General features: G+C 50.8%; 3 protein-coding genes across 6 annotated transcripts; 1 reads left to right on the top strand and 2 right to left on the bottom strand.

Moving 5' to 3' along the window:
• The first annotated feature begins 5511 nt into the window (after positions 1-5511).
• B3GAT1 (beta-1,3-glucuronyltransferase 1) lies at positions 5512-32531 on the top strand. Of its 4 annotated transcripts, none has more exons than XM_054587510.1 (8): positions 5512-5681; positions 23425-23514; positions 23682-23828; positions 26990-27498; positions 28163-28218; positions 28302-28459; positions 29176-29275; positions 30374-32531. In XM_054587510.1, the coding sequence occupies exons 2-7, from the start codon at positions 23511-23513 to the stop codon at positions 29241-29243; spliced, it is 942 nt and encodes a 313-aa protein (XP_054443485.1). In that variant the 5' UTR covers positions 5512-5681; positions 23425-23510; the 3' UTR covers positions 29244-29275; positions 30374-32531. The 4 variants fall into 4 exon arrangements, with proteins under 4 accessions (XP_054443485.1, XP_054443482.1, XP_054443477.1 ...); XM_054587507.1 differs by having other exon boundaries at positions 26990-27527; XM_054587502.1 differs by having other exon boundaries at positions 28163-28459.
• A 7386-nt stretch (positions 32532-39917) lies between these two features.
• On the bottom strand, positions 39918-81138 carry GLB1L2 (galactosidase beta 1 like 2). The gene is made up of 20 exons (XM_054587490.1): positions 81053-81138; positions 71050-71097; positions 70399-70596; positions 68752-68820; positions 68006-68101; positions 65934-66042; positions 58389-58481; positions 56061-56142; positions 50779-50849; positions 47663-47747; positions 46267-46404; positions 45691-45771; positions 45181-45287; positions 44455-44595; positions 44084-44155; positions 43727-43805; positions 41584-41671; positions 41182-41293; positions 40601-40717; positions 39918-40004 (listed from the first exon to the last, which is right to left on the bottom strand). Exons 1-20 carry the CDS (start codon positions 81136-81138, stop codon positions 39918-39920), a joined length of 1959 nt encoding a protein of 652 aa, XP_054443465.1.
• Positions 81139-91742: 10604 nt separating this feature from the next.
• On the bottom strand, positions 91743-130171 carry GLB1L3 (galactosidase beta 1 like 3). The gene is made up of 20 exons (XM_054587480.1): positions 130149-130171; positions 129551-129670; positions 129084-129299; positions 124276-124344; positions 123523-123618; positions 122183-122291; positions 118126-118218; positions 116146-116227; positions 115139-115203; positions 106243-106327; positions 104005-104142; positions 103330-103410; positions 102560-102666; positions 101601-101768; positions 101212-101283; positions 100641-100719; positions 100099-100186; positions 99683-99794; positions 92112-92228; positions 91743-91975 (listed from the first exon to the last, which is right to left on the bottom strand). Exons 1-20 carry the CDS (start codon positions 130169-130171, stop codon positions 91910-91912), a joined length of 1986 nt encoding a protein of 661 aa, XP_054443455.1. The 3' UTR covers positions 91743-91909.
• Between the last annotated feature and the right edge of the window lie 11777 nt (positions 130172-141948).

Below are 141948 nucleotides of genomic sequence, written 5' to 3'. Positions count from 1 at the left end.
TGAATGGATGGATGGACGGAGGGAGGGAGGGATGGGTGAAATCAAATCACCCTTTAGGGAAGGCTCCTAGCTGCTTCTTTATGCCTTCCAAACACCTCCTGTCCCCCCACCCCCCGCAAAAGGGAGAGTGGCTCCGGGGCAGGGAGTAACTTCTGCAGACACTCGGCTAACCCAAGGCCCAGGGTGTGTGCTCAGCACCCTGGCTGTGCAGCGCAGGCCAGGCAGGAAATTAAGCGACTCCATCCATCATATTTTATCGAACGGCTCCTCTCTGGAAGACACTAGCGTGGGAGGTCGGCCATGCACGCGCGTCCTCACACTCTGAATGAGAATGTCCCTCTCACTTCACACCACTCTGTCCTTGCTTCCCACCCTCCAGCCACACGAGACTCGTTTCTGTTTCTCAAACATGCCGAGCCTTTGGCTACTTCCCCACTTCACCTACCGGGGCGCCCCCAGCCTGGCCCCTGGCCCCGCAACTCCACACGTGGCTGGCCCTCCTCACCCTGCGGGGCCAGCTCGCTGCAGCCTCCTGACACAGGCTCTCCCTGAACCCCTCCTGCGAAGAGCCGCTCCCAGGGTTCTCCCAGGCTCTTCACCCTGGTGCTTTCTTTCCATTCCTCATTCAACATCTGTGTTTACGCTGTTTGTTTGCTTGCCTCTTCCACCCACCAGCACCGAAGCCCCTGAGGTGCACTCATGGACAGCGTGAGTCCTGGCACTAGGCTGTCTGCATCAAACGCCCACTTTGTCACTTACTAAACCCGCGACCTTGATTAAGCCACCTAAATACTATGCTCCAGATTCCTGACCTATAAAATGGAGCCTTATCATAAACGGTGGCTAATAAATAATACCTATGTCATGAAATTAGTTTGCACATGAAATTCTAAGCACATGACTTAGAATATGCAGGGCCTAACCAGAGTCAGGCTTTGTGATTGCTGTGATTTCCTGCCGTATGTGTGATTACCATCACTCCTGCTCGATCTCTGGTGTCCAGCACAGTGCCCGGCATATGCGAGCAGGCATGCAATATTAGCTGAACATATAAAAGCATGCACGCATGAAGATTAGCCTCCAGAGAGCCCCAGAGGAAATGCACTGGCAATGAGAGTCAGGGCAACCCACCCCCTGAGCTGCCTGGGGTCAGGAGAGGCCGCAGGGAGAGCACAGTGGGGCCAGAGCAGGGTTTAGGCTGAGGGACCCCCTGGGATTTGCTCTGCGACTGACCAGGCCCAGGTTGCCAGGGGCTCTGGAACGTGGCTGGAGAGCAGCTGGGGAGGCCAAGGAGCAACCTGGGTCGTTTTCACTCCCCCAAGGGGATGGGCCTCAGAGGAGCGCTCCTGCAAGTCACAAGGCTCTGCTCTCTCAGCCTCTCCTGTTTCTCTCAGCCACAGGAAAAACAAAGTAGAACAAAAATGATGTCACTTACACGGTGTAAAGCAATGCAGTTGAGCTCTTCCCGTGGATGCAGAGATCGGAGACGGCAGGGTCAGCCTTCTTGCTGCAGCTCAGGCGGAATTCTGGCCCTGCCGAGCGAGGAGGGACAATGGAGGCAGACCGAGGGGCGGCTGAGGGTGTTTTGGAGAAACAAGAATGTTTGAGATCCAAAGCTCTGACCGGAGGCCTCCTCAGGAAGGGGACATGAGCTGAATGCTCCCCCTGCCCCCCGAAACAACACAGTGCAGTCGTCCAGCGAGAACCATGGTGGGAGAATTTCCTGGGTGCCTGCCAGACACTGCAAGGCTGGGCCCTGGGGCACTCGCCCACCCGCCCTCCTCCTCCTGCTCCTGCAGCTCTGGGGTGAGCGCGGCCCCCTTGCAGTGTGTGGGGAGGGGTCTCCTTGGACCTGTGCACCCACTCACTTCCGCAGAAACACTGCTGTGCATTCCAAGGATGGCTCCCTTAGAAATGCGGGCTCCAGCCATTGGCTACAACTGGCCCTGGGTCCCAAGCAGGCAGGGAGCAGCCCGGGGCAGGGGGGGCCCCCAGTCACCTCTCTGGGTGGTGAGCTAAGGAATAGGGTTGGCCAGGAAAGGAAGCATCATTGCAAGTCAGAAGCAGACCAAAGCTCCTGCGGAAGAGAGGCAGAGGCAGAGGGAACCCACAAGGGGGACAATTAACTAATAAGAGAAAACTAAGTGTTATTCATATTAAATTAGGGCACCGATGATTTGGGGAAGGAAAAACAACCCTGCAGACCCTCCCAGATGTTTTGTGGGTTTTGCACCACAGATGATGCTTTTATGGGACCCTACTGGGCATGGGATTGTAGGAACTGGTCCAGGACTGGGTGGGGGCAGGGCTCCTGTGCTGCTTAACTACACAATAAACACATAACAGCTTGTCCCAGAGGACAGTCCTCTTTGCATACTAAACATTTTGGTGCTAGGCTTCGGGGGCCTCTAAGAGGGGCTCACATATAGCGGGGGAGGAGAGAGGAGGGGACACGCACTCGGGCAAACCCAGGGCTGTTCCAGATGTTGGAGCAGGGGCGAAGCCAGGGGGTGCCCTGATCCGGAATGTGGAAGGAAAGAATTTCCACAGAGCTGCCGAGGTCGGCAGGAAAGACCTCTGATGAAGAAAAGGGGTACGAAGGCGGTAGTTACAGCCAACCACCTGGTAGGTACCGGTGTGTGTGCACACACGCCCTCTGTGCCTGTGCAGATGGACACGAGCAGATGCACATACACACATGCGTAGGTGCACACAAAGCGTAGAAGGGTACGATCGCGTGTGTTTGCCTGTGCACCTGCCTGTGGGTGCATGTTTTGTGACTACATAGCTGTTTGTGTGTTTGCGTGTGTTCACACTCTTGGGGTGTTGCCAAAACTTCCCACTAAAACTAATGGCAGCCTGCTCTCTCCTCACGGAGCCTATCATGCTAATTTTAATCCCACATTATTGTTTTCAGTTGGCTCTAAAAATTAATATTACAAAGTTTTGTAAACAGAACCTGGGGCTAAGTTGCAAGCCGGGTGCCTAGAAAGGGATTTATTATCACCATTGTTCTTACAAGAATGGTAAGGGTAAAACTTGTCACCCTTCTTGTTCCATCTGGTTGGCTCCCCGTGGGTAAAGGGAGAGCCCTGAGCCCACCTACAGAGAGGGTCCAGCTGGACACAGTCCGTCGGGACCAGGCAGGGCTAGACCGTGCGGTCCAACGCCTGGTTTTATGACTCCTGGAGAGCCCAGCTGTGATGGAAGTAGTGCCTTCAGAATTCACCTGAACCCCAGGCCCCCGCAATGTCTTCCTCCCTGAGCTCACCGCCGGGGGTCGTGCCCTGTCCTGGGGGAACTAACAGAGAAATGGCCGAGATGTCGCACACACGTGGCCTGCACTTTGCTAATGGGTCAGTTTCCTTGTTTGTAAAATGAGGGGCTGCAACTAGGAACTCTTCAAGGTCATTTCCGCCCTAGTATTTGGTGGTTTTTGATTAGGACTGCGTGCACCTGGAGAGCAGTGCGTGCTTCATGCAAACAGACGGTCAGGTCTTCCCTCTGTGATCTGTTCCCTACCCTTTCCTGCTCCTGCACCTGCCCTTCCCCTCCCTCCAAATGGTGCGGAGCCCTAGTGGGAGGCAGGGTTTGGAGGCAGAGAAAACATGCTCTCAGGAAAAGGTTCTCTCAGCAGAGTCCACAGGAGCCAGGGTTTTCCCAGTAGGGGGAAGAAAAGAGCGGAGTGGGGCTTGCTGTAATTCAGGCTGCGTTAAGAGGAGGAAATGGTCCTGCACTGCAGCAGGAGGCACTCAGGTCAGACTTGGAAGAACTTCCTTATTGGCCACGAGGGCTATTAAACACTGGGATCGGAAGAGGGAGGGAGAGGGAGGGACAGCTGTCCCTAGAGGCAGTAATTATGAATTACTTATATTGTCAAATATCTGAGATGGTGTGCATCATGGGGCTCTTTCCTTTCCTCAAGGTCTTTACCAAAATGGCTGATTCTCAAGCCCCTACCCTTACGCTCCCCCCCGCTTCTTTCACCCCCCCGCACACTCAGCTACTCACTGGAAGGAGCAGGGCCTGGCTTGGCACCAACCGGGGCAGATGGCAGGGGACCGGGTCCTGTGATTCTCAGCATCAGCCCACAGTACATGGAAACACATTGCCTGGTGGTGCAACTTTGATTCCTCATCGCGGGGTGAGGGGAGGAAGCATGAGACCCTGTGCAATAGTTCCAGCCGCTGGAAGACACTTAGGTGCGCCCCCAGGCCAGCCAGGGCCAGAGCTCCAGCCACAGGAGCTGGCCTTCTCTGTGGCTGCAGAGAGGACCCAGGCTGGCCCCACGTGCAGGTGTCTGGCAGGAGGGCCGGCCAGAGGGTGCAAACCCTGAAGACATACATGAGGATCGCTTCTAAGTCTCTGGCAACTGGACGAAAGAGCACTTCATGGCCACATCTGCACCCCACACATAAATACATGCACACACGTGCGGGCACACACTAACTCCCTGGTCACGCAGCCCCAGCCCACCCAGCCCACGCAGGCAGGAGACATGCGGGGCCCTTCTGCTCCACCTCTGCTCTTCCACTGTCCCCTGCCGGCTCCCTCTCCGCCCCTCGCTTTGCCTCCCTGTCTTCTCTGGGGAATGTCCAGGGTACTGTGGGAGTGGGCTGAGGCTGGCGCGGCAGGTGATGTGCCCTTGGCAAGACGGCGGTGCCTACAGGTGGGGCCATCGAGGCAGGCCGGCGCCGAAGGGCCCCCATCCCCACCCCACCCAGGGACCCCTGCCTCCTGGCAGGTACCTTGTGCGCGCCCCCAGCCATCTCCCACTACGGGGTGCCTGAAGCCACGGAGGGAGCCGCACCCTCCCGTTCCTCATCTCTGCTTCTCGGTCCCGGAGAACCGCCCCCCAGCTACCCAGCCCGGAAACAATCACCCTTTGAGAACGGCTGCCAAGCTGGGCGCCAGGAACAGCCAGGATGGAGGCGGGGTGGGATGAGGGTGCCGGCAGCGGGCCGGGCCAGCTTTAACTCTCGAGAGTCGAGGCCCCGGCTGCGTTCGACCCCCGGCTGCGTTCGACCCCCGCCGCAGCCCCTGCTTCCTCGCCTAAAGCTGGAGCCGCCTCCGCTGGAAAGGGTGTTGGGGGTGAGAAGGGAGGTGCTACCAATCCCAGGGGGCGGGTCCTCGCGGGCCTCCCTCCTCGCGCCCCCCGCCCTAGCTGGCGAGGTTGGTACCGACCATTAGCAGCGGGTCCCGCCGGCAGCCTGCGCTCGCTCGGGGGCGGGGAGTGGGGGGTGGGGGCGGGGCAGGAGGCGCTGTCAGAGCCTCGACCGCACCGGCGCAGCCGCGGCCGCGGAGGGGACTCGGAGCCGGCCCGGTCGGCTCGGCTCCGGCCGCGCGTCCCGGCCTTCTGTGCCCCCTCCCCGCGCCGCCCCTCCCGGTCCCCGCCCCCCGCGGTCCATCCCCGCGCCTCCCGCGCGCTCCCAGGCTCCCTCCGCCGCCTCGCTGAGCCTAAGAGGAGCCGGGCCGGGCAGCGGGGCCGGGCCGGGACGGCGGGCGCGCGGGCGCTCGGACCCCGCGGCTATGAAGTGGCCCTCGGGGTCTCGGAGCCCGAGATCCCCCGGGGAGGAAGGCGTGCGCGGCCCAGGGCAGCACCCTGGGGGCGCCGGGGCCGGGGTTTAGGAGCCGCCGCCCGAATGAACCGTGCCGGGGACGATCCGGACTCGCCGCCTCAGGTCAGTGACCCCCCGCGGCTCCCGCGGGCACCGCAGCAGCGCACAGAGCCCCTTTATGCGTCCCCATCAGTACCCACGCCATGTCCTCCCGGGAACGCGCGCGCGCGCCTGTGTGTGTGGCTGTGTGGTTGTGCGCGCAGCGGAGACAGCTGGAAAGGGGGCCGGAAAGGCCGGGGCTGGAAGCCGCTGCTGGCCGCGCGGGGGCTTCCAAGCGAAACCTGGGTGATGCTTGCCCTCCTCAGTCTAGCAACAAGGGAAGGGCTGGTCCTCAGGAGCTTCTAACAACTGGTCCAGGCTCTTAGCTCTTCTGTCCCTTTGCACTCAGCAGGTGGTTCCTGGTGGCCCAGATGAGTCAGGGCCCGCATCCCCGCTGCACCCCTGCTCCCTAGCAGTGATCCCCAAGGACTCTGAGGCTCCGGGCACTGTCACGTGAACTCCTAGGGGACCCCCGCTCTGCAGCCGTGCAGCTCTGCTGGGAGCCCTAGGGGCTGCGGGGCAGCAAGGTGGCGAAGGGTCCTCGGGACCTTCAGTACAGCAAGGAGGCATGAGCAAGTTCACCGCCCACTCCTCTGCACTGGGCTCGGGCCTGAGGTCCTGATTCCTGCAAAGCCAGGGCGGGCAACTTCCAAAAAGGAAGCTGAGGGAGACGGACGAGGAGAAGGAAGACACAGGAGCTAATAGTGCCAGCGAAAGCAGATGACAGCCTGGTGCCAAGCGGCTAAGGTCAAGAACCCCCCCCCCCAGGCCCAACACACACACAGACAAACACCCAAGTAAGGCTTTGACCAGCCCCCCATCCCCTTCCTCACTGCCCTGGCCTGGGCTCGGCCACGCACGGTTCTGATGGGTTCCCGTGGAAGCCAGGGCCGGGCGCCTCTGAGGGGTTCCGATGCGCAGGAGTCTGAAGGTGGCCTCCGCTGCCAGGTGCCAGCCCCGTGCTGGTGGGGGCAGCTCTACCTGCGTGAGTCCCAGTCTGGGTGGGGTACCCGCTGGGACCCTGTGCCTGGGTTGTGTGGCACCCACTGTGTAAAAGGTCTGGTTGGATGAGGATGTCCCTGTGCATGTAGTGCTGTGAAGTCACTGTATGTGTGTGGCACACAGCTCCTGAGTCACTGGGGTGGAGGGGCCTGTGGCCTCACGGGACTGTTGCTCTAGGGTTTTCTGAGATTTGTCTCCTGTGCCTCCTGCCCGCCCCCCGTCTTCTGCCACTAGCCACCAGAGACAGACATCTCCTCCCAGAACCTGCTTAGTGGTGACCATTGGCTTTACCGGACTTACATCAAGTCCCCCCTTTCTTCACATGGAATGAAGACCCTGCCCCATCAGTCCTGCAAAGAGGCCCTCCACTCTGCCCTCTGTGCCTGGCACTCCCGGAGGTCCTGGAGCCACGTGCCACTTCCCGTTTGGTGGGAGCAGGAGGCCTTGCTAGGACTAATGGAACACAGAGGGTTGGTGGGATTGTGCCCCACTCAGCCCAGGAGCCACGTGGCTTGCTGGGCCCATTCCTCTCCCTGACCCATAGAGGCCTGGGGACCACTCCCTGTTCAGGCATGTTGGCAACTCATGTGTACTGGGTTGAATATGTTCATATAAGTTTTCTGGGTGAGCAGGCACTAACCAGTCTGGGGCAGGTGAACCACTGACATGGACCGTTTCCAGTGACAAGACTGGCACCTCTGTCAGAGACCGGGGCTCCGGAGAAGGATGCCCGTGGCTGGCCCTGCCCCCTGCCCCTTGCCCCGGGCCCCTGCTCAGAGCTGGGTATCCCGCGGCAATGTCTGAGGGCTGAGAGGACTGTGTCGGCTGACCGCTGCTGGTCGTGGAGCACAGGGCATGGGGCAGGCTGGGAGCTTTGCAAGTGCGACAAACGCAGAGCATGAGCTCCCAGAGAGGCAGGCTCCAGGACTGAGGAGGCTGCTGGTTTAGTTTGGCCGGAAAGAGGGATGAGCTGGCACAGAGATGCCCAAGAGCTCCCCTCGGCTGAGAACCGGGGGAGAAGAGAGGCAGGACTGAGGAAGAGAAAGAATCCGGGAGAGTCCGAGGCAGGCAGAGGAGCCCGCGTGAGGCAACAGACAAAAGACACCGAGGCACGCTCACAGAACAACAGAACGGAGGGAGGCCCAAAGGCGGGAGAAGCCCGGCTGCTCCGGAGAGCCCTCCGCCCCAGGGCCCCACATCAGCGGTCATCCACCAGGGCAGGGAGGCCTCTGGGGGGAGCAGTCAGACAGTCTCCTGAGAAAAGCTCTTTCTACGGCTGTGACGAATTCCAGAGTAGTTCGGAGGCAGGCGTGAAGGCAGAAGGGGGACAGGCTGTGAGACCCACGTTCATCCCTCACAGCTAAGGGCTCCCAAGCCCTGGCCCCCGGCCCCCGGCCCCCGGCCCATCTCCCCTCCTGGTGCTGGGATACAGTGGGATGAGAAAGGGTATGGAATCTGGGGAGGCGTAGCATCTGGGGAAAAGGATAAAGGAATACCCTTCTTTGTGCACCCCCAGGCCTCTAGGCAAGAAGAGCTTTGGGGGCCCTGCTGCAGAGCGTCAGGGTACAGGGGAGAGGGCGGTGCAGAGCCCAGGCTCACGGCCAGACCAGGGTCCTGTCTCAGCTCCTTCAAAGACAGGCTGAGCGGGCTCCGTGAATAACGGGGCGCTCCAAGTCCTGGTCGCCCAAGTCCCGGAAACTGAGGAACCCTCCTCTCGCCGGGCTGCTTTTATATGAAGTGCTAGATGAATGTTAATTTAATGTCTCATTTTTTATACCTCCCCCATATTCCTCCGAGATCTGGGCGGCTCTAGAATTAGAGCAGCGATTCCCTGGCCAGCCCTGGAGGCCGTCGCCTTGGCGCCGATGCAGGGTCTCCCCTCTCCCAGGGACCCCACCTCCAGCCTCGTCCTTCTCGAGGCCCACCTGGTACAGGCCTCTGTCGCAAGGACACTCTCAGTGTCCCCTTGCTGAACAACAGCAACAACAATGTTTTCCTGTCTAACTCACGGTGACTGTAATTTTTCCAATGTAATTATTAGCCAGTGCTTGTCTAAAAAACTTCATGCAACTTGCACGGGCTCCAGATCTGCACCCTCTTCTTATCCACGCTGGAAGATGTCTGGGTGCACACAGACACTGTCTGAGCACCTACTGTGTTCCAGGCTGTGGGGCAGTGCCGGGAACACAAAGCATCAAATAATCCAACATCAAGGTTTTCTATTTAGCTTTGGAAGGGTTGCGTGGGTTGCTTTTTTCTTTTTCTTTTTTTTTTCTTTTCCTTTTTTTTTTTTTTTTTTTTTGCAGCTACAGCAAATTTACTTTTCTAATGAGGTTTCGCTCCAGCCAATATTAAAATGAGTCTGCACTGCCTGCACACACCAGCTGACAGCAGGGCCAGGAGCCTCCCAGCCAAGTGCCTGGCAGGGATTAGGGCTTTGCCACCGACAAGCCCAAAAGTGGAGAGTCTCAGTCTGGATTACCAAGGGTGGATTGGATTCGGGACACACCTTGCCCACATGGCTGTGGGTCCTCAGCTCAGTGTTAGAGCCACGCGCGGGGCTTCTCTCCCCTTGTACGTGGGTAGTGTGAGTTGTTTTTGCTGTTCTGCGAAGGACAGAGGTGTAGAGGGAGCCGAGAGAGCAGACGCAAGAAGGCAGGGCCTTGGGTATTGGGGGTGGACCAGGCCTGAGATCGAGGCTGGGTTCTGCTGATCCTCCCCGACTGGTCACCCCTTCACCTCTTCCTTCACGGCCGCCGCCTTGCTTTCTTCCTATGAGGCACTTGGGCAGGCTGGCCTCTGAGGCATGAGTCTCTTTCATCTCAAGACTCCAGGCTATTCATTTGGCCACCGTTCAGAGCCCTCCGAGCCCAGCACTGGACGCGGGACGGGCTGCCCCGCCTGCAGGGTGGGCAGTTCCTCAGTCTTGCCAGCCACATGTTGAGAGCTCAGCAGTCGCATAGGGCGAGCGGCTGCCACCTTGGGCAGCATGGGCACGGAACATTCCCCGCATCACAGAACGTTCCACCGAAAGTGCCCCTCTAGACTTTAGCTGGTGTAGTGAGGTGGCCAGGGGCACGGATTCTGGAGCTTAACCGGCTGGACTCAAAGCAGAGCCCCAGCTCTGCCACCTACTACCTTGTGGCCTTGGGACATTACTTAACCTCGCGGCGCCTCATGTTTCTCATCTCTAAAATGGGGGTAATAACAGGATGTTTACGAGGAAGGAATGAGTCATCCCAGTTAATCAGAGTAATCACCCAGAGCATGCAATAAATAGCAAATGCTTTGCTTAGCAATTTTTATTGTTCATGTATTTAACAATTCCCTTAATGAACCTTTATTGAACAGCCTGCTTTACGCCAGATGCTGGGGCTGTCGGTAAGCAGTGTGTGATCTTGCTGCTCTCGCTGATCCTCCCTCGGTTTCCTCACCTACAGTGGGAATGTGGCCGATAATCACCCCTGCGCCGCGCACCCCGTGTCTCGGGAAGGAGACGGGATGAGGACCGCATCCTCCTTTGTAAGGGAGCATTGCCAGAGAAACAGGGGTTAACATTTTTGGAAGCAAATTCAACTGCATTTCTACTTTATTGGAACCACTCTCACCAAAAAGTATTTCCCAAGCCCCCGTGCTTTCAAAATAAAAGAAGCAAATGAGGTCCCAGCTACTACCAGCATCTTGTTGAAGGGGCGGTGGGGTGGGGACTGGAGGGGCCTTTCCCGGAGGTCCCCCGACCCCTGGTCCTGAGGGAAGGGGGCTGGGCAGCCACTGCTCTGGCAGGACATAAGTCCAGCCAGCGGGTCTGGGTTCTAGTCACACCGTGTCAGCAACACACCATAGGACGGAGCCCTAAAGGGCCTCCCTTTCCTCATCAAAACATGAGGAGCACAGAGCACGTGAACACTCCCCCCACAGTTATACCACTCATTGGTAAGCTCCCTGCAAGTGCCAGGAGCAGGAGGCGGGAGGAGGAGGGAGCCTGCGGCCAAGCCGCTGGGGAGCAGCAGGGAGGAGATGGCTCTGCGGAGCGAGAACTTGCCGTCGTCACAGCCAGTGGACAGACAGGGGAGGCTGTCTAGCCTGCCAGGCTTGTACCACAGTTAGGACTCTGTGACTCTAGGTTGCCTCCTTCTTTTTGTAGACAAGGAATCCGGGGCTCAGAGAGGTTCCGCTCCTCTCTCAGGTCACACAGCCCTTTAGTGCCTTGTTCTGGAGGGCGACCTGAGTCTCTGGCAGGACGGCGAGATACAGAGGCCAGCAGGGCAGCCGCCCTGAGGCTCGGGGCTAAGAGGCTGACACTGAGACCCCTGGGCGCCCGCCCCCGGGCTGGGCCAGGCCTCCTCTCCCCTCCTGTGGCGGCCGGCCCCGGGAGCCAACCTAAACCATCTCTGACAGGGCTCCAGGGAAGACCAGATCCCTCAGGCCGCAGGCGACGCATTAAGTGTACATCCAAAACCTTAATGAAATCAGTGCATCATCAGCCTGCCGTGGCGTGTCCGTGCATGCTCTGACCGGAGCGGTGAGGTCAGCCCGCAGGTCGTCGGGCTGGGCGAGCGACTGGGGGCCCCTGCAATGGGTTCTGCGGCTGTCTGGCCTGAAGTCCTCTGGGTCCCCATTAGTTGATTGGGGGTCCCTTCAAGGGTGTCCTCTGGACCGTCTGCAGCCCAACATCCCCCCCTCCATGACCAGCATCCTGATGCCCTGGGAGGTAAGTGCCAGCTCCCAGAGGGGAGAGCTCTATGTCACCTGGGAGAAGAAGTTAATGGAATCAGGCCACCCTAGCCAGCAGGTCACACGAGCGACTTTCAGGAGACACCGCCTTCGTGGGGCAATCCTGGGCGTAGATTTAATGCCCACAACTCTGTCCCCGGGGTGTTGCTGACTTCTCCCCTGTCACTTCATGCATAGCACAGAGCAGAAGGGACAGCCCCTCATTCCACGGGGAAGTCCTGGCCAGCACTCCCACGGCGCCCAGCGGCGCAGGCCCAGGACCCGCGCTGCCGGGCAGCAGATGGCTCGTGCCACCAGCCTGCTTCAGTTGATGTACAGCCTCTGGGCGTGGTATTTTCTTTTTCCTTCAGTTTCTGAATTTAAGCTGAAGTATTACTCGCCTAACTCATCACTTATCGATATTAACTTCCTCTCCGATCCGTAAATCTCTCTTTGTGGGAACAAGTATCCCAGCTGTTTGCAATCTCCTCCCCTCCCCAGGCGCCGTGACTGGGAGGCACAGCGGGCCGCTGTGTGTGTGTGTGTGTGTGTGTGTGTGTGTGTGTGTGTGTGTCTGCGTGCGCGTGTGCGCACACGCTCAGCCCTGTCCTGCTCCTTCCCGGCAGGTGCTGCCCCAGGCAGGCACTGTTGCTGTTTCTCCGTGGTGACCCTCCCACATGACGGCCAGAGGAAGGGGCACCCAGCAGGCCCACCTGACTCCACCCACAGGTGCCCTGCCCGGCCCCCTGCAGAGAAGGCCTTCTGATCCCCCAGCTCAGTGTCCCGGCCTCAAGGGGTGTGTCATTGTTGAGGAATCTAACCGGACCTTCTGGGTGACAGGTTTTTTATTTTTTAGTTTTTTTACTGTGGTTAAAATGAAAACACATAACATAAATTTTACCATCTCAATCATTTTTGAGGGTTCAGCGGTATTAAGCCCTTTCATATTGTTGGGCAGCCGTCCACGTCCAGAACTTGTCGTCTTGCCAATCGGAAAGTATCTGTTAAACAACAGCGTCCCACTTCTCCGCCCCCGGCGCCAGGTAACCGCCACTGTACTCTGTCTCTCTGAGTTGACCGTTTTAGGTACCGCCTACAAAGGTCCTCCCGTGACCTGGCGTATCTCGCTCAGCACGACGTCCACAAGGCTCAGCCCCGCCGCAGCATGTGTCGGGAGTTTCTTCCTTTCTCGGGCTGAATAGCATTTGATCGTATGCATATACTGCATTTTGTTTATCCAGTTGACAGGCTCTTTGATGCCAGGCCAAGAGCAAAAAGTGCTCAATAACTCTGGGTCTCCCCACTCGCCCTTCGCGCTCAAGGGGTATCAAGGCAGGGGCCCGGCAGACCCCCGGGTGCTCTGAGTTCACGTGCGTACCGGGCATCGCGAGCACAGAGAGGAGAGTGGTGCCAGGTGCGGCCTCTGGTTGCTTCCTTCACCGCCCAGGGCTGACGGAGCATCCTGAGTGCCTAGCGCCTGCGTGGCATCCGCAGGATGAGTGAGTGCACCTGCCCAGTCCTTAAAGGCCCAGCCGCAGGAGCTGGGCCGGTGGGGGCAGTGAGGGGAAGAGCACTGCAGGCGGAGGCGACGCCCGCTCTCTGCTCCTGGCCCCTCCCTACCCTGCCACCTTCCTGAGACCCTGGGACAGAACCCTGTCCCTTACTCCCTGAACGCCCCCCGGGGCCTGGGGCTCCGGGTGACCCGACAAGCCCTGTGGATGTGGCGAGCCTGCCTTAGCATGTGCCTTTGCGGCGCTCGGCTCCCTCTCAGCCAGCCACAGCCGCCCTGCTGCCGGCGGTGTAATGCACGGCCTGTAAAACCCAGCGTCAGCGTGCCTCCCCACCGTCCGGGGGCCGAGGCCGGGGCCGCGACTCGCCGCGTGCGCGCCGCTGGCCCTCGTAGGCCGGGCTCCCCCACGCAGCCCACCTCCAGCACCTTTCGTCAACGGCTTCGCACCCAGGCAGCAGGGCTAGCTGACTCCACAGGAGGACCCTGAAGGACAGCGCAGGAGTAACAGAGTTGGTGGCGGAGCTGGGGACAAAAGGGCAGGAAATGACAGGGCCCAGGGGCCTGCGGCCCTCTCCCCTGCTGACGGCCACGTCGCAGCCCAGGGCCACGGGGGAGAGTCTAGTGCTCCCACCGTTCTGGAGGCAGGAGAAGAGATGAAAAAGTGAGGCCTGGCCTTCAGAACCCGCCAGTCCTTCCCTGAGGGTCGGTCTCTGGGCAGGGACACAGGGGTCATGGGGGGCAGGAGGAGGGGCGTGGCAGGTGTCCGAACGCCAGGGCAGGCCCAGCTGTCTGCCTGTAGCGAGGCCTTTCGGTCCCCAGCTCGGTGCCCAGGTCTGCAGAGAAGGGACGGGGCAGTGCGCACCCAGCAGGCTGTGCCGAAGCCACGGTGGGAAACCTTAGTGCAGGTGCCAACCAGGGGTGGACAGCGGGGCAGGGGAGCTGGGCCGGAGTTCCCGGTTCAGGGCATGGCCTCCCCACACACGGTCAATCTCCCTTCTCTAAGTGCTTCGGCCACTGCGCACACAGCCCGGAGCCCAGTCTTGGCATGGCCTCACCCTTGGAGAGAAGACTCTGCTGGACAAACTGCCCCAAAGACCCGTGAGCACTGACCCATTAGGGGCTGAAGCGCCCATTTCTCTCCCTTTGTCTTCCAGGCACTTGGAGTCAGCTCCAATGTAAAACCAGGCGGTGGTGGTTATAATTACTCTTCTATTTTATATTAGTGAAGCTTTGAGTGCAAATTGTGTGCCAGGCCTCATGCTAGAGTTTTCCATGGGTTCCCTCATATGATCCCCAAAATAGCTGGTAAGAATTACAGATAAGAAAATTGAGCTATGGGTGTAGCTTGTGCTCTGTGTCGGGCCCCGGACCTTGGGCCCTTTGGTGGGACCCAAATACAAGTCAGGTCTGGAGCCCCCAGAGGACCCCCTGGCCCGGAGCTGGGACAGAAAGGAAAACGAGCAAGTGCACAGCAGTTGGCGGGGTTGGGCGTTGCCGCGTGGGGCCCTGTGAACAGCCAGGCCCGGGCAGGAGCGCAGCCGGAGAAGCTTTCCAAGAGCTGCACAAAGCCCAGGAGTCTCACCTGGTCAGCACCCTCGCCCAGAGCCACATAGTCACCAAGGGAAACTGAGGCAGAGAGCGGCCCGGACGACAGGAGGGTGGGAAGGATAGTGCCGTGGGGGCAAACTGTCACTGGCTGCTCACACCCTCCCTTCCCCCAGAGCACGGCTATTATTCCAGCCCACCCCCACTGCAGACCCTTTGCCGGGGCCAGACCCCCCAGGTTTCCCGGTCTCCTTGCCCTCCGGCCTGCCGGGGTCCAGGGGGCACCCGTCAGCACGCCCTGTGCCAGGCGCCACACTTCAGGTCCACGTGACGGCCGGCCCTCGACCCCCGGCTCCGGCAGCCGTCTCTCTGGGCCTCCTCTGCGGGTCAGGCGGACAAGACGAGGGCTGTGCCCCTCCCGGCCCCCAGATCCGAGGATGCTAGGGTGCCCTGTCTGCCTGGCCCTCCCTGTGCCTCCCCACCCCTGCCCGCACTGGGAGCCCGCAGAGAAGGAGGCTGCCCGGGGCTCCTGATGCCGCCTGCCCACTAGCAGCTGCTGGTGAGCTCGTCTGGCCCCTGCTGTTCATCTCCTACCGAACCCGCTGAGGCCGCGCTCCTGCTCCCTCCACCCCGGCCCAGGCGGGCGTCTGTGGTGGCCTGTGCCACTTGGGGCGGAGCGCCACCTGCAGACCCTGAGCGGCCCCGCAGCCCTCCCTGCCCCCTGGCTCTGGGGTGAATAGGAATACCACCTACAGGTGCTGTGCTGCCCTGCAGAGGTTAGAGACTGCTGTGCACGGAAGGTAGAGAGGAAGCAGGAGAGGGTAGAGCGTGGGGGCGGGGCCTGGCAAAGAGCCTGCAATGCCAAGCTAAGAATGTTGCTGTGAGGGAGACACAGGGGGTTCTGAGCACGAGCAAGTCAGTAGGGTGGGTCAGGCAGAGGGGTGGACTCTGAGGAAAGGCTGCAGCGGGAGGCCATGGAGCCAAGGTCTGGCCTGGGCCAGTACGGGAGGTGGCCTTCCCAGGGCCTGGCGGCAGTGCGGGCCAAAGGCCCTGAGGCCCGGCCGATGACAGGAGGAGGCGCTGGGACAGCCCAGGATTTCCTGTTGCCTCCGAGACAGGTGGCAGGAAGAGAGAAGCCTTGGGTGGGGCGGTGTGCCCAGGAAGGAAGACGATGGTGGGACTTAGTCGCATTGAATGTAAGGTCATGATGGAATATGCCAGACAATAAAGGAGGCATAACAGCTCCACACTGGATATGGAGAAACTGAGGCCAAGAGAAATCCAAAAACCTCTCCCTGAATAAGGCCGGCGTTAGCCCTGGGGATGGGAGGCGTCCCTCCTGAGCACCCCGGCCGCCCCCCCTCACCGCCCCTGCTCTGTGGGTGAAATGGGACCCCAGCGCCTGTGCCCATCCTGCCTCCCAGCAGCCAGAGGTGCAGCAGCGGGTGGGGGTGGGGGGCTTGGAGAGAAGCGGGGCGAGCGGACGCTCTCCCAGTCCTTTCCAGGCTGGTAATTACAGCCGCTTCGGTTTATTGGCACCGATAACGTGCCAGATAGTTTGTACTGATTTTTTTTAATTATCCTGAAAACCTAGCGAGGAAAGCACTGTCTTTACTCCCGGTTTACAGAGGGGCAAACCAAGGCCTGGCGAGGTCCCCTTACCTGGGCCAGCTGCAGAGGAGGAGGGGCTCTCTGACTTTGGGGACCCTCCCCGGCCACCCCTGAGGCAGAGGGGAGCAAGGGAGCTGGGAGGGGCCTGACGGGAGGCTGTGACGTCAGAGGCTCTGGCGGGGGGTGGGGGCAGCTAACAGGAGCTGAGAGTCGACAGGTGACCCGGACTTTCGGTTGTGCTGGGCGGACTCTAAGGTGTCCCCCCACGGCCCCTGACTGCTGCTGTCCGTGCCTTTGTGTGAAGGCGTCCCCTCCGGTGGGGATGGCACCGGGGGCAGACGTGACGGGCCGCTGCTCCCCCACCCACATTGGGGTGTGCAGGACCCCGTCTTGTTGGCTGATGTGCTCTGGATTCCCTCCTCGCTGGCGTGAGGAAGCAGTGGCCACACTGGAGAAACCCACGAGCCAAGGAGCTGCAGGCGGCCTCTGGGAGCTGAGGGCGGCCAGCGGCCCGCAGGACGGGCCGCCCTCATCAGCCCTGTGACCACCAGGCTGGGGACTCTGCCCATAGCCTGAGCAGGCGGAGAGCAGGCTCTGGCCCGGGCAGCCCGCTGGGGGCGAGGGCCGCCCGGCCAGCACCCAGCCTCCTGAGACGCGCTGAGCAGAGGCCCCTGCTGAGCGTGCTGGGCTCCAGACCCTCAACACTGAAGATCAGAGATGCATAGCTTTTCAAGCGAAGCATGTAATGACCTGTTAGACAGCAGTAGAAGATGCATGCGCTTGTTTTGGGAGTGGTGACTTTCTTTTCAAAAAGCTGGTAAGGACCCTAGAATGGGCCTGGGGCAAGGATGGAAACAGAGTGAGGCAGGAGGGTCCAGCCCAACTGCCACCTGGGTGCAGGGGTCTCTGCAGGGACGGCTCCCCAGCCCCACAAACTCCAACGCCAGCCGTGACTGTCACTGAGTGGCCATGTGCTGCCCTCTGTCAGTCTGACTGGGCCTGTCTGCTGCCCTGTGGGTGTTAGCACGTTCCTGCTGAGCACCTTCCCCCACCCGGTCCTGCGCAGCCAGGCCTCACCCCAGGACCCACCGCATGGGGGCTTTCCCTGGGCTGGGGTGCTCCGTGAGGTCTGTGTCCCAGGCTGTCTCCCTGCCGCTGCGCCCTGCTCCGCCCGCACTCCTGAGGAGCTGGGCCATCTGCGCGCCCCAGCCGAGAGCAGCAAATGGTGCCCCCCAAGACGAAGCCCCCCGTGTTTGCTCTGAGGACCTGCTGCATGAAGGCTGTGAGGCACGGAGGCTGTAAGCTGCTTGATTCGGGGAGCTTCAGGAGAGCCCGCGTGGCCAGCCCCCTGCTCTCCGCCCTCCCTGCAGTGGGCCCGGATGCACTTGTACTTGCACAGCAGCGCAAGGAACCAGACCCCGATCTTCTTACTGAACCAGAATCTAAATCAAATCCAAAGGCTGTATCTGGGGAAAGGAAAGTCAGAGTAAAAGAGAAACAAAGGAACTATCTAAAACAAACAAACAATGAATTGACACTGTTGGGCGGGAAGAAAACTAAAGTATATACACATGCTTTGCACCAAGGCTGAACTGAATGAAGACTTCCCGTTCCCAAGCCCTGGGCCTGGTTTTCCAGTTAGAAGGGAACCAGGTGGTGCGAGATCTGCGATCCACACCGCCACCGCCCTTCCCAGCACAAGTATCCAGGCGTGAGAGCCCGCAGGGCCGGGGCCAAGAGGCAGGACACAGGCCTCCCCAGGGTGGGCCTGCCTCTCCTCGGCACTGCACCCTGGATGCAGGGTGGGAGTCCCCCTGCAACCCTCTGCCTGGACTCCCGGTGGCAGAGCAGTCTGGGCCCAGCAAGTCAAGAAGCTCGGGCCCTGAGCGTGGCCTGGGAGACCCGAGGCAAGCGCTGGGTCTGTAGCCAGGGAGGCAGCGTGAGGCGGGGCTGCACCAGTTCAGAGTCCAAAGGCCTGAGCTTGAGCGGTCCTGGTGACGATCAACCCCAGGACTTGAGCTGATCACGCAGCCCTTCTAAGCCTCAGCTTCCTCATATGTGAAAAGGAGGTCCCCCTGCCTGCCTCCGAGGGCGGCTGTGAAATCAAAGGACCAGACTTGGTGAAAGCCACGAATCCCACTGGCCCCCCGCCCAGGGACCTTGCCGAGCAGGCTTGCAACCCCAGCTCAGCAGCCCGCAAGGGCCTCACTTCACCTCTTGGAGCGCAGTGAGCTATTGGAGCCCTGTCCCCTACTCTCGCCTCCGCGCCAGGGGCGGGGCAGGGAGGAGGAGGAGAGGAGCCTGCAGATGGCCAGCGGAGCAGGAGCTGGTGGCCCGCAGCCAGGGCCGGGCGGGGGTGGAGCGAGCAGGCGCTGGCCAGGGTGGCAGGAAGACAGGACTGCGTTAATGAGGTGTGGGTTGGCCAGACCGGGAGCTGATTAGCTCTGGCACTGGGCTTTTCCTGAGCAGAGGCAGGAGAATCAATGCTAATCCCTTCATCCATTCAGGGTTCCTGCCGATCCCTGGGACAAACCCTTGCCTCCCTTCGATGGGGGCTGGAGCTGCAGCCTTGACTAGCACCACCGCGCATCTTCCTCTAAAATCTCCCCCACGCCGCCTCCCATCCCCGCGTCCCTGCGCCCGTGCCCAGAAGGTAGTGCCTTCCCCAGGCCACACCCGTCCTCTCTGCTCCTGGGCCCCCGCAGGTCTCATCCGCCCTGGGGGACTCCAGTGCTCAGAGGACAGAGGAGGCTGATTTCCTTCCCACATGCAGCGGAGGCTCTTAACCAGCCGCTCGCGGCTCCCTCCCTCTGCTCAGCTCGCTGACCGCTCTCCTGCCCTCTGCCAGCTCCAGCAGGTGTCTGCACAAGTGTGGAGCTGTGCACCCCCGCCCCGTGGCCCCTTCCTGCCCACGCTGGGCGGCGGGTCCCATGCTGGCGCAGAGTCCGAGGGTCCCTAGCATCTGTTCCCAGCCTGTTTTCAAAGGTCATGCTCGTGGGACTCACCACGGAACAGTATACAAGCCATGAGACCTGGGCTGGGGAGAAAGAAATGTGTTGTTTCCATGAAAACTAAGCCGAATGCTCTCAAAAGACTCCAGAAGTGAATGGGGGCAGGGGAGTCCTTCAAATTAGGTGAGAGTACTGGTGGGAAAAGTTATACAAATTCTAAAGGATACTGCACTCAGGTTGCACATCAAGTGCCCCTCAGGTCTCGGCTCACTTTAAAGAAATCACCGTGGAGGACGCGCACAAAGGCTCGGGTGACTCCGGAAACGCCAGGCAGAGCTCGCCCGCTGACTGTCAGCCCAAGAGCCAGCCAGGGCGAGTGGTCCACAGGGGGTGGGGGAATGGCTTCATATCGTGCCATATAGGGGACGTCACACATGGAACTCTCGCCTCTTTAAATGTTGCTTAAGTCGAAACATGTATCGCAGGGGTGTGTCATTGTGAAGGATTCTTCACTTTAAGACTCCTTTGGCTAATGAACTAACTTTGAGTAACATGGCTTTATCATCTGCCAGAGAAAAGAGTCTTGGGTGGTCTCTGAGCTTGTTCATAGGGGACCGTCAGCGCACTCATACGCGCATGCGCACTCAGTCTCTGCCGCCTCAGTCCTTGTACACCTGACGGAGCTGGGAAGGCCCCTCCCTGCGGCTCCCGCGGGGCTGGGAGGCCGCCTCGGCCCCGCCCTCGCTGCTGCGCTGCCCTGGGGACCCAGCGCACTGCCTGCCCACTCCAGGCCCTGAACTGTTCCCCTGTTGACTGGAATTAAATACACCTCCTCCTGGGGACCTGGGGCGTTGGTGACGAGTCCGCTTGAACACCTGCAGCCTCGGTGGAAAGCATCCCGTGCGTTTGGACTTGCCCGGCTTCGAAGCGCACCCCAGCCAGCCCGGCCTCCCTGGGGCTGACGCCTGGCTGGCTCCGTCCCAGCCTCGGACACCTCAGAGCCTTCCTGCCCGGCCCAGACACTCCCCAGCTCTCGTGCTCAGCTCGTGACACCGTAAAACCCCTAGATTCCTATAAATAGGTCTTTCCAGATGGCCAACTTCCCTGGATAATTGACCCTCAAATTATGACCGAGTTCCATGGACAGCTCTTATTTCGCCCTCTTGCCTTGACTTTGTCCTTCAATGCCCACCTGATCCCCACTTTTACCACGTAGGACCTTTCTTCATCCTCACGGATCCCTACCTGTTGCAGAACTAAAAATGCAGTCGAATTCTTCCAGTCCAGCCTCCATATTTTAAAGAAGAAGGTACAGGCCAAAGAGGACAGACGCTGGGTCCCCGTTCCCCAGGGGAGCCCCCAGAGCACTGTCCAGGCCACCTCTTCCCTTCTCCCTACCATGGCCGCCCAGCGCTCTGCTCTTGTCTGTAAACTACCACAGCACCTTTTCCACACTCCGTCCACCCCCTCTACAGCCTTCCTGTGTGTCCCGTGGAGCACCCGAGAGCACCCGGGGTGGGCGGAAGCACTTCCTCATGTCCACACTTGGTCAGCGACAATGGCGGCCGAGGCTGGTCACAGGTACGAGTGACCGCAGTGGACCCTGGATCCCCACCGTCACTCATGCTGCCTGCGTAGTGGCCTTCAGCCACACCTGGTCACCCCCACCCGACTTTCTCCAACACCTCAGGCACCCTGCCCTTGCCCCCGCCCACCTCCTGGCTTCCAGGTGGACTCCAGCCCCTCTTCCCTCTGGGTGTTGACTCTCCTGCCTGCTCCCACCAAAGGCCCAGGGCAGCTCCGGGGTCTGTGGTAGATGCAGCCCACAGGGCTGACCCCGGGGCCACAGACACACTGCCACCCTTCCTCCAGGCGCAGGCAGCAGGAAAAGGCCATGCAGAGCTGGGCGTCCCTGCTGCCTCACCTCGGACTTGGGCCTCGGATCTGAGGCTGGGGCAGTGTTGCCACCCCACCCCCAGCCCCAGGCCCCTTTCCCCAGGACCCCCGCTGCCCCAGGCCCCTCTCTCCAGGGGCCCCAGCCCCAGCCCTCCAGGCCCAGGCGCTATTTCCCACAAACCACCCCCTGGGCCAGCTGGCTTTCTTTAAGACGGGGGGCTCTCTCTGTTCTACTTAATAACTGCCTGGTAATTAGCTGCACGATTTTGCTACTATGCTTATAATAGCCTCCATTAAAGTTATGGGATTTTCAAGCCGTAATGACTTCCACAGTAATTAATGCACAACTGGGTTTATTGCTAAGTTTATTTTTAGAGTTTTCCTCCCTTATCCCCCCTCCCTTTCCTTTCGTAGATCTCTTGACCAGAGAGAAAAATGGAATGGAGCTGTCCCTCCACGGCCCCCTCACAGCCTTGCCCCTGTCCTTCTCCCGTGCCCCCCTGCTCCCGACTCTAGGAAGGTGCTGGGACTGCGTTGAGGCGGCCTCGTGGAGGAGGGTGGCTCCATGCCAGGGCCTCTCTGTGCCCCGTGCCCACCGTGCGCCTGTCCCAGTTCAGGCTTTCTGGGGCCTGGACCCTCCCTCCGCATGCGCCTGACGGCAGCCCAGGGCCAAAGGGCCTGGGGTTATGTCTGGCCCCTCCACGTCCTATCTGTGACCTTGGGTGAGCCACTGGTCCTTGCTGACCTCCGGGAATGCCACGTGAAAAACCCAGGGTCGTTGTGGTACTGAGCGTGGACTGTGGAGGGTCGCCTTTGGGCGGCACAGGAGCTCCCTAGCAGCCATCGTCACTAATCCAGCCCGGCAGGCCGGCCAGCAGGAGGCCGAGCAGTGCCAGAGCGGAGGGCGTGGCATGGAGGGGCTGCCTGGGGAAAAAGAGGGAAGACAGCTCAGTGAGTGTGCGACAGGCAGCAAGTGGGGTGTGCACATCGAATTGCCTCAAAGCTCCACTGGGAGCCACTGAGAACCGAGAGGAAAACCAGCCAGGCCGAAGATCAGCCAGCCAAACTGAGGCTTCGATCAGCCCCATCAGTGGTCTCGGAGGAGGGGAATGGTGGCTGGGGCTAAGGGTGTGGCATAAGACCACCCCACTCATTGCGCCCAGCACAGGAGACCCAGGCGGGCCTGGAGTGGACACTGGGCTCTGTCACCTACTGGGGCCGTGGAAGAGGTGTTTGTAGAAAGCACAGCACACACACACCAGCATTATTCTCCCCGTTCTGGGCGCCCAGTGCTGGTCTTTGCCTGGAACCTTCAACCCCACCAGGCCTTCCATTCCCTTGAGGAAATGGGGGGCAGCCCGTCTGCCTCTGCCTACCAGGGCACTGGAGGCAGAGCAGGGCTTCGGGGGGTGACAGTGAGGGGTTGGGGGCATGCTGGGGACCTGGGACACGGTGCTCTTTCCTGGAAGGCAGTATCTGGCTCTTCCACAAAATGTCAGAACTATTTGGAGCAAGGGCCAACCAGGAGGGGAACACACTGTTTTCAAATGTGGGGACCAAAGCAGCCCTCCATAGCTCTCAGCTCTGCCAGAGATGGAGAGCGCAGGCAGCTGGCCCCTGAGGGCCATCATGCTGGCCTCCGCATCATGTGTGGTGTGCAGCTCGGGAGGAGGAGGAAGGAGAATATGACGTGACATTTTCCAGGGTGGTCCTGGCCCCTGTGCGTGCTGTCCCTGTCACACAAGAGAACAAGCCCCCGAGGAGGAAGCTGCCGATCTGAGGCCACCTGGGCAGGCTCCCAATCCTCACAAGGGGGCACCTCTCCGGGGGCCTGCTGCCGCCGTTCCGAGTACTGTCCCCCAGGATTGGCTGTCCCCACTGGCACCTCCTCTTCTCCTGGCTGATACCCGCGCCAAGCCCAGGCTCTGCCCTATGCAGAGCGGCTGCGCGGCAGGAATTTCCTGTTGACATCGACAAAGGGAGGGCCCTTGCAGTGCTGCCTCTCAGGGCCTGTCCCCCAACATCTCTTTTCTGTCCTCAGAGGACTCACCCCAATGCTGACCCCCTTACCCAGGTTATGAAAAGAACACCGGGGCCAGACTTGCAGACAGGCCAGGCCTGAGCCCCCAGTCCGTGCACAGCAGGAGCCAACCTGAGGGTTTTCTGGGTGCTGACTTATGTTACGTCTCAGAATCGTCTTGTAAAGTAGCTGCTGATAGTGCCCCACTTCACAGATGAGGAAACTGAGGCACAGACAGTCGTTATAACTTGGCAGAGGAGCTACGGCTTGCTGGTGGCAGAGTGGGTATTTAAACCAAGGCAGGTGTGTCTGGAGTCCGTGCCCTTGGCCTCTGCGCCCTGCTGAGCACACAGGGTGTGGCGGTGCCCCGTCCCCATTTCTGCAGGGAACAGGGGTCCCCCACCCAGACAGGCAGGCGGGGGAGGTCCCCCGGGAGATGGCGGCCCGGGCTGCGCTGGCCCTGCTGGACGCCGGCCCCCGCCCAGGTCTCTGGCCATCCTCTTCCGCTCTCTCTTGCAGGTGTGCACTTCGCAGGGTTCCTGACCGTGCACCGGAACAGCCACCCCGACTCTGGCTGGGCTGGACTCTGCAAACCTGCTTCCGCAATGGGTGGGTTGTGAGCGCTGGTAAGACCTGCTAGCCAACATTCGGCTGCTCTGCTGTCCCGTGTCTGGCCTGTCCGGCCCATTCCTGTTCTTTTCTCCCCTGTGCTCCCCACTGTGCTGCCACCACCCCCCCGCCCCGGCCGTCCCTCTCCCGACCTTGCCGCTGCTCAGGTAACGAGGAGCTGTGGGCCCAGCCAGCCTTGGAGATGCCGAAAAGACGGGACGTCCTTGCAATAGTCCTCATCGTGCTGCCCTGGACACTGCTGGTCACCGTGTGGCACCAGAGCACCATCGCGCCTCTGCTCACGGCACACAAGGGTGAGCCCCCGGCCCGGCCCGGGCCAAGTGTCAGTGACGAGCGAGATGGATAGGGCTGACAGAGTTATTTTCACCCACCAGGCAGCTGGGCGGAGGCCGAAGGATGAGCCGGGCCAATGACCTGGCCCAGCCAGGAGGCTTGGCCCCTCTGGGAGTCTGATGAACACTCCCCGCCCTCCCCTGCTGCGCACACACAGAGACCCGTGTGCAGAACTCTGCGTCCAGTTCCAGGGCATGCAGAGGCTGGGAGCGCTCCCAGCAGTGGGAAGGGATGGGTGAAAAGCACCCCTGGCCTGCGTTGTGTTTTAAAATCTCTCAAGGAGAGGACATGAGGTGCCCCTTTTCCTGGTTAGGGAGCCCGGACCTAGTCCAACCTAGTGAAAACGGGCCTCGCCGGAGGAAACGGCCCGCGAAGCCCTTGACAGAGAATGGGGCCGAGTCCCAGCTTCCCCGCCCACAGGCTGCCTTTCCCTCCGACCCCGGGATCCCTGTGGCCCAGGACCTTCCACTTGCCCACACTTGATCTGCTCCCTCAGGCCTAATTCTTCAGTCACGCTCCTCTCCCCGCTGCACTCCGCGCGCCCGCAGACCCGGCGCCCAGGGCAGCAATTCTGCCCCGGAAGGGGCACAGGGTGGCACCGGGAGCACGACACACATGAAGGCGCCCAGGCCCACCTGGGCGAGGGAGGCGACCAGGGCCCAGGGAAGGGCCTGGGAACTCACACGTGGCCGTAACCCCAAGTGACCAGGATGCAGGCAGTGGCCGAGTCACGGTCTGAGGGTGGGCTGCCCCACGTGGCCACACGCCTGGCCCTGCTCGGCCCCGGCGGTTCCCGCAGCTTCCGTGAGGGAAGGCCACGCTGAACATCACTAACTTCCGCTGCCAATGCTGGGTCCCTGGAGCTGTCCCCCTGACAGTCGCCCTCCCCTCCCAACGCCATATCTGGTGCCTGTCACTTCAGAACTGTTGCTCTTCTACAACTACGTCACCCCAGAGGGGTCAAAACTACCACTTGTAGAAGGACATGGCATCACGTGGCTTCCATTCTTGGCAGAGCTCTAGGGCCAGGGATGTGAGGCTGTTCGGCAAAGCGCCGCTCTTGCTGCCCGCGGACGAGGAACCGGCGCGCTGTCTCCCAAAAGCGCGCCAGGAGGGACCAAAGCAAAGCTGCAGTGAAGTAAAAGTTAGGGATCCGGGGGGGTCCTTTAGGACCCAAAGGTCGCAGAAGCCAAGAGGCCAGCGGGAGGGGCCACGTTGGGGCTGTGGCCGCGTCTGATGCACAGAGGGCTTCCCCAGGGTACAGGTCCCCGATTGGGAGCACTTGTGCGGCAGAAGGTTGCAGAGAGTGGCTCTGAATCTCCCTCCCAAGTCTCAGCTCCCAAAACTTGACTGATAGCAGGATAGATAAGTCCCTCGACAGCGTGGTCAGAACCCCACTCATTCATCCCTCTTTCCTTAAACTTGTTCTCTTTTCACAGTTTAACCCAAAACTCCTCCAAAATGTAGCCTCTGACCGACTGCCCCCCTGCTAGTCTCCCACCCTGCCCCACACACCTGGCATCGCAGCCACAGCCGCAGAGCGGGCTTCGGGCTCCTGCTGTGCACCTTGTTCCTCCTCCTGCCTGTGCGCACTCCCTGAGAGCCACACACAGGTCTTCCTCTGGGTTCATCTGAGGTCATCTCCTCCCAGGGCCCAGGGTCAGACCTCACACACACGCCCCCACACACCCCATGTGCTGCTGACGCCAGTGAGAAGGAGGGGAAGCCACAGAATGGCCTCCCTGGGGCCGCCCATCAGCCCTTTCATGTGATTGCTCATTGCGTCCTTTCCACACTTGCATGAAGCCATGAGGAAGTGGGGCCGGCTCCTGTCCTCTTTCCCCACATCAGGGAAGGACCGGAACTGCCTCGCGGTGTCCTGAAACCTTCCCTCGTGTGGAACCCTTCATCCAGGCTATAGCTCAGCGAAGGAGGTGCTGTGGGTTGCCCAAACGGAGAAACCAGAAGCGAAGTGGCAGAGAACTGGGCAGCGTCTGCGCCCAGGCACGAGAGTCCTTAGGTCTGTCCCCGACCATCGTCACCTCCTGCCGAGATAGTACAAGAGCGGTGAGGGCCGCACAGCTGTTCAAACGGGAAGACGTAATGTGGGGAGAAGGGGCTGTTAAGAACAGGACCGCCAATGGCTGCGATTTCTCCTCCTGAGGGACTACCAGCGTCACCAAAGGGGAAATGGCCAGCATGGGAGGAGAGCGCGGTCAGTGCAGTGGGGAGCCGTCGTGCCTGGGAGTTTCTGCCAGAGGCCAGGCTTCTGCCCGTTCTTACACAATGCCCTGCAAAGACGGAGGTGAACATCGGCTGGATGCGGGGACAGCTGGTGCCCGCAGGACAGTCAGCCTCCCGTCAGTCAATGAGTGTTTCCAGGACGTGAAGGTTAGGAGGCCGACGGCCGACCAGCAGAAGCACGAGAGCAGGGCGCCGCCCATCCTTCGTGTGTGCGCCAAACTGTGGAAACATCGGAAATCGGGAAGGGCACGTTCAGAATTCAAAACTGTCTTGAAAACTTTGGGCAAAACCCTGGAAAACAATGTAGTAGTTAAGTATTAAATTTTGATGAAGGTGCAAAGGACAGATTGCATACGTCCAGGAGGGAAGAGGCCCTACTTGAGGAGGGGGTTTGTGAGAAATCAGGGAGAGGAACCTCACACTCAGCGTCCACAGTGCGCGTGCACCACGAAAGCACTCGCCCTGCTCTTGGGCACTGGGGTGTGTACCCCACAAGGTGGCAGTGCCATCAGCACTGGCCAGGTGAGGGGGCCACGAGGGGGGTGAGGTTCAGAGACTTCGTCATATAAAACGCAACACACTTAGACACGGAAGGTGAAACCTTGGAATCTGCCCGGCCGCAGGCAGCCAGGGGGCTGTGAGACGGCGGCGGCGCAGAGGTCGCCTCTGCTCCCTGGGGAGTCAGAACTAGGGAAATGCCCGAGAATTTCAGGACGCTGCCACTCCCGTCAGCTCCGATGGGCCCCGCGCAGGGATCTGACAGCCTACCTGAGGGGAGCGGAGGGCAGGTTTGGGGGGCAGGGTGGGCGGCTTCCTGCCCAGCACCTGCGGCAGGGCCAGCTCGCGTCCCCACATCGCCCTTCTCCCAACCCCGCAGATGAAGGTGGTGACCCCAGGCGCGCCGCCCCGCCGGGCGCGGACCCCAGGGAGTACTGCATGTCCGACCGGGACATCGTGGAGGTGGTGCGCACCGAGTACGTGTACACGCGGCCCCCGCCCTGGTCCGACACGCTGCCCACCATCCACGTGGTGACGCCCACCTACAGCCGCCCGGTGCAGAAGGCGGAGCTGACGCGCCTGGCCAACACGCTGCTGCACGTGCCCAACCTGCACTGGCTGGTGGTGGAGGACGCGCCCCGCCGCACGCCGCTGACGGCGCGCCTGCTGCGCGACACCGGCCTCAACTACACGCACCTGCACGTGGAGACGCCCCGCAACTACAAGCTGCGCGGCGACGCCCGCGACCCACGCATCCCGCGCGGCACCATGCAGCGCAACCTGGCGCTGCGCTGGCTGCGTGAGACCTTCCCGCGCAACTCCAGCCAGCCCGGCGTGGTGTACTTCGCGGACGACGACAACACCTACAGTTTGGAGCTCTTTGAGGAGGTGTGGACCAGGCAGAAGGCGGGGAAGAGGTGCGAGGAGCGGGGCCTCTGGTGTGGGAGGTGAAGACGCTCCTGCCGAGGCCGGGCCTGCTGTGAAGGGGCCCTTTGGGTAGGGTAGGGACCGTGGGAGCCGAGCAGGAGGGCGCCAGGCTGCAGGGAGCCCAGACTGCAGGGAGCCAGCCGGAGCAGGGGTGGGGGTGGGGGGGTGGGGGTTGGAGGCCGGCCGAGGGCTTCAGCAGCCCCTGCGACGAAGGGAACCGAACCGGGCCAGGGCAGGAGGCCGTGCTGGAGCGGCCAGACCGCCGCGGCACTACCGCGGAGTAGAGGTGCTGTCTGAATAAGCTGTGGACCAGTTTCAGGGTCCTTTGGCTTGGTGGTCCTGGTCTTTGGGAGAGCAGAGAGGGAAGGGTCAAGTCCCAAATTAGGAAGACACAGGTGTTGCAGCAAGGAAGACGGGGCGGCAGCGGGGCGCGTGGAGAGGAGGGAAGACCAGCCGGCTTGAGAGGTCCCTCCGCAGGGGCATGTCGGGAGACAGGCCTGGCCTGAATCCCCAACGTGGCCTCGTACGGCCATGAGCCTGCCGCTATTGACATGGCCTCCCATGGGATGGGGCATCACTCCCCATCAGCAATCCCAGGTGTCCTGACTCTGGGTCCCCCTTGTAGATGCGCAGCACCAGGAGGGTGTCCGTGTGGCCTGTCGCCTTCGTCGGCGGCCTTCGGTACGAGGCCCCACGGGTCAACGGGGCAGGGAAGGTGGTCGGCTGGAAGACAGTGTTTGACCCCCACCGACCGTTTGCAATAGACATGGCTGGATTTGCGGTCAACCTGCGGCTCATTCTACAGCGAAGCCAGGCCTACTTCAAGCTGCGTGGTGTGAAAGGAGGCTACCAGGAGAGCAGCCTCCTCCGAGAACTGGTCACCCTCAACGACCTGGAGCCCAAGGCCGCCAACTGCACCAAGGTAAGGCCCTCAGTGGAATGGACAGCTGCAGCACAGTCGTTGCTGAGCCCGCCCAAACCTTCCCAGCAGGTCAGGGAGCAGGACATGAGGGCCTCAGCACAGCCCTGCAGAGAAGAATGGGCCTCGAGCCACGCCTTCCTACAACGCCCGCCAGGAAGGGGGCTCGCCACCTGCCCGCCAGCCACACTGGAGTCCGGCAGGGAAGTGAGGAGGGTGGCGATGAGTGAGGCAGAGCCGAGGACGGTGTGCCCTCCCTCGAAGGAGCTGGGCTCCGTGACCTCCCGCCAAATACATGAGCATGTATGCGCGCACATGGACACATACCTGCGCACAGTGTAACTAGTTTGACCCTCCCCAGCTAGGGCCCGGGCCCTCATTCGGCTGAGCAGAAGGCTCCTGAACAACTTTCTCCTGCTCTAGAGAGACCCATTAAGAAAGGCAGAGGAGGATGAGAAGCAAGAAAACATCCTCAGATTCATTTGTCTATTTTTCTGTAGTTTTAGTCTTTCTGTTTCCAGCAGCTATTTTGAATGCATGCATGTGCGAACGGTAAGGGTGAGGGGGTAGGTAAAAATTAAAAACAATGGAGAAAATCCAGATGGACCAAGGACAGAATGGAGGGGCAGGAGACACACGTGCAGCGTGTGAGTGGGAGCAGGAGGTGGCGTGGTGAGTTCAGGGGCCCGCCCCACGTTGTTTCATGTCTGGGCACACAGATCCTGGTCTGGCACACGCGGACAGAGAAGCCGGTGCTGGTGAACGAGGGGAAAAAGGGCTTCACTGACCCCACTGTGGAGATCTGAGCCCAGGATACAGGTACGGCCGGGCCGGGGGCAGAGATGCACAGGGCAATGGAAGCCAAGTTCGGACACAGAATAAAGCTGCCAAGACTTTTCCTCTTGGTCGTTAATTGTAGAAGGACAGACAGGGAAATACTAGTAAGAGTGGAAGAGGCATAGCTGAAGTCCCCTTCCCACTGTGCTGTCGGGAAATTAACAGCGGCCACAACATCCCCCACCACTGGGTCCTTCTGCCACCAGTCCTGGAAGGCCCCTCCTTCCGGACTCGCCTGACAACCACCGTGATTCTGGCCACGGCACTTGTCCCATTGCAAGGCACTGCTGTGTGCTTTCCTAGGCTGTCTTGCCCTGTGGATTCCTCTTCGGTCATGGTGCTGTGACAAGGACCCTCACTCACTGCCCCCACCTCATTTGGCATGTCCGCGTGTCTCTCAATAGTAACAATGTAGTGCAGTGGTCAAAGCTGGACCCCAGAGCCTGGTTCAGGTCCTGGCCTACCACTTTCCCCCACTTTTCCCCCTTTCTTTTCCTGGGCTTCAGTTTCTTCATCTGTAAAATGGGTTGTTGGGGGTGCCAAGAACAGTCTCTGGCACATAAGTCCTAGGTAAGTATTGCTGTTGTTTCATTTTTTAAAACCCTCTATGCAAGTGGGCCACGGGAACTGCCTACATTTTAGAGGTGAAGAAATGATGTTCAGAAAAGCTAGCGAATGAAACGAACTGTGCCAGGAAATTGGCAGAGCAGGAGTTTCCTCTGGGCATGTCTGTGTCGTCACCGCAGAGGTGGGAGCTAAGACAGTGGGACACACCTGGACTCTAGCCTTGGAGTTTGGTGGCAGCTTCTGGGTCATATTTGCAAGTGCCCTGCCCACCAGGGACCCCCGCGGTGTCCGTCTGCCTGTGTCGTCCCCTGAACTTAACGCATTGGCTGGGCCGGTGCTGCGGAGACCCTCAGCGCCCGAGCCCAGCCCCGCCTCCCGCTCCAGGTGCTGCAGGAGCCCGCCCCGCCTCAGGCTGGGCTCTGTGCAGCCCTGTCGGGGGCTAAGGGTGGAGTAGTTTGGCCAGACTGGCCCCTCGGACACCCGCCTCACCCACTGCTCCTCTCCCCTTCACAGGAGCCTCTTCTCAGACCCTGCTCCTGGCCTTCCATCCTCTCCCCGTGGCTGATGGCCCCTCCGAGGCAAACTCCAAAGGAATGGCCAGCACCCTCTTTTCTATGCCGGGGCTTCAGAGAGAGCCCAGCCTAATGCCAGGACAAAGGACGGGGAACCTAAAGCACAGAAATCCCAGACATGTTGTTCTCTTCCATCCAGCGTGCCCAGGCCCAGCTGCGAGCCCCGCCCCCGAGCCAGCTCGCCGGTGCCCCGCACACCTCCCCAGAGCTTCCTGCATCGACAGGCCCGCAGGAGCAGACGCGCGGGGCTCACCCCAGCCCCAGAGGGGTGCTGGCCTGGGAGGGAGGTTAAAAGACTCGGTAGACAGGTGGAGGGTGACCCCCGCCCGGCTCCCGGCTTCCGGGGTCCAGCCCAGCCTCATAGGCTGGCCGGCCAGAGAATCCTGATGACCAGAGGCAGGCCCTGCCCGGGTGTCAGGACCCTGTCCCCTCCTCGGAGAGTTGCTCCCAGGTACACGTGCCTCTGTGGCTTTCCTCTCATTCCTGTTCTGTCTTTGATCCCAAGGGGCGCCCAGCCCTGCATGAGGGGAGCCTGGGCCCTGCCAGCAGGCTCCCCCTGTACCTCAGGCTGTGGTGGGAGAAGAGCCCTTTCCTCTGGCCCCGCCCCTCAGGCCTGCTCCTGGCAGCACAGAGAAGCAGGTGGGCCCTCCAGCCAGCACAGGAGACGGACTGACCTGGACTAAGACCACGTGGGCCCCTATGCCCACACTGCCACCCCCACTGCCCACTGGGCCGCAGGGCCTTCGCCTGGGCCAGGACGGGGAGGGCAGGAGCCCTCTTCCTGAAGCCCTTGAGAGCCACAGGCCTCAGGGGCTCCCTGAGCAGGGGCAGGAGAGGGGGAAAGAGGCGGGAGGCGGGGCAGGCCCAAGGCTCTGTCCCGCCCCTGGTGTGGGGACCGAGATTTTGCATTAGCCAAGGGATTGATGGAAAAAAGGCAGAGATCATTTGGACACTGAGCGGAAAGGAGACCTGAGCACATTTTACTTTGGAGATCACTGTATTCTAAACACAAAAGGGAAAAGAAAATCTCCCTTCCTCCTAAGTGAGGAGCCTGCAGAGCAAGCCGCCTCAGGTCCAGCTGCGCCCCTTCCTCCCCAAAGAACAGTGCTTGCGCCCGGCAGCCCCGCCCACCGGGAGGAAAGGGGGTCAGCCTCCCCAGCTGCAGGAGGGGTCCCTGGCTTTCGGACTGGGGACAGGGCCCCCTGGTGGCTGTCACACTCACGCTCCTGAAAGTTGGAAGCACAATTTTCCTCCCACGTGGAGGAAAAGGGAAGGCTTGAGCCTACTGAAGGTGTTTATTTTTAACTGCTAACAGCACCCACTTCATTTAAACTCACAGGACCAGTCTGAGGACCACTGAGAACCCACTCCTGGGTGGGTGGGGGATAGGACATAGTCCGGCAACTTGAACATTCAAAAAATAGCATTGGCTGCCTGTTTTGAAATGGACTGAACTGACCACAGCAGTCATGAGCCCTGCTGCTGGGATCACACCCCCGGCAGCCCTGAGCCGCCTCGCAGGACGTTCCCCAGCCTCTTCCATTTGCTGTGTTGCTTTGGAAATCCAGCCCTCAGAACCAAGCCGCGTGGCCTGGGGGAGAAGGGAGGAGGCAGGCCCAGGGCACCCATGCAGTGAGTGAAGGAGGTCAGGCCCAGGCTCCGCTGCATCCTCACTGAACCCGGCCCCGAAGGCCCAGGTGAGCTTGGCTGCTCTTAGGCAAACTTCTCAGCTGGGGAGGGGCAGGGGTGGGGGCGGGGGACCCAGGGCTCATTTTCAGGAAATTGATAATGAACAACAAAATGAGATATTTTCTCTCTTTTATTATTTTTTGGGGGGCAGATGCTAGTTGTTTTCACCCAATATCCTCTTCTAGCTGCATGTGTATTTATTTATAATCATAACCTGGTAGACAGCAGTCCTCACCTTTGCTGGGAATGAGTTCGTTAGAAATGAGAATTGGGTCCGTGACGACGACTTGTTTTCCAAACTCAGCCTGCTCCCTGCTCGCCACATGGAGGAGTGAAGCTGGGGGCTGGGCGTCTCAGCTAGAGACGGGGGTGGGTGGAGCCTCGCAGCTGCACCATCTGGTCTGTTTTAATTTAACTGTATTTAATTTGTTTTCACAATTAAAAGTCAAATATGGTTTTTAACAGTCCTAACGCTCCTCCTCCCTGCTTTATTTTATTTCCCTTTATTGCTTTAACCCTGCACCAAACGTCTCTCTGTGAGAGGGCTCCTGGGAACGGCATCACTCCGGCAGCCCACACAGAGAAGAGCCAAAGCACTGGTCTTCGCGGAGCTCGCCTTCTCTGCAGAGGATGTGGATGGATGACAAATCTGTAGCATTTTAGCTGTGATCTGGCCTGGGGACAAGGATGAGGCGGGGGGGCGGGGGGGCGCAGAGTGAAGCTGTGGAGAGGACCTGTCCACTGCACAGGGTGCTCAGGAAGGCCTCCCCGATCAGGTGCCATCTGAGCAGAGCAGCAGCATGCAGACATGCCATCATCCAGGTCGGAGCATTCTAGAATGCAGGGTTCTCTGCCCGGTGGGAGGGTGCTTAGTATGTTTAAAAAGGAGCAAAAATGGCAGTGTGACTGCAGTTGACCGGGAGAGGCGGGAGGGGTCAGGGAGATGGGGGAGACGTGGAAGGAAGGGGAGGCAGCGGATGTGTTGGTTGGTCCTGGGAACCTGGGTTAAATGTTGGCTTCTGCGAGTGAAAAGGGAAGCCGCTGGAGCGTTTGGAGCAGAGGACGGACACGATCTAACTGGCCTTGTAGAAGACTCCCTCCACTTTCGGCACCGACAGTAAACCGAGAGGGTGAGGGCAGGCTGGGGGGTGTCTCTACAGCAAGCCAGGCACGAGATGGCGGCAAGCTGGGCGAAAGCACCAGATCTGGGGCAGAGAGAGTGCTGGGCTCCAGGCATGTTTAAGAGGGATGGCCAATCCAGCCAGAGGCTGGAGGGACAGCTGCCAAGGTCTCTGTGCTGCGTCCCTCTCCCCCGCCGCCTACAGATGCCACCTTTCCTGAGTCAAGTCCCCCTCTCCGAACAGCATCAGCACAGGACAATGCACTGGCCCCACCCCCTCGACCCCGTGGGACCCCACCCTGTCGAACTCCTGCCCTGTGGAAGAGTCTGTTGGCTGTGGCCAGCCCGGGCTCCTGGGGCACCCTTTCTCAGAAGGCTCTCAGGGAGACCCAGACAGGCTCAGGGCGACAGAGATGAGAGGGAAAGACTTGTGTGGCTCAGGACAGCGGCCTTTTTCCCCTTGCTCACCCAACAGGTGCAGAGCCCTCCCTTTATACGGCCCAGTCTTCATCCGTGTTAGCCTGATGAACTCTGCTGGCATCACCCTGGCATTCCCCTGAGGCCCCATCCCGCCACACAGGCCCCAGGTCCCAGGCAGGCGGCAGGCGGCTTTGGTGAACCCCGAGATATTGCTGAGTGGCCTCAGGCCCAGCACTGGCACTGAGGCTGAATCTGTATCAGTCTGGTGAACACCTCTCACCCCTATGTGGTGATTCAGTGAGAATCTGCCTCACACAACTCACTGCCAAAGGCTCTTCTAGTGACTGAGCCTAACAGGCAGCTGGCAGGTGACCTGTCCCAGGCTCCGTGCTGGTGGAAACTGGACTTGGTGTACAGCATGGCTCCTCCCATGCACACCCAGGCCCAGTAGAGGAGGCCACAAAATGTGGATTGCTTTGTAGCTATAAGGTTGGCCAGGGCTGGTCAAAGGCAGCACCTGACATAGCCCTGCACTGGAGTTCCTCCCAAGAGGCCCCAGAACCAACACACCTGGTGACAGGCTTAGGACCACATCAGAGCATGACCCAGTTAGCTCTACAAGCAGAACACCCAAGGGAGATCCCAGCAAGTACCAGACCCAGCACAGCAGCTCATATGCTGTGGTCAAGGTCAGTCCTCACAGTCAGTCCCACCCACAGATGCACCAGCAGAAATCAAAACAAAATGACAACAGGAGGGCTCACATAACCCACAGAAGGGACATTTCTGGAGCACCTAGCTTAGGTGACTGGAGAGACTGTGCCACTGAGCCCCAAAAGACACCCACTACATAAGGCCACCATACCAAGACTGGGAGACACAACAGATCTCCCGAATACACAGAAACAGATACAGGGAGGCAACCAAAACTGGGAAACAAACAAAAAAAAAACCCTCAAAAAACAGGTGAAATCTCCAGAAAAAGAACTAAATGGAATGGAGGCAATTTACCAAATACAGAGTTAAAAACATGGTTATAAGGATGTTCAAGGAAGTGAGGGGGGGAAAGGGATGAATTCAGTGAGAATTTAAAGAAAGTGATAGTAAATATAAAAGAGGACATAGAAACCATAAAAAAACCACCAGTCAGAAATGAAGAATAGAATGCCTGAAGTGAATACACTAGGAGGAATCAAGTTAGATGACGCAGAGGATCAAATCAGTAATTTGGAAAACAAAGTAGTGGAAAACATGCAACCAGAGAAGTGAAAAGAAAAAAAGAATGTTTTAAAATGAGAGTAATTTAAGGGACCTGTGGGACAACATCAAACATCACAGCCTCTACATCATAGGGTTACCAGGAAGGAAAAAGAGAAAGCAAGGGATTGAGATCCTATTTGAAGAAATAATAACTGAAAATTTCCCTAGCCTGGTGAAAGAAAAGGACACACAAGTTCAGAAAACACAGAGAGTCCCCAAAGAGATGAACCCAAGGAGGCCCACTTCAGGATACATAATATTGAAAATGCCAAAGGATAAAGACAAACAGAGAGGCTTAAAAGCAGCAAGAGGAAGCAGTTATTTACCAACAAGGGAGCTCCCATAAGACTGTCAATTGACTTCTGAACAGAAACAGTTCGGGCCAGAAGGAACTGGCATGGGTTATTCACAGTAATGCAAAGCAAGGGCCTGCAGCTATGACCACTCTACCCAGCAAAGCAATCATTGAAAACGGAAGGAAAAATAAAGACCTTCTCAAACAAGGAAAGCTAAAGGAGCTCACTACCCCCAAACCAGTATTACGAGAAATGTTAAAGGGTCTTATATGAGAAGAAGAAAAAAAGGAATATAATTCTATATGAATATAATGGCAATAAGTGCATGCCTATCAATAATCACTTTAAATACAAATGTCATAAATACTCCAAAGAAAATACTTAGGTTAGCTGAAAGAATAAGAAAGCAAGACCCATAGATATGGGCTGTCTACAAGAGACCCATCTCAGAATAAAAGACACATATTGAAAGAGATGGAAAAATATATGTCATGCAAATGGAAATTTTAAAAAAGCTGGAGTAGCAATACTAATATCAGACAAAATAGACTTTAAAGCAAATGCCATAATAAGGACAAAGAAGGGCACTGCATAATGATAAAATGGTCAATCCAACAAGATATAACCCTTGTGACATAGGAGTACCCAACATAGAAGCACCTAAATATTTCAAGCAAATATTCCTGACATAAAGGGAGAGACTGACAGTAACAACAGTCACAGTGGGGGATGTTAACAAACACCCCATTGACATCCATGGGTAGATCTGCCAGACAGGAAATCGACCAGGAAACAGCAGCCTCACATGACACACTAGACCAGAGAGATTCCATTGATGTTTTCGGAGCACCTCACTCCAGCAGCAGGATACATTTTCTGCAAGTGCACGGAAGAGCATTTTCCCAGAGAGGCTGCTGCATGCCATGCCGCTCAACAGGTCTCAGTGAACTGAAGAGCACTGAAGTCATAGCAAGCACCTTCTCTGACAACCTTGGTGTGAAACTGGAAATCAGTTACAAGAAAAAAACTGAAAAACACGCATGCAAACACATGAAAGCTAAATAGCATGTTGCTAAACAACAAGATCAAGGGAAAAATAAAAAGATACCTTGAGGCTAATAAAAATGGAAACACACCACCACAAAATCTACGGGACACAGTGAAAGCAGTCTCAAGAGGGAAATTCATAGCATTATAGGTCTATCTGAAGAAACAAGAAAATCTCAAATAAGCAATCTAACCTCACACCTAAACAAACTAGAAAAAGAACAACAAACAGAGACCACAGTGAATAGAAGAAAGTAATAAAGATGAAAGTGGAAATAAACAAATAGAATCTAAGAAAGACAATACAAAAGATCAATGAAACCATGACTCGTTCTTTGAAAAGATAAACAAGATTGACAAACCTTTAACTGAACTCATCAAGAAAAAAAGCAAGAGGACCCAAATAAATAAAAGTAGAAATGAAAGAGGATATCAGGGGAAATACTCTGTAAAGTATATGATTGTCTAATCACTATGCTGTACACCTGAAACCAGTACAAAATAATATTAAATGTAAACTGTAATTAAAGAATAAAAAATGAAAGAGAATAACTGACACCACAGAAATACAAAGGATTATTAGAAAATATAATGAACTATATGCCAACAAATTGGACAATTTGGAAGAAATGGATAAATTCCTAGAAACATACAGTATTCCACAACTGAATCAAGAAGACACAGATCTGAACAGACCAATTACAACTAATAAAATTGAAGCAGGAATCAACAAACCTCCCAACAAGCAAAAGTCTTGAACCAGATGGCTTCACAGGTGAATTTCATCAAACATTCAAAGAAGTAACACCTCTTCTTCTCAAACTATTCCAAAAAATTCAAGAGGAAGACTCCCAACCTCATTTTATGAGACCAGCATTATGCTAATTCCAAAACCAGATAAAGACACTACCAAGAAAGAAAATGATAGACCAACATCCCTGATGAACACAGATGTTAAAATCCTCAACATAGTATTAGCAAACTGAATTCAGGAATACCTTAAAATGATCATATACCATGATCAAGTGGGACTTATACCTGGGATGCAAGGATGGTACAGTATCCACAAATCAATGAACATGATACAGCACATAAACACAACGGGGGGTGAGAGGGACAGCTGAGAGAAGCTGCTGCTGAATGGATGTGGGATGTGTAAGAGAGGAGTTAGAAATTATCTGACACAGAATAGAATGGCCATTTCCCGAGGGAGGGCACAGTGAGGGAGGGACGACGTGGAAGTAACGAGAGTTCAGGGTCCTGTGGCCATTAGACACGTGCAGGAGAGGCGAGTGGATGGTGGCCAGTGCACCTGGACCCCAGGTGGAGATGAACACTGGCGTGTATGAGTGTCAGGCTGCCTGCAAGCCCCAGGTGGATGAAGCCACCACAGCGATTCTGGGCAGAGGGCAGCGGCCAGAGAGTGGGCCTGGAGCCCGCCGGCATTTAAAGGCTGCGGTCATGGGAGGGGGCGGCCTCAGGAGCCTGAGCTCCGGGACATGGTCTGGAGGGCGCGTCTGGGAACCGAGTGCCCGCAGGGTTAGACGCGAGCCTGGCTGCTCGCGGCCTTGCCTCTGGCTAACAGCCGCAGGGACAGGGTCCGAGCAGTTGGAAGAGCAGTTGGAAGAGCCAGACCAACCATGAGAAAGCTCTGAAGGACAATCTCAGACAAGGGGCTTTGACAGAGATGCTGCAGGGGCTGTCTGGCAGGCAGCAGACAAGAGCAGCAAGTTGCTGCAGGAAGCCTCACCCTAAGGGCCAGTGCGTCCCTGCCCAGATTCACCTGAGGGAGTAACTCAAGGGGATTCTTCACTTTACAAAAGGATTCGCCCGTTTCCTGTTACATCTTCCAACAGAGGCCAGATTACATAGAGCTTTGCGGAGGCACAGTCTGGTGCAAAGTGACGGCAGGCTACCCTGCTCCCAGCGCGTCGGCCACGCCCACGCAGTCCTGGTCTTCTCCCCGCAGCGGACCGCGCTTCCCCTTCCACAGCAGCCCCCTCCTAGCTGGGGAATTTGGCCAAGCCTGGGACTTTGACCCCCTTCCTGCTCAGCCGTGGTGCATGCTTTTCACTTCAATAAGCCCCATCTCTGCTCCCAGTGAGACCCTTGAGCTGACCCTGGGACTGCGTGTCCTCCGCCCGGCTCTGCTCTTGGGCCCAGCAGCCCCCAGTGCGGACGCTTTCCTTAACCACGCACAGGATGCGAGCCTCTGAGGCCGCTGGGACCCATGGCAGCCTATGACAGGCAGGCTATTCTCCGCCTGTCTTCACGGCCTCTGCTGTATGTAGGCCCTGTCCTGGGGCGAGGGGGGGCGGGGAGGTGTCTCTATCTGATGTGACTATTATTGAAGGTTATTAGTTTGTGGCAGTCAAGTCCAGATGTCGTTTGTGAAGAAAACTCACCCACTGTAGCTGACTCCCAGGTAGGGCCTTCGGCCGTCCGGGCCTCGCCCCTCTGCCCACCCACACCAGAATGGGTTCATAGTGCCTTGTCTCCAAGGGCACTTCCAATCCACAGGGACATTTCAGAGGGGATAGCGGTCCGGAGGGACATGGTCCGGAGGGCGCATCTGGGAACCGAGTGCCCGCAGGGTTAGACGCGAGCCTGGCTGCTCGCGGCCTTGCCTCTGGCTAACAGCCGCAGGGACGGGGTCCGAGAAATCCCAGCAAAGGGTCCGATTCGGCAAAGCTGCTTCACTGCGAGTCAGGACAGCCAGCCCCCGGACCCGAGCCCCACAACAGCGCCTCAATTTCGGACAGACAACTGCGAAGGCAGGCTGCCCCTCCGCCCTGCTGCTCGGCCCCGGGGGCTGGGGGCGGGGCCCAGCCGGAGGCGAGGGCGATGCCCGGCCTACAGGCCCGCTGGCGGCCCAGCGTCCAGAGGCGGCCCAGAGGCGGCCCGTGCAGGCCACTGGAGTGGTGGCCCTTCGCCTCCGAGGCCCGTGGACAGGGGTGTGGCTACTGCTGGCATCTGCGTTTCCTCCTCTTCTCACGAGTAAAACTGGAAACATTCTCTCATTTGGAAAATGAGGGGCTGAGTGCGTCTGCTTCTCTGAGCTCGGCTTGTCATCGTGTCAGAAGCAATTAGGGTGGGAAGGAAAAGAAAACACGTATCTCTCAAATGGCGTTTCTTCCAGAATCCCAGAGAAGTTGCGGGGGGCGGGGCGGTTATGAAGAAACAAGGACTCGGGGGAACACCCCCTTCACTATCCTCTACAAACGGTGACAAAGCCACTACTGTGGAAACATAAAGAGGCCCGAAGGGCCAAGGCCGGGCCCGGTGAGACTCTTCACAGGAGCCCACCTGTGTGCAGCGCCACGTGGCCCAGGCGAAGGTGCATGAGGGTCTGACAGGACAGTCTCTGTCTAACCACAGACAGACATCCCTCTGTCATCTCCCGGAAGAGCCGGGAGTAGGGAAGGTGCCATCCACGGGGACCCCTCGCAGGTAAGAAGGGGCCCCTCCCCCGCCCCCCTTCCGTCCGGTCGGGTTTAGGGCCCTGCACTGGAGCAGCGGGCAGCAACGGAGCCTGGGGCGGCCGGAGGAGGAAGCTCTGCCGGGGGAGCGTGAGGGACAGCGCCCCAGGCCTCCGGGCCGCAGTGAGGAAGGGCCGCTCTGCCCGCTCCACTGCGAGGCCCTGGGCACATCGCTCAGTTAAGGTACTGATTCCTGCCCAGGTGGGGCGTGTCAGTGAACTGGATCACAGGGCCTGCCATCTTCTCCTCGAATACAATGACCTGGAGAGAGAAGGGCTGGGGTCACGCGGCGTTGAGGTTCGTCGGGAGCCGTGAGGGAAGGGGCTGGGAACCAGGCTGGAGGGAACGGGGACCCACAGCTCATCAGCACCAAGGAGGAGCACAGGAGGGACTGGTCAAAACCTCTGCCCCTCGTCACACCCCTGGAGTGCCGCGATGCCACCAACCGCTGCCACAGCACCTGCCCTCGGGGAGAACAGGGACACTGGGTGCTCTGGGTTTAATGCCCCCCTCAGGCCATAACCACGGAGTGATGCGCCACGCGCCAGAGCCGGGCTGAGCAGCTCTCTCAGCACTGCTCACTTACAGCATTTACAGGGTGAGCAAGAGGCAGAGAAGGCAAACGTAAAGGATGGAGAGATGGGAAAGGGGAGGGGAGTGGTGGAATGAGGAAGGAAGAGCAGGAGAGAAAGGGAGGGAGACTCGATGAGGTGGGGAAAAGAAACAAAAACACCTGCCCCTGTGCTGCCCAAACCAGGCTTCACAGACGGTGACCAGGGCCCCCTCCCTCCCCCACCAGGGAGGGAGGGAATGAGAAGGGGGTCCTGGGAAAGAGGGTCGGGCTACCTGTGCCTCACCTGGTTGATGCCTTGGTCCAACCAGGCACCTGGGAGGTAGAGCGTCTCCTGGGGTCCGATGTTCCAGTAGCGTCCGAGGTTTTGGCCATTGATGAATGCGACCCCCTTCTCCCAGCCCTGCTGGCAGAGCGGGGAGTGCCAGTGAGCCACAGCGGCAGCCAATGTGAAGTCCCACGGGCGGCAGCGACAGTCACACACACGCTGTGCATTCTCCGCGCTTCCAACAGAGCGGCGGAGCGGGCAGGTCGACAGCCCAGAGCTGGCCAGGTCGGGAGCCCCGTCCCCTTTCCCCGCAGCTCTGACTTCCCAGCCGGGCACCGAGCTCAGACTGGACGCCGGAGCCTGGACCCTCAGCAGCATCCCCAGTGACGCTCCTGCTTTGAGCCCACTCGCTTGGCTCCGGGGGGCCCCCGGGGCCCTTTGAGGGAGGGCACCACACAGACAGGGGCCCTCCAGGCCCTTGTGATAGAGAGGGCTCCAGCAAGGCTTTGGAGAGCCTTGTGGGGAGCAAGCCCCTCCTCAGGGCCCGGGCAGGGCGCTCTGAGGACTGACGGGAGCCTGGGCAGGGAGGGCCTACACACCTCCAGCTTCATAAAGGTGTCCAAAGGGGGAAGGTCGACAGGCAAGGCACCCAAGAAGAAAGCAGGGAACACAGGTGCGTCGGGGAGAGGGCTCCACGCATTGGAGCTGAGCCTATGGACAGAGCAGAGACAAGGAGGGAGGAGGGCACTTCCTCTAGTCGGGGCCCCGTCCTGTGCCGACCTACGCAGGCCTGGCAGCCGGGGCACAGAACCAGCAGCAGGTGGTGCCGTGGAAGCCCACAGGCTCCAGCACGGCCCGGCCCCTCCCCGGGCACGGCACTGTGGGCCCCGGTCTGCACAGGCGCGTGCGAGGAGGGGCGAGGCCGGAGCGCTCTCGGGGCCTCCCTGCCTCTCTCTGCAACTGATCTAGGGGTTCAGGCACCGCCCTCAGCAGGCACCCACCTCTGGAAGAAGTTCTTTTTCATGTCCAGGCTGTAGATTCTAAAGTTTCTCAGGGGAGAATTATTCAGATAGATATCCCCAATTACACCTGTGGGGAGGAGGCAAGGAAACCTGAGCAAGGCCACAGGCCAGGGGTCAGCACACACAGAGCATCCCCGAGTTCAAGTGAGGGTCCCTCCTGAAGTTTATACTCCCTGAGGGGTGCATCAGGTGGCATAAAGCCATCCCCACAAATCGCAAAGGGCATGAGAGTGAGTAATACCGATGTGCCAGGCCCCAGGATTCGCAGGGAAGAGCACGCCGAGGGCAAGGACCGCGCCGGCCTCTCTCAGGGGAAGCTGCCTTTGGGGGCCTGAGAACTCCAGTACTGGGAGATGAACTCCAGTACAGCTTCAAGGTCACTTTTGGTGGGGTCCCACACAAAATGGACCTACACCCTCAGTCAGAAATCTCCTACACAAACTAGGAGGATTAAAGGTATATTTTTTAAGTATCTCCATTGTGAACAGACAGCAGCGTGACATGGCTGCCCAGGCCCGGGGAACTGCACGCACTTGAATGGTGGAGAATTAGGGCCTTGGGGAGGGGCCAGCTCCACTGGCCCTGGGGCAACCCCGGGGTCCACTCGCCCATGGAGGTGCCCAGCGGCCAGCGCGGGGATTGAGAGGCTGGGGAACGGGAACAGCTCCCTGGGGCCTGCAGGTCCAGGGGTGGAGGGCGGGGGGACGCACACATTGCTGGAGCAGAGGTGTGTGACGTCACACGGACCTGCTGCAGAGGACGGGGACTCCACAGAGGGAGCCCAGGGCCTGGGCCGGCCAAGACTGGGACAGTCGGACTGGCAGTCCCCGCCCGCGCAGCCAGTGAAGACCAGCCTGCGGAGGGACGCTGTGGGGAGCCGCTGAGGCCCAGCGACGATGGCGGGGGGCTGACTGGGGAAGGAGGACGGTCAGCCGGGCGTGAGGGAAGCTACTCCAGGGCCCTCCCGGGAAGGACTGATCCCCAGGACCCTCGAGGCCCCGACGGCCGCACCACGCGGCTGCCCGGGCAGGTGGGCGCATCCGGGCTTCCTCGTCTCAGCAGACACGTGCGAGGGGCTAGGAAGTCGCCAGTGTCCCCGGCCACAGGAGGGCTCAGTTGGTCTGAGTTCCTATTTCATAACTTTCCTGTGTTTTGCTGTGTATAATGCACACTTTTTTGCCCAAATTTTTGAGGGAAAAATAAGGATGCACATTATACAAAGGTAATACTAATTCAGTATCTATATAAATGTTTTTAATTCTTTTATTCATGCTTATATGTTAAAAGTGTAACTCTAAAAAGCAATAATGAGATCCGTATGCAAAATAATACCCTGGAATACGATAAGCAGTTTTGTTTCTAAATATAAATAAATAAGACGTTGAATGAAAAAATTAAAAGGAAAGATTTTTCCTGAAACTTTGGGCCAAAAACATGGGTATGCATTATACATGGCAAAATACAGTATGTGAAAAACCAACATTTTAACAGATAAGAAGGAAGAAGCAAATTTAAGCAGAGAAGCTTCAGAAAGCCAGGAAAAATAAAATGAATTGGTCAAATATTCCCAGGGGGTGTGCCCCCCAGAGGTTTGTTTACTCTGTGCCCTGCGTTCCCCTCCCCACCAGAAATGAGACCATCAGTGGCTTTCCAAGGGGGTCCAGAAAAGAAATTCAGGGTGAGGGCCCAAACCGGTAGGAGTCATATGCCCTATTCTGGATTTCTGGGTATCGCCCTGCTTGGCATCCACGCCCCCTGCCCCCACCTACCAAGCAGACAGTGCCCAGCTGGGGCAGACGGAAGCCCGGGGCGATCAGGAGAGGCCGGCTCCACGCTCACTGGGCACCCACCACAGGCCCTTGGGCGGCACACACAGGAGCACTTGACAGGGAAGAGGTCAGACCCGGGGGGGCCTTGTGACCACCTTCCAGCTCCCTCCAGGGGGCCTCCCTGACGCCCGCCTCCCTCCCTGCACTGGTTCTCTACGGCCCACCTCTCTCCAGGGGGTCTCCCTGACCCGCCTCCCTGCAGTCAGCCTTGTGGCCTGAGGAGCTGGGAGGGAGAAAGGACAGCTCGGGACAGGCTGAGGGTCAGCAGCTCCTCTCCCAGCTCTGTGACCCACCTTTGCGCTGGTCATCGAGAGCATCCCCGTAGTTGACTCGCCCGCAGTTCTCCACCAGGATCCTCAGCATGGAGTAGCCCTGCCGGGGGCACAGCGGCCGATGACGACCGCCCGCGCAGCCGGCCCCCAGCCCCCCACTCCACCTTGGAGCTTCTGTGGGACTCCGGTCCTTCCCCAGGCTCCAAGGGTGGCTCTGAAAGCGTCCCTGCTGGTCAGAGAGCAAAGCTCTGCCCCACTGTCCATGCCCGACTCTGGGTGAGGAGCCTCCTGTGTTCTAGGTCTTCCTCTTTGACTCCCGCCAAACCCGCTCAGGAAGTGGCTGGTGCCAGCCACCGCGCAGCACCCCACGAAACAAACCTGGATCAAGGGGATAACAATCTGCTTCCTTTTATAGTCCAAAAATCCAACAGACACTGTGTTCACAAATACCTGCCAGACAGACAGAAAGTGCCCTTGGGTCGACAGGAGGGAGGAGTAAGCAGAAAGTCTGCTAAGCAAAGGAAGCGGGCAGAGAGAGAGAGAGTGAGTGTGTGTGTGTGTGTGTGTGCGCGCGCATGCACGCGCCGTGCACTGAGGAGGGGACAGGCAGGCAGAGGGGACACACGTGCCCAGGGTGGTAGCTGACAAGGACCACACGGGGCAGTGAGGGCCTATCGCTCCCCATGTGAGTGTTAAGAGGAGGGCTTGACCCCTGCAGGGCCATGGGAATTCAGGGGAGACACCCTTACCTGTCCCCGGTCACGCACATGACCACTGAGGACGCCAGATGTGTCAATGGTTGTCTCGTACAGAGTGTACCCAAAGGACTGGCCACTTCCGTTGTTTACCGGCAAGTTCTCCATGTTGACGGGCTTCTCAGACTTGGTTGGCTGTGTGGAAAGAAGACCGGAGGCCCAGGGCTGGGCCGAGGCAGGAGAAGGCGGCGACCTCATCTCGATGCTGCTGCGGGAGCACAGGGTGGCAGGCAGACCCCCCTGCCCGGGACTAGTGCCCTGCAGGGCAGTGCGGGGGCCCTGGCAGGACGGGGGCCTCTTACGCCTCTATTTTGATTTCTCATGGTTCCCCAGAGTTGCACAGAAGAGGAGTGTGAAAGAGGAAGATGCAGAAATAACAGATGAAGCCCAGCCACCCAGTGGCCGTCATTTGGGGTCACCACGTCCTCTGCATCTGCCACAGATGTGCCCGCTTCTCGGAGGAGGTGGGCCGACCCCCCAGCTCCGCACCCTCCACTGCACCCACCACAGCTGCAGAAGCGGACTCCCTACTGCGTCACCCAGTCCTTCTGCCGGTGCCTTTTGTCCTTTCCCACTCCCCGCTCTAGCAGAGTAGGTGGCTTTGCTCTGAGTCCTAAAGCCGGAGGGCAGGCCTCAAAGGTACCCCGAGCTGGTCCTCCCTGCTTGCACGACCGCTGTTGGGAGGCTTCCTGAACGGGCTCCCCTGCGGACGGCACTCACCTCCTCCAGGAACTGCAGGGCATCCCACAGCGACAGGTAAAGGGCTGGCCGCAGGGGCTCATATGCAGCCTTGGGGAGAAGCTCAGGCGGGGCAGGAAGAGGGCCACCTGCAGCACAGACAACAATGGGGCCATCCCAAAAGGGCCCAGCAGCCACCGCCTCCTCCAGCGCCCCCAGCCCTGGCCCCCACGCACGGCCCAAGGTGCCCCTAATCCTGGGGCCAGCAGGCAGACAGGCCGCCCTCCGGCGCACCCCCCGCCACTGGGCAGGCAACACCGGTGGAGCAGCGGGCCTTTCTCGAGTCCTCAGAGGTCTTAACGCCTACAAAAAGGCAGACCTGGCAGGACACAAACCACAATGAAAACGGCCTCCAGCCTGGCCTGTCCTCAGGCCTTCCAGCACCCAGACCTCCTGGGGGCCAGGGGGACACTGAAGAGGTGACTCCACAGGGCGTCTCAGAGCAAAAGCGAGGGCCCAGCGTTGGTGCCAGGTCTGCTGTTCGCCAGGTACCTGAGATGGAGCCGAACAATTCTCGGAGCTTGGTGTACTTGGCTGTGTAATCCCCAGCTTCAGTCAGCACCGCGTCATAGTCTGCAAGACACCAGGGCACTGTCACGGGTCACCATGTCCCAGTGTCGGTGGCAGCAGAAAGGCAGAAGCTGGGGTCGGGCCACATGGTCCCCCTCCCAGCAACGTGGGAGGCAAAATGCCTTTGGTATGGGACATCAGTGAAAAGACTAGAAATGCTAAATATCATAGAATGCCACCCAAACTGCCTGTGACCACAGCACAACCTACACTCCAGGCGTCCTCCCAGCCGTCGGGGGAAGGGCCGGGGCAGGAAGAAGAGGCTGCTCTCAGCTAAGGGCCCTCCCGGCCCCCCGAGCAGCTCTCGCCTCCCCCAGACGACGTCCAGAGGCTCGCAGGCCCGTCAGCCACATCGGTCCCCCAGAGCCAACCCCTTCCCGGGCACTTCGGGGCCAAGGTCACCCAAGGGGCCAGAGCTGTCCCTGAGGACCCTCCATAAACATCCAGACACACAGACGCTGGGTGTTCCCGGGAGGGTCGGAACTGGTGAATACTTGCCATAGCTGGTGACGTCAGACTTGTATTCATGAAAGTGCATGGCGCCGTTGATGAAGCCAAAGTTGGTGCCTCCGTGGAACATGTACAGGTTGATGGAAGAGCCAGCATCGAGGACGGCACACACTGTTTTTAGAACATCTGCAGGAGGGGGCATGTGAGGGGTGCGCAGAGTGAGTCAGGGTTTGAGAGGGGCCCTGAGTCCCCGGTCCCTCCTCAAGCCCAGCTCCGTGGCCGCCCTTCAGCTTCCACTAAACCCCAAGTCGCAAGAGGAGGAGGCGGAACCTCCAGAAGCCCCGCTGCAGAATGTGGGCCTTCCAGCTGGTTTCAAAACCGCAGCCCAGCCTCCACGGCCCACGGCTTGGACAGCCTGCCGCCCCGGGCAGCCTTCTGCCTCCACCCGGCCTGTTTCTCAACGTGGCTCCCACTTAGGAAGACACAGAAAGGTAGGATTCGTGTGAGAGGCCGTGCTGATGGCCTGCCCAGTCCTGTCCGCGTTGGAGAACGAGCCGGTAGCATGAGAGGATGGTGTCGCAGGAGAAAAGTAAGTGATGTGCAGGTATAAACAGTATTGGTCAAAGAAATGCAAAATAACAATGACCTATCTGACTGGCAAATATTAGATTGTAATACTTAGTGTAGACAAATGTGTGGGAAAGAGCTGTTCTTTAATAATGGAGAGTTAAGAATTACTACAATCTTTCTGGAAAGCAGTTTACTAAATATATATTGAAATTGCATTCCTCTATCAGTTGTATTGCTAGGAACTTCTCATGGGGAAAAATATGCCAGGTGTTCAAACCTGGATGTTCAAGAATGCTCCCTGAAATGGTATTAACAAAAAACCACTGGGGGCCAACCTAAGGGTCCCTCCATAGAGATCGGGTAAATACGCTGATTTAGAAGCTGGACACCATGGGCTTCTGTGCCTTCTTTAAAACAGTGACGGAATTTATATCTAACAGTATAGGAATGCTGTCCCTCTGCGTCCTTCGCTGGCACAGGCGGCCCGCCCTGTACAAAGGACAGACGTGACGGCACGTGCCCGCCTCCGCCTGCGAGCGCGCTGGGGCCGCAGGCAGAGGTGCAGGAGAGCGGCCTGGCAGCGCGTACTCCAGCGTTTTCTCTGGGTTCTCAGAGTTTATTTCTTCTTCCAACAGTTTCTGTACTTCCTGGATGTTTGCAATAGGCATGTGTTACTTACCTAATTACAAAAACATTATAAATCAATGTTAAAGGTCCTATCGTTCACTTCAAATGTCAGGACAAATGACCCTAGAGTATCAAGAGCAGACTATTACATGCAAAACAACCCCAGAGTCCGCTAGCAGGTTACATGGAACTCCACCCTGCTTCTCAGGGCAGCATGCACGTGGGACACAGGCCGCAGAGCGCTCACCAGAAGAATCCAGGATGTTGTGCGGGCCTCCCCAGGAGTCGAACCACCCCGTCCAGTACTCCATCACCATCTTGGGCTGATCCCTCTGGGCACCACAAAATGAGAAGGCAGAGGGTCAGAGGAGGCAGACAGAGGGAGCCCCTCCTGGAGGGGGAAGCCACCCCTGTCCAGCTCTTCCCCTGGCCTCGGAGGCCGCAGAAAGCAGAGCACAGGTGAGGAGGGAGGCACCCGCGCCGGCCGAGCCACTGTGGGCAGCCTCCACTGGCAGGTGGGGAGCCTGCAGCGGGCCGTGCTGCGCACAGCGCTGGTGAGAAAGCACGGCGTCTGCTCAAAGGCAGGTCTTCACCAGAGTCCAGCATCTGCCTTGGGAGGCTTTTCCTACATTGATTCGTTTTCTGGATCGGGCCAAGCTCTGCCTATGCTCTCCCAGGCAGGAAGGATGGTCGACAGGGTAACCACTTCCGAGCAGCTTCCTGTGGATGCAGAACCCTCTGCGGCTGCTTCCTTTTAGCTGGCAGAGAGGGCGGCTCGGCAGGCCCCTCTTCAAGGTCCAGCTTAGTTTCAGTAGCAGTTTACACAGTGGGCGCTGAAGAGCAGGGCTCTGCGGTGCGGCTCCCCGCAGGGCAGGCTCTGCGGCCGCGGCGGGCCCCGTGGGCTGGCTGGGATGCCAGCTTCGGCACAGGCTTGCCCAGGCCGCAGACTTCCTTCCCAGGGCCCCGCTCTGCTCTGCCGTGTCTGCAGGAGCCCCAGAGCAGCTCCTGGGGGAGCGGGGGTCAGGGGTGAGCAGAGGGCAAGGACGGATTTGCTGGTATTTCGGGATCCACAGGAGAGCCTTCCTCATTCATCACACACCTTCTCTGTTAGTGACAGCAAAACACTGAGAGGCAACTGAGTGTGAAGCAACAAAACCTGAGCTAAGGCCGTGCAGCGGACACACGGGCCATTGAGTAGATGGTACCCACCAGGCCAGGGGAAAGGTCAAAGTAGGGCAATGATTTTTTTTTTCCCCTCAGCAAGACTGGTGGCTTGGTTTTCTTTACAATCGTCTGCCTCCACAAAAAGGGGACATACAGTAGGGCCTTCAGGTCACTGGAAAGGAGACGTGTCCTCTAAGTCCCGCATGTCAGTGGTCTCCGGGGCCAGGAGGGGACTCTTTGACTTGAGGGTGCTGGGGCCGGGGCGGGGCGTTCCCCAGTGGCCCGGCCGCTGTGGTGCGCCCTGCGGGTCTGGCTGGAGCCGTGCGCTCACTCTGGCTGTGTGTGCGCCCTAACCGGCCGCTTACTGCGCATCCGTGTCCGCTCTGCAAGCTTGTCTCCTCGACTGTGGGACAGCGACAACGGCAGCCGGCGGCCACGGCGCTGGGAAAACGGAATGCGAGAGCGCGGGGCACACAGTGTCCGACAGTTAGGAAGTGCTCGGGAACGTTCTCCTCCATCATCTCCATCACTGAACGTGGGCGTGAGGGGCCAGCGAGGTGCTGCTCGGCGCCCCCCAGGGAAGCAGAGCGGGGCCTGTACTGTTGGATCACTCATTCAGCCAAAACAAGGGAGCAGCCACATTCCCTTCCTAGAGGGAAACGCCCATCTCTGCACCTCGGCCAGAAAGGCCGTGAGCAGAGCCGCTCTGTCAACAGGGTGGCCCGGCCCGGGGCTACCGGTGGGGCCGCCGCTCCAAGGACAGCCAAGAAGGAGCCGACCTGAAGCCCTGCTGCCTGGGTGCTTTCCCCGCGGGGCCTCGTGGACCCTCAAGCAACCTCTAGGTGCTTCCTGGAAGCGGGGTATACCACATGTGTGGCGGGCAGCCTGCGGCTCCCTGGGCCATCCTGGGACAGAAGTCGGGGAGGCACAATCCTGCTTAGCTCCTGGGCGACTGTTTATTTGATACATCTCTTCCCAGGCAGGCTGCAGCTCCGGGAAGCCAGAGGCCCTGCCATCCTAGTCCCTGCACTGGAATGGGCCGCGCCCTGCCCCAGGACAGAGCGGGCACCCCGTGAGCGGAGGAGGAGGGCGGGTGGGGTGTGGGGCTGGAGGTGGGCCCACGGCATCCGCCGCCTCCCCCGGTCTGCCTCACAGAGTCTGCCTGCCCCACCTCTTCCAGGGCAACTTCCCCGCCCCTTCTGCTGGTCCCCATAGACGCCAGGAGTAGCTGCGTCATACACACGGGTGGCCCTCGTCCTACATGACTTCACACCACCGTGGGACTCCACATGGCTGTGTCGTAGGTCCCTACCTCTGCTCTAAAAACACACAGCTGGGATGCAAAGCAGCCCCAGCACCTCCACGTGGCTTCTATTCACAAGGGACGTGGACAGCCCAGGAGGCGTGCACTCGTCCAACCGTGGTGGCAGCTTGGGGCAGTCACACCCTCAGTAACATGTGGTGACAGATGGGGCCCCAGCTGCTATGGCCACATCACAGCTAAGCCCTCAGGAGAGAAACACACACTCGAGAAAAGAGAAATCAGTCAGAACAGAATTTAACTGCACATTCCCATCCGTCTGATGGATGTTGAGATGCATCCAGAAACTCCTCTCTCCTCCGGACCTGGAATGGACCAGGCCTCCTGCCTGTGGGCGCCCATAATCTCTCCGGGCCCAGAGGAAACTTATGGTTGAGGTCAGACTTGTACAGTACAGGGCAGGGAAGTGCCCCCCCGCCCCTCCACGCCACCCAGGCCCAGGCCCAGCCTGAGCAGTCCAGACCTAGTTCAATGAACAAAATCCTCGTCAAGAGGCCTCTGTGAGCACGCCAAGCCTTGAGCTCCAGGAGTGGCCCCCTTTCTCAAGAGGAGGAAACCCGCATCTAGGCATCGGCCCACAGGGTGACACCTCGGAGCAGTGTCCACACTGGCCCCGCACCCCCGCAACCCAACCCCCTCCACACCCCCCCGCCAGGGGCATGGCTACATGGTGCACAGGGCGGGCTCTGCAGTGCGGAAGGAGGGCCGGGAGCCGAAGGCTGGGAGCCCAGAGTCCCTCTGCCCCTGTGGGGTCACTGAGGACCAGCGCAGACACTCCAAAGGACGGCAGGCTCCCCGGCAGAGGCTCGGCCTAACTCTCCCTTAGGTTCCCCACCCGCAGGCCGAGCGGGCAGCCGGCTTCCCTGGGCCAGACTTACCTGGACACGTAGGAGGAAGGCGCTCAGGAACTGCAGCTCGTGCTGCGACTGTAAGTTGATGGTGGCGAGCACTGTGGGCGGGAAGGAGAAAAGAAAACTAAGTATTGTCTTAAAGCCAGAAGACTTTCTGAATTCCCCCAGACCTTTCTTAATTCACCAGCAAAATAAATTAACTAATCTTGACATTGTTTCCCACCTCTAATTAGAGCTGAGTTCCTCTGATGTCAGATTTATCTTGTTCATCTTGACAGCTCCACCGCCCAGCACAGCCGTGCGGAGCCGTCACCCACTGAGCATGTGCTCTTGATTGATGCAGTTTTTACAACCGAGTGTGCGTTTCTGTTAACGACTCTTTTGTAGAAGCCTAGAGCCTAAACCTTTGCACCTCAAGCATCTAGTGCAGAGTAATGACTTAAATAAAGATTCCCCTTTTATTGCTTAGAGGAGGATTAATTTTTTATTCTACCCAATAATGTGTTGTTGTTTTTTTTTTAATTTAAATCAATATTTTAAATGGCTCCCCACCCAGGAAAGGTATGCCAAAGAAAGGTGTGCTTCATGTGGCCTGTGGATCCGGGCCCACCCCAGCGGCCAAACACGGCCCTGGGGCTCCCTGACCACTCTCTCCGCCAGCTGTGGGCCTCACTCGCACCGGCCGTGGCCTAAGGCCCAGCGGTCCTGCAAGGCCTGGCCAGCGGGGCACCTGCAGGCCTTCCTGTCCGACTGAGCCCCTGGTTCCCAGGGATTAAGGACAAACAATGGTGAGGCCCCTGAGGTTGGGTAATTGCCAGAACGTCTCACAGCTGGTGAGCATCAGGGCAGAACACCTACAGGCCCAGGTGACACTGACCCACTGTCCCGCGATGTCACTGTCCCCCAGATACCCGCTGGGTAAGACCCTATATCAGGCCCCTCCGCAGCTAAAGTGGGAGCTCCTTGAAGACAGATGCCGGTCTGAAGCTGACCGGGCAGAAATCCCGCAACAGCGGGACTAGCACAGCGAACCGAACAGCGCATCGATTCCTGTCGCTCCTGACCCTGCACTCAAATAAAAAGAAAGGGAAGAAAAGGCAGGAGGCCGTGAGGAGCAAGAGCTGGAGAGGAGACACAGCAGAGATGGTTCCAAGGAAGTCTCAGGAGACTGGAAAGGGGAGAGGGTTGGTCAATGGCCTAGGAAAACAGGGGTCACGACAGGCACTTCACCTCGTGGCCAAGGCCCGGCGCGGGGCCAGACACCCCGTCCCTGCCCAAGCACTCCTCCAGCCTCTGTCCCCGCCAGTGGCGGTCCCCACAGGCAGCCGGCTCTAGGCTGGGAGGGCCCAGGCACAGCCTAGCGTAGGGGAGAGGCAGGACCGGCGAACGCGGACAGTCTGCAGGGGGCGCCCTCCATTCCTCCCACTTGCCCCCGGAGTATCTGTGGCAACGCACCACAGGAGTCTTCTCTGGACACATTTACTGGAGCTACAGGCAACTCCTCCAAACAGGGACACTTGGGTTTGCCTCTTTGAGACAGTCCCCGGGCCAGGTCACCCCACAGAGCAGCACACCTGTCCCCAGCCTCTCTAGGTACTCACTTCCCAAGTGGCAGGTTAGTTAGCCCCTCTTCCTTAAACTGCTCAGTCAAGAGCCAGGCAAATGAGTAAGTGCCCTCGCATGGAAGGCTGGAGAACAGGTAGATATTTTTAAAAAAAGAAGAAGAAAAGAAAAAAGGTAAAATATCTTCAGAGAGAAAGAAGAAAGGCATACCCATTTAAAAAATATGCCATGGGAAAAGAAATATACTCAAGAAAAATGGGATCCAGGAAGTAACAGGACTGGAAGATTAAAAGCTGAGGAAGTCACCCAGAAAATAGAATAAAAGGGCAAAGAGATAAAAAAAGCAAAAAGATACGCAACTTAGAGTCGCTATGAGAGTCCAATCACAGATAACAGGAATGACCAAAGATCAGAAAAAAGAGCGGAAGGCACATATGAGAAATGTAACAACTGAATGTCCCACATTGGTGACCATCCCCATTTCAATCCCAGTGGCCACAGCAGTGCCACAAAAAGCAAAACGTCTCATGTGCAAGGACAGCACTGTGAGATCCAGAATATCAAGGATCACGGGGAACATTCTAAAATTCCCCAGAAATAGGAAAGGGCAAAACAGAGCCTATAAGGGGATTGGGACCCAGAATGTCCTTGTTGTTCGGCAGCAACAGTGGATGCGAGATGATAACACAGTCATGCCATTAAAGCCTGGGACACGGGTCCAGCAGGAGACACAGGCCAGCCTCGGTGACCACGCAGGGGGCGCATGCAGGTCGGGGACAGCGAGGTCACCAGCCGTGTCATCAGGCTTGACACAGAGTCTGACACGTACAGGCATTTGCGAAACACCCGTGTTAGAAGAGTGGAAGGTGTTTGGTAAAGCGTTTAAGAAAAAGGGGAAAGGGTAGAAAGAAAAGAGAATTGAAAAGAAAAATAAATGGGATAATTACATTGAAAGTGACAACTGAGCACACTAAGCAAGTCAGTTCACACACGGCGCAGGCCATCGGGCACGCTGCCAGCCTGCGGGGGACCTTTCCTGCCAGCCGGGCCCGGCCTGTCGAAGTCAAAAGAAGCCGGGAGGGGGCTCCACGGGGCAGGCGAGGCGGCCAAGAGAGCCAGAGCCGCGGAGCACGGGGTCAGTGGGTGGGCTTTTCTATCCAAAAAGGCGGAGTTGTACAGGTATATCATCTGGAAGCATCAAGGAAAATGCCAGAGGAAAGGTGAAAGAGTTCAAAATGGTCATTTCTGGGGAGCGGGAGCAGGGAGGCGGCACAGTATTTCTTGATAAGCCTTTCTAAGATTTGACTTGTATACCTTGTGAATGTGTAACTTATAATTCCACTTTTAATTAATTGAAAAATACGTCACTCCAGGCAGCAACAGCAGGCAGCAGGCAGTGCTCCTGAGCGGTGCGGTGGGGGGGTGACGGCCCCCAGCTCCCCCAGGCTTCCCTCTGCAGAGCGCCCACTGAACACCCTGCTACCTGCCCAGGCCGCAGCTCAACCCACCACCCACAGCCCAGCTCCGAACAGTGGGAGCTGGAGGCCTTGACAGCAGCTACGGGGAGACAGCACCACCGCATGGGAACAACAGGAATGGCAGCTGGGCCTCCTCAGGAGAGAGGGCCTGGGTGCTTGAAGAACGCGCCCCTCCTGGAACCAGGGCCTCCTCCCGCCCATTCCCCCAACAGTTAGCCCGAGTGCCCACTGCACACCGGGCGCTGGCCCTAGGGCTACAGAGATGCGAGTCTCTTCTTCAAGTGTTCAAGACTGTGCAGGGCCATGCAGAGCCACAGCGAAGCACATGTGGGCTGCAACCCAGACCAGTGCAGCAGCCGGAGCCCACCAGGGGCCGGGGGGTGGGGGGGCCTGGCGTGGACAGGACATCCTCGTGCACTAGGTTCCCAGGCACAGACGCAGCCGGCCCCGTGCAGCTCCCTGCTGTGCCGAAACAGGTCAATCAAATGGAGAAACTTCCCAGTGTTTGAAGGCACAACGCAGCCGAGCAGAGCCCCAGGGTGGGCTGCAATCCCGAATGGTGCGCGCAGGCTGCTGGCTCCGAGGTGACCTCCAAGACAGTGGGAGGACATAGAGCACCTGAGCCCTGCACACGTGGCGGAGGCTGGGGCGTCAGGCCTGTGCGAGGGGCAGCCGGGAGGGAGGCCAGCAGGGAGCAGCAGGGTGAGCAGGAGACAGCTGGCCGGCGGGAAGCAGAGGCCATGTGGGAGGCCCTTCCAGGCCTCTCTCGGAGTTTGTGCTTCACTCTGCGCGCGTCAGGGAGCACCTGGAGTTCAGGTGGGGTGAGGTGACCTGAATGACATTTTCAAAGGCTGCTGTGCTGAGGGAAAGTTGTCAGGGAGTCAACAGGGAGGAAAAAGGGAGATGAGAAATAATGGTCATAGTTGAGGTGGTAGAACTTGTTTGAATCCCAGATGAATTTTGAAGATAAAGATAAAAAGGGTTTGCTGGAGACTGTGTGTCCGGCATATGGAAGGAGAGGGGCCAGGAGTGACCATGAGGATTAGGGGCTGTGCGATTGGGGGAAATGGAGCTGCAATTTCCTGAGAACAGGAGGGGCGGGGTCTGGGGGGAAACAGGCAAGTGCGGGTCCCTGACGGTCCCCCTGAGACTGGCAGCCTCCTCTGGGATGGCGGGAAGCCCAGGAGGCAGAGGTGAGGAGGGAGTTTAGGAAAGGCCTTGTTACAACATGGAGGCGGTGTTTACAGTGACCTTGATGGCACCCCCGGATGTCACCAGATAGAGGGTTCATTCCAAGGACGAAGCCACCAGAATGTGAACATTAGAGGCCAGGGAGGGAGAGGGTCCAGGATCAAATACCAAGACGGAGCTGCCCCGGAGGTCAGAGAAAAATGGGGAAATGGTGTCCTGGACACCAAATGAGAAGACAGATTTGAGGGAGAGAGAAGGACGGTTGTTCACAAATAAAGTCAGCCGGGTCAGAGGCGACAAAGATTAACCACGTGGAGGCCGCCGGGACTGGAAGGAGCCACGTCCGTGAGGTGGGGAGGCGGAACGCGCTCCGCAGGGTGTAAGAGCGAGGCGGGCGGTGATGAGGGGCCAGTAAGCATGCGCATGGGAAGGCCGCTGAAAGGGGAGCCTGGGGGCAGGGGAACTAGTCAAGAGGTTTTTCTGTAGAAGACAGAAACCACAACATGTTTGTCCGGCAGTGGAAATAATCCAAGAGAGGAAAGCTGCTGATCCAGCGGCCAAAGGGGGCGCTGCTGAGCAAGCCCTTGAGCCGGGAGAGGAGGAGGACTCAATGCACAAGCGGGGAGCAGCCCGCGCATCTGCAGTAACAGGAGGGGCGCACGGCTGGTGGGACGCGCTACGCGGTTGTCCACAGCACCCCCTGCCCGCCAACTCGCTGTCCCTGTGGGGCTGCTCAGACCCTCGGAAGGGCCAGTCATCTCTATAATTCGAGCAGGACTAGGGGAGGCCATGCTCCCAGCATGCCCAGCGCTTCATCTGCGCGGCCCCTTTGGAGACGCTCGGAGGCCTCAGACGCCCAGCCCACACTCCCTGGGTCTTGCGTCTGCAGAGCACGGCCCGCGTAAGTGCGGGTGGAGAAGGAAGAGCAACTACAGGGCCGGCCACCGCAAGTCCGCCTCCGGCATGGAGTCCTTGCGGGCCCAGAGCTTCTGGCCGGCACCCTGCGGGAGCGGGCCTCAGAGCAAGTCCCCTGTGGTGGGGCCGTCAGGGAGCGCTGTCCCGCCCCCACGCAAGTACCTCCGTTGACGACCCCCTTGCTCAGGCCGTCCTTGTTGTCTGAGGTCAAGAGCAGCTCCACAATCCCTCGGTCCTCCAAGGCCTGTGAGGGGAATGAGAGTCGTCAAAGTCCATCATTCCCCAGAGCTCCCGCCGGGGCACAGCTGTGAAGGACGCTGCAGTGGGAGAAATGGGAAGAGATCCTAACAGAGCCTTTATTTCTCTGCTGAAAAAAGAAACCCACCCCGTCTGTGTGCACCATGTTCGACAAAGCCCTCGTTGCAGGAGGTCCAGCTGGGCAGGGGCAGGGCTGTCCGGCTCTGGCGAGGTGCCCCGTCTGGCCACTGTGCTGTTCCTAGACAGGACCGCTCAGAGTCCAGCTCAGGAAGGCCAGTTGCCATACTGCCACCCAGCAAGAGACCACAGGGATCCACGAGGGGGCCGGGGCCTCAGGGACAGCCCACTCCCCCCGCGCCCCGCTGCACCCTCACCGGAAGCAAGCGGCCTGTCCCTTCCCCACACCCCGCAGGGTGGGCCCTGGTCACTGCCACAGCACAGTCACGTGCCCGTGGTGCACTGCACGCGCCCAGTAGGACGGTCGTGCTCCTTGGAGGTTGTAAATCTACTGAAGAAGTGGAAGGAACACACTCTGTGCTGAAGGACAATAACCATATTTTACTCAAAACAACCGCTAACACTGTGAAGCCTTTACCGTCCTCCAGGCCTTCTAAGCACTGTACTTCCACAGACGGGCCCATATGGTCTTCACCATCAGCCTCTGGATGGTACAGTGCAGAGTCTCAAAGAAGTTAGATAAGGTGTTACAGGTGCAGAGCTGATGAACAAGGATAGACCTGAACCCAGAGTCTGTCTGCCGGCAAACGCTCTGGCCTGGGCAGTGGACGGTCGGGGATGAGGAAGCCCAGCCAGGGGGATCCGCCTGTCACTTCCCTGCAGATACCATACATGGCTGCTGACTTCAACCCAATTCTCCCGGAAACAGGGAGGTAGAAAGATAACCCAACAGATGCATAAAGCTCGTGTCTGACCCCAGATCCTGGTAAGGAAGGGGAAGAGGGGCCCTATGCTCAGGACAACAGAAGCCGCAGGAGTTTAATCCATTAGGCGAGGTGGGATTTTTATCAAAACCCTGAAAAGCCACTGCCTCACAACTCTGGCCATTCGGTCACTCACTGGTATCTCACAAACTTTGCTTAGGTTACCACCATGTACATACAGTATTGCGGGGGCTGGGAGGCTGAAAACATGGAGGATGGCTGCCTTCTATGGCTGTGCCTTTCACCCATGACATTCCGTAGGCACCCATGACCTTCCATGGGCACTGAGCGACTGCGCCCTGAGCACCCCTATGCCAAGAGCATTCTGCACGTGCAGAAGGGTGGGGAGAGGGAGCAAGAACCTACAGGCTGATGTGCGTGAGCCTCAGTCTACCTGTTTGCAGGGACTGAAGTAGTTTCCAGGTGGAAAATGAATCCACCTAGGATGGCAGAAGAGCCGCTGTCCAGGAAACCAAGCGCTGAAGCCAGAGCAGACTTGATTCGATGGATTCGGAGGCCCCTTATCATTTCCTCAGTTCACACTGTGGCCAGGCCTCCTGAGGACTCCAAAGCCAATGCCAGTGATTCTACCGAAGGCTTCTTTACTGGCCACTGTCTGCCTACAACAGTGCCGAGTCATGTGACCTCACACACAGCACAGTTCAGACAGGCCAATAGCCTCATTAGCCCAATCCATAGGAGAGAGAATGGAGGTTTAAAAACATTAAGGCATTTTTCAAGGTCTCAGCCACTAAGGGGCAGTCACCAGAAGTGAATGTCAGCCAGCTCCTTCAAGCGTTCCTCCAGCCCCTCCCTGCCCCGAGCAGCCATATATTAAATCAACGGTCGGTCGCCACCCCACCCACACATTGAAATCAGATGTCTGAGTGCCACACGGAGGGTCTTAAATTGGTGTGGTATGTGGCCTGGGCCCTGGGATTTTCTAAAATCCTCAGACGAAGCCAATGTGCGGGCGAAGCCTCAGATGCCGGAGTAAGAGCCGTCCCTCCAGGAGGACTTTCCTAACCCTCACCACTCAGGGAAGCTGATTCCTTTCCTCCCAGGCTCTGCAACACCACGGATGCACCGCTGTCCCGTCACACGCCGTGAAGGGGAAATAAGGGACTCCCCTCCGGAAATGAGCATATGGAGAAAGTTTACTCATTAATAAAAGGCGCCACTGAGAGATGCGGCGTTAATGGGAGAAAAGCACTCGTCCTGCTGTGAAACCGCAGCCCACAGTGCGTTCCAGAGGGAGGACTGGGAAGAGACACAGCAAGCCGATACTTACTTTCTTGATGTAAGGCATGTAGTCAGGGTCTTTGTTATAGGAGCCATATTCATTCTCCACCTGCACAGCGATGATGGGGCCTCCGTGCTTGTACTGGGGAAACGCGAGAAGCAATCAGAAGCTGAGTCTGTACTGGGAACTGTATGGCCCACTTTAACCAGACTTATCACCAGTTAGCAGCAAAGCATCCCATTTGCAAGCAGAAGTCCCAAAAGGTTTGGTATGGAACTGAGAGTGAGGTCAGCGAGACCCTGAGTGGACAGCTCCAGGACCGTATTCGCCTGTGGAAGCACCACAGAGACAACTCTGTACTGGCTGAAGCCACTCTGCACGAGCCCTGGAAGCCAACCAAATCTTTAAGCAAACAAAGAAATGCCCAAGAAAAGACATTCAAAATGGTATGTAATTGCATGTTTTGCTTGCCCTTGTCTTACCCCTCCCCGGTGTAGCATGGCACAGTCAGAAAAAAAAAACCCAACTCCCATTCCCCTCCCTCAGGATCAAAGAAACAAAATGGAACTTGTTTGCAATGCTCTGGGCTGTCCGTGGGCTATCCATGGGCTGTCCAGTGGACTTGGAGCTGAAGCAGGGAATGTTGGCAAAGCCTGGGCCTCAGGTGTGTGTCTTTCTTTAGAAACTGTTTCTAGAGATTTACAGTGGAACCTCGGTTCTCATTGTGAATTCCTTCCAGCAAGTGGCAAGCAAGCGCCGAGTGCTGAAACATTTTTTCTCGTCAAAATGCAACAGGGTACAGGGTTTTACGAGTTCTGAAGCTGACGAATACTGAGGTACCACTGCATTTTGTTCCTTTGAATGAGCCATGTTTCCCTGTTTCTTGTATGTCTTATGTGTGTTTTTTGCTGTTGAAAATCAGGTATTTGAAAAAACAGTCACAGCTCCCAGTCTTTTTGCAGATTTGAGGGGAACACCTTCACTATTTAACAGGCTCCTAAGCCTTGAGATCAGCCTGGATAAGGGCTTGACATCTTCCCAAGTACATTCTGGGCATCTGTCCTGTGTGGACAGGATGTGTGTGGTGTGTGTGAGCGTGTTTATTTCACCAGCTGCTTTTCGTGTCTCCATGTCCCAGAGTCTCACCCCAGCTTCTTCGTGGGGCCTTAAACGTTCCACCACATCCATCTCACACCCCTGCCCCCAGGCATCCCTGAGCCTGCTTGTTTCCCCTGGTTGTTTTCACGTGTGTGACCCACCGCTGTCCTCAAAGAACACACACACTGGACTTGCCAGACCAAAGTTTTTAAACAACGGTCATAAATATGCTCAAAGAGCTAGAGAACATCATGGACAAAGAAATCAGGAAAAAACTATATGAACAAAATGAGAATATTAATAATGAGACAGAAACAATAAAAAAAACTAAACAGAAATTCTAAAGCTAAAAAATACAATATCTAAACGTAAAAATTCACCATAGGAGTTCAATGTCAGATTCAAACCAGCAGAACCAACAATGGGCAAACTCAAAGGCTAGTCATTTTAAATTACTGAGTCTGAGAAGAAAAAGAAAAAAGAATGAAGAAAAGTGAACAGAGCTTCAGAGCCTGACTGCAATGTCAGTAGACGGACAGCTATGCTCATTGCCATCTCCCCAGAAGGAGAAAGAAAAGGGCACAGAAACTTGAGGTAATAATAGCTGAAAATCTCCCAAACCTGAGGATATATATATACAAATTCAAAAACCTTCAATGAATTTTAAGTAGCATTAACCCAGAAACCCCCACCAAGACACGTGACAATCAAACTGTCAAAGAAGAAGACAGAGAGAGATTCTTGAAGGAAACTAGAGAAAAGCAACTTGACATGTACAAAGGATCCCCAGTAAAACTACCAATGGCTGTCCCATCAGAAACCTTGCAGGACAAAGGCGGTGGAATGATGTATCCAAAGTTCTCAAGGGGAAAAAACTGAGACTTCTGTATGCAACGGAACTGTGCCTCAAAAATGAGGGAGGTATTAAGACATTCTCAGACAAATAAAAGCTGAGGTATTTTATTCCCTCTAGACTTGCCTTACAAGAAATGCTACATGAAGTCTCTCAAACTGAAATAAAAGGGTGCTAGATGGTAACCTTAAGCCATATGAAAATATAAAGTTCTACAGTAAAAGTAAATATGTGAAAAACGTAAAAGTCATTATTATTATAATTTTAGTTTATAACTCCAATTCTTATTTCTTTATAGGATTTTAAAGATAAATGCATAAGAAATAATTACAAATATATAATAATGGGTATACAATATAAAAAGATGTAATTTGTGATATCAATAACATAAAGGGGGCAGAGCTGTAAAGGAGTAGAGCCTTTGTTTGTGATTAAGTTAAATTGGTATAAACATAAGACAGAACATCATAAATTTTAGACAGTATATGTAAACCAATGGGAACCACAAGGAAAATATCTATAGAATATACACAAAAGGAAATAAAAGGGGAATCAAAACTTATTACAAAAAATTAACTAAGTACAAAAAAAGTCATGAATGGAGAACATCAGGGAGAAAAAGCTGTAAGACATACAGAAAACAAATAACAAAATGGCAAAAGTAAGTGCTCACCCATCAGAAATTACTTTAAATGTAAATGGATTAAGTTCCTCAACCAAAAGACACAGATCTGCAGAACGAATAAGAAACAGCATTGAACTATACGCTGTCCACAGACACTCACTTTAGATCTAGAGAGTCGCATAAGTTGACAGTGAAAGGACGGAAAAAGGTATTCTGTGCAGAGAGTAACCAAAAGGGAACAGGGGGCCTTCAAGTCAGAAACTGTTAAAAGAGACAATAAAGGGTATTTTATATACATACATACATATGTAGTTATATAATTATAAAAATAATAAAAGGGTCAATTTAGAAGATATAACAATTATAAAGCTACATGCACCAAACACCAGAGCTCCAAAATATAGGAAGCAAATATTAATAGAATTGAAGGGGGAAAAGACAGCTATATAATAATAGTGGGAGACTTCAACACCCCATTTTCAATAATAGGTCACTGACAAAAGATTCATAGGGAAATACAGGACTTGAACAACATATAGATTGACAGGACCTAAATATATATACATATATATAAAACACTCCACCCAACAAAAGCATAACATGTGTTTTTTTCAAGTGACATGGGATATTCTCCAAGATGGATCATATGTTAGGCCACAAAATAAATTTTAATAAATTTTAAAAGGTTGAAATCATAAAAAGTATTTTTTAATTACTATAGAATGAAACTAGATCCCAAAAGGAGAAAGAACACTAAAAGAGTCACAAATAAGTGGAAACTAAACAACACACTTTCAGACACCAGTGGCTCAATGGAGAAATCATAAAATAATTTTAAAATATCCTGAGACAAATGAAAATGAAAACACAACATAACAAACATGGGGTGTGGAGAAAGCAGTGCTAAGAGGGAAAGTTATAACTGTAAACACTTTAAAAAGGAAGGGTCTCAAGTCAACAACCTAACTGTTCACCTTAAGGAAGCTGGAAAAGAGAAACAAACTAAACTCAAAAGTACCAAAGTAATAAAATAATAAAAATTAAAGTAGAGATTAAAATAGAGAATAGAAAAAGAAAAATCTACAAAACCAAGATCTGGTTCTTTGAAAAGATCAACAAAATTGAAGAATCTTTAGATTAACTAAGATTCAAATAACTAAAAATCAGAAACAAAATAGATGTTACTGCCAATTTTATAAGGATAAAAAGAATTATAAGAGAAGAATATGAACAATGGTATGCCAACATATTGGATAACCTTGATGAAACAAATTCTAGAAACACACAACATGCCAAAACCAACTCATAATGAAATAAAAAAGAACCTTAATAGACTTACAGTGATTAAAGAGGTGTACACCAATCCTTATCAAACTCTTCCACAAAATTTGAAAAATAGGGAACACTTCTAAAGTCATTCTATAAGGGCAGTATTAACTAAAACCAGAAGTCTCTGCAAGAAAAGAAGAAAACTACAGACCAATATCCCTGATGAATATTGATGCAAAAGTCTTTAACAAAATACTAGCAAGCCAAATTCAATAGCATATTAAAAATATTATACACCATGAGCAAGTGGGATTTATCCTTGAACACAAAGATGGTTCAACAAAAATCAATGTAACAAAATGAAGGGGAAAAAAACCATATGATCATCTCAATTGATGCAAATAAAGCATTTGACAAAATTCAATGTACTTTCATAATAAAAAACACACAACACATTAGAAATATATAAAACTATCTCAATATAATAAAGGCTATATATGAAAATTCCACAGCCAAATTCACACTCAATGGTAAAAGATTGAAAACTTTAGAGTAAGACAAGGGTTCCTGCTTTCAGCGTTACTATTCAACATAGTACTCATAGTACTGAAAGTTTTAGGCAGAGCAGTTAGACAATCAATCAATCAATCAATAAAATCTCACGTGCATGGTGAAATGATTTTTGACAAGGGTGACAAGATCATCTTTTCAACAAATGGTGGTGGAGAAAATGGGATATCCACATATAAAAAAATAAACTTGGACCCTAACCTTAAACTATATACAAAAATTAACTCATAATAGATCATAAACCTAAACATAAGAGCTAATACTATAAAACTCTTAAAGAGACAGGAGAGGCTCTGTGACATTGGATTTGGCAATGATTTCCTCGACATGGTAGCAAAAAAAGATATGCTAAACTTAATAAAAGTGTAAAATTTTTATACATTAAAGGATACAATCACCAAGAGTAAAAAGGCAGCCCTGGGAATAGGAGAAGATATTTGCACACCGTCAATCTGATACAAGATTGATACCCAGCATATATAAAGAACTATTACAGCTCAACAACCAAAAACTCAATTAAAGACTGTGCAAAGAATTTGAAATATTTTTCAAAGAATACAAACAAAAGGCCAGTAAGCACATGAAAAAACACTCTGCATCACTAATCATTAGGGAATTCAAATCAAAACCACAATGAGATACTACCTTATACCCATTAGAATGGCTTTTTATCAAATAAACAGAAAACAGTAACACTAACCATATAATCCAGAAATGCCACTTCTGGATGTGTATCCAAAAAAAGTGAAAACAGGGCCTGGAACAGATATTTGTCCACTAACACTCATAGCAGCATTATTCGAGTGCGGCAAAAGAACCTAAAAGCCCATTCAAGAATGGCTAGACAAACAAAATGTGGTGTATACCTACCATGGAAAATTATTCAGCCTTTTTTAAAAAAGGAAATTCTGACACATGCTACAACATAGATATAAATCTTGTAGACATTGTGCTAATTAAAAGAAGCCAGTCCCAAAAGGACAAATACTGTGTAATTCTACTTATATGAGGTCCCTAGCGTAGTCAAGTTCATAGAAACAGGGGAAAATGGCGGTTGGCAGGGTCTGTGGAGAGGAACAGAGTCAGTGTTTCATAGGGACAGAGTGTCACCTCGGGAAGGTGACAAAGCCCTGGGAACCAGGGGTTGGTGATGACTGCACAATAATGTGAATGGACGTATTAATGCCACTGAACCACACACTTAAAAATGACTAAAATGGTTAACCTCACGTTATATTTTATCAGGGTAAAAAAATAAAATAATTACGTTATTCTCAGAAAACAACTCCTATTTAAGAACGCTCCCGAGTCCAATTCCTGGCACGGCCTCCCCCTGCGCCCGCCCCACCTCCACCCAAGGGGCCGACTCCCCCGAGGACCTCCATCCCCCTCCGGAGCTCCAGGCCAAGAATTTCCTAGCTTCGTTTGTGATGAGGACTGCCAGATTTAGTAAATAAAAATGTAAGACATCCAGTGATACTATGGGGGACCCAAAAAACCTGGTATTTATTTATAAAAAATTGTGTATTTATTCTTACATGTTTACATTTCAGTCACCTTCAAAGTACTCTCCATTTGATGCGATGCACCTATCGAGACATTTTTTCCACCGCTCAGAACAGTTCTGAACTCACTGATTTTGATGGCTTTTAGTGCTTCTGCGGTTTTTTTGTTTGTTTCACTTCTTCCATAATGTTTCCCTTTGAGGACTTTAAAAAAAAGAGAATTCTGATTTTCTTGAGGTTCCCCCTTGTACTTGAATTTACAATTAGTAATTTTTATATAGACAATGAATATTTTTAATGTATTTCCCATGCAATATTTGGTATATATGATACTAAAAAAACCTATTACTTATCTAAAATTCAAATTTAACTGCATTCCTGTGTTTTGCCTACACTACAAATGATCAAACAGTTCCTTTGATCTATGTCTGCTATTTATTCAACACCATTGATTCAACAGCTACTTTTATTGATGTACTTTTTTTATTGATGTATTAATTTGTTGATGTATTAATCAGCAACATTCTTCTCCTTTTTACATAGCAATTGGGTTAATTATTCCCATACCCGTTTTCTTATTGCTTCCAATTTTTAAATGTAATGTTAATATACCTTCTCTCCCCAAATCATTTTAACACATGTGTTTTGAATAATGAATGTGTGTACCATGCAGCACCTTTTGGTAGTAGAAGGATGTACCTTGAAAAGTCATCAATTGTAATTTTATAGTTGCAAAAATCCTTGTCTTACAGGCACAGGCCTATTCACATACAAGGGGAGGATCCCCCCAAAACGGAATTATCTTCTGGAGGGCAGGCCCCTTGTAGCACAGGCTTCCCCTGCTGGGTGAGTGTTCTAGGAGCCCATCTGCATCAGGGCTCCAGCGGGTATTGTTGTGAGAGGCTGCGTTTGGCTTCAGTCAATTTTTTTGAAGACTCTTTCAATGCATTTGCCCATTTCATGACGCATGATTCACGAGCGCACCTGCCCACACCACGCTGTGTGTTCAGCAGATTTTGACCGAAACAGCATGACCCCGGTGCCCCTCCCTCCCTGTTCACCAGATCACTCCCTGAGCAACATTTTTTTCTCCCTGGATAAAAAACGTCCTCAAAGGGAAATGTTTCGCTGATGTGGAAGAGCTGAAAGAAAAAACAGCAGAACCACTAAAAGGCAGCAAAATCAGAGTTCAAAAACTGTTGAGCAGTGGAAAAATGTCTAAATAGGTGTATTGCATCAAACAGAGAGTACTTTGAAGTTGGCTGAAGTTTAAACATTTAAGGACACACACTTTTCTATAAATAAGTCCCGGGGTTTGGGGGGCGCCCCCCCTCGTATGCTCCTCTGGATGTAGAACTGAGCCATGGGCTTCCGGGACCCAGACGGGATTCTCCGCTATATCGAGTGCTGGGGCCTGGCCCCGTATGGAGCCACGGGGGCCCTCGCCCCGGCCAGCTCTGTCGGCACTCAGCCCCGAGACAGCACTGAGACAGACGGACCTTCCAAAGGACAGCCCCTGCGAGCCCCTCCCATTATAGGTCACCGGCGGCAGGGGAGGATGTGTCCCTGAGCTGGAAGGAGCTGTGGCCCCTTGGTCTGAGAGCTGACGCAGGACCACCGACTCTCTGTGGGAAGGCAGGTGAAGGTCGCAGCAGGGTCTGGCTTGCTTTTACCTGGAGGGGCACCACCCTGGACATCAGGTGGTCAAAATAAAGGTCCACTGCTTCGGTGAAGCCCTTGTAAGTTGTTCTCAGCTTCATGCCAGAGTCTTGGAGTAACCAGCTTGAATTAAAAAAAAAGAGGTGGTAATTAGTTCCACTGTTTGTGGGTTTGCTCTTGGCAGGGCGATGGTGGGGTGGAAAGGGAGCAGCCTCAGAGCACCCAGGGATGAGGCTGGAGACCACCCCCACCCACGCCCACCACTCAGCCGGAAGGGCGGTCATTCCAACGGACCACCACGCCAGGGAGCACCTGCAGCCCAGCCCCCGCCCTGCGCTCAGCTCTGCTTCCCTGACCGAGGACACCAGCCCTGGGGGCGATCTGTGTCCAGCTTCGTGGCGACAGGCCTGGCTGCCGGGCAGAGGGAGAAGAGCTTCCCACTGGACGCAAGGCCCCGTTTTCAGGCTCTGCCTCCACAGTCTCATGACAGGCGTTAGGCCGGGACTGGAGAACACAGAGGCAGCCTCCCGAGTCGACCAGAAAAACAAGCCTGAAACCAAGGCTGCTCCTCCTGCTCCAGTCCAGCTGCGGTTCACGCTGACCTGGCTCATTTGCATCATTTGCATCAGCTGTTCAGAGCTCAGCTCAGGGAGTGAGCAGGTGAGCTGAGCGAGACGGTTAATTCTTCCCACAGCCGGTCTGCGGTGACCCCATGTCCCAGAGGATCACGGAGCATTAGTTCCAGAGCGGGACTCCAGGTATTGTCCCATCTCATTTGAAATTCTGAGAAAAGACTTAGTATTTTCTTACAAAGGGCTCTTACAAAAGGTCCCGGTTTAGAAGTACTGCACAGGGTCAGAACACTATCAGTCTGTGTTAGGTCAGAACGGATAGGGACAGAGCTGTCTCCTCGGGGGGACACCTCCGCCTTCCTCCTCGCCTCGAGCAGGTCCACTTCTCCCTCCACTGCAGGCTGCCTGCTGCCCGGCGCACCCCTCGGCCTGCCGGGGGCTGCCTGCTGCCCGTCCTCCCTGCACCAGGGCCTGAATGGACAGGGCTGCACAAGGAGGTCTGAGAGCTGAATGCCTCGCTGCCTCTGAGCTAAGTAAGACTTAACCCCCGGCCACCTGTCCCGCTCTGGCTGAGCCGGAGGTTTCTTGCTGACACAGGGTTTCCTAATCCCCAGTGTGGGGAGGCCCCTCCGGCTGTGTCCACAGCCTTGCTGCGGGCGCCTCGCCAAGCTGAATGGCGCAGCGACAGAGAAGTGGTCTTGGGCAGTGAGGAGATGGAGGCAGAGCCTGCCGGGCCCCCGGGGCAGAGCTGGTAGTGCTGGAAACAGAGGAAAACAAGGCGGAGGTGGTGGCTGCGCGGTGGGAGCAGGGTCCCGCAGGAGACACTGCAGCCAACAGGATCGGCCGCCCCCGGGGGGCGCACGGCGTGGAGGAAGAGCAGATCTAACTGCCTGGAACGCGCAAGGGTGGGAAGGGTTACCCCTACTGACAGGAATGTCTTTTTTTTTTAAAACTGAGGCGACACTGGTGAGGAAGGGGATGAACGTGGCACCAGGAGACCCTGCTCCACTCACGCAGTGCCCCATGGACATCAGTGGAGACCACACACCCTCGGATCAGTCACTAGGGCCTGAGATGTGAGGATAAGAGATGACAACAAAAGCAATAATCTGTTTCTCTTACACTTGATCAAAATACTTGGACTTTAAAAAATAAATGCGATGGCATCCCTAAGAAACAGAGAGGCAGGTCTGAGGTGTCCTATTCGGGAGGCAGGACAGCCCGGCCCAGAGCCAGTGCGTGGCCTGGCTGAGCGCCAGACTCGCAGCGGAGCCCTGAGCCTGGGGAAGCGCACGGCCTGGGACGGCCAGTCCTCCGCCACGTGAACACCACAGGGAACTGGACAAGGACAATAGTGGTGACATCATTTAACATGACCACCTTTGGGTGCTACTTATTCTGAAAAGGGACTTCAGTACAAAATGGAAAACTATACTTTAAAAGCAAATTAAACCTATGTGTGTGGTCCATATTTTACATGAACTGTGGCCAGAGGCCCTCATAGCCCCGCTCACCTGGGCAAGCCGCCGAGGTCGACCTCGCTGCAGATGTAGGGGCCTGGACGCAGAATCACCCACAGCCCAGTCTCCGCAGCCATCCGGACAAAGGCCCTGCGAAGGTCAAGGTCAGCAGCTCTCAGGACATCCCAGCGGAGGGCGGGGACCAGCCCGGCACCCAGGCAGGTGGCAGAGATGCCCGGGTCCCCTGCTCGCCTGCCTCGCTCTCCCCACCAGAGCCCGCGTGAGTGAAGGGAAGGCCGAGCCCCTGCCCCCAGCAGGGCAGGCCTCCCACACCGGTGGTCCCAGGCCCCAGGCCCCGGCAGCTGGGCCCTCCACGCCTCCCAGCCCAGGACCCTCTGCGCAGCCCACTGGGTCCCAAGGAGGACGGGCGCCAGACGGGGACGAGGGTCCTAACAACGAACCCGAGCCCAGGGGCCTTGCTGCCCTCCAGAGCCAAGCCCTGTCCGGGCACAGGGGGCTGGACCCCACGGCAGAGCAGGCCGACCCGGGTCAGGCGCCCCAGGGCCGCAGTAGGGGGCTCAGAGGACGCAGGCCTGGACACCGGGGGTGACGGGCGCGCTGGCGGGCGTCGGGTCCGGGCGTGGAGCCGGCCAGTGTCCAGAGAACAGGGCTTTGCCCCCAGGCCCCGTCTGGTTCTACGGGCAGAGCTGAGACGCCACTGGGGTCCCTGACAAACCCCAGCCAGCCCCGCCCTGCCTCCCAGGCCCAGGGCCGGTCACAGAAGCGGCAACAGCACGTACTCGAGGTCCAGGTTCCCGGAGAAGTCAAACGCGCCGCGGTGCGGCTCGTGGAGGTTCCATGGGACGTAGCTGGAACGGGAAAGGTAATTTCATGCATAACCTTTTCATTTATGCCACTTCATCTCCCGGATTACCTTCTTCACCCCTAAAAGCCCTCATGGTGGTTAAAGGTGTGTTTCCTAGGTATCGTGTCTCAGTGACTGGAATCAAGTCAGGACTGGAACCAAGAACTACGTGGAGAGACGAGCAGCCTCAGAGCACCAGGGCCAGGCCCTGGGGCACGAAGCGCACCCCTCCTCAGGGGGAAGGAGAGAAGGCCGACAGGACGCGCAGAGGTGGGGGAAGCACAGGACAGGACCACAGGGCGGCTTGGGCTGTGCTCCCCTCCTCCCACCCTCCTTCCCTCTCTCTCTTCACTGGAGAAGGAGAAGCACCACCACAGGAAAGACAGTTAAAAGTAAAGAAGAGAACACAATTATCAGTCCCATTTTTCACTGAAGCATCCAACTCCAAACCCTCTGACAGAATGGAGCTCCTGACTCTGAAGAGATGAGGAAATGAAGGAAGTTCCCTAAAGGCCGACTCAGGAGGTACCGAGTGACCTGTGACGACTGGAATGACAGCCGCTTCCCTCCCGGGCTCCCGGCCCCTGTGACGCGGGGCGGGGCGGGGGCCTCTCCAAGCAGAGGCTGTGTACAGGCAAAGGGGAAGGGGGGCTCGTGCGCGTCGACTGAGACCCCGCAGAGCCATGCGTAAGCAAACACAGATTGTCCTGCCTTCATAAGGCAGAACGGTTGTCCTGCGCTGTTCCCACAAGTCTCAGGGGTCCTGTAGGGTGGGACTGGCCCCCAGGAGCAGAACTTACATATGCAAATAAAGATCCTTCTAAGGACTCTAGGTAATTACACACATTTGTTTCAACAGTGTCGTCACAGCTCAGAATATTCCTGTAACTCTTTTTAGAAACGTCTTCAAAGTCTGTTTATGAACCACCCAAGAAAATCCATGTTCTCGATTTGTAGTTACATTTTTGCCTGCAAACAGAATTCAGCCTGATAACCCGCTTTATTTCCTAGACATGGATCCAAATCCCTGCTGGCATTTTGAAAAATACACGAAAAGATCAAAATTTGATCGCCATGAGCCCATTTTTTAAACTGAATTAATTCACTGTGTGAGATGCTAGAATGAAAACTTCAGCATTCTGAAGATAATTCTGAGAGGAAACGCTGAAAACTGCTGACAGACAGTTCCCCAGGTAGCTATTTTGAAGAAGACCACGCTCGTTTACTGTATAAATTGGGGGTGGAGTGCTTTGTTTAAAAAAAAAGCCTAATAACTCAGTCGAGTCCTACATCTATACTGCCCTCCTCTACGCTCCTCCGGCGAACACAGGTGCTCTTGCTGGTCCCAGACGTATTTCTGTTGCCTGGCTCTCGCTCCCCTAGTGGGGGCGCTGCAGGGATCAGGAAGAAGGGCGACTCCCTTCCCGTCAGAGGCTGCTCGGATTTAGGCCCTGCCAGGCCTCCCCCGCCCCGGCGCACGGGAAGCCCCCCAGCTGGGCTCCCACGGAGAAGCCCAGACACAGGCTGGGGCCCCATGGGGGGGGGCAGGCTTGGCAGGGGCTGGGGGGCGGGCGGCACTCACGTGGTGAGGGTGTTCAAGCCACAGGCCTTCATCTTCAGCAAGCGGTCCCTCCAGTAAGCCTTGGGCACCCGAAAATAGTGCACGGAGCCCCCCAAGATCCAGAAGGTGGAGTCCTCCAGCATAAAGTTCTGGCCCTGGGTGTGCAGCCCGGACTGCCGGCGTCTCCATGAGGGAGAGAGCAGACGGTGCCAGTCCAGCCTGCAAAATGGAAAGGCAGCCAGGAGGCCTGGAGGCTCGCCTGCGGGGCGAGCAGGGGCACCGCAGAGACGGGCTTCCTCTCCCCCTCGCGGGCCCTCAGCATCTCTTCCTAAGGAGGGCCCGTTTCCAGGGCCTTCAGAAAAAGCTCCCACCCTCCGCCTTAGCCCACCCTTGGGAGGAGTCTTGCGTCAGCCCCGCTGGCTCCTCTGGCTGCCTGCCAGGGAAGAGCCAGCGGAGGCCGTGCTCAGGGGCGAGGCCGACGCAAGGGGGACGTGGAGACAGCGCTCGCAGGAGAGGGCACGAGGCGGGCGCACAGTGCGCAGGACGGCAGTGCTGGCAGGCCAAGGAGCTGCCCTCAGGGGCTGGGGACTCGGGGGGACTCGGGGGGACTCGGGGGCCGGTCTCCTAGGCCCTCTGACTGAACCTCAAACCAGCAACTGCTTCCGATAGTACCTCTGAGCCACCTCACGGTCACAGCTGCCCTGCTCGAGGCGCAAATACCTGTAAGGAGGTATCTGGGTTAGAAACAGCATCTAGTCATTAACCGCATTTCCAGGTCTTACTTATCATCTAAAGATCAAGTGTCTTTTTGGCCAAGAAATCATCCTGCATGACAGAAAGCCCCACCTGGCGAGGCTGTCGAAAAGTGTTAGTCCCTGAAAAAGCACCTTTTGGCATCTCTCGCATTGGCCGAGAGGAGCCCGTGACTCGGCGCTCTCCCCCGAAGGCCGCAGAGGAAGCCGGCAAGAGAAGCCAGGGGAGCCAGAGCTTCCAGCCACAGAGCCTAGGAAGCCGGGAGACAGAGAACGGCGGGAGCGAGTCTGGTGCAAAAGCAAATTTTCATTGGTGCCTTTTCTATACCCACTTCTCACTACAGTTCCTGACACTAGAGGGCACCTGCCCCCAGGGCTCCTCTGCTTAAAAAACAAACACAAAAAAACAGAACGCCTCCCTAACCTGCTTCTGGTCTTTCCATTCCTTTGTTTACACCCACTAAAATGGTACCCCTGGGGCATGTGCCTGGCTTGAGGCCAGCTTAATCCATTCGATCAGTATCGAGGCACACTGATGGGGGACTGTCCTCTCTCAGAAGGAACAGACGCGTGTGAACCCAGAGTGGGTGAGAGCAGCCATCTCGATTCTGGATTCAGCAACTTCCTGTGCCTTTCAGAGCGGCAGCTCCTTCCCAAAGCTTCCATATGGACCCACAGCAGGCGTCTCGGGGGAACGGGGCACAGGCGAGTCACACACCCTTTGCTGACTCTCCCAGTGTGCTCACGGCGTGTCCCACGGTACCTGCTCTCTCTCCATCTCGGCCACCAGCACTGGCCCCCTGCTTACCTATCAGCCAGCTTCTCCGCTACCTACCATGCCAAGTGCTTCAGGGCTGAGTGTGAACGTGCACACCCTGCACTGTAGAGCAGCGAGAGCCCTGCTATTCATGGTACCTCCGCTGACACCAGCGGTTAGTGAACACCTATGGCAGCTTGCTCCTGCCCCTCGGGAAGCTCACTCCCCTCCCACCCAAGTTCCTCCAAACCACCGGTTACGGGGTTACGGTCCCTATAAGGAGCTCTGATACAGCGTCTTCTCCACCGCCCTGCACACTCTGGTAATTGCACTTCGGTGCCGCTAATGCTGCTGCAAGGGGCACACAGATAGGACCAGGGCCAGGAGAGGCGGCGGCCAGGAGGGCAGCATGGGCCACAGACATCGCTGACCACGTGGCCACTCGTGGGCAGAGAGGATACATGGTCTGCAAAGCTGCACCTGTTTCCTACCTGGCTCTGCACCGGAAGCCTTGCCACAGAGCGTGAGGCCCTGGATAATAAAAGGAGGCCCCAGGCCCCGGTGGCCACCGTCCAGGCCTCTTTCTAGCCACAGGTCTTCCCGCCTGGCTCTTTCCTTTGGCTAAAGCTCCTGATTAGTCTGGTTCTTCCCCACACCTCATGCACAGGGGAGTTCATCTCCCTTGGTTTTGACTATAACTGCTCCAAAGGACGCACTCTGCCTTCCTGCTTCCTCTGCCCCCAGGCCTCCCACGTTCCCCAGGCATGCCCGACGGCCACCCCCGGCTCTCCCCAGCGAGAAAGACCTGGACGGCAGGTTCCTTCCTTAAAGGTAGGGACATACTGGCATCTGGCATAGAAAATGCTCTCATATTCATACTCTCTCTATTTTAAAGACAGTTCAAATACAATTTAGCAATCATTCGACCAGGTAGCAATTCTTATTCACCGGCCAGAACTTCCGAAGAACCACCTCCAATGCTTCACCAGGCTCGCAGGACTGATTCTAACTTTTGTTTCCGACTGTGCTGCGAGGCTGTGCTGTAGGAAAGGTGACTCTCTGTGACTCCCTCATTCCCACATCGTCCCTGCTGGTCACACACACTCCCAATGTGTCCCCGGCGAGTAACTAGTCATCAGGACACTTCTGTCCAGGTTTACGTCTCCAGGCCATCTGGAGCTTGCTACAAATGCAGACATGCAGGTCTTACCTGGGGCCGACTGAATGAGAGTCTGCATTTCTACCAGACCCCAAGGTTAAAATTTGAGGAACTCTAATCTGTACCTTCTCCTCTGACACATGGAAAAGGTGTCTTCCTAGATAGAGCTTCTCTTACCCAGTGTTTTTATATGCTATCATTTGCTAGACTTCTGTAAAAAATATTTTCTCTCAGTGTGCTTATTAAGCAGCATGAAATTAACACTGCGAACAACAAAATACCAAATTCTGGAGACTTCAACTGTTTCCTTTCTGAAAATTACTGGTTACTAGATGAGTTTTTAATATATTAATAAAATGGATGAATTCACTGAGAAAATGAGGTTGATAAATGTGGGGTTTTTGCAAGGAATTCACTGTGAGAAATGAGATGATACACGTTAGAGCGTCACAGACAACAAAGTACCACGCAAATGGGCATTAACGCTGAGAATGATCATTAGCACTAATAATAACCTCCATCCTTTCCTGAGTAATTAACTCCATGCTCCTAGAATAAATATGAACTGTGCGGTTAAATCAGGTCAGGGAGATGCTCCTTATCAGTTAGGCTCTTTACCAAGGAGCTTAACCAAATCTGAGGAAGAGAAGAGGCTTGTTTGTTTGTTTGTTTTAAGATTTTATTTATTTTCAGAAAGAGGGGAGAAAGGGAGAGAAACATCAGTTTCTCGGCGGGTTGCCTTTCACATGCCCCCAGCTGGGGAACTGGCCCATAACCCAGGCAGGTGCCCTGACAGGGAATCACACCGGTGATCTTTCGGTTTGCAGGCCGGCACTCGATCCACTGAGCTACACCAGCCAGGGTGGAAGACATTTTTTTTACTGTTGCTTTTCTAGGGAGCAGTTCATTCACGATGGAACTCTTCTTGATGAGCCCAGCAATATCAAGCTTCTTCCTACCTGGAGCTTATATTTACACTTCCTTCTGGAATCTCTGTTGCCTTTTAATCCTTGCTTCATTGGAGGGTAACTTTTCAGTCCGAGAGTAAACAGCAGCAGGCCCCGGTCCCCGAAGGGGCCGCCCTCAGCTTTGCGTGGCTCAGAGGCACACGCCGTTCACAGCCCACAGTGGGGATCCTGGAGAAAGGCACACATGCCAGGGCTTCTGGTGGGGCCTCACCCAATATAACGAGACCTCCACACTCTTGCTGCCACCATCCCTTTTGGCAAGTGCAAGCCGGAGTCACTAAAGGTTGTAATGGAAACATTGAGCCAAGGACTTGCAGACTGAGATCCCTACGGTGAGAAACTGTCATTAGGTGGTGACTGGTGAGGGAGAAGGGACAGAGGGATGAACCCTTATGCTTCACCGATCATAGTAGTGGGTCACGAGGACAATGGGTGCAGGGCAGGCTCCACGTGGGCTGTGTCGCTGCACACAAAGTGCTGGGTGGACGTGTCTGCATGGAAAAGGGCAGATGAGCAAGTGGCAGGCTCACGACCTCTTCCCCGTGAAATGGGCCTCTAAGCTGACTCTCAGCTTTCAGAGAGGGTCTTCCAGAGGGCACTCCTATGTCACCCCTGCAGACACTGATCAGTAACCGAGGTCGTGGTGGGACTGGGGAGCCACACCTGCAGTTGCAGACGTCTCCTTCCGTCTTCTGTCACGCCGCGCACAGTCTGCCCAGGTTCAGACAGGCCCGCATCCGCACAGCCTGACATGGCAGGGACAGCGTCGTCAACTTCTGGAATATCACACAATTTTCAGCTGGCCAAGGGGGTGGGCCAGCTGGGTAGATGAGGTGGGAATCTGCTTAAATAGTCCTTCCATCCCACAACATAAGCCCCTGCTGGTCCCAAGGGTCGGTTATTTTGGCACTGACCGTAACGTGTGTGTTCCTGCTAATCTGAGACAATGATTTTATGAATCCAACTTTCAGATGCACTGAGAGCCTACGAGGGCCACCCTAAGCAAAGGTTCCACTCAATCTGTGTCCAGGGCTTCATATCAAAGACGTGACCAAGAAAACACTCACCCAACAATTCGTTCATCCAAGTGGTCATGCCAGAGACCAGGAGATGGTACATTTGTTAAACGACCCCAAACACATCACACACAGAAGTTTGCTTACTTGGGTCTGAAATACCAATTTCTACCCATCACTCTCTCAAGGTCTGGATGTGGTTATAGGCCTCCATGAGGCCCCGTGTCCTGGGACATCCCTGACTGTCCACTCGGGGACATTTCAGTCTCACCAGTCTACAGCCCTGCACACACTTTCCCCAGCAGGGAGTTTGAGAGCCTAAGAAAGGCATTCTCCACCCTTGGCCCAGGGCAGCGCCCACTGTGCCTCGGCTGCAGAACAGGCCTCTTGGATCAATCCTTGAGCCGCAAGAACTCCAGCTCCGGGTAAATGGAACTCTGTCCCCGTGTCTGGCCCAGCTTCCTGGACATACTCCTGGTCCCAACGCTTTGGGCTTCTGCTTTGCTGGGAGAGGCTTCAAACACCTCCAGAGGACTTGGGCCTTCTGTTCCAGAACCGAGTACATTCATTTTGCAGAGATGCATTTTGCAGGTCCCTGGCACGACTACAATCCTAGCACCTCTGTCCTTCCCTCTGCAAAGACTTCTAGGTAAGTCAGGAGCTGGCCTGGCACTCAAGTTCCAGCAAGTAAGGCCAAGCGGCTGCCGACATGAGCCAGGGGCAGCTGGTAGTTCAGAGGCTGCATTTCCTAAATGCCGTCGGAAGTTTACATGCAGAGGAGCACTTACTAGGCCAAAACCTTAAGGCCCAGTTATAAAAGTATACAAACTCTTCATTAATAATCAACTACATAACAGCAATGAAAGGTGTCTTGAAGCTATGTGACAGTGTATTTCCACTTTGGGAAAATGTTCCATTGATAGCATCATAAATAGAAAAGGTGTCACATCTCAACCTAGCGGGAGGTGCAAAGTCTGACAGAGACCCAAAAGGCTCTCTCTACTGGTAACAAGACTCCAATTTTAGAGACACTTGTGGAATCGGAATGAAATGATTTCATGAAATGGGGACAACATAAACATGCTAAATATTTCTTAAATCCACCACATTGGACTTATCTACATAGATATATGAGAAAGGGGCTCATTCTTACAGGACACAAAGAATTCATACACATACAGGTTACATAGAATTTCCTTCCCGCTCAGACAATGGAGCTCACAACCTCCTTCATGCTGATCCAGCAGAAATAGAATATGCTATTTTACTCACTTATTTTAACTTACTTTAACTGTCTGTCAAGATTTAAAATGAATATCTCATATGGTCAGCAATTCTACAGACAGAAATATATCTAACTCATTGCAACTTTGTTTGCAGCAGTTAAAAGATGGCCAAGAACTAATACTCATCACTAGGGGATGTTTAAATAAATTATGTTCCAGAAGGACAAATGGGGTCACACACATAACTGTCTTCTTGTATACACACTGAATTCCCTGAGAAAAACTGTGACCATGAATCACCTCAGGTAAGGGGGACAGGGTGTCTGGAGCTGGGAACGAGGGGCTTATCATCCCCTGTGTATTATTTGAATAGGTCATCCTTTTCCTATATTACCTACTCACAAAATCAACTTTACAGGAAGAACACGTGTGTTCTTGAAAGGAACAGTCTGCTGTCTTGCTGAGTATGGAGTACAGAAGCAGTGAGTATCATCTGACATTAAAAACACCCCTACCAGCTAATGAGCAAAATAGAATCACAGGCTCGGACACACGGAACAGACTGACAGCTGCCAGAGGGGTGGGGCCAGTTGGAGGCTGGCTGAAAGGTGAAGGGGTCACCCCAAACACACACGCGCGGCCCACAGGCATGGACCACGGAGTGGGGAGTGCCTGAGGGAGTTGGGGGACGCGCTGAGTGGAGGGGGCAAAAGGGGAAAAATTGGGACAATGGTAATAACATAAACAATATAATTTATTTTTTTTTAAGAAAAAAAGCAGAACAAATACAAAAACAAAACACAAAAAACCCTTACCCGTCTATCCTAGGAGAAGTCTACACAATGGGACCCCTTTTTCAATATGGCCTTTAATATCCAGAGAAATAGATTTAAGCAAAAGATAAAACTGAGTGGAGAGGAAGCAGCAAATACCCCAACACCGAAAGAACTCCGCCGGCTAATGGCGGGGGCGGGGTGGAACTCCGGAGTCCTTTCCAGGTACAAATGTTCTACAAAGATCTCTCTCAGCTCCAACATCTTCTGAATCCTCATCAGAAGAGCACTCAAGGTGATATAATGGAACTCTGAGTCATTTCCTCCAAGATTAAGTACTTTTTTCACTTGCTTCTTCCTTGATCTCAGGTGGAGAGAACTCTTGGACCAACCTTCTGATACTTCTGCTGTCAAGGCTACGTAGCTCTTTGCCCTAAATCTCCTGGGTACGCCAGTCCCTTTAATCACAAATACACCAATAATGTCCACGTTCGACTCTGGTCCCCTTCTGTCGTCGGCCAGCATGGCACTGTGAGACCCCCAGAGCCAGAGCGGCTCCGACACTCCCCTCCCCCTGCCTGAGCCATGCTTCCCCTCCTGTCAGGGCTACCTGCTGGAAAAGACACTTGCCAGATGTGGAAAACTTCACTATTACAAGATGAAAGGGCCAGCGTGCAAAGAGGTCAAACATTCCAGGGACTATGACTCAGGCCTCAAGCCCAGCAGAGTCCTGGAACAGGCGAAGCTCATAAAAATCATTGACCTCCCAGAAGTCCAGGAAGCAAGGCACAATTCGTCCATGTACCCTAGGAAGACAGGACAAGCCATGACCTGGATCAAAGAAAGTGACCTGGTCACGTTGCTAAGTTATTCACCTCCAGCAAAGAGAAGCTTGACAGGTTCTCCTCCTGGAATGCAGATACCATCAGCGCAGGAGCAGTGAATGCAATAACTGCGTGAAGACATGAACTTGTCCTTGAGGGGCATGGAGCAGGCTGCCCACGGGGCTGCTTTCCTCTCCCCTGGCCTTGCTTTCCTCTCCCCTGACCTCTGCCAGCTAAAATCTCAGGTATGAGAGAAGCAGAATTAATTCAATTATTGCTCAGTGATGCATTTTTATTAAGAAAAAAACCAAAAGTGGGAACTGTGCCTTGATTCTATCAAGCAGGCATTCTTGTGGGGCAGGAGGAGGAAAGAGAATGAAAGGTACGCGACTCAGAGACAGTTCTCATCAATACACGCATCACGGACCTCAAAGTGATACGCTGAGTGAAAGACGCCTGACCAAACAGAGCACATACTTCAGGACTACAGTTCTATAAATCACTAAGAAATTCAAACCAACATACGGTGGTGGAAAGCAACAGATCAGTGAGCTCGGGGCCGAGGGGACAGAGGCATAGGAGAGGGGTGCAAGGCCGTACAGGGAAATCTCTGGGGCTCATGGAGACGCGCTATCTTAATTATGGTGGTGATTTCATAAGTGGACCTATATGTCAAAACTTAACAAGCCTTATGTGTTAAAAGTGCAGCTTATCACATAACAATTACACTACAATAAGTTTTTTTTTTTCAAAGACTATTGTTCAAGCTAACAAACTGAACATTGAAATCCTCCTCAAAGTCATCTTGGTTCTTCTATTTCTTGCACACGATGTAATCAAACAGCTCTGATTGACCGTGAACCAGCACAAGATAAAATTCACAGAAGAAAACATGAAAAGCTGCAGCCAAACAGTCCTCTCCCCTCTCCCCTCGCCCCCAAATGCCTGCCTTCGGAGGCTCAGGTAAAGGGCTCATCCCCACTGCTCAGCTCACAACGCTGCCCCAGCTGCCGGCTGAGAGCCAGGCCCTGAGGGACCCTATACCCCGTGACCTCTGTACCCTGGCCACAACCGCACTCCCAACAACCGCTGGGGGAGGCCCCCACCTCCTACGCAGTTAGTGACCCCTTCAGAGAGTTAAAGCAGGAAAAGGCCGTGACAATGAGCATGCTCTTCTCTGGCCTCCAGAGATAATCCGTGGTGTCCAGCCCACGCCAGACAGGAAGAATTGGGCAGAAAGTGCCCATGAGGGTGACCTGATCAAAAAGATGCCCAAAGACACATATTCTGAAGGCCCTTAAGAAATGGCCTGAACTTGGTTCCAAGCTTCTCTGGCCTCTGTCTTACCTGCTGGGAAAGAAGAGGCAGCAGGAAAAACAATGACTGTCCTAAGCACTTTAAGCTATTCCACGCTTTGAGCCACACCTATTCTTTCTCCAGTGCCATCCCCCGGCCATCCCAGGAGCTCCCACCGGACCCCTGCCGCGGTCACCCACCCAGGTGGGAGCACGGTCCATTCGCCTGCGAGAAGCTCAGGCTTCTTCACCGCCACTCCGATGCCTGACATCCCATCTTCTGTCCCACCAGACACCAACACGCGCCAGCCCCCTTCCGGGACTTTTTCCGGCGGACTGTCAGGGTGCACTTACCTGGCCCATCTCCAGCCCCTCAGTGCTGGCCCTCTCATGGCCTGTCTGGGTCCCCCGCATGGACTGCTATATCCCTGACCTCTAACAACTGGCGAATCACATGCTACTGAACACCTCTGGTCTTCCTCTCAGGGTGGGGTCTCCCTGAAACCCTGTGTGCCAGAGGCTCCCGCTGCCTCTGCCCTGAGCAGTTCTTCCGGGGTTTGCATCAGCCTTGCTCCCAGAGGGCTGATCATCTACAAGATCCAGGAGCAGTCTTCAAAGGGGAAAGGATTACACATCACGGACAAGATGGGGGACAGGAAGAAAAGAAAAAGCCTTAATAACAACTGGGGAAACAATGGTTCTTAAGTTTTCTGTGCTCCAGACTGAGAAGAGCACCAACTTCTTTTCCCAGACAGTAGGCCATCCTTACCGTCTCCGAAACAAAGAAGACATGTTAGGTCTCGAAAAAATATAAATGGAAAGAGTTTCTGGATGTGTTGCTGTGGCAGCCAAAAACATTCCGAAGCCATCAAAAATTTCCCTCTGTCTCCCAGAGGAAATTCAGAGAAACTGAGAAGAGTGATAAGGAAGAAGAAAGGATCAGGCAGAGGGGTAGTGCACCTGCCCCCAGTTCCAATGGCTCAGCCTGCAGCCTCTTCACACTAACTTTCAGAGCCAAAGCATTTGTTACTGATGGCCTGCTTTTCCAGCGACACTGGAAGTTTTGAATATGGAAAGTGCCCAGCATCTGCCTGAAAGACATGGTCAGGGCTGTGGAATCCTACAAACAGGCACAGATTAGAAAAATTCTGGGCCGGGGCCCCTGCACAGGCCGTGGATTAAGCACTCTATCGCTAGACGCAATCACTTGCCACAGACATTTTGTGAGGGGAGCTGGGGACCGGTGACTGGTGGGAAGGCGAAAAGTGAAGACCAGTCCTAGAACGGGGCCCATCAACCCAGGGCCGAAGATCTCGGAGGCCCCGTGGGGCAGCGTTCCCAAGACCGGCCTGGGCAGGCTAAACCGGCCAGAGCTGAAAGCACCGGAGCTCTGGCCCCTGCTGACTAGAGAAGCCTCCCAGGGGGGTCGGTAGGCAACGTAGGGACCTGGGAGAACAGCAGGAGGGCGTCCCCAAGGAGAACTGGAGCGGGGGCAGTGATGGGCAGTGATGGGACGTCGGGGAGGGATCTGAAGGCTACTTTTGCTGACTTTCCCAGGGGGCTGGGAGTATCCACGAGAAAAGGAGAGCTCGGCCTCACGGACGCGGAGAAGGCGTGGGGAAGCTCTCGGGCACAGACACCTGGGGACCAGGAGGGCAGCGCCTAGCGTCACCCACAGGCCTGGATCTCGAGGCAGAACCTGAGTTCCTGGAGTCGCAGCGCGACGCCGGGACGTTGGGGAGCGCAAAAAAAAGAAGCGGCTGGCAGCCTGTGCCCGGTGGGAACTCGGGATTCGCGGGTTGCGGCCACGCGAACTCCGAGGGCTGCCTCCCTCCGGTTGGAAGGGAGCCAAGAACTCGAGGTGCGGAGGGTCGGGCTGTCTGCAGCCGGGAGGGATTCCCTCACCTGCGGAGCACCAGGAAACTCACGATCACCAGCAGCAGGAGTCCGAACGCGCGGCAGGGCCTCCGCGGGACACTCCACGTGGTCATCGCGCGTTCGCGCAGCGCGCACAGTCCAGGCTCCCGCTCCAGCCAGCACTCCTCCGCGCGCCGCGGGCTCGGCGCGGGGCGCGGCCCCGCTCCCTGGTCGCTCGGGCTACCGGGCGTTGGCCCGCGGCCCCGCCCCCGCACCGCAGGCCGGGCGGAGCAGGGGCGGGGCCTTCGTGAGGACGGCGGGCGGTGGATTCGCAGCTCCGCGACGTGTTCCCGGGCTTCTCCTGCCTGCTTTCCCGTGGTCTGGGAGGCACGCAAAGTTTCAGAAGCTGGTTTCCTGCACGTAATATGCAAACACGTGTAGGTGTAGAAGTACCGAGCGCGGGGTGCCCAGTCCTTGAACACGGGTTGAATGAGCGCGGAGGTCAAGTCACCCGCACCGCGCTGCGTTAGCAGGCGTATCAAAGGCGTCTGCAAAGCCAGCGCAAGCTCTTAAAACAGTTCCGAGCGTGAAGAGAAATAGTTTTGAAATAGTGACTTATGATGTGAAAGAGAACATTGTAAAATTTCCTTCAGACGTATTTAATGGCTGAGTGTGATTCATTGAATTATCATGGGGATGGGAATGCGGGCCTAACGGTGGGGTGGGCATCTTTGATTTCCACAAATCATTTCCTCGTCCTAACTCCCAGCACGTTTAAGTTTTTATTCAGATAAAAAAAAAATTCAGACAAAACCCTCACATTTTAGAAAAAAAGACGAATGAAATTATCTTATTCTAAATAGAATTATGTCACAAAGGACATTGTGTAATATTTGGACAAAACTTAGGCTTTATCACAAACCCAACATCCCAAGAACAAAATTCAGGTATTACTGAAAGAAAATGTAAAACATTTTCTAGGGAGGCTAATGTGTTTTCAGAGCATCAGGGTTTCTAGAAAAGATCCCATTGCATGTTTTAAAATCATTTCCTACACTTGTACGCAGTTTTGAACTTGTAAAGCTGATAGTAAGAAAATAGGATTTTGCTTCTCAGAACAAAAATACAATTTAGTGTGAAAGGTCCTTTTTCTAGCAGTAAGCAAATACTTAGTCAAGTAGCAAAAGTTAAACCAAGGAGAGGTAAAAAAAAAAAAAAAAGAAAGAAAGAAAGAAATGAACAGGGGTTGAGGGTGGGGGGTCTGCCGCAGTGAAAGAGGGAGGACAGGAGGGGCCTTGCACAGCCAGTTCCGACTGCCGGGCTGGGCCGGGCCGGGCCGGCCGGAGCCGCTCCGCGGGACCTGCGCTGAGGAGCCGTAGCTCCTGCTGAACACATTCTCCAAGATCATTGGTGCCTTTTCTTTATTTTTTAAAACATATAATTGCTTGATAGTTGTTAAGACTATGATGAAAATATTTTGGTATAATTTGGATAAAGTTTAGCGCATGAGACATATGGAACAAATGTCAATGGCTGACCCTCTTTCTACCTGTGGATGCCCATCCCAGACACACACCCCACCTTCACCCTCTCTGCTGGCGAGTCAGCGGTGCAGTTGATTAAACATCAGGGCATCCTTAAGTTATTGAAACAGGAACGGCCTCTCAACATTGTTTAAGCATTTGTAAAAACGTGGTAACGTGATCTACAAAACCGTGACGTGCTTAGTCCATTCTTGTGGCCTTTGTTTTTATTTATGTGAGAAAAATGTAAATAAGTGCTTCAAAAATAATGATTACCCCTTAACTTTCTGGGAAGTGCAGAACTATAGACACACCCTACTTGCTGTTTATGGACAGTTTTACTTTGTCTGGGCTTGATGCCAAGGAGAATGCTACAAAGATTGCATTAATCTGAGATGACTTTTGCTGAGGACCCTAGACTTTCAGTTTTTATAATATTAGCAAGATACTCTTGAGCTACTCCTTTCCAGAATGTTTAATGATCTTAACCCAAAGCAGAAAACGAAATACTCAAGTCCCTGGGAACAGAAGCCACAGTTTAAAAACTGGCCTGATGGGGATATACACAAAGAGACCTGGCAAGGTGTGTGGATGGGAAGGAATCCGGATACACGGGAGTCGCCTTCCCAGGCCACCTTTCTGCTCTCAGGGTTCTGGTATAGAAAAAGAAAAGAAATGCCCTTTAAAGAAAATGAAGCCATGTTGTTGTCGTCAGCCCGCCGCAGGAAGTCAGCGCTCCAACAGGCCCAGAGAGCAGGGTGCCTTTCCTGGGAGTCCGTGCACCCCCTAAGCCCTGGGGAATAGAAATGTACACCAAGAAGCACAGGGCAGAGAAAAAGCTGCAGTCATTCAGAATCAGTTCAGTGGACACACGCAAGAAAAATAACGCTATCCAACTAACCTCGTTGGCTGTTTTACTTTTTATTTTTTTGTAGGTACCAAATAGATTTATAGATCAGTTATTCATTCACTCACATATCTCATTTTTTTAGTGCACTGTGCTAATGCCTTATATGTAGTATATCTGAATTTTAGGAAACATTTGATAAAATTTCTCTTTAAGTCATGAGGACAAGATGCAGAATGTGGCTTCTGTGATAGTATAGTCATTCGGGCCCCTGGACCATGGTATAGCAACCTCTTCCTTCCATGTCCGTATGAACAGACGCTGGGCCAGCCCTCTCTGCTCACGCTCTCCTGCCCCTTTCCTCAGGGTTACAAGAGGAGGCCAGTTATGATGTGACATTGTTAAAGAGTCTTGAGCAAAGAAATTAAGAATAACGGAGGGCAATCTCAACCCATGACAAAAATGTAGGAAGTTCTGGAAAGATTTGATCTTGGAAAAAGAAGAAGGAAAACAGATACATGTTAAGATAGGTAGTATGAACAAAAAAACAAAACAACAACAACAACAAAAAAAACCTTTCATGGCCAAAAGCTTTAAAAAACAACAACGGTTTTTTAGGCCATTGCTAGCAAGAAAAACAACAACAAAAAACAGGTGCTGGGACTACAACATGAAACACCAGCAGCAGGGCTCTGGGGACGAAAAAAGGAGTTCTATGGAAAGTAACCTTGCAGGGTGATCTGATCATAAATTCCCAACTGGCCAGGTCACACCCCAGGCACATAGCTTTGTAGTAAAAGGATTATCTTTGCCGTAAGCAAGACCTGTCCATGGTTTCGGTGCATCTAGGTTACCACCTCTTTGAAATAAGCCGTAACCACCCTCAAGAGAGCACAGAGTCTTATTAACTGTCCTGGAATCTACTCCTCGCCTTGCTTTCTTGCACCTCATGTAATCGCCCTTGCATCCCCTCCTTAATTTCAAATGTGTAAAAGAAGCTTAAAGTGTCCATCTATAGATTTAATGCAACCCCTGTCAAAACACCAATGACCTTTTTCACAGAACCAGAACAAATACAGTGGTGCCTCGGTACTGGTTAACCCATTCCAGAACTCGTGAAGAGTGCCGAAATTGATGAGCAAGTGACAAATGAAGAAATGTTTTCTCTTGCTGGGTGGGGCCATGACCCATACAAGTTTTAGCAAGTGTGATGAGTTCTGAACAAGTGCCCAGTGCCGAAACATTTTTTTCTTGTCAAAATGCGACGAGTACAGGGCTTGACAAGTACTGAAGTCAATGGGTACCAAGGTATGACTGTATACAATAATATTGAATGTCAATTATAATTCACAATTTTTTTTTTAAAGCTGCAAAACTGTTATTCTCTGGAGCATTTGAGATCTTGCTCCCTGGCATATGTCATCAGTTTGGCTCAGATAAACTCTTGTAAAAATTCTCCACAGGTGTAGACATTTCTTACATCAACAATGAACATAGTCATCTGGATATTAATGCAAGGTTCCAGCATGCACTAATGTACGCAAACAATCTTTTGTTGGTTTTGCCCTGCAGTTGTCAATTGATTAACCTCTCTTGTCTCTTCTATCTACTTTCTGGCCCCCTGTAAATGAATTTAGGACATGTCAGAGTTTTCTCCTTATCAGTAGGCAAGTTTTCTCACCCCCAAAGATGTGTCAGTGGGACGGAAAGGGGCCTATGTACACTGGGGAAGGTGTACCGAATGTCATAGTCGGCCTTGGTAGCCTAAAAATATCATTTTTTATCCTCAACCATTGGAAAGCTAAAAAGCCAGAGATCTAATTCAACAGCATTTTATCTATTAAGAAGGAATCAGCAAATGTTTAATGACAGCTATATGTTAAACACTATTCTAGGTACTTGGATACATCCCTTTGAAACTTATATTCTAGCTGCAGAAGAAAGACAACAAAAATGAACAAATGAATGCATAAGTTGTAGAGTACGTTCAAAGATAATAAATTCCATAGGAAAAGAAAGTAGGTAAAGGAAGGCAGACAGGAGTGTGGTGGGAAGGGGCATGAACTGGAGAGGTCTTACTGAATGCTAATTGAACACAGACCTGGAAGAGGCGGGACTTAGCCAGGCACACCAACCTCTGGGGAAGGGCTCCTCGTGCAGAGAGAACCTCTAGTGCAAAGGCGCTCAGGCTGCGGCATGACACTGGGTTCCAGGAACCGCAAGGAGGTCCGTCCACATGGGAAGAGAGGGGAGGGCAAGGACTACAGGAGGTGGGGTCAGAGAAATGCAGGGGCCTCATCATGTAGGACCTTTCAGAGGGGTTTTGACCTGCATGAAATGTGGAGCCATCACAGGCTATGACATGATGTCAATTTTGCTTTAAAGATCGCTCGGGGTTCTGTGCTGAGAATCCCCAGGAGCAGGCAAGAGTGGAAGAAAGTGGAGCGGCTAGGAGGCTGCTGCGGTCATCCATGTGAGACCATGAGAGACGATGTCTCAAACCAGGGCGGCTACAGTGGAGGGCGTGAGACGTGTGGATTTCTAGAAATACTTTGGTAGCAAAGACAAGGATTGTTGTGATTCCTGAATTGTTTGCAGGGTAGGAGAAATAAAGAGGACTGAAGAATGACTTCAACATGCGGGGCCCGAGAAACTGAAAGAACTGGAGCTGCCCTTATCTGAGATGAAGGCTGTGGGGAACAGGTTCATAGGGGAATATCAGAAGCTCAGAGTGGGCTGACGGGGTTTGAGATATCATTGAGACTTCCAAGTAGAGATATCGTGTAAGCTGTTAAATCTACAAGCCTGCAGTTCAGGGGAGAGGGCTGGGATGGAGATGTAAATGTAGGAGTTGACACAGAGATGGTATCTAAAGGCATAATCCTGGGTGAGATTGTCCACACCAATGATGTGTGGATGGAGGAGAACCAAGGATGAGCCCTAGAGCACCCAATCTTGGGAGAAGAGGGGGAATCAGCAAATACAGATAAGAAAGAGCAGCCAGGAGGCAGGACAAAAACTCAGGAAGGATAGCATCCTGAACGCCAACGGGGAAAAGCAACTGAGGAGGGAGTGATGAGAAGCATTATATGCTGACAGGTTAAGGAAAGACTGAGGACAGACCACTGGATTCAGTAGACGAAGGTTTTAGGTGACTAGGGCGCTTGCGACTTGGGTGGAGTCGGGGACAGGATTGGGGAAGCTGACTGGAAGGCTTTGAAAGGGTGAAGGGGAACCTAGGAGTGAGTACAGAGAGCTCATTCAAGGGCATTTGCTGGAAAGGGGAATAAATAAGTGAGATGGCAGCTGGTGGCTCTTGACTCTGAGTCAAGGGTAGTGTTCTATTTTCATTTTTCGTTGAGATGGGAGAAACTATGCTTGTATGCCAATACTGATCGTGACAAAAAGTGAAAACGAGTGAGGTAGTAGAGACTTTGGAGAGTTTCCAGAGCAATATCCTTGACTATAGTTTTGACTGTTGACTAGGTGAAGTGGGTGGGGTCCGGGGACCGAGGAAGGACAGACTTCAGGCGTGAGCGGATGGGATCCCTTGAGGCAGCACTGCGTTCTCAGTGACAGAGCGACTGCTTAGGTTTATTCCAAATACAAACCCTGTAACTCTGTCATAAAGGAGACTGGGGCTTGTCGTTTGAATTTGTTCTTAATATTTGAATATTCACTTTCAAATGTAGGTATGCATTTGAGATGTGACATGAAGCAAACATTAAAATTTTATTGATAAGTTCAAGTAAAATAAAGAAATGATTATTATGAAAACTATGAATGTAATGTACAAAAACAATTAAGTTACCTTATGTCCCAGCAATTCTGCTCCTGGGTATATACCCAAGACAAATGAAAAGATATGTCCACACAAAAACTTGAACATAAATGTCTATAGCATCAATTATTCACAACAGCCAAAAAGTGAAAATAGCTCAAATGTTCATCAATAGATGAATGGATAAACAAACATGTGTATTATTCAGCCATAAAAAGGAATGAAGTACTGATACATGCTATATAGCGCAGATGAGTCTTATAAACATTATGCTAAGAGAAAGAAGCCAGTAGCAAAGGGCCACCTGTTACATAACACCATGTATATGAAATGTTCAGAACAGTGAATCCACAGCGTTGGATAGTAGATTGTAGGTTGCCAGTGGCTGGGGGAGGGGTCACGGGCCGTGACTTTCAATGGGCATAAGGTGGGTTTTTTTGAACTACAAAAGCATCCTGGACTTAGATGGTGGTGAGGGTTATACGCCTTGTGACTATACTATACTAAAAATCATTGAGCTGTAAATTTTAAAGTGTGAATTTTATAGTATATGAACTATTATCTTAATTTCAAATGCTTCTCAAGTGTAAAGCACTTCTATTAGTCTTTTTTCTATGTATAGAACAAAACATATTTGCTTTATATATTTTGAGGCTAAATTTTTAGGAACATACAACTCTAGAGCTATTGCACCTTTCACAAGAATTGAATTTTTATCAGTCCTACTAACCCTCCATATCTAGTAACACCTTTTGTTGTTCAGTGTACTTGCCTGATATTAATATGGTGACCCCTGCTTTCTTTGGTAAGAATTGCATGGTGTAGTTTTTCTCCTTCAATCATTTTGTGTTCTTCTGTTAAAGGATACATCTCTCTTACAAATGTATCTCTTATAAAACCTATATTTAGGTGTTTTTAATTGTGTCTAACCACTTTTACTTTTTAATTAGAGGGTTTAGTCCATTTACAAAATTTACTGTGGTTGCTGATATATTTGTATTTTTTTGTACTATCTTAATATGTGTTACCTATATGTACCCATTTTTCTACATCTTTATCTTCTACTCTCTTTTACCCTTTATTAGAGGTTTTGTGTGATTTTTAAAAATTCTATTTATCTCCTTTTCAAAGTTGCAAGCATTTATGTACATTCTTTTAACAGTCAAGCTAAGTTTATCAACATGCACATTCAACAGCCTAAAATTCACACCTGAGCTTTACAGGAGGCTCAGGTCACTTTTTTTGCTGTCACATCCCTCCAGCCTTAAATGACATTTTCCTTTCATCTAACAACTTTATAGCGACTTTAACCTCAAAGTGGCTATTAGTTTATGTTTATTGAATTAATCTTTAATGTACTCGCATACTTGTCAGCATCCTTTCTTTGCTTCACGTTCTTTCTTCAATCTCAGACCTTCCCTCTGGGGTCATTTTCTTTCCACTGACAGCACATTCTTTTTTTTTTTTTTTTAATTGATAAATCATGTTTATTCTATTACAGTTGTCTCAAGTTTTACTGACAGCACATTCTTTAGAACATCTTTTCTCAACTGGGGTTTCCTGAGAGATTAAGTTGTAATGCCTTTAGGCACCCATGGTCTGTAATGAATCAACTCCTCTAATGTGCAGCTAGAACAATCCTATAACAAACTAACCCTTTGCATTCGAGGGGCCGCCACGCAGACCACCCACCTGGCTGTGGGCAGATTAAGAGACTTCAGGCCAAGGTGGAGGCATAGGTAAATATGCTTCTCCTCTGCGCACAGCTACAGCAAAAATTACAACTAACTACAAAACAAACATCACCCAGAATCATCAGCAAATCAAGCTCTATGGAAGTCTGACAACCAAGAATTTTTAAAAATCACATTCATCCAGATGGGGGCGTTTTCTACAATAGGCCATGCTACTAAGACAGGGAGTCAAAGCAGCTCTACCTAATACACAGAAACAAAACACAGGGAGGCTCCCAAATAGAGGAGGCAAAGAAATATGGCCCAATGGAAGAACAGAACAAAACTCCAGATAAAGAACTAAATGAAATGGAGATAAGCAACCTACCAGATGCAGAGTTCAAAACACTGGTGATCAGGATTCTCAAAGAAATCATTGGGTACTGCAACAGCCTAAAATAGACCCAGGCAGAAATGAAGGTTGCATTAAGTGAAATAAAGAAAAATCTACAGGTAAACAACAATGATTGGGATGAAGCCGAGATTCAAATCAATGATTTGGAACATAAGGAAGAAATAAGCATTCAACCAGAACAGCAAGAAGAAAAAAAATTTTTTTAATGAGAGTAGAATAAGGAGCCTCTGGGACATCGCTGAACATTCCAACTTCCAAATCATATGGATGCCAGAAGGAGAAGAGGAAGAGCAATAAACTGAAAACTTATTTGAAAAAAAATGAAAGAAAACTTTCCTAATTTGGTGAAGGAAATAGACATACAAGTCCAAGAAGCACAGAGAGTTTTAAACAAGTTGGGCCCAAAGAGGCCCACACCAAGACATATCATAATTCAAATGCCAAAGGTGAAAGATAAAGAGAGAGTCTTAAAGCAGCCAGAGAAAAGCAGAGGGTTACCTACAAAGGAGTTCCCGTAAGATTGTCAGCCGAATTTTCAAAAGATACTTTGCAGGTTAGAAGAAACTGGCAAGAAGTATTCAAAGTAATGAAAAGCAAGGACCTACAGTCAAGATTACTCTTTCCAGCAAAGCTATCACTTAGGATGGAAGGGCAGATAAAGAGCTTCCCAGACAGGGTAAAAAGTGATGAACTCCTCATCACCAAGCCATTATTATCTGAAACGTTAAAGGGAATTATATAAGAAAAAGATCAAAACTGTGAACATTAAAATGGCAATAAATGCATAACTATCAACTGAATCTAAAAAACAAACTAAGCATCTAAGCAGAACAGGAACAGAATCGTAGGTATGGAGATCACTTGAAGGGTTATCAGCTGGGAGGGGGAAGAGGGAGAATAGGGGAAAAGGTGCAGGGATTGAGAATTACAAACTGGTAGGTACAGAATAGAGAGGGCCGTGTTAAGAATAGTATAGGAAATGAAGTAGCCAAAAAAATGGGAGTGCCAGGTAGAGGGGGACAAAGGGGGAAAATCGGGATAACTGTAATAGCAAAATCAATAAAATATATTTAAAAATAAAAATAAATTTAAAAAACTATTCCCTGAAACCATTTTTGGTAAGATCAAATTCTTTTATGGAACCCAGCTGAGAAAGGCTGCTTCAGAATTTCCTTCCTCCAACGGGATGTTTTGATGATAAAATCTCTTGGTCTTTTATTTGTATTTTGTTTTCTTTTCCTTGAAAGGCACTTTTACTGGGTAAGGGATTCTAAGCTATGAGCATTTTTCTCTAAGCACACTAGTAAGATATATTCTGGACAGTAGGCTTGTATTTACATTCAGGAAAGATTGAAATGGGTATGGAGCTGAGGTATGATAACAAATGAAGAGGGAGACATATATTCAAATACCTCTTTAAACTTTGGTTTTTCCATTTACAAAATTGATACTTGCATGATGGTTAAGTTTGCAAATGACATATCTATTGCATCTAAACTACAATACATTTCCATGATCTTCATGATTATTACCTCTGGTTTTCTCTATTAGTGTATAGTTTGCCCATAGATTTCATGGGCTGGAATCTAGAGCCCTGGAGAATAAAGTTGTATGCAGGAATTGTGTAAAATACACGATAGAATTCTCGTCTAGTAAACCAGCCATTCAGATTAGGGGAGAGAAGATAATCTGACTTCATCCTCATCCCAAACAGGGAGTTTTCTTTTTCCCTTTGGACAACCAGATTATTTGTTACATTTCTGGAAGCTTTTAGGCACTATTTTTAACAAGGTCATAGCATTTTGTTATAGTGTATTGGCGTGAATTTCAACCCAATGCTATATTTTGATTATAAGAATGTGATTAGTTTTCAAAGCTGTCATTTGAAAAACCTGGTTCGGTTGGTTATTCATGTCTGTGCGTCTCATCTCACTGACATCTGCCCATGAGCAGTAAGAGCTTTGATGATACCCAGATGGCCGAGGAGTAGGAAGGCACAGAGTGCTCAGTGTCAGGCTTTGCTTTTGCACAGAACCAAACAACCAGATTTCCATTCCTTTTCTGATTGGATGTGATGCACCAGGTCACCTTGGAGACACTCAGGCTACAGGGAAATGCCTGGAGACATCGTTCACTCTCCTCAGTGTTTCTCCTCTCTCTCTCTCTCTCTCTCTCTCTCTCTCTCTCTCTCTCTCTCACACACACACACACACACACACACACACACACACACACACACACAGCCCAGGAGCTTGCCAGTCAGCATATACCACACCCTGGCATGGAGAGAGCAGTAATTCTTACTTTCTCTTGCACCAGAGACCCTTCACTTTCTCTCAACTAAGTATTAAAAAGCAGAAATTAAACATGGTTTTATTGTATTCTTATCTGTCTATAGGCACATTAATTAGAGAATAAGATCATGCTAAAGATTAAGCTTCAGGTAAATCAGTCACTGAAGATTTGAAGACTTTTTAAAGTCTTAAAAGTAGACATCATATGGATGTACTACAACATTTATAACAATTTCCCTATTCAATGTTATTTTCACGTATTTGCTACTGTAGACAACCGTGTGTTTGATATTCTAGCCGTAAGTCCTCCTCCTGGAAACTGCTTGTAGATGGATTCCAACAATCCATAACAAAAAATGGTATGGCCTAGGGTTAAAGCTTCGGTTTATCTGTAGTTTGGATGTATGAACCGCTCTTGCTTCTTTCAAACAGGATGATCTAGGAAGAAAAAGAAAATCTAACGTAAGAAAGCCTATTCAATAGAGGATGAGATAAACACTACAATTTGTATTCTGAGGGTGAAGGCAGATCTGAGTATTTATGACACATAGAGAAAGGGGTGGGGGTGACTCACCTCATTGTCTTCTGGCTGAAGCCAGGCACCAGGAAGGTAAAGCGTTTGCTGTGGTCCAATATGCCAATATCGCCCAAGGTTACGTCCATTGATGAACACAAACCCATAGCTCCAGTTCTGGAAAAGGATGGAGACTTGAGACATGGAAACAGATTCACACTGGGAACGTTAAATTTAAGGCACTTGTGGAGTGAGAACAAATAGAAACAATCTCAGAGAGACCAGGGTGACAACTAAGTGGGGGCTGGGGAGGGGGGATTGAGCAAAAAGGACTCATAGACATGGACAACAGTGGTGTTTTGGAGGGTATAAGGGGACTAAATGGTGATGGAAAACATACAGTTCAAACTAAGGCAGATGCTTCATGGCACTGAAAGTGAAAGTGAGTTTACAATGGGATATGTTCTAGAAGTTTTACCCTCCTGTTCCTGGTCTAGGGATGACAGAGAAAACATGAACCAACTTTTTAATGCCAGTGTTGTTATTGTTCCTGCCCTATGATAGATAAAAGTACATATTTTTTAAAAGCAGGTCTTTTGCTTCCAGAAATAAGTACTAAGTAATGCGGATGAACACTACTGCTGAGAGCAGCTATAAAAGCTACGTGGCTTTTAATTTGCTTCAATACAGTGAAGAATTACAGGACCAAGGTCTAGGAGAAGAAAACTGAGAGACAAGGAGAAATTGAAGCAGTTCTTCCACTACAGACATCTGCCTATTCAGGAAGAAGTAGCTGCAAAACTGAGCAGGACCTTTCATAGCCTCACAAGTTTAGAGGAACAAAAGTAGACACCAGGGAACCTTATTAAATAATGTACAGCCTGGGTTAGGAACCTGAGAGTCTACACCCTAGGAGAAAAGTAAACTAGAAATAGTCTAGTCATTGGAGGGAAGCCTTGATTCAAATCATTTCAGTCTGTAAATGTAGTAGGTCCCTAGTCACCTACAGAAGTGGGTGTTAATTGTCTGACATCTTAGGCCTTGAATTATTTCTATTACTTTTCATAAAGTCTGGCACTCAGTGAAAAAAATAACTAAGCAGTTGGTGAGGGAGACAATATAATAAAAACAAAGAGGAACAAGAGACAACAAAAGTAGATGCACAGATGATACAGATAATGGATTTATAAGGCACAGGCTTTGAAACAACTGTGAATAAATTGGTATATACAAAGAGATAAAAGATAAGACTTAGAACTTTGACAGAGAAGTGTAAACTATTTTTTAATAAGAGGCCATAGTTTATTATCAATAAGACAAGAAGTCACAAGTGTTGAAGAGATTGTGAAGAAAAGGAAATACTTATGCGCTGTTGGCGGGAATATAAACTGGTGCAGCCACCATGGAAAATGGTATAGAGATTCCTCAAAATTAAGACTACAGCTACCATGTGACCTAGTAATCCCTCTTCTGGGTGTCTATCTGAAAAGTTTGAAAACATTTATTCATAAAGATATATGCACCTTTATGTTTGCAGCATTATTCATGGTAGCCAAGACAGGGAAACAACCCAAGTGTCTTTCAATGGATGACTGGATAAAGAAGATGTAGTGAATATATAATAGAATAGAACACTACTCAGCCATAAAAACATGAAATACTGCCATTTTCAAAAACGTTAATGAATTTGGAGAACATCAAGCTGAGCAAAGTAAGTTAGGTAGAAAAGAATAAAAATCATATAATTCCACTCATATGTGGAATATAAAACAGAAAATATCAAATAAGCAAACAAACAAAAAAAGACAAAAAATAAACTCATTGACAAAAAAAAAATACGGTTGTTGCCAGAGGGGAAAGGGGGTAAGGGGAGGTAGAGAAGAGCGAAGGGAATCAAATATATGGTGATGGAAAAACACTAAAATTTGGGGGATGAGCATGCAATACAGGATACAGATGATGTATTATAACATTGTACATATTAAACTTATGTAATGTTATTAACCACTGACATCTCCATAAGTTTAATTAAAATTTTTACAAACAAAAATGGTTATAGTTATAGAATAAAAATATAGAACTAAAAAATGTAATAATAAAAATTAAGAATTTAGCAGATGTTTTGAATAGCAGATTAGATAAAGCTAAATAGAGACTATAGATAATTACTTAGCTGAATAATAAGAAGAAAAGAAATTTTCCAAAATTAGGCTCAGAGGGGGAAAGAAAGAGGAAAAAAACACAAGACAGAAAGGGTATAGCAAAATGGTCTAACATATAAAATTATAGTCTCTGAAATACTCTAGTTAAAAGGCAAAAATTACTGGACTAGATTTTAAATAAAGAACTTAACTTATATGTTGTGTATAATAAAATCACCTAAAATATAAAGGCATTGAAAATAAAAGACAACAATGAAAAATATAATAAGCAAATATTAAATAAAAGAAAGTTGCTATAGCCCTATTAATATCAGAAAAAAATTGACATTAACACAAGAAGCCTTTACTAACAATAAATAGGAACATCTCCTGATGATAAAATTTTATATGAATGTATGAATGTATGTATCAAATATAGAGAAACTAAAAGCAAAGATTCAAAAATAGTATATGAGCAACATTGATGGAATAATAGGAGAAATAAAATTCACAGCCATAGTGGTAAGTTTTTATACAGTGCTTCAACACTAATAAACAAAGCTAACAGGAGTCAAGACATAAAACATTTAAAAGAAGACGATTAACAAAATTGAACTAATTGACATGTGTAGAATATTAATCTAACACAGGCAGAATATATATCCTCTTTCCACAATTCATCAGAATCTTTATAAAATTGACCATAAATTGGACTAAACAAATGTTAACTTATTTTAAAGTTCTCAGGCCACAGTGCAATTGAACAAGAAATTGATAACAAAATGATACCATAAAATGTCCTCAATAATTTTTGATAAGCTTATGGATGCAATCAAATACATGCATAAATGAAAACAGCCTTTTCTTTATTTAAAAGAATAAAGATTAAAATCAGTTATCTGATTGCATATTTAAAGAAATTATAAGAACAAAGCAAGTAACTCCTGCAATAAAAGTTGAACAAAATAATAAAGTTAATGGCAGAAATTAAACAGAAAGAAATATATAATATTGTAACAGTCACAGCCAAACACTCATTTTTTTTTAACAATTAATAAAATGATAATGTTCTACTGAGACTTATTAAGGAAAAAGAAATGTTATTACAGATGTTTCAGGCATTAAAAATGAACAATTTAAATACAATATATTTGAAAATCTAGGTTAAATGGAAAAAATCTTAGAAAATGTATTTTATTTAAACTAACTTTTAAAGAACCAGAAAATCTAAAGAGTACTTTGATCTTGAAGGAATTTTATCCACACTTACAAATTTTACCACAAAGAAAATGGCTCTAGATGCTTCCCTTGATGAAATCTACCAAATGCTTAAAAAATAATACCAATCTTACACAAATTCTACTTCTCAAATAATTTATGAAGGCATTAAACCTTGGTAACAAAACCTGGCAAAGAAGACTCCTGGTCAAGATGGAAGTATAGATAAACGTGGTACTTAAGTCCTCCCACAACCACATCAAAAAATACAACTAAACTACAGAACGACCATCATTTAGAACTGCCTGAAATCTAGCTGAATGGAAGTCCTACAACTAGAGATTTAAAGAAGAAGCCACATCAAGACTGGTAGGAAGAGCAGAAACATGGAACAGGCTGGTCCCACACTCACATGTGGCAGTTTAAAATTGGGAGGGATATCTTGGCTGTGGAGGTGCCCCCTAAGAGCAAGGGGTCCCAGCCCTACACCAGACCCCCCAGACCAGGGTTCCAGTGCCAGGGAGACAAGTTCCCGTAACTTCTGGCTGTAAAAATCAGCAGGGATTGTGGCTGAAGGAGACGAAGAGATTCCGGGGTCCCAGGCAGTTTTTTTTAAAGGGCCCACACAGGAACTTACTCAGACTCACTGGCTCTGAGCTCCAGCACTGGGGCAGCAGCTTGAAAGGAACCAGGGACATAAGTATTGGAACTATATTGTCTGGCATCAGGGAAAGAGCTGGTTGGGGGCAGTTCTCTGCCAGACAAAGGTGCTGGAAGAGGCCACTGTTCCTTTTCTAAGACCTCTACTCTCCACAGAGCTGACAGGTGGGTGCTGTATCTGAGCCTTCGACTGTCTGATTTATGTTTGTCCCACCCTAGGGATTCCCTGAGAACCCCCAGCACTCAACTTGTAGGCTCAATGGAGCCATTTTCAGTGGCTTTTCCATACAACTGGCCTTGCTCACCTCATACTTCAGACATTCCTGAAATCTCTCAAACAAGCAGCATCTGGCCCCTGGGTACCCTGTACCTCTAGCGAAGTGGCCCCATGCCTGGCACTAGCAGCAGCCAGCCTTGGGTTGAAGATTGTCCTCTTCTGGGCACCTCCAAGCCCAGCACAAGTAGAGACATCTACAGATGACTCTGTAGCTTGTGCCGATGGCCCCAGGCAGGGCACTAGCAGGGGCTGACATTGAACCTCCTAGGAGGTCCCAGAGCCAGTGCCCCAGGTGGACAGCTTCAGACCACACTGGATTACCACCCTATGGCCTCCACAAGTGACACACTCAGAGGGCAGACCCAGTGAGCATCAAGCCCCACTGAAGCTGTAGGGTCGACTCCAGCACAGCAGCTCCTCTGTTGTAGTTGCAGCTGATCCTTGGAGCTAATTAGCCTAGGAGTCAATCCCTTCCAGGCACACCAACAGCAATCAAGGCTCTACTGCAATAGGACAGTGCACACAGCCCACACAGGGGCACACCTGGAGCACCCAGCTCAGGTAAGTTTGGAAGGTTGTGCCACTGGGCCCTATAGGACGTCTACTACACAAGGCCATTTTATCAAGTTCAGGAGACATAGCAGCTCTACCTAATACATAGAAACAAACATAGGAGCAGACAAAATGCAGAGACAAAGACAGAGGTACCAAATGAATGAGCAGGAGAAATCTCCAGAAAAATAACTAAATGAAATGGAAGCAAGCAAACTACCAGATATAGAGTTCAAAACCATGGTTATGAGGATTCTCAAGATACTCATGGGGAACTTCAGAAGCATAAAAAAGGACATAAAAACTATACAAAAGAACCAGTCAGAAATTAAGGATATACTAACTGAAATGAAGAATAGTTTATAGGGAATCAACAGTAGAGTAGATAATATCAAGAATCAAATCAATGATTTCGAATAGTAAAAACACCCAATCAGAACAGCAGAAAGGAAAATAATCCAAAAATATGAATACAGTATAAGGAGCCTTTGGCACAACTTCAAGCATACCAACATTTGCATCATGGGGGTGCCAGAAGGAGGAGAGAGAGCAAGAAATTGAAAACCTATTTGAAAAAATAATGACATAAAACTCCCCTTACCTGATGAAGGAAATAGACATACAAGTCCAAGAAGCACAGAATGTCCCAACTAAGATCAACCCAAGGAGGCCCACACCAAGATACATCATAATTAAAATGCAAAACGTTAAAGACAGAGAAAATCTTGAAAGCAGCAAAAGAAAAGCATTAGTTACTTACAAGGGAGTCCCCACAAGAATCTCAGCTGACTTTTCAACAAAAACTTTGCAGGACAGAAGAGAGTGGAAATAAATATTCAAAGTGATGAAAAGCAAGGACATACAACCAAGATTATTCTACTCAGCAAAGCCATCATTTAGAATGAAAGGACAGACAAAGAATGTCCCAGACAAGAAGCTCATCACTCTCAAACCAGTAGTATAAGAAATGTTAAAGAGTTTCTTTAAGAAGAAGGAAAAAAAAAGATCAAACATATGAACAATAAAATGGCAATAAATATTTATCTATCAACAATTTAATCTAAAAATCAAAATAAATGAACAAGCAATACATAAACAGACATAGATACAGAGAACATTCTAATATTTGCCAGATGGAGAGGGATTGGGAGAATGGGTGAAAAAAGGTGAAGGGATTAAGTAGCACAAATTGGTAGTTACATAATAGTCATTAGGATGTAAAGTACAGCATAGGGAATATAGTCAATAATATTGCAATAACTATGCATGGTGTCAGATGGGTATGACATTTATCAGGATGATCACTTAGTAAATTATATAATGTCAAATCATTGGAGTGTATAACTGAAACTAACATAATGTTGTATGACAACTATAATTGAAAAATAAAAAATGATTTAAGAAAAAACTTGACAAAGATATCTCATTTGTGAACATAAACAGAAAAGAAGACTTAATTATTTTTTAACAGCCAACCACTCAAAATAATAAACTTGGCTACCAACAGTAAAATGGTTAAATAAAATATTAATCTATTCATAAAATGAAATCCTATACAACTGTGAAAATGAACAACATCACTAAATGGTTGAATCCACAACGTTGAACAAAAGGAACCACATTAAAAACAAAAGACATGCTATTATTTCAATTTAGATGATGTCAAAAGAGGAAACACTAAATTAGTGTTAGGAATGGTTTCCTTTCAGGGAGAAGGAGAGGCAGTCACCGGGAGGCAGACTGTCGACAGTATTTTTTATCTCAATGGTAATTATTTGGTGTTGACTTTGTGATATTTATTCAACTCTACATTCATCTTTTGTGTATCTATGTTATCTATGTGTGTTTATACATAAAAAGATATAGGAAGTAAAAATCCCTCCCCTCTCCCCCAAAGAACAGCAATTTGCAAAATATAATTGATGAAATGATCTCATTGGTGATAAAAGTAACTGTGTATATGTTTTGGCAAAATTATATGTGAAATCACACAAATTGTTAGTAGTGCTTAGTTCTAAGAAGTTGAGAGTAATTAGAATGAGGTGAATTTGAAGGAGAGCTTCCACCATTTGTTCTCTACATCTTTTTATTATTTGAGTTTTTCCATTGTGTTTTGAAGTATTACTTTTTCATCACTAAGAATTTTAATGTGGATAGGAAGATAATCAGATGTTATATTATGAAACACAAGGAATTTACTGAAATTACAAGGAAAGTAGTTTATAAAAGACAGGTTTTACTGGAATCTGCAAAGTTTCTGAAAAAGGTAGTTTTTTTGTTTTTGTTTTTGTTTTTGCAATTACAGTACACATTCAATACTATTCTGTATTAGGTTCTGGTGTACAGCACAGTGGTTAGACAATCGTGTACTTTACAAAGTGGTTCCCCATTGTTTCAAGTTCCTGCCTGGCCCCATTCCTAGTCATTTCAATATTATTGACTGTATTCCCCATGTGGTACTTTCCATCACTGTAACTTGAGATTTGTACTTTTTAATCCCTTCACCTTTTCCACCCAGCCCTCAACCCCTGCCCTGTTCCGGCAAGCATTTGGAAAATGGTAACTTGAAAATACTGGAACACGTGGGATGGCTTAGTAGGCAGGGAGGAAGAAAGGAAAGTATTCTGGCCAGGAACACTACTGCTTTGCTTAAAGACTCATTAAGAAAGAAGAGGTGTAACGAAGAAAAACAAACAAACAAAAAGAAATTTTTTCAAAAAATTTTTAAAGGGAAAGAAAGACTAGATGTTTGAGACACCAGACCAAAGAGAGCTCGCACTCACCGGGAGTTTCAGGAAGGTGTCCTTAGGCACAGAACCGGCCTTCAGGGTTCCAAGGTAGAAGGCAGGGCCCTGGTGGCTGTTTGGGACCGGCCGCCAGGTGGCAGAGCGGAGCCTGGAGAAAGGGTCACGCCTTGAGGGAGAGGAAAGCCCTTCCCCATTCCAGTCCCAGTCCTGACCCCTGACGTCCCGTGCAGGAACCAGGATTCTGTTTCAGCGGGACAGATCAGGCTAGAAGCAGTAAAATTAGAGCCAGGAGACTTGTTCTAGGACAAGTCCTGATTCTACAGTACTTTACAATGCCGAGCAAATCACTTTAGCTCCCTGAATCTTGGGCTCTTGATCTGCAAAGTGAAGGGTTTGAAATCTCTGAGTGCCCGATCCTTCTGAGTGTCTTCTGGGAGTAAGTGGGAACACACCTCTCGAAGAAGCTCATTTTCATTTCCAGAGAATAGATTGTGAAGCCCTCCAGGGGAATGTTGTTGATGGTAACAGGTCCAGTTAACCCTGCAGGTGGGAAGGAGGAAAGAGGACATGATTGGCATTGGGTGTCCTCCGTGCCTGGGACAAAGCAACGAGGCTGCATACGCCTTGCGACAAGGGTTCAGCCACAAAGGCAAAGCCTTGTCTGACTCACTGTGACCGAAGGTTTCTTGTGTGGATTCATACCACCAAGGAGGTGGTCTACTTAACCTCAGAGCTTTTCCTGAGATTCCCGGAAGAAGCCCAGCCCTGCTCCAAGATGAGCCAGTGCCCAACATGACTGCCCCATGTCCCTGCCCTGGAGAACTGAAGGGGGCGAGACAACTAAGAGGAAAGGAATTTGTATCTTTGGTCCTAGAACCCAAGTCTCCCACTGCCTCCGTGGCTCCTTTTTTCCTCCCGGCACCACACAGCCCCAGTCTTAGGGTCAAGTAGCCACGAACAGAGGTTACAGCCCGTTTCTTAGGCCTGAGCTCACCTTTCTGCTGAGCTTGAATTCTCCATGAAAAATTTATTCGTCCTTGATTCTCCACCAGGATCCTTAGAAGCTGACACCCCTGTTTGGGATAGACCAGTGACGGGAGCTACACAAGTGTGCAGGGGTTTTACTGTAGAGCCCGCCCTTTTCTCTGAGTCCCAGATGGAAAGGCAAGCCAATGGGAGGGGAAGTGGTGCCAGAGCGCAGCGGTCCTCCACCTCTCAGGGACCCTGTGCGTCCCTGTTCCACACTCAGTCTCTCCTGCCTTCCGCTGGTCTGCCTTAGGGAAGGCAGAGAGCCTCGGCTGTGCCTTTGGTAGAGACCTGACCAGTGGCTGATGGTTGGCTCTGGGCTTTCCCACGGAAGCAGAAGCAGCACAGTGTGCTGCCGCTCCTGATGCATCTGGACCTGGGAGATGCAGCTGTGCTCCAGACACTTCCTGCTGGAACCCTAAGTGAGAAGCAACCCTCAGGGGCAGTGGCAGAGAAAAGAGGCAGTCTATGTCAGAAGCAGGCTGTGTTTGCATTCGAGTTGGAGGTTAGGGCACCTTCTAGACTCTTGAATTACATACCTTGACTTTAGGAATGTTCACGTTCTGACTACCACCATCCAGAATTCCTATTCTTTCTTTATTCAAAAATACCTGCAAGAGAAGAGCTGGTGTCAAACTTCTCTAGACAATTAGGCCCGTCTAATGAAGGGAGGAGGGAGGCTCTGGTTCAGGGAGGAGGTCACTGTAAAGGAAGGGACTGGCCTTGGCACTCACAGGTGGCTAGAAGCTGACACGAAGGCCCCAACAGACTTAGGCTGCGATAAAGCAGAGTGCAAATCACCTCGGTTTGACTTTATAGTCCCAATGCCTCACATATAATAGGTGCTTAAAAATACTATCAAACAGTAAAGTTGACCAGTGACTACTACCCTCCCCAATGGCAGCATTAGGCCGAATGTTCTGCTGACCTGCACGGACAGCCTGCTGACCCCTACCTGTGCAGTATCTCGAACATTAGCATGGAGCAGACCTCCAGAGCAGACGGATGTCTCATAGAGTACAAATCCATAGGACTGACCGCTTCCATTGTTCACGGGAAGACTCTCCATGTTGACTGGTTTACTGGACAAAACTGGCTGTGAGAGAGACACAGCAGAGACAGGAGCCGGGGAGATGCAAAGTCAGCATCCCTCTCCGAAGACTCGTCACCTCTTTGTTGTACCTCCCAATGACACCCAAGAGCTCTTTAGGTGAGAAATACTGAGCAGATGCTATGTGATGACTCTCTGGCGCTTTATGTTTCCACTGACCAGGAACTGGGGGGGCAGGGGCGCAGCAGAGGGAACAATTGCTCTCACTGTGACAATTACGAATTATGCACTAAACAAACATTTATTTAGCATCTGCAATGTGTCAGATGCTTCTTTTTATGTAAAATGGCAACAGAAGAGGTAAAATCAATATGAAATCACTATCTGATATTTTCCAAACAATTTCCACCTTTTCTTTAAAATAGGACAGGAGGTCTAATGTTGAATGGCGAGCAGGGACCTGTCCAAGTTCGGTGGTTTGGCCTAGTGGATGGTGAAGAAGAGTCAGAAGCTCAGATTCACAGGTTCCTAGCTCAGCAGCCTGTCCCCTACGGATTGTGTCCCCCACCAGCGTATTCACTGGGGGGGGGGGGTTCATCCCAGCTGGGAGGCAGGATCCTCTAATGTCCTGCCTCAGCTCCCACCCCTACTCGCTCTTCAAGTTGAAGCCCCTTCACAATCCCCCAAGAAGGAGCTTTTGGGGTCCCACCCCCAGTTCTAAATTGGGACAAAACGCAGAGAATTCATTTTCACACTTCCCATTAAAAGCCTGTGAAAGAACCTCTACTGCATGGCCTAAGGCCTCTCCCTGCATTCCAGTGCCCAGGCATACTCACCTTGTTTAAGTACTGTAGGGCATCCCACAGTGGCAAGTAAAGGGACGGCCTCACCGAAGGGTACACGGCTTTGGGAGTGAGCTCCGGTAAGGGGGGCAGAGGAAACGCTGCGAGGAAAATGGGCCTGGAACTGCTGCCTTTCTCCAAGCCTCCCCGTCCCTGTACATAAACTCTGAAGTCCCAGAGCCAACACATGAAATAGGTCCTGCCCTGGAACATCACTAAGCTGCTCCAAGACGGATGAAAAACTGCCAAGAGCTAAGTTGGAACCCTTCCGTATGCAGAGAAAGCTGACAGATAGAGACCCCAAGGGCAGTCGTGTTGGTCATGTAGACCGAAGGCTCTTGGCAGGCACGAACTCTGCCTTATGCTTTTGGCAATGCCAGTGTTTTCCTTCTTTCCAGCACATGGTAGATGGTTAATTGACTTTATTTAAATAAATAAAATTATATAGAATGATTTTTGCTATTGTATATAAGGGTATGCTGTATTACATCATACTAAGAGCTTTACGGTTACTTAATTTTCACAACCATTATAGGAGATGAGTATCATCATCTTCATGTTTCAGGGAAGAAACTGAGGCTAAAAGGGCTTAAAAACACTCATGCAAAACACATAGATTTTATGTGGGAAAATCAGGATTTGAACCTGTTGCCCTTGCTCTGAAGCACTTCATTAAGCTATTCCCAGAGAGAAAATCCTTCCCTTCCCCACCCTTCCAGTTCATGAGGAGGGCCCCCGCTCAAGTTAAAATGGCTGCTGAGTACCTAAGACAGATCCCAAGAGTTTTCGAAGCTTGAAATATTTTTTTGTGTAATCCCCGGCCTCTGTCAGCACAGCGTCATAGTCTGCAAGACACAAGGGCACTATTACTGGCCAGTCAGTCCTGCACAGCAGGCCCTGTTCTTGCACTTCTGGCACGAGATGGGCGAGAGCCACCAGAAGGAGAGAGAAGACACACCTTCCCTGCCCTTGGCCTGGTCCGCCAGCCTGGGCCAGGCTGCGGAGCACCGCTGGCAGCCTGGGGCCATTCCCCACAGCCCTTGCAGGGGTCTGAGGCTGCCAGGACCCTGGGCCCATCCTCTGTTTCACTTCCTAATGGACATGCTCTTCTTCCCTCAATCGCCCCGCTGTGCCTATCGATGCCCTTACAACAATCACCATTTGTATTCTGTCTCTTGGTGGGGTCAGGTCAAGGGGTCGACAGACACGATGAAGGAAGCTGAACTTTCGGTCATGGGCAGCCCCATCTACTGCAATGACAACCCGTTGGGGGCTTTATGAACAGCACGGAAGAAACAAAAATAGGTTGAAAAATCCTCAATGCTCAGCACAGATCATAGGTAAAGAACCCAGTGATGCCAGACTACGTTTTCAGAGTCTCCTCTGTTACGAGCCAGCATCACCTGTGCTGGCGGGTGGCCAACTCAGTGAACACTTGCCGTAGCTGGTGACAACACTCCGGTGCCTCTCAAAATATGTGGCCCCATTTATGAAACCAAAGTTGGTTCCACCATGGAACATGTATATATTGAAGGAGATCCCAAATTTGATAAATTCAGACACAGTTTTTTCAACATCTGTAGAGGAGAAAGATAAGAAAGCAGAGAAATTAAAAACCACTAATTTGAAAAGACATATGCACCCCTATGTTCACTGCAGCATTATATACCACAGCCAAGACATGGCAGCAACTCAGGTGCCCATCAATAGACCGCTGAATAAAAAACATGTAGTACATTTATACAATGGAATATGACTCAGCCATTAAAAAGAATAAAATCTAACCTTTCCAACAACATGAATGGACATAAAGGGTATTGTGCTAAGTGAAATAAGTCAGGCAGAGAAAGGCAAATACCATATGATTTCACTTTCATGTGGAATCTAAAGAATAAAATAAATGAACAAACAAAACAGAAACAGATTCATAGATACAGAGGACAGACTGATAGTTGCCAGAGGGGAAAGGGGTTGGAAGACCAGGTAGAAAAGGTGAAAGGATTATGAAGCATAAATTGATAGTTACAAAATAGTCCTGGGGATATAAGTATGGCATAGGGAATATAGTCAATAATATTGTAATAACTCTGTATGATGCCAGATGGATACTAAACTTATCAGGAGGATCACTTTGTAAATTATATAAATGTCTAACCACTATGCTGTATACCTGAAACTAATATAAAATAATACTGCATGTCAAAAATAAATATTCAATATCATTAATAAAAAATTAAGAGAAAACAGAAGTTGTTAATGTAACCTTATCATTCTCAACCACATCCCCACCATCAACTTAATTATTTTGTCTTCCAACCTGCACTAAGATTCTAACCAGAAAATAGGGAGGATTGGCCAGAACTACTCTCGGCAATCATACCTTATTTCCTAGAGCCTTTTTTAGAAATAATTTTTCTCAAAGTATGGACATAACTGGAATCCTAACTATGGCCTAAGGACCTTCATGCCACTTAATTATCGAATGTTCATTATATTTTTGAAATTGTACAAATAATTAGTAAACCCTCATTACTACCTTCCAGGGTACGATCTCAGGGGACACTGGTTTGGAATGTCTGCAGCAGCGCACAAGTGGCCGTTCTCCATTTGTCACGCAGGAACCCTGGCTTTGCCCCTGATTTACCAGGTAGGCTCATCTCTCCACCGGCTGTAACAAGGGAGAGCAGGTGGTTGACGGTAGCTGCGGGATGGAGCCCGGGCTGCGCTCTCGGCTGTGCGACCTTGGGGGCCTGCTCTCCTCCCTGAGCCTCTTCTTACTTATGTGCTAACTGAATGCCCCAATGCCTACTGACTCCATCATAGGACTGATGAGAGTATGTGTGAGAAACATGGCACAGCCCCTGACATACAAGTGATCTGAAAAATGTTATTTTGTTTGGGGGGTTGGGGGAAGGTTCTATGTTTAGGCCAATGCAGACTTTTCTCAGCCAGCTGGTACTTTCCAGTGGTTCTCTTTACTTCAGGAACAAGTGAGCTTGTTTTCATAATAGCAATAGCAAAATATCTTTAGTAGCAAAATTCTGTTATTAACATCTGCCAGGCAGTGATCTGAGTGGGTACGTGGATTGCCCTATTTAACAACCACCAGCCCATGAGGTAGGTTACATGACAGCCCCCATTTTGGATGCTGAGACTGAGAAGGGGTCAGCGGCCAGCACAGTCGAGCTGGGGTGGGAACCCGGACCCCTGGCTGCAGGATCTACTCTCGCAGCCGCCATCACCTGTCCCCCGATAGTTGCTGCCGCGACCCTGACAACTCCATAGTGATGGCCTGTGCATTTTCCAGAGACGGTTGAGAATTTTAGGCAGATGCATCCCCTTTTCGGAGAGGCTGGTTTTTCAGAAACCTTCACGCGACCCCCTTGACGCCCCTCTGCAGGCCTGTCCCTGTCTTTTCTATCACTGCGTCTTTTGTCAGATACTGATCGTTTCACTTCCTAAGTATGTGCCAGCTCCACTAAAGTACAGGCTCCCTGGGGGCAGGAACCAGGTAATTTTTTTTGTCAGTGCACCTCCAGGCCTAGCCCCGTCCCTGTGCATCATATGTGTTGAATTAATAGTTGCAGTGGAAGGAGCTGAGTAACCAGCAGAGAAGTGAGTGCGTGACCCACGGCCCAGAGCCATCGCTGTTGGTTCAGACGCTGAGGAACACTTACCGTCCGCATTTTTAACCGTGTGCGCACCTCCCCATGTGTCGAACCAGCCGACCCAGTATTCCATAACCATAATGGGCTTATTTTTCTAAAAAACAAACCAAATAAAATACTGAAAAAAGGGGGAAAATCAGAAAAACTGAATACAAGAGGGAGTTTAGAAACTCGTGCCTTTCACTTTTTTCCGAGTCAGGCCGACTCCCGCTCTCCCACTGCCTCTTGGTTTCTCCCCTCCTCCTGCACGTTCATGCTCGCCAGTCTCCTTCCAGCTTGAGGTGCCTGCCTGCTGCACCTGGGGAGCACCACCTGCAACCCAGCCTTGTCATAGGTGAAGCTGGTGTTGACAGAATCAGCTTTGGATACATAAAAACCAGACTGCAATTCCTCATGGAGAAACGGAGACTCAGAGGTCACACTGCTGGTAAGTTCAGAGACCCAACTCAAATCCAGGTCTGAGCCAAACTGTCAGCCACTCAGTACATTGTCTATTAAGTTTATCATTAGAAGGGAGCCAAGGTGGCAGAGTACACCCGCTTGTGGTAGCTGAGAACCGGCCGAAATATCTCAGCTGCAAAGGTCCCCCCGAGGAGCAAGGGCTCTCAGTGGTACACGGAGCCCGGGGTGCCCGTGCTGGGAAGAGGAGCCCAGATAGCATCTGGCTGTGGAAATCAGTGGGGACTCCACTTGCCAGCTGAGGGGGGCCTGCTGGAAACCCAGGTGCTCCCTCAAAGGACTAGTGCACAGAATCCCTTCACAGATACTCACCCTGGGCTTCAACAGAGGGACGGCAGATCAGAGGGGACCCAAGTCATAAAGGCAGAGACTGCGTTGTGTGACTTTTTGAAGAGAGCTAGATGGACAGCTGCCAATGTCCCGATGTTGAGTCCCTCTTCCACACCTCACACAGATGCCACCTTTCTTGGGCCAAGCACTCCCCTTCATAAGGCATTAGCCTAGTGAGATGCTCTACTCCTGTCCTGCTGAGTCCCTGACGCCCTGCCCTGAGAAGCTCCCATAAAGCCACGGGATCTGCCAGCAGCAGCCAGCCTGGGCCTGCACTGCAGTCTTCCTTGAAAAACTGTTGAATTCTAGGCAAGGTCAGGGGGTGCCAGAGACGCGCAGGGAGAGGCTGAATTGTGTGGCTCTAGGACAAGCGTTGTTTTCCCTGCATGTCTGAACACTGTAACCATTCCTATGTGGGGCCCGCCCACACCCCACAGCATTAGCCTGGGGATCTACACTGGGGCCACCCTGGTGAGTTCCAGAGGCTGCACCCTGCCAAGCTGACACAGGGCTGTAGAATCAGCTGACAGTGGCCAGCCTGGGCCCGCGCTGCAGTCTTTCTTAAAAACTCTTGAGGAATTCCGGGCAAGCTCGGGGTTGTCAGCGACACACAAGCAGAGGCTGAGGTGTGTGGTTTTAGGGCAAGGATGTCTTCTCATGCACCAGACAGATACAAGAGTTCCTTTGCAGAGCCTTCCAGGTGGCCAAATCTGAATCTATTTTAGCCTGATGGCTCCCTAAAACCCCACCCTTCTGCAAAGTCCACAGGCCCCAGGTGCAAGGTGGTTGGCCTTGGTGAACCCTAAGACTTTTGCTAAGTGGCCTCAGACCCAGAATTGGTGCCATTTGAATCTGCATTAACCTGGTGAACACCACTTACACCTACCTGGTGACTCACCAACAAACCACCTGAGGCTCTCATAGTGCATGAGCCTAGCAGGCTACTGGCAGGCGGCAACAAATCTTGAGCCTTTTGCTGACCTGCCCCAGGTCTGGTACTAGTTGCAGTATTAGTATGAATTCAGTATGTCAGTATGCCCCTTCCACATGCACCTGGGTCCAGCACAGGCAGCTATCAACCATGGACCTCTTTGTAGCTCCAAACAGAAAGCCCGGGGCTGGTCACAGGCAGCACCTGACATTGACCTGCAGCAGAGTCCTTCCCAAGAGGCCTCAGTACCAACACACCTGCTGGCTCTCTTCGGGCCACATCTAAGCACAGCCCAATGAGCTCCACATACAGCACAACAAATAGGAGACCTTGGGAGGAACCAGGCCCTGCTGGAACAAATTCCTCTTCTTGGGGTCAGCCCGCACACGACAGCTCATACACTGTGGTCAGGCTCAGTTTTCACAGCCAGCCAGCCTGAGGGCCAGCCCCACCAACAGATGGGCCAACAGCAATCAAGACTCCATGATGCAACCCACACAAGAGACACTCCTGAAATACCTGGATCAGGCATTCAAGGAGACTGCACCACTCAGCCCCAAGGACGCCCACTACATGAGGCCACCCTACCAAGACTGGAAGATATAGCAGATCTACCTACTACACAGAAACAAATACAGAGAGGCAGCCAAAATAGGGAAACAAAAAAAATACCCCAAATAAAAAAAAAAAAACAGGTGAAATCTCCAGAAAAAGAATTAAATGAAATGTAGGCATGCACTCCACCAGATACAGACTTCAAAATGGTGGTAATAAGAATGCTCACGAAACTTAGGGGAAGAATGGAGGAACTCAGAGAAAACTTCAACAAAGAGATAATAGGCATTCAAAAAAAACATAGAAATCATAAAAAAATACCAATCAGAAGTGAAGAATACAATATCTGAAATGAGCACACACTAGAAGAATCAACAGTAGAGTAAATAAATTAGATTAGAGGATCAAATCAGTGATTTGGAAGACAAGGTAGCAAAAATCACACAATCAGAGCAGCAAAAAGAAAAAAGAATTTTAAAAGATTAGAATGGTGTAAGGGTCTCTGGGACAACATGAACCATAACAAAACCCACAACATATCGGTACCAGCAAGAGAAGAGAGAAAGGAATTGAGAAACTCTTTGAAGAAATAGTGACAGAAAACTTCCCGAACCTGGTGAAGTAAAAAAACACACAAGCATAGAGAGTCCCAAACAAGATGAACCTAAGGGGCCCACATCAATGCACATCAGGATTAAAATGGCAAAGGTTAAAAACAAAGAGGGAATCTTAAAAGCAGCAAGAGAAAGACAGTTAACTAAAAAGAACCTCCATAAGACTGTCAGCTGGTTTCTCAACAAAGATTTCTCAAGCAAGAGAGTGTTGGCCTGAAATAATCAAAGTAATGGAAAGCAAGCATCTACAACCGAGATTACTCTACCCACCAAAGCTATCATTTTAAATTGAAGGAGGGATAAAGAGCTTCTCAAACAATAAAAAAAATGAAAAGAGTTCATCACCACCAAACCAGTATTACAAGAAAGGTTAAAGGAACTTCTTTAAAAATATAAAGGGGGAAAAAGGGACATACATATGTATAATAAAATTGCATAAATACTTACCAATAATTGCTTCAAATGAAAATGGATTAAATGCTCCAATCAAAATGAATAAGAAAACAAGGTCCATATATATGCTATATCAAAGAGACCCACTACAAATCAGAAGACACATAGAAACTGAAAGTAAAATGACAGAAAAAGACATTCCATGCAAATAAAAACTGGAGTAGCAATATTTATATCAAATAATATAGGTGTTATTTATTTTTTTACTTATTGATTTTAGAGAGAGAGGGGAAGAGAGAGAGAGACACTGACTTGCTGTTCCACTTATTTATGCATTCATTGGTGGTTCCTGTATGTGCCCTAATCAGGGATTATATCTGCAACCTTAACATATCAGGACGACTCTCTAACCAGCTGAGTTACCTGGCCAGGGCCAGACAATGTAGACTTTAATATGAAAGCTATAATAAGAGACTTAGAAGGATATTACATAATGATAAAGGGACCAATCCAACAAAAGGATGCCACCCTTGTCAACATTTATGCACCCAACATAGGAGCACCTAAATAAAGCAAATATTGATGGACATAAAGGGAGAGAGATCAACAGTTAGACAGTCATAGGAAGGGTCTTGAACACTCCATTGACATAATGGATAGGTTATCCAGACAGAAAATCAAGGAAACAGCGGCCTTAAATGACACACTAGATCAGATAGATTTAATTGGCATTTTCAGAGTGTTTCACCCAAACCAGCAGAATACACATTCTTTTCAATGTACATGGAACGCTTTTCAGGATAGGCCACATGTTAGGACACAAAACAAGTCTCAATACATAAAAGAAGACTGAAATCATAACGAGCATCTTCTCTGACCAGAATGACTTGAAATTAAAAGTCAATTACTAGAAACATACTAGAAAACACACAGCACATGGAAGCTAAGTAATATGTTATTATACAATGAATGGATTAATAAGACATCAACAAAAAAATCAAAAGACACACATGAAAATGAAAACACAACAACCAAAATTCTATGGAACAGAGCAAAGGGGGAAATTCATAGCACTATAGGCCAACCTCAAGAAAAAAGAAAAGTCTCAAATAAACAATCTAACCTTACATCTAAACAAACTAGAAAAACAACAAACAAGACACAAAGTGAGTAGAAGGAAGAAACCAATAAAGATCAGAGCAGAAATAAATGATAATAGCTTTAAAAAAATACAAAAGAACAATGGATCCAAGAGCTGATTCTTTGAAAAAATAAACAAGATAAAAAAGATAAAACAAGATAAACAAGATTGATAAACCTTTATCCAGACTCAACAAAAATATGAGAGAAAGCCCAAATACATGAAATCAGAAATGAAAAAGAAGTAACAATGGACGTAACACAGATAAAAAGTAAAATAAGAATATAGTACAATTATATGCCAACAAATTGAACAATCTGGAAAAAATAATTTCCTGGAAACATACAGTTTCCCAAAATGGAAGCAAGAAGAAAAGGAAAATATGAACAGACCAATTACAAACAACAAAATCAAAGCAGTAATTTAAAAACTCCCAACAAACAAAAGTCCTGGCCTGGATGTCATCCCAGGTGAATTTTATCAAATATTCAAAGGAGAACTAATACCTCTCTTTCTCAAACTATCCCAAAATATTCAAGAGAAGGGCAGACTCCCAAGCTCATTTTATAAGGTCAGTATTACCCTAATTCCAAAACCAAATAAAGACACTACAAAGAAAGAATATTATAGGCTGATATCTCTGATGAACATAGATGCAAAAATTCTTGATAAAATTTTAGCAAACTGGATTCAGCAATATACTGAAAAGATCATACACCATGATCAAGTAGGATTTATTCCTGGAATGCGAGATTGGTACAACATCTGCAAATCAATTAATGTGACTACTGCAAAGACAAAATGAAGGATAAAAACCATAGGATCATATCAATAAATGTAGAAAAGGGAATTTGACAAAATCCAGTACCAATTTATGATAAAAACTCTCAGCAAAGTAGGAATAGAGGGACTATACGTCCACATAATAAAAGCTTTGTATGACAAACACATAGCTAACATTATACTCAACTTGGAAAAACTAAAAGCGTTTCCCTTAAGATCAGGAACAACTCAGGGATGTCCATTTTCACCAGTCTCATTCAACACAGCACTGCAAGTCTAGCCACATTAATCAGACAAGAAGGAGAAATGAGTATCCCAATTGAAAAGGAAGACGTAAAACTGTCATTATTTGCCAATGACATGATACTGTATATACAGAACCATAAATATTTCACCAAAAAACTACTAGAACTGATCAATAACTTCAATAGTACCTGAATACAAAATAAATATTCAAAAAAATGGTTGCATTTTTATACACCAATAAAGAACTTTCAGAACAAAGCAGTAAGAAAACAATCCCATTTACTATTGCATCAAAAGAAATAAAATACCTATGAATAAATTTAACCAAGGATGTAAAAGATACATACTCAAAATTATAAGAGATTGAAGAAGGTACTAATATAGAGGAGCATATGTCATGCTCATATAGGAAAGAACTAGAATCATTAAGATGTTCATACTACTCAAAGAAATGAATAGATTCAATGTAATCCCTATCAAAATACTAACCATATTTTTCACAGAACTAGAACAAATAATCCAGAAATTTGTATGGAACCACGAAAAAACCTGAAATGCAAGAACAACCTTGAAAAAAAAGAACAAAGTAGGGGTATCTCACTAACTGATATCAAACTATAAGGCCATAATAATCAAAACAGCATGTTACTGGCACAAAAATAGACACATAGATAAGTGGAACAGAACAGAGAGCCCAGAGATAAATCTACACCCATATGGTCAATTAGCCTTTGACAAAGAAAGAGAGAATGTACAATATAGTAAAGTCAGTCTACTTAATAAATGGTGCTGTGGAAAGTGGACAGATAATGCAAAAAATGAACTAGATGACTTTCTTACTCCATATACAAGAATAAACTCAAAATGGGAAGATTTAAATGTCAGAGCTGAAACCATAAAACTGCTAGAAGAAAACATAGTAGTAAAATCTCTGACATCTCTCTTAGCAACTTTTTTCTGACATATCTCTTGGGGCAAGGGAAACAAAGGAAAAAATAAACAAACAGGACCACGTCAAACTAAAATGATTTTGCACTATAAGGGAAACAATCCACAAAACGAAAACACAGCCAACTGAATGGGAGAAGATCCTCACCAGTAATACATCCAATAAGGTGTTAATATCCAAAACACATAAAGTACTCAGATAGCTCAACACCAAAAAAAAAACCAGCACCCAATTAAAAAGTTCACAGAGGACTAGAATAGACACTTCTCTAAAGTGGACACACAAATGACCAATAATCATATGAAAAGGTGCTCAATGTACTAATCATTGCACTAATCATCAGAGAAGTGCAAATTAAAACCACAGTGAGATATCACCTCACACCTGTCGGAATGACTTTCATCAGGAAATCAACAAACAACAAGTGTTGGTGAGAATGTGGGGACAGGAAACCCTCGTGCACTGTTGGTGGGAATGCAGATTGGTGCAGCCATTATGGAAAACAGTGTGGAGGTTCCTCAAAAAATTAAAAAAGCCTTATGAACCAGTGATTCCACTGCTGAGTATGCAAGAGTATATGCAATGGAATGTTATTCAGCCATAAAAAAGGAATGAAATCTCGCCATTCTGACAGCATGCATGGACCTAGAGAGTATTATCCTAAGGAAGTAAGTCAGTCAGAGAAAGACAAATATTACATGATCTCATTAGCTTTATGTGGAATCTAAAGAACAAAATAAATGAACAAAATTGAAACAGACTCACAGATACAGAGAACAAACTGATGGGGGGCTGGGTGGAAAGGTGAAGGGATCCAGAAATACGAATGGGCAGTTACAAAACAGTCACAGGAATGTAAAGTACATCACAGGGAATACAGTTGTAATATTGCAGTAAGTATGTACGGTGCCAGATGGTACTAGAGTTATCAGGGGATCACTTCATAAATTATATAAATGCCTAACGACCATGCAGTACACTTGAAACCAATTTAAAATAATATTGAATGTCAACTGCAATTAAAAAAAAATTTCCGGAAAAGAAAACTAAAGACCAGTATTCCTCATAAATATGGAAGCAAATATTCTCCACAAACTATGAACCAAGTGCATCCAGCACTGTAATAAGTGAAAATACATCACAATCAAGTGGGATTCATTCCAGGGTTGCAAGACTGGGTCAGCACTCAAAGCAGCACTAATCGTACTAGACACAAAAGGAGCCGGACCTCTGAGAAAAGCTTCACGGCCTTTGGGTTTGGCTCTAACTTTAGACGGACCCGGCTCCCGGAAGGACCGCAGCGCTCCTTCATGCTACAGTAGAAATGAACCTCAAAGGCATCAGGCTGCATGAAGGACGCCAGACAGGTGCAAGAGACTAGCTAGTGTATGATTATGTTCATGTGAAATGTCTAGAAAAGGCCAGTTGTGGAGAGAGAAAGCAGATCGGGGGTTGCTTAGAGCCGGGGGCAGGGAGCATTCACTGCCGATGAGCATGGGGAAACCTTCTAGAGGGGGGTGGTGATTCTAAAGCTCTACGCATTAAATTATATACGCACAGTGTGTGAGTTTAATGGTGTATAAATTACGTTTCAATAAAGCTGCTTTACAAAGTGACAAGAAAAAAACAACAAAAAAAGAGACTTACTAAAGGCATTAAAACTAGAGAAAACTATGGCTCCGCCCCTGGCTGAGTCCTTTCCTTCTACAAGGTCAGAAACTCTGTAGAAATGAATGAGAAAAAAATAAGACGAATTGGCTCTTTAATTAAAACCTGTGAAGGAGGCAGCACTGTCGGGGGCTCTGGCCGAGGGAAGGAGGCCTCCCTGCGTGGGGACAGGAGCAGCACCGGCTGAAGCTGGATGAGGACTGCGTCGGGCGCAGGCCACGACGGCAGGGGCTTGAAATGTCACCCTCGGTGCAAAGGAAACCCAGGGGCGTGTGCTAAGCAGGAGACACTATAGTCACATTCGGTCTGTCAGAGCTCAACCCAGCTGCTCTGTGGAGAAAGGGCGCAAGCCCTGAAGGCACGGGCGGTCCGTCTTTGTGACCCTCCCAGAGGTCACCCGTTGAAAGGAAACTGGGACATACTCAATTCATGTGTGTTAAATGAATTCATGCGCAATGCAGTCGTTCACTCCCATAGTTGGCGCAACCGGGCTAAGAAAGGCTGAGCCCCCCAAAGCTGGACGTGAGTCCTGTCCACAACACACGTGGCCCATGTCTGAGCTCTGTCCTCAGAGAGGAAGGAGTGCGTCACCTCCCGCCGATTCCTCTCACATAACCCCTCACCCTTCTCTGGTCGTCCTCCTCGGCTGCTCCACTGAGAGGTGACAGAAAAGGCATCCCCCCTTATTCCCCATGACAAAAGACATCAACTCCCCAAGCTGCTTTGGCACACAGCTGGCAAGCCTCCTCTCCCCACTGAATGCCAGCTGCACGGGCTGAGGGGATGGTCCTGACAGGCGCTGGGGCTAAGACTCTTCACCTCTAAGGTGTCCTTACCTGCACGTTATAGAGGCTTGTGAAAGCGTCCTTCCTAAACGAGTTTATATTGATGGTGGCCAGTGCTGTAGGGAGAAGGGAGAGATGCTGCATGAGGCCCTGTGACAAGTCCCACCCGGGGAGCGAGGGAGGCCCACGCCTTGCCCATGAGAGGAAGTGTGTTGAGAAGTAAGGATAACGAGATGCCGCTTGTTGCAACATGTACAGGGCCTCCATATATGTCCTCACATGGCTGGACATTTGCAAGGACAAGGTTAGGTAAGAAGGGCAGTTAAAATTAACCATATTTTGCACTGAGAAATGGAACAAGCCAAGGTCACACAACTTGATTAAACCTAGGAAATGAATGCAGGTTTCCTGACCCCAAGCCTGGTGCAAGTTCCACTGTATCGTGACAGTGTGGGGAAGAGCCACGGAAAAGGAGGAGAGAGGCGCTGTGTCGGGAAGCCGCCGGTCTGGAGCTAAGGACCACCTGAAAGATGCTCCTCCCTGGCTCGTCTCCCTCACTGTCAGCACCTTATGACTTTGTTCTGGTACTTGACTTTCAAGGACCTACCCAGGGCCCACAGAGCACCCCGGGCAGCAGGCCCCCAGGACCGGCCCCTGCGGAGGCTGGCCTGCTGACACAGCACCTGCCTTCTGCTCGCCGTGGGATCCGCGATGTTGGCGGGGCCGGCTTTCATTCTAAGCCGTGCCAAGCACCAATGCAGATCCTCAGCCACAGAAAAATGAAGGGAGATGGAAAGGTGGGCCAGGGACAGAAGGGCTCCCTGGCAGCTCCGCTGTTGAAAGCCAGCAGGAGCAAGGAGAAGTGATGGAGCTGCCGAGTGAACTCTTCACTTTGACCTTGAGAGCCCATAGTAATATCAAATCTCCAGGGACCACTTCAATGTACATGGAAAAGAGAGGCAGCAGAGATATTCTTGGTTCTTTCCGACACTTGTTCAAGATTCAAACTGGCAGGTTAAGAGCCTCTGTTCTCCTGTAAAATAAGCCTAAGTTTGTACCTCCTTCTACATGGCCTCTCAGCACTTCTTTCTCACCATCTGAGGTCAAGAGCATCTCCACTATCCCTCTTTTCAGCAGGGCCTGTTGAGAAAAAATGGATAAAAAGAACCTACTTTTCTTTCTCACTTGGGAAGAAGGAAATTAGGAAATAAATACAACTGGGCCAAGATGGGCAGCGTATGAACTGGAGAAAGAGGTTTGAATGGGGAGTCTGACCATCCGCAGCTCTGTCCCCGTCCAGGGTGTATCCCAGTGGCAACCCACTGCAGAAGCAGCCGAGTGGGGGCTCTGACTCCGGTGGTCGTAGCCCCCCGGGAAAAGCACAAGGCTGAACTTAGGAGGAAATACCCAAGGGAGGATCTGAATCCCAGAGAAAGCGCGAAGACTTGGGAACTCTTTGTGCTTGAAGGCGAGAGGCTGAGGCCACGGGCCTAAGGAAGATCAGAGAGACACTTCCCAAGCTTGGGTCCTCCCTGGGCACTCACGTGGCAAGAGGGGCATGTCATTACACAGCCCTGCTGACTAAGGGCGTAAGAAGCAGACAGGCGACCAGACGGCAAGAGGGCCCTCTCTGTGTGTCTTATTTGTGCACTGAGCCGTATCTGGGACCAGGAGTGGGCTTGAGTGGAGCGTTTTAAAAGCCAATGAAAAATAGTGCTCCTGAATGGGACCGACGTGAGGGGTGTGAGGTGACGCCCCGAGGAACGCTAGGGAGGGGGTTTCTCGCTGACCTCCTCCAGCGCCAGAGGCCCCGGCTGTAGTGCCTCCTCTCTCTCTGCCTCCCGATCTCTTCCCTGCCCAGCTGGCCATGCCCCTCGGTGGCTTCCCTGGCCATCCCACCCAAAGGTTTCTGTGGGGACAGAGCTAACGTGGGACCCGTCCTCCTGCTTGGCCGTCTGGGGAGGGATCCTGTTTAGACTAGAACTCGTCAGCCTCCGGAATGTGGGGAGTCACGGACAGAGAGGAGCCTGACCCACAAGGACGCCGGCAGGACTGCAGTTGTCCCCTGGCCTTAGACACGCCCCCCCTCCCCGCCCCCCGCCCCACGAAGGAGCAAAAGCAACAGGAGAAAATATAAGTACTGGGTTGGCCAAAAAGCATGTAGGTTTTTGCAGTAAAGTAAAGGATACATTTTTCATTTTCATCAATAACTTTATCGATTTGGATATTTTGAGTATGTCAGCTACCTCCCATGTAGTACAAGGCTGATTGTTTTCAATTAATGTCTTGATTTGATTGCTATCTCCTTCGACTGGTCTACCTGACTGTGGAACATCATCCTGTGAAAAACCTCCAGCATGAAACTTCACAAACCAGGATTGACACGTTCCATCAGTCACAGCACCTTCTCCATACACTGCACAAGTCTTTTTCTGCATTTCAGTTGCATTTTTACCTTCCTTGAAATAATAAAGCATAATATGCCAAAAATGTTGCATATTTTCTTCCATCTACAATATTAAAATGGCTGCACAAAAATTCACCAATTTTGCTAATTTTTAAATGAATGCTGACATGATGGCTGTCACCATACAATCTAAGAAAATTGTTTCAAATGAAGTTAAAGACAACCAAGTGTTTACTGAAGCCACCGTACGGGAAAAACCCAAAGAGCTTTATGGCCAACCCAATACTACAGGTTGGAGACCTGCCGGGTGCCAACCATCGTCATAAAGTTCACAGACATTATCTCCTATTCACCATCCTCCACCTTTCGAGAGTGTGTGGGACACAGAGGGAGCAACAGGAAGGTCTAATCTTTTAACATCACATTTTATCTCAGAATAAAGTTATTTCAGGGCATCTTAATCACCCTGACCCTACTGTACGTTCACAGAGAAACTGAACCTGATCTCATATATTCACATAACCCACGGAACCTAACAGAGTCCCGCTGCAGACTCAGAAAAGCGTGCTGCGAAAGAGACGGGCTGAGGAAGAAAGCACGTGAGTGTGGAGGCCGACCGCGTGTTTCTCACCTTTTGAAGGTAAGGCATGTACTGTTCATCCCAATGAAGCGACCCGTATTCATTCTCCACCTGCACTGCAATGACGGGACCTCCCTGGCGGTACTGAGACAAGCAGAGGAAGGCGGAGAGTGAGGCTGCAGGGGAAAGCCTGGGGCCTCGGGGCCTGCTGCTACAGAGAGCACCCCTGGGGCGGACACTGTGCTCCCCGCTGCTCCCCCGCCTGAGGCACCCCCTCTCCTCTCCCCGGTCCTGCAGTCAGAGTCCCCTCCAGGCGCCGCGGCTGTGCGCGGGGTCCTGCATTCCCTAGTCTTTGTAATGACGCCCACAGTTCCCCCTCTACTTCTCACACCAACTGGCTACTTACACATGAGAGTTCACACCTACAAACTCGCCTGCTTCCACACCCAACCTATCTTCTTGCCCTCCCAGCAGAGAAAGAGGCGCCCCTCCCCCGCCCTCCAGTCGCAGGCGATGCCGCCCACTGTGCACACGGGAAGGCCACCGCCAGCTCAGGAGCTGGTTCTCTGCACAGCTTCCTCTCCCTTCTGTGCCGTCAACCTTTCTTTCCAAACTGCCCTTCTTCCACCTTCCCGAAAACTTGCTGATAAGAGAGTGCGCTCCAGATCCTTCCCTCCACCTTTCTCTCTCTCCCGCCACCCCCACCTTTTAAGATCTTTATGGCTATTTTATTTTTTTTTATTTTTCACTTACAGTTGACATTCAGTATGACATTAGTTTCAGGTGTGCTCCCTCCTCTTCAGAGCCCCGCTTCTTGACTGGGGCCCCCGGCGCCTACACTTTCTCACTGTGCCCTGCTCCTCACACCACTGTGCTGAAGCTTCCACCCCATCCCACCACGGCAGCCACCAACGTGCTGGGATTAGAACACTTGTCACTCGTCACATTCAAGTCAGCCCTCTGCTTCTGGCAGCCCCGCCACACTGAAGGCAGGGCGAGCCCTGCACCGTGGGTGGCTGATCACTCGGCTCCCCAGGTGGCGCCTCCTGCCCCCAAGGGAGTGCTGTTCACAGAGAGGGGCCCCCTTGGGACAAGGGCAAGCACGCGCTCCTGGGCTGAGCAGGGAGAAGGGGCACGTTTGGTGGGCTTCCCTGACAGCCTCACTGTTCGCCCCTTTTCCACCTCTCACTCTGTGCTCCACACCAGCTGGACTTCTTTTAGTTCTTTTTTTTTTAAAAAAAAATTATATATTTATTTTTCAGAGAGAGAGTGAGAGAGAGAAAGAGAAATATCAATGCAAGAGAGAAACATCAATAGTTGCCTCCTGCATGTGCCCCGACAGGGACCAAACCCACAGCCCAGTCATGTGCCCTGACCAGGAACTGAACCGGTGACTTGTCGGTTAACGGGCCGATGCTCAACCCCTGAGCCACACCGTCAGAGCGCTTCTTTTAGTCCTTCAGATTCCTCGTTCTGTCTCTGGTCATCTGGTCTTGACCCACGTTGCAGACTCCTGACCACCCCCCTGGTCTGGCTAATGCCTGCTCAGCCTTCGCTCGCTGCTGTGTTCTGAAAACCCTGCTCCGGCCCTTCTCCTCCTCCTCCTCCGCTGTAGCAGTTATCACTCACGTTGTAAGTGCTCCTTTGTCTCTCATGTGGGGTTATGAGTCCCATGGGGCGGGACCATGTCTGTGTTTCTCACGCCTGGAAGCTTAGCTACTACAAATGCTTGGCACATAGTAGGTGCTCAATAATTATTTGTTGAATGAACATAAGTATTCTAAAGCGATGAACTGAGAATAGTTATTTATATTATTGAAGAGTATCTCTCCCCACGCTGAAGGGTGGAATTTCCAAAAGAAAAGAAAAAAGAAATCATAGGAGAATTCACAGTTAACTTTTTGAAATAAACAGGATTAGAGGAATAAATGTCTCCAGTAAAGCAGTAAATACACTCTAAAAATTATTTAAATGTAACAGTTGAAATGACAATAACCAATCATATTGAAACACTTTAAAATACTAATATTTTATTAACTTTTAAGTTCTATACTTTCTATTTGCACTTACAATTCCCTGTTTCTTAAAACTTTCCTAGAATTTTCCACCTCACGATTTCCATGGATGTTTATGCATTTGCTTTGCTTGCTGGATGTATACGAGGGGTAAGGAGCATTTGTACTTGTTCCTAAACTTCCATCCATTCAGAGTCTTTCTAGTTTTAAGGATCAGAGATTTTTCACTCCTGCCACCGAGTCCCACCCCAATGGCAGAAATAAAGCCAGAAACACACACGTAGGCCTTTCTTTCAAAGGACAAACCTGACTCCGCAGGACAGATGAGAGTTTAATCCTGCAGACAATGTCTGTTCCCCTCAGCATTGCTCATCTCTCTTAAAGCTGTATTGCTTTATTTCCATTTCTAATCCCCTGTTTCTTCTCTTTATAACTATCCTTATAAGAGTAACTCAAATTCACAAATCTGAAATACTTATAAAGGGCTGGACCTGTATTATATGTTCCCCCAAAGAAGCATCTAAGAGAATAAGCTATTAGTCTTATAGGAATCCTGGTTTTTACCCCATCTCAAGCTGTATCAAGAAATGGTCTTAAAATAGCATTTATTTTAAATAATAACCATGTGCCTCCTGTTGTGTGAACGAGAGTTGTATGTTTAAAACCAAGCACACTGATCAAACAATTGCTGCCTTGCCGCCTGCGGGGCACGATGCCCTTTTTGTGTCAAAGACTGGTCTGTAGGCTCCAGGCGGACATTCTGAAAATAAAGGCATTTCCTGTCAAGCACACAGTGCCTGGACTCTCCATGAAGGAAGAGGAATGCATGGTACCTGTGCTCTTCACATTTACTCTATTTCAAACTCAAACAAATTGGAATGCAAGTAATAACCCATATACCCACCCAGCTACAAAAGTGGCACACATGAAACAAGTTATTCATTATAAATTAAACTTGCAAAATTAAATGCCCATGACAAGGGTATTAATTAAATGAATTTTGATATATTCATATCATGAAATACTTTTTAGTCATTAAAAAGAACAGCAGGTTTAGCCCTGGCTGGTGTGGCTCTGCTGGTTGGAACATCATCCGATAAACTAAAAGGTTGCAGGTTCAATTCCCAGTCAGGACACATGCCAAGGTTGCGGATTCAGTCCCCAGTCTGGGTGAATAGGAGAGACAACTGATTGATGTTTCTCTCTCTCTGTTCCCCTCTCCCTAAAATCATTAAGCAAGTCTTCTGGTGAGGATTAAAAAAAAAAAAAAGAATTGCAGCTTTCAAAAATATTTTTTGAAGTGACAAAAGATAAACATCCAGTGAGAACTGTACATTTTTTAATAAAACAAAGTATACAGTCCCGGCTGGTGTGGCTCAGTGGATTGAGCAATGTACTGCAAATCAAAGGGTTGTGGGTTGGATTCCCTGTCAGGGCACATGCCTGGGTTGCGGGCCAGGCCCCCAGTAGGGGGTGTGCGAGGGGCAACCACATATTGATGTTTCCTTCTCTCCCTTCCTTCCCCTCTCTAAAAATAGATAAATAAAATCTTTAGAAAAACAAAAATAAAAAAGTATACGTACACACATGCACATCTGTGAGTGTGTGTATAAATAATTTGGTACCCTGTGCATAGAAAATCTCTGGAAAGATACACAAAAGTCTGGTGAAACTGGTTGTCTCCTGAAATGGTCATTGAAAGTTTGGGGACAGGGCAGGAGGGGAGCCTGTCATTTACCATAAATGCCTTTGTATTTTTTCTAGCTTTCTCACCAAGTGAGAAACAGCGCAGACCACTTAAGAGTAGAAATAAGCAGTATAAAGATCAGTGAATCTAGTGAACATCAAGTACATTGGAAACGACAGCAACCACAGGCCTCGCTTTCTGTCAGCCCCGTCTGGTGTGATGTGTGCCTTTCCAAAATCCCTGGGACAAAGGCTGGACTTAAGATGAGGGTCTGGAGTTCAAAATCGCAAGGGCGTCAGCTTCAGAGCTCACAGACGCTGGGCCTGGCCTGTGCTGCAAACAGGTCAGAACAAGCTATCTTCCTAAAGCAAATGTAAGATAAAGAAAGAAAGTCCTTGGGCTTTACCTGGAGAGGGACCACTCTGGCGATCAGATGATCAAAGTATTTATCAACTGCCTCCACAAAGCCCTTGTGCGTTGTCCTCAGCCTCAGCTGGGGGTCCTGCAGCAGCCAGCTGGGGCGAAAGGAAAGGAGCCCCGCATTTGCAGGGGAAGATGCAGGAAGGGCGGGCCAGGGCTGGGCCTCGCAGGACAGCCAGCCCCTCCTCAGCTCCGCCCAGCACGGTCTTACATCATTGGACAGCACATCTACGGTTGGGCAGACTCAAGGGTCCTCCAAGAATGCTCTTTGGAGCCTCTTACAGAGTTGTCGAGGGTGCAAGTGTCGTAGTGGCAGTATAACTTAGCAGGTCTCGCAGCTTCACCGCGGCTCATACACCAACATCTGAATGAGAGGCTACGTAACCTTTCACTGAACACTCGCCTCCATTCTTTTTCCGTCCGTTATAGACCTCTGTCTTGAGCACAGGGTATGCACCTTAGGCACAGGGCTACGCCACTGACCCCAAGCGCAGGGTGGGAGCTTCCCAACCAGTGCGCACGCCCCCAGGACACCTCCGCGCAGCTGGGCGGGCCTCCGCTGATCCGCGCGGGAATCGCAGCTCTGCCAGAATCTCCACTTCCTTCAAGGTTTTTCCTGCTCCTGAGTTGGAATGTGAGAACAAGCCCATCTTGGAGAAAGCAAAGGCCTTCCCTGAGCAAGGAGGGTTAAAGTGCTCGAGCACCTGCAGACAAGGCCATGGGCTAAACAGAGAGTCCTGTCGGCTTGCAGAGTTAGCAGAAGAGCATCCCTGGACTCTCGCCCTGAACCCACGCTCTCTGGGTTAAAAGCCAGCATCACAGATGTGAAATCAAGGCGAAACAAAATGAGAGGGAATGCAAGAGGATCGCGGTTTCTCGGCTCACCGGGGAACATGGTCAGCGAAGTCAGAGAAAAGGCCGAGGTGCTCAGACCAAGTCCAGAGGCCGTCAGAACCCTCCCTTCCCCTCGCTAAGCCTTCGCTGCCTTCCTTCCCCACAGGAGAGCCGACGTGGGGTCGTTCCTTCCCGTGGAGGGAGAAAAATGAGACACCCCTGACGCCTGTGGTAACTCCCCACCCCACCAACAACACACACGCACACGCACACGCACACACACGCGCGCAGACCGCACCAAGCTCTCAAGCCCCTCCTCCGCCGCAGGAGCACAGCAGTGGAGCCACGACTCGCGCCTTACTGCAAGCCTCCCCTGAGATGCCGTGTGATGTGCACACAACAGTGCAAGGCACAGAACATGTGCCCAGTGCTGCTAGATTCAACTTTGACTTCTAGTGAAACAAACTACCACAACCACAACCCCCCGCTCACCTGGGCAAGCCGCCGAGGTCGACCTCGCTGCAGATGTAGGGGCCTGGACGCAGAATCACCCACAGCCCAGTCTCCGCAGCCATCCGGACAAAGGCCCTGCGAAGGTCAAGGTCAGCAGCTCTCAGGACATCCCAGCGGAGGGCGGGGACCAGCCCGGCACACAGGCAGGTGGCAGAGATGCCCGGGTCCCCTGCTCGCCTGCCTCGCTCTCCCCACCAGAGCCCGCGTGAGTGAAGGGAAGGCCGAGCCCCTGCCCCCAGCAGGGCAGGCCTCCCACACCGGTGGTCCCAGGTCCCAGGCCCCAGGCCCCGGCAGCTGGGCCCTCTGCGCCTCCCAGCCCAGGACCCTCTGCGCAGCCCGCTGGGTCCCGAGGAGGACGGGTGCCAGACGGGGACGAGGGTCCTAACAACGAACCCGAGCCCAGGGGCCTTGCTGCCCTCCAGAGCCAAGCCCTGTCCGGGCACAGGGGGCTGGACCCCACGGCAGAGCAGGCCGACCCGGGTCAGGCGCCCCAGGGCCGCAGTAGGGGGCTCAGAGGACGCAGGCCTGGACACCGGGGGTGACGGGCGCGCTGGCGGGCATCGGGTCCGGGCGCGGAGCCCGCCAGTGTCCGGAGAACAGGGCTCTGACCCCAGGCCCCGTCTGGTTCTCCGGGCAGAGCTGAGACGCCACTGGGGTCCCTGACAAACCCCAGCCAGCCCCGCCCTGCCTCCCAGGCCCAGGGCCGGTCACAGAAGCGGCAACAGCACGTACTCGAGGTCCAGGTTCCCGGAGAAGTCAAATGCGCCGCGGTGCGGCTCGTGGAGGTTCCATGGGACGTAGCTGGAATGGGAAAAAGGAGAGGAAACACAATGAGCGTCTTCCTGCTTCTAGCCTATAAATTCCTAGGTCAGCCCCAGACCGATGCCAAAACCTAGAGTAGCTCTATTTTGGGAAGAGTTGAAGTTTCCCACGGCAATAAACCTGTATTACATGAACAATTATATTCAATAGCTCCTCTCTCTCTTACCCAGTTGTAGTCCAAGCTGCCAGTAATCCTGACCCTAGATTCTGTGGATTTACACATTAATTATCCCACTCACCACCCCTTCTTTGTAATATCCGCTAAAAATATAAAGGAAAGATAAAAACGCAACTGTCTACATATGCGCAATAAATTATTGCTAAGAATTAATCAATATAAGAATCTGGAGGAGTTTCAGTAGGATAATGGGCATGTCACAAAGGAAGGTGCCATCTTTGGACCCCGCCAGAAAGACTTGGCCAGGGACTGCTTAGTCTATAGGGCCAAAGGGACATGTGCAAAATTTTATTAAGTGCTATTTTTATTAGCTGACTATATTTTGTGTGTGATCAACAAAGTTTTTGTATATTGTCCCCTAATCTCATGTTTCTCCTAAGCCTTATAATTCTTATTACCCAATTTTGCACAGTGTAGAGATTTTTAAGGTATGTTGCATTATGGCAGAACTGACTACATTTCAAGATATATTTTTTTGTGAGTAGGAATGAAAAGCTGATTTGCTAAAGACATCAAACATGCATGATAAAGTTTATAACTATACATTGAGAGAATAAAATAAAAATATTATGCTAAACGATGCTTACAAGTGGCTTACTTTAAAGAAAATTGCTTTAAAAATAAAAAACAGAAAAAAGATATTGATGAGGCAAAATTAATCTAGTAATCTTAAATAGCAGGCAAAATGAGTTTTAAGGCAAAAAACTCACAAGCAGATGCTAAGAGAAGCATCAAATAATAATAAAAGCAACAATTCATCAAGAAGATAATAATCATGGCCTTCCATGACTTTAGTATCATAGCTTAAATAAAGGAGATGTTTAATGAATCAGAGAAGAAATGGCTCAATCTATGGTCATATTGAGAAGTTTTAAATACTTCTCTAAGAAACAGGATCATAACAGCAAAATAATGTAAAGATATAGACTTAACAACTCAATTAAAAGGCTGGATCTAGTAAATATGCATAGAGAACTCAGTAGTCAAACAATGGAATATATACATTCTCAAAAAATACATGGAACTGTTGTAAAATACAAATCCCCAAAATCTTCATTACATGGTCCATGATCCCAAGACAGATGCAACTAAATTATAATATTACACTTTTAAAAAAGCAAAATAAATAAATAAAACAGAAAGCATATATATAAAATGTTTGAAACCAAATGACTTTCAAGTTACCATAATAACAACATTAGTGGGATATATAACCAAAGCAGCACTTAAAAGACTCAGTCCTGAATAAATATATTGGAGAACTGAACTAAATAGTCAACTCAGGAGACAAGAAAAAGAGAAGGAGAACGAAGGGGAGGGGGCATAGGAGGAAACTACTAAATGAAATAAAGTAGAAGAAAAGAAATTATATGTAACTTACAAATTGTGAAATAGAAAACTAAATGATACAGAGAAGATTAACAAAGGCACAAGCGGATTCTTTGAAAAAACTAAAAATGTATATAATAAGTAGGAGAAAAAGAGGAAAAAGCCCCAATTCACAAAATGATATGTAATTTCCAAGAAAGATCCAATTTTATCCAATTTTTTTAATTCCAGAATGGAAAAGAAATTATAGACTAATAGGACATACTCTAGAACAAATGAAAAGCATGAGTTAAATAATAACTATTCAAGAAAAGTTATATTGTCCCAAAAATCTTCCCCTTACAACTACAAAGGATAATAGTCACAAAGTTTGACAGGTGAATTTTAGGAAACATTCAGGGTAAAAATTCTTTGTAAAAAAAAATATTTGCAGCGATGTCCTGGCTGGCATGGTTCATTTGGCTAGAATGACATTCTGTAGACAGAAAGGTTATGGGTTCAATTCCCAGTCTGGGCACATCCCATGTTTTGGTTTTATTCCCGGTGGGACAGCTATGGGAATCGCTCCATCTCTCTCTCTCTCCCTCTCCCTCTCAGGCTCCCTTCCTCTCTCTCTAAAATGGATGAAAAATGCCCTCGGGTGAGGATTACACACACACACACACACATTTGCAGTGAATATAAAAAGAAGATATAGTCACTTAATTAGTTTACTATAAGATTAATATCAAAACTGGATAAGACACAAACGTCGATAAAATCTTAAATCAATTTCAGCAATATGCACGTCCGAAATAAAATGCTAGTAAATCAAGCCCAGCGATCTGTGTGTGTGAGTGTGCACACGTGTATGTCTCATAGTCGGACAGAGTTTACCCAGAGTTGTGGATTGGCTGAATACTAGAAAAGTTGTCAATGTAATTTACTGCTTTAACAGAATACCATGTAATAAAAACCATATAATCCCTTCAACAGAGGCAGAAAAGGCTCTCAGTAGAACTCAGCAATTATTTATGATTAAATTAGTTTCAAATTAGATAAGGCAATTATCAATTTGCTGCCTCTCAGCTTCAAATTCATCCTCTGCAATAATTAATGGAAGGGCCCTTTAAGATTTGCTCCTTTACAGCGAACACGGTATTTAACTTGGCCACAAGAGGGCAATGGAAGGACATTGAAGAGGAAAAGGGTCTTCTGATTGCAGTGCAGTCTGTTTGTTTTTTAAATTTCTGTGGTCTTGCTACAGAGCTGGTTAGTGGTGTAGGTGTGTGAAGACATCTAGTGGTTCCTTCTTTTTAAAAAATTCAGTATATTACAAGTATATCTGAGAAAGATTCCCAGAGACAAGGAACTTGTTGCAAAGTAGGTTTACAGTTTTTCATGGGAAAATAAAGAATAATAAAAAGAATAAACCCTGTGTTTCACATACTCACAACTGTAAACCTACTTTTGCCTCACCCTGTATTTTGGAATTAACATAATACAGTTATAGATGAAAAACATTGCATTACATGTGCCATTGTGTTTGCTGCCACTTTCGGCTCTTTCCCTTTCTATATCATAGGTCTGAGCTTCTTGGAGCTGCCTTTACTTTTTCCCGTTGCTAACTAATAAAACCCCACAGACCGACCATGAAAACAATAGACTTTTCTAATTGTTGGGACAAACATCTCATCAAGAAACAGAAAAATATATTCTGCAACATAAAATGATAAACTGCACTGCAAAAGCCCTTAGAATTTACAGAACGGCTGCAAAGTGCTGTGAACCTGATCCTCAATCTCTCGGCAAAGCCCACAATTGGCCCGCCCGGCAGCTGGGCCCGGAGCCTCCTGGATTCCCGGTACACCGCCACCCTTCCTAACCGTCTGGCCTGGGGAAACGCCTTAACCTCTCTCCTCCCGAGTTTCCTCGACGGGGATCACTACATACCACACAGGGTTGCTATGAGGATAACGTGAATTAATACCCAGGGTTTAGAACATGCCTGTCCGTGAACAAATACCATGCACACGTAAGTGGGCAGCCTTCCTTGATAATGGTCGATGGATTGGAGCTGGCAGCTCTGTACACCGGCAATGGCAGGACCGTTGTACACGGAGGGTGGTTTCCTGCTGTCCTCTCACCTTCCCATACCGTCTCCCACACACCCTCTTGCACGCGGCTGCCACAGTGCAGCCTTCCACACATTTTTTCTTTGGCCCTCCCTTCAACACACCTTTATTGATTCCCAGTTTTTTCAGTTTCAAGATGTTTCTGGAAATAGATGTTTCTGTTATGAAGGGAACACCACTGTTCCTAATTCAAATGCGATTTTTGTGTTGGGCAAGGTTTTGATCCGATGGGCGGTCTGTGCACAGACGGGAGCCTTCACTCTGTGTGACGTGGCCTCGTCCTCAGTCCCAGCTGAGTGGCCGCGCCTCCAGGAGCTGCTGGAGGAAGGTGTCACCCTGGGCCAGCTGAGCCCTCTGTGCTCCGGCTTCTGGCCCCACACGGTGGGAATTAAGCTGTCCCTCTGACAGGGCAGCTGTGAGGATTAGGCAATTGTTGTGAAAATGTTTAAAAAATGCCCAGCCATCAATAAACTCTAAATGCATGTTACTCTTTGTCACTAAGCACATAATTGTGTTAACTATCATGCTAAATTTATCATTTAAATGTACCTTTATTTAATCATGTCAAATTTAATCCTTCTGCTGGACTAAACTGGGCTTCTATTTCTTTTTGCCACCATAACTGAGTGCATGGATGCTGCGGTCACAGTGGTAGGCATTTTTCATATAAATAAGATAAAGGTTTTGTCTCATTGAATCATCAGCACAATCTCAGGAGGCAGTTACTCCTCCGCCCGGTTGGAGATGGCAACCCCGGGCTCTGAGGGGCAATGGCTGGAGGCAGAGCTGGGACTGAGGACAGGCCTGCCCACTCGTTCAGCTGCAGTATTCATTCCCTCTCCTCCACTGAACTTCACTTTAGTGATGCTAGTCTTTCCTCACATGTTCATTTTGATACAACTATTATGCCTCTCCAGGTTCATCTCCATGTACAGTAATAAGGATTGTTTCAGTAAGTAGGAGCCGCAAGTGACCCTTGAGCACAAAAGGCACACACGCTGGACGTGACTAAGCAGAAGGTCGGTCCTCGGGCCAGGCCCCTCAAAGCAGCTCTGAGCCCAGGCTCGGGGCTGAGCGCCCCTGCGCGCGGCACTCACGTCGTGACGGTGTTGAAGCCGCAGGCCTTGAGCTTCAGGAGGCGGTCCCTCCAGTACCCCCTGGGCACCCGGAAGTAGTGGATGGAGCCCCCGAAGATCAGGAACTTGTGCCCCTCCAGTGTGAAGCACGGGTCACCCTTGGCTGGGCTTTCCGTCTGCAGTCCCGCACTCCGGTTCTTCAGCCCGAGAGGGGTCAGGTGAGACCAATTAAACCTGCTGAAAGAAAGGGAAACTGAGAGCGAGCGAGAGAGAGAGATGGAAAGAGAAAGAAGAGGGAGAGATGGAGAGGGAGAGAGAGGAGGAGGAGGAGGAGGAGGAGAGAGATGGGGAGAGAGAAGGAAAGGAGAGGCTGCTGAGCCCTCGCGGAGAAGGACGCCCTGGTTCGCAGGACATGCTCTGTGCTTGCATCTGATGCTATTTTCTCCAGAGAAGGAGAGAAAGCTCCTGCTCTCCCCACGCAGGCAAACCTGTACTGGTGCAGCTGTGACTCAGTTTGTCCAGAAATACGGTTTGCGGGAAGAGCAAAGCCTGACCAGGCAAATGGCAGGAAGAAGATGCACATGGTTTTTGTCCACGAAAGACAAGAGCTGAAAGAGAAAGAGCGAGCGGTGAGGAGGGGAGGGCGCGGCCCCGCCGCAGGGCCGAGGCCGGGGCCAGCGGCGCCCGGTCACAGGCAGGGCTCCTAGGCCGGCCTGATGCTGCGAAGGCTGGGGCTTTTCCTGGGTCCCCGGGCCCGAGACTCGCCCCCCAACACACACGCAGGCAGGGCTGACCCACAATGCGCCTCAGTCAGGACAGAAAGCTGGGGCACGGCTTTGAGTCGCAGGACCGCGGTCAGGGACGAGACAGGGCTGGGCACTGGGCCGTGGGGTCCCGGGGGGACGTGGAGGGGGGCTCGGGCTCAGTGACAGGGGCAGCACTCCACCCTCCCCCCCGGGCTCAGGAAGGACACAGTCCGGCCGGGGACAGACCCTCCTCAGGGCAGACGTAACCACGGCCTGGGAGGAAGAAAGCTTGTAAGGGGACCTGAGTCCGGGGGGCTGCGGAAGGCGCAGCGACCGTCACCTGAAGCGCGGCGGGGAACTCATGTCCGCGAGCAGGGGCACCGAGGTCCCGCGCTGCCGCCGCCGCCGCCGCCTCCCCGCGGGGACACCGCCGGGCGCAGGTGCGCTGCGTGCCGGGGGCCTGGGACCTGCGAGCCGCCTCCGCAGCGCTGCCCGGGACCGCGTCCTGCCTCGCACGGCCAAGGAACAGGCTTGGGGCTCCGGGCCGCGAGGAGGGCGGCGCGCCGCGTCCCATCCAGGGCTTGGAGCCGCCTGCGTGCGCCCAGTCTCTCCGCCAGGTAAGTAAGGCAGGAGGGGCCCCCGGGCAAACGCCCCGACCTTGCGCTTCCTTAAAGTGTGTGTCACCAGCCAATGGGCACAGAAAGGCAGGCGTGAGGAGGAGGATAGGAGGACAACTCAGCCCACGCCATGCACCAGGAAGCAGGGATGTCTTACATCTTCAGCAGCTTCAGCAAGGGCCCTCCGGTTCCAGACAGCGCTCGAGGCTATCCGGTGGGTCGTGCACGCAATGAAATCAAGAACATACTAAAATAAAGATTCCGAAGAGTGCAGTGGACATACAGGGGAGGGGCGCAGGCTGCCCTGAGCAGCAAAGTTTTCTGCCGCTGAATGTCGGTAAATGAGTGAGAACTATCAGAGGAAGAAAAATAGGGATAACTTCTGGTGTTTACACACATCCGTGCAAGAACAGCTCGGAATCCCTTAGTGGTTACAAAGTAACAGGAGGCGGGGCAGGAGAGATCAGATCGGAGGAGGCAGGTCAGGGAGGACTGCGGAGGCAATGCTCAGCAGGAACTAGGTCAGAATCTAGGTTTATGGAGATCGCTTGGCTGCCAGGTGGAGGCTGGGCAGGAAACAGGCAAGTCCTCCCCGCACACCGGTGATGCAAGGATGGGGCTTGAACTGTCCTCCTGGTAGTAGCACTGAGCAAGGAGAGCGAGTGGATTCAAGGGGAAAAAATTTAGGTGGAACTGGTAGCTCTTGGAAGTTGGTTGGAGGAGGCAGGGGATAGAGAGAATGATGACCCACATGTCTCCGGCCTAAGTGACTTGGGAAGAAGATGGTGACGTTTCCTGAGATCAGAAACGCAGGTGAGACAGAGGTGCCAATAGAAGGAGAGGCGTGGTGAACCCAGTGTGGGACAAGCTGGAGCCGAAGTTCCTGTGGTGACAATCAAAAGGGTGTCTCCCGGCCGTGTCTCTTTGAAGCCTCTGCTTTTCCTCTCCCATCTGAAAAAAACGAGGCCCGGGAGGGGCCGCAGGCTGAGGGCTAGGCTGCAACTTTCAGAGAGCAGCGGGCGTTTCTTTTCTCTCGTCTCACTCATTACGGGCACACCTTCCTCCTTGAAACCTCAGCTCCCTGAAAATTTTGTAGATTATCCATCATTTTTCATTCTTATCCTGGAAGCAGTGGACTTTGGAGATTTTCTGTATCTTACAGAGAAACATATTTAACTTCTTTGAATATACCTTGTTTAATAAATTTGGATTTACAGCCAACAAAACTGCATTCTTCTTTGTCAAGATTTTTTAACTATTCTAGGATCTTTGCCTTTTCAAATAAAATTTAGAATAAGCTTATCTATTTCTACAAAAACCATGCTAAAATTTTAATAAGCATTGCATTGGACCTGTACATCCAGTTGGGGAGGGTTGACATCTTCACTGTGTTGAGTCTTCAAATCCATGGACATGTGTGTCTGTTCATTTATTTAGGCCTTCTTTCAGTTGTGGTTTTCAACATACAGATCCTATGCATGTTTTGCTAGGTTAACACCTCAGTATTTTAAATGATATTGTATTTTTAAGTTCACTTTCAACATGTTCATTGTTACCATATAGAAATGCAATTGAATTTCTCGCATTAATTTATATTCTGTAAACTTGTTAAATTGACTTACTGATTCTAAGAGGTTGTTTTAGAAATTGAAAATTCAATTCCTTGGGATTTTCTACATAGGCAACCATGTCATCAGCAAATACAGTTTTATTTCTTTTCAACCTCTGAGTATTTTATTCCTTTTTTTTTTTTTTTTTTTTTTTTTTTTACCTTATTGCGGTAGCTAGGATTCCTAGCACTACGTTGATAAGAATGGCGAGAGCTGACATCCCCCCCATTCCCAGTCTTAGGTGGAAAACATTCCGTCTTTCGCCAGTAAGTGTGCGGGCTGCGTTGTTCATCAAGTTGCAGCAGTTTCCTGCTATTCCGATTTGCAGAGATATTTTATTATGAATAGTGTTGGATTTTTGTCAAATACTTGAACCCTCTCTCCATTGTCTATGACATTGCTATCCTACTTTTCTTCTTGAAAGATACTTTTGACAGATACAGAATTTGCAGTTTGTGATATAATAAGAAATATATATTTAGTCTTCATTCCCAGTTCCTGGCACAGAGTTCTTCAGATACTGGGAATTTCCTGCATCACAGGATGAGAAGAGCATCTTTTGTTACTTATAACAAGGCTTTTTCAACCACACCTGAGTATGTTAATGAGGTGACTTTTTGGAAAGCCCTTAAGGATAAGGGGCTGCTTGCTGGGGGGCCCGACCCTGTGACTAGAGGGTTGGAACGTTCTGTCCCAGCCCCCCGCCCCCCACCCAACACTCAGCGCTGGGCAGCGGCGGGGACTAGAGGTTGAGTTAACTACCAATGGCCAATGATTTCATCAATCGTAATAAAGGCTCCATAAAAACTCTAACTGAAGAGGTCCCGGGCGCTTCCAGGTCAGTGAGACACGGAGGTGCCGGCAGAGTGCCGCACCCAGCGACGCGTGGACTCTCCCTGCGCCTCCCCCCGGGCCTGGCCCTGTGCAGCTCCTCCGTCTGCCTGCCCTGCGGTTTGCCCTTCCCGGGGAGCTTGTAAACCTCCGGACGTACTCCCTTCGATCTGTGAGCAGTCCTAGGGAATTTGCCCATCAGAAGGGAGGCCATGGGACCTCTGTTTTGCAGCCTGCTGATCAGAAGTGCAGGTAAACACCTGGACGCTCGTCTGAAACGGGAGGGGACGTCATGTGGGCCTGTCTGGCTCATTCTAGGCAGTTAGTGTCGGAACTGAGCTAAACTGTAGGGTCCCCAGGTGGTGTCTGCTTAGAGAACTGGTTGGTGTGGGAAAACCCGCACATCTGGTGTTAGAAGTGTTGTATGATTAAAGGAAAACAGGTTTTTAGTGGAGTTGACACTTCTTTTCTTTCAGCACTTGAAAAATATGGTGCCACTTCCTCTGGCCTCCATAAAATAGGGTTGTATTTCGTGTCTTGTAATTCCCTATAACTGCAAGTAGGTGATGCATCATTTCTCTCTGGGTGCTTTCAAGATTTTCCTTTATTTGTGGTTTTCATTTACTTTCCCTTTTTTAGTGTTTCCACTTTTTAAAGACTTTATGTTTTAGAGTAGTTTTAGATCTATAATAAAAATGAGTATCCTCTCATTTTTGAACAACATAATAAAAATTCAGGATCCACGCCTGGTTTTCATATTTATAATGTCTTTTTCTAATTTCTGGTAATTCTTTATAAATTAATCCAGAACTCTTAATTAAGTATCTATACTATAACACACTGTATATTATCTGGTTTCTCATACTTATTCTTCAATAAACTCAGGCATTTAAATAAGACGAAATTAGGACAATTTTTATAATCTTAAAGTCTAGATAGAGGATATCATCCAGCCAGGGTGGAATAATATGGAACAGATTTATCCTCCTGCCTTAAACAGCTAGAAAACCACACAAGACAAAAATGTTTGGAGGGTATATCCATTATTCATCTAAAACATTTTTAAAAGACTTTCCAGATGTTGGACAGGAGGCACCACAGGTCTGCGACCCCTGAGACAGATGAAGCCCCCAGGATCAGCCCTGAGCTTCCTGCCTGCACGCGGCTCCCAGGTGCAGCCCAGGGAGGAAAGCCCAACAGACCCGGGCTCTCACTCACTTGAGAAAATAGACACCAGAATGCAGGGGCACCCAGGCAGCTACTTTGTAGAACAAAGTGCCAGAGAGGAGAATCTCTGCCGGGAGGGAGTTCCAGAGATCTGCAGAGAGGTCTTTTGAATCTTTGGCTCAGTTCTGAACTGTGCATGTGAGGAAACTACCAAGGCCAAGGACAGAACCACTAAAAAGGCTGAAAACTCCTCCGGGCTTGCACAGCTCTGGAAATAGTTCACATCATACCAGCTAGAGGGCCAAGATGACCTAGTGTCTCGTAAGACTGCCGAAGTCTCTACACCCTCTGACAAAGCTAAAAAGCAGCCCTTGAAAAGATCAAACTAATTCTAAGTAACTTAGTGGCATCCCAGAACAAAGCTCAAAAGCATCTAAAGAATTACAGCCTGTCCAGCAAATGACGACATAAAATTCACAATGTCCAGCATCCAATGGAAAAAATGCCATCCATGCAAGAAGCAGGGAAGTATGATGCATAACCAGGAGAAAATTCAATCAATAGGAACATATTCACATGTGATATAGATGAAGGAGCTGTCAGAAAAGGATGTTAAAATAACAATTATAATTATACTACATGTGGTAAAGGTCCAGGAAAGCATGAGCATGATAAAAAGAAAAACTGAAGGTTACAATATATCCAAACTTCCCAGGATTAAAAATATAATTTCTAAATTTAAAAATAGACTGAATGGATTAACAGCGTACTAAACACTGCAGAAGAACAGATCAGTGAACCAATAGGTAGTAAGAGAAATTATCCACATTAAGGACAGAGAGAAATTAATAAAGAGAGCACTGGCACCTCTGAGACAATATCGAGTGGTCCAGCAAATGTACAGTTGGAGTCCATCCCAGAAGGAGGAGGGCAGGAAAAAATACTCGAAGAGATAATGGCCACAATATTTCACATTTGACATAAAGATGTTTACCTCACAGTCACCAGAAGGCCTGTCTCCCCATATCCAGCTGTGGAAAAAACTGCATAGATAAAGGTTGGTGGTGTTTAGGGGCCCCACTCCCCAATGTACTGGGTGTGACTGCTGAAATGATGAGGATCTCAGTTAATATTTTGGATCAGGGGCCGTGAGGGTTTAGGGAGCCCAAGTTCGCTGGATAAGGTGGGTGGTTTTATAGGGAGAGGAGGCACTCTCTAAGTGCTGACTAGCTACATACTTCAGGCAAATCCTCCCACATGGAAAAGGAGGGGCGGCTTGGAAAGATGGCCATCTCAGCAACGTCTGCCTTACGCTTCTCTCAGGGAAAATTCTCCAGTCCTCTAGTGTTGTCCAGGTATCATTCAGTCGCGGTGAACACCTTGGTTCTGGTTAAACAGCTACTGCTGTTGACAGCTGTACCCGTTTGGATTAGGACCAACTGCAAATTAATGTGGGCTATAAAATGTAGTGTTTCCCTAACTTCCTGTTTTTCCTGAGAAGAAAATAATAAATCTTTTATTAAAAAAAAAAAAGGTGTTTACCTTAGATCCATGATTAAGAATCCCTATGCAGAATAATCATCAAGAAACCACAAGCCAAGAAGCAGGTCCTCACCAGACCTCGCGGCGCTGGCGTCTGACCTTGGCCTTCCAGAGTCTAGGCCTGTGCGAAATACGTGTCTGTGGCTTGAGCCACCCAGTCTATGTGATTTTTGTCATGGCAGCCTGAGCAGAGACTAGGTTTACTGAGAGTTAATGAAAACCAGCAATATTTGTAAAAGTAAAAATTGAGCCACTTTTACTTGTACACCATGCTTGCTTTAGAAAGCCATTTGTTTGAAGTGGTAAGATGTTTATTACAGGAAATGGAAAATGCTCATTTGAGCTGTAAAATGGACCCCGTAGTCTCCCAGTAATTTATCTGACCCATGATGATGTTTAGTTGATAATGTCAGATAGAGGGACAGACAAAAGACATCTTCTTGCTGGTCAGAAATCGTCAGATCCCCAGTTTTAGGTTACTCCTGATAAACATTCAGATTTCAAGTAAATTGATAATCTCCTCCATCCGACTGAGCTAGAAATAAAAGAGATATGCTACATATCCCACAAGGCAGTCGTACAAAGGAAACGAAGCAGACAGCGTCCGATCTGTCCCTCGGAGCCAGAATCTCTAAGGGAGGTTTTCGGAGCAGCCCGTCTCCTCTGCTCTCTCATTTGGCGTCACTCAGATGTGTCCTTTTGGGGTGGGAAGGACCCCACCCCAAATCTCAGAACCTCCGAGATGCATTCTTTAGTTAAGGAAATGGAAAGTCACGCATGGCTCTAGGTAAGAACCCAAGGTTGAAATGTGTCATCAAGCCTGGCTGGTGTGGCTCGGTCGGTTGGAGCACCGTCCCGGAGGCTGGAAGTGTGGGGGTTTGACTTCTGGTCAGGGCACACCCGGTTGCGGGTTCAGCCCCCAGTCAGAGTGTATATGAGAAGGCAACCAATCAATGTTTCTCTCTCTTTTTCTTTCCCTTCCTGTCTCCCTGAAAGCAATGGAAAAATGTCCTCAGGTGAGTGTAACCGAGCAACAGGGCCCATTCACGTGGGGCCTTGGCACGTGAGCCAACAATCAGCATTGGAAGGAATAGGTCTTTATTTACAATGTTCCGAACTCACGGGCTCTGGGAGAACTTCAGCTCAGAGCCTTCTTCTCCCACGAGACCCACAACTTCCTTTGTTCCCCAAAGGGCTATCAGCCAAAAATCCCCAAAGCTCCTCCCGTTCTTATCTTAAGCCAGCTGCACAAACAGTTCCCCAGTCCCTCTGGAAGGTCCCAGAGTCGCCGTCCTCATGCAGCAGCCCCCTCCTTGAGGATCTGGGGTACGTTGTCATCGGCCTCCAGGAAACAGTCCAGGAAGGCATGTGCCATGTTACCCTGGATCATGGTGAAGTCCAGGAAAGGCACAAGTCTCGAGTCCAGAAAAAGTCCGGGCCTGCAAGACAGCAAGGTCAGCATCTTGCAGGGAAGTGTCCTTGATGGCTTTGGAGCCCTCTAGAGCGGGCACGATCAGAGCAGCCCGCGTGCTCTCTGGCTCGCCCGTGGCGGGCCTGTCTCGCGCCCTGCAGCCTGCCAGAATCTACCTTCCCCGCCCACGCACCATGGCCCTCTCGGGGCTCCCCTGCCCCCTTCCGGGCCCCTTGGCTGAAAGCCTTGGCTGGCCGCCCTCATTTAAATCCCGACCTGGAATTTCCTGCACGACCGCATCTCTGACTCTTCCCGTGATAACCCACATTTGCCAGCCCTTTGTGTAGTTTACGTTCTCTTGGCCGCCATCCCCAGTCAGGGCAAGAGTGAGTCAGTGATCCAGGGGGAGCCTGCCTCCCCTGGTGACGTCCTGAGTTAGGATACGCCCTCACAGTCGCGCCCACCTTGCCCCAGGTGATAGCACCTTAACACAGCTATTAAACTAGCCTGTGTTATGAGAAGTATCTTATGCCCTCTTGTCGGCTTCCCCCATCCCTCAACCAAGGTGTGTGGGGGCGGGAGGTGTCTCCTATTTTCCCAGAAGCACCCCTCGCCCTGTACCCCATTACATGAGGATAAAAAAAATGTGTTATCAAGTGTTTTCACTCTGCCCCTGGCTGGGTGGCTCAGTTGGTTGGAGCATTATCCTGAACACAAAAAGATTGTGGGTTCACTCCCTAGTCAGGGCACATACTTATGTTGTGGTTTAGATTCCCGGTCCAGGTGCCTATGGGAGGCGACTGATCAAGTATCCCTCTCACACTGATGTTTCTCTTTCTCTCTCCCCTCCCCCTTCTTCTCTCTCTAAAATCAATAAACACGTCCTTGGGTGAGGATTTAAAAAAGGAAAATAGATAAAAAGGTGTTTCCCTCAATGAACTAAAGTTAATGTGATCAGGTTGAGGCAGAAAGATTGGTCTCTGCTTCAGCGCAGCTTTGACTATGGAAAAATCGCCAAGCCTCTAACTGGTACAACAGGAAAGAAAGATTCACCCTGTGAGGTGCACAGTAAGCAGGCTGTTCTTCTTGCAGGTAATCTGAGCCATTACAAGGTAACAGCTGGAATTGTCTTTAAAAATATCAAAAAGCTTTGTCCTAAAGTGATTCACTTTCATCAGGTTTTGTTGTTGTTGTTGTTGTTGTTGTTGTTACTAATAGCTAACAGTTACCAGGCATTGTTCGAAGTGCTCGCATTTATTAACTCTCACTGCCTCATAAAGCAAGTGCTGTCATGGTCCCTAGCTTAGCACTGAGGAAGCTAGGGCACAGAAGTTTCAGTGACTTGTGTCAAGTCACACAGATTGGTGACAAAGCTGGGATTTGAATGACCCTTAGTAGCCAAATGAGGTCTCTTGTTGCACAAATGCTCATTGATTCAATTCCGTTCAGCTGGGCTCAGCTCAGCAGCTGTCCCTAACCTGACAGCCACATGCAAGGCACCCCTCAGCCCACACCTGCAAGGAAACCCGGAGGAAAGCGCTTTAGGAAAAAGCACTATGCACTTAAAATGACGGAATAGGTGACTAGCGAAAGGGAAATAAAATGCTTCTAAACTAGCAGATCTAGAAAATAAATTATAGAGAACATGGAAACCTGTATTAGAATGTTTGAAGGCTTAGAAATTCTCCTGTTTTCTTTACTAATAAAGCAATCTGACACTTCTTCCAAAAAGACATATAAATGGCCAACAAAGATATGAAATGATGCTCAACTTCACTAGCTCTATGGGAAATGCACATCAAAACCACAATGAGAGATCACCTTGCCCCTGTTAGAGTGGCCATTATAAACAAGACAAGAAATAAGTGTTGGAGAGATTGTAGAGAAAAGGAAGCTTCGTACACCATGGTGGGAATGTAAATTGGTAAAGCCACTATGGAAAACAGTGTGGAGGTTCCTCAAAAAATTAAGAATAGAGCTACCATGTGACCCTGGAATGTGTCTTCTGCATACCTACCTAAAAAGTTTGAAACCATTTATTTATAAAGATATATGTGCCGCTATGTTCAATGTATCATTATAGTGACCAAGACATGGAAAGCAATGACGTGTTCTTTGATGCATGATTGGATAAAGAAGATGTAGTACTTATACACAATGGAACACTGTTCAGTCATAAGATGAGATACTGCCATTTTCAACAACACGAATGGATCTTGAGAATATTACGTTAAGTGACATAAGTCAAATGGAAAAAGACGGGAACCTATGATTTCACTCATATGTATGATAGAATACAGAAAGCAACAAATGAAAAAACAAGACAAAAACTCAACACAGACGACAATACGGTGGTTATCAGAACGGAAGGAGGATGGGGTGGGGGAGGTACTAAAGGGTAAAGGGGGTCAAACAGATGGTGATGGAAGGAGATTTAACTTTGGGTTATGTATGAGGGGATACCCCCCAAAACAGAATTATCATCTGGAGGGCGCCCCTTGTAGTACAGGCTTCCCCCACTAGGTGAGTGTTCTGGGAACCCATCTGCATCAGTGCACCAGCTGGTGCTGCTGTGAGAGGCTGCGTTCAGCCTCAGTGAATTTGTTTTTGAAGACTCTTCAACGCCTTTGCCCATTTCATGATGGGTGATTTACGAGTGTGATTCTTTAAGAAGAAGAAGGAAAACCTTCCCAAACCACGCTGAGTACTCAGCAGTTTTTGACCAAAAACAACATGAACCCCGTGCCCCACCCTCCCTATTCACCCATCTCACCCTGAGCAGCTTTTTTTCTGTTAGTTTGTTTTGTTTTCCTTGGATAAAAAAGTCCCCAAGGGGAAACATTTTGCCGATGTGTGAGAGGTGAAACAAAAAAACAGCAGAAGCGATAAAAGGCATCACCACCGACAAGTTCAAAAACCCTTTTGAGCAGTGCAAAAAAAGTCTCTATAGGTGCATTGCATCAAATGGAGATTGCACCTTGGAAGGTGACTGAAGTTTAAACATGTAAGAATGAATGTAATTTTTAATAAATAAATTCTGTTTTGGGGCATCTCCACTCATATTATAGAATCATACACTTGAAACTTATATAATCTTATTAATCAATGTCACCTCAATGAATTTAATAACTTTTTAATTTTTTAATTTTTTGATTTTAATTTTTTAATTACAGCTGACATACATTATATTTCAGATGCAGACCTCAGTGATTAGACATATAACTTACTAAGTGATCACGCCAATGAATGCCACACCCACCTGGCACCATGCAGTTATTAGAATAGTATTGACTGTATTTCCTATGCTGTAGTTTATATCTCCATGACTACCAATTTGTGCTGCTTAATCCTGTCACCTTTTTTACCCATTCCCCCAACCACCCTCTCATCTGGCAACAGTCAAAATATTCTTTGTGTCTATAAGTCTGTTTCTGTTCTTGTTCACTTATTTTGTTTTCTTAGATTGAATTCCTTATAGATATGTATGTATTGCCATTTTATTGTTCATATTTTTTATCTTTTTTTTCCCTTCTTCTTCCTAAAGAAGGCCTTTTGACATTTCATATAACTGTGATTTTGGTGATCATAAACTCCTTTAGTTTTTTCTTGCCTGAGAAGCTCTTTATCTGTCTTTTGATTCAGAATGATAGATTTACTGGGTAGTTATAGGTCCTTGCATTTCATGACTTTGAATATTTCTTGCCAGTTGATCCTGGCTTGCAAAGCTTCTATTAAGAAATCAACTGACAATCTTGTGAGAGCTCCCTTTTAGGTAATTATCTGCTTTTCTCTGGCTGCTTATAAGATGCTCTCTTTGTATTTAACCTTTAGTGTTTTAATTATGATGTGTCTTGGTGTGGGCCTCTTTGGGTTCATCTTACTTGGGACTCTCTCTGTTTCCTGGACTTGTATGTCTCTTTCCTTCACCAAGATAGGGAAGTTTTCTAGCATTATTTTTTCAAATCGGTTTTCAATTTTCTGCTCTCACTCTTCTTCCAGCAGCTCCCTGAGGAACACTTGAAGTTGTGCTCCTTACACTATCCTCATTTTTTTAAATTTCTTTTTCTTTTTGCTGTTCGGATTGGTTGTTTTTGCTTCCTTACATTCCAAATCACTGACTTGATTCTTGGCATCATCTATTCTTCTGTTGCTTCCCTATAATTATTCTTCATTCTAATTAGTGTGCCCCTCATTACTGACTTGTCCTTTTTTATGCTGTTGAGGTCCTCACTAACTTCACTGAACAACTTTAAAACCAGTGTTTTGAACTCTGCATCTGTTAGGTTGCTTGCCTCTATTTTGTTTTTTGTTTGTTTATTTGGTTTTTTCCTGTGTTCTGTTCTTCATTTGGGACACTTTTTTTTTTTTTGTCTCCTCATTTATGCAGCCTCCCTGTGTTTGTTTCTATGCATTAGGTAGAGCTGCTATGTCTCCCAAGCTTGGCAGAGTGGCCTAATGTAGTCAGTGTCCTGTAGGGCCTAGTGGCACAGCCTCCCTGATCACCCAAGCTGGGCACTGGAGGTGTGCCCTTTTTGTGGGCTGTGTGCACCCCCTTCTTGTAATTGAGACTTGATTGCTGTTGGCCTGTCAATGGGTTTTACCCTCAGGCCAATCAGCTGCAAGAACTGGTTGTGACCACCTACCACTAAGCTGTGACCACGGACCACCAACCTCCGATCACTGTGGAAGATCAGCAGGGCAGGGACCCACCCCCACGGAGCAGGACTTACTTCAGCAGGGCTCTGGTGCCCTCTGAGTTCACCCCTTGAGTGCGTCGCCTGTGGGGGTGGTTGGATAGTGGTGTTCGGAGGTGGTCTGAAGCTGTCCATTGGGTACACTGGCTCTGGGGCCTCCCAGAAGGTGCAGGCCAAGGTCAGCTGCCATCTGTTTTCTGCCTGGGGTCACCCAGCATGAGCTACAAAACATTCTTTAGATGGCTGCTACTTGTGCTGTCCTTGGAGT

Source organism: Pteronotus mesoamericanus, unplaced genomic scaffold, assembly GCF_021234165.1.
Source record: "Pteronotus mesoamericanus isolate MK-2021 breed Mesoamerican mustached bat unplaced genomic scaffold, CSHL_Meso_final contig_123, whole genome shotgun sequence".
Lineage (NCBI taxonomy): Eukaryota > Metazoa > Chordata > Mammalia > Chiroptera > Mormoopidae > Pteronotus > Pteronotus mesoamericanus.
Note: the sequence above shows the minus strand (reverse complement) of the source record. Positions and strands in the feature narration are given on the sequence as shown.

Bases quoted from the DNA above. Each gene is read 5' to 3' on its own strand.
- B3GAT1 (XM_054587502.1), top strand. The intron at 23,829-26,989 runs GTGAGCCCCCGG...CCAACCCCGCAG, and splicing joins TCTGCTCACGGCACACAAGG to ATGAAGGTGGTGACCCCAGG. The intron at 27,499-28,162 runs GTGTGGACCAGG...TCCCCCTTGTAG, and splicing joins GTTTGGAGCTCTTTGAGGAG to ATGCGCAGCACCAGGAGGGT.
- GLB1L2 (XM_054587490.1), bottom strand. From the start codon at position 81,138: ATGACCACGTGGAGTGTCCCGCGGAGGCCCTGCCGCGCGTTCGGACTC. The intron at 56,143-58,388 runs GTAAGTATCGGC...TTCCCCTCACAG, and splicing joins ACATGCCTTACATCAAGAAA to GCCTTGGAGGACCGAGGGAT. The intron at 50,850-56,060 runs GTACTTGCGTGG...TCCCGCCCACAG, and splicing joins CAAGGGGGTCGTCAACGGAG to TGCTCGCCACCATCAACTTA.
- GLB1L3 (XM_054587480.1), bottom strand. From the start codon at position 130,171: ATGAGTTCCCCGCCGCGCTTCAG. The intron at 122,292-123,522 runs GTGAGCGGGGGG...CTTTCGCCCCAG, and splicing joins GACCTCGGCGGCTTGCCCAG to CTGGCTGCTGCAGGACCCCC. The intron at 101,284-101,600 runs GTCAGCAGAACA...CTTCTCTTGCAG, and splicing joins TCAGCAGGCTGTCCGTGCAG to GTATTTTTGAATAAAGAAAG.